We start from the raw sequence: 106627 nt of genomic DNA on the forward strand, positions 1-106627 counted from the left end.
AGCTTGGGCTTTTAAATGCATCACAAATAAGTAACTTGTTCACACTTAACTATAGCTTTCTTGATGTTTATTCTTATTGTCACTGATTCAACTAACGAATTCCTTATTGCCAACAGAGCGCCAACAAAACAGCAGACACCGTTGTTAAAGTGTTGTACAATGCCGAAAATTCGCAACGTTTGGTATATTTTGTATATTGTACTATTTTGGAAATTCAACATAACGGTCACTCTGGAATACGCACACCCGCACATACTTACTCATACACACAGCAAGCGAATTAAAACAAATCATACATCTTTTTTTTTTTGGTGTCACAAATTGACAATTCGCTATCAACACGACAACAACAACAAGTGTGCGCCTTAACTTGAACCCACCTCTGGCCAAGCAAAAATACAAAACATAAACAAAACAAGCAACAAGCAAAGAAAAACCTAAAAGCAAAACATAAAATTCGCCAACCCGCAGCAAAAGCGAAAAGAAAAGTGAAAATATGGTGAGAGTTTTCAGCTTGAGCGTTTTCTTCAAAGGTGCGACCGAAGCACGCCTGTTGAAGACCACCTCGGATCTGCAGTCCTTTCCCTTTTTCCAACGTGGCACTGTCAACGAGTTTATGACGTGAGTAATCATTTGACCCTCCCCCTTGACCCTCGACCAGCGTTGCTAATCAGCTGACATATTGTTGTTTTTGTTGTTAGTTTCGCTTCAAGGACAATTGTGGAACGCACGCAGCCGACGATGAGGCAATCAGTGAAACAGGATGCTTACATGTGCCACGTTTATGTGCGGGCCGATAATTTGGCCGGTGTCCTGATCGCCGATCATGAATATCCTCAGCGTGTTGCGCACACCTTGATCACCAAGATCCTTGATGATTTCACAGCGAAAGTGCCGGCTGGATTGTGGCCAAATGGTTCGGAGGCACAAATTCCGTTCGATGCGTTGCCAGCGTTTTTGACACGCTATCAGGATCCCAAGGAGGCGGATCCGCTACTGAAAATGCAAACGGATTTGGATGAGACGAAAATCATCCTGAAGAATACAATTGAAGCGGTGCTGAAACGTGGCGAAAACTTGGAGGATATGGTCTATAAATCGGAACAATTGTCCATGCAGAGCAAGGCGTTCTATAAGACAGCGAAAAAGACGAATTCATGTTGCAGCTTCTCTTAAGTTAACACATTTAGTAGAACAAGAACATGATGATGATGATGATGAAGAAGTCGAAGAAGAAGAACAGTAAAACACCATAAACAACACCAACTTACAAAACAAAGAAAAAGAGGAAGCTTTTTATAACAATTAATGAATTAATTTTATATATTTACTATATATATACGATTTGTATATGGATGTATGTATCTGTAAATGTGTGTGTGTGCGTGTGCTACCCATACATAGGCAAATCACGTTCCCGTTACCCGTTTCAACTAACTGGCAGTAGCAGTAACAGCAGCAGCAGCAGCGATATAGTGTTAATATTATTATTATTATTATTACACACACATGTAATTTATACCAATACAATTATAATAATATACTATACTGTATAAGTGTGTGTGTGTGCGTGCTCCACGCCATGTCTCTATGTCTATGTGTCTTATCTCCTTTCTACATACATATGTATTTCTACTCTGCTGCCTGTCTATTTGTATGTGGTTCTGTGTGTGTGTCTGCGTGTCTGCTCATCCATCTCTTAGCTAGCTTTTGTCTTTTGTATCTGCTCTCCCTCTTCCACCCACAACAACTGTGTGTGTGTGTGTGAGTTTGTTTTGCATGTGCATCAAAGGAATCCCATAACTGCCGAATACTCAAGAGGCGCCATCTATGGGCTAAATAATAAACAAGTATTATGCCAAAAAAAAACAAAAAAGAATTAATAAATGGAATAAATAACAAAAAATTAAATCCATTTTCGTTTGTATTCAATTGCGAGGAAAAATAGTTAATTTATTCAATTTAAAAAAAAAATGGAAACAATTTGATCTTAAAATATATTTGAAATATATTTCTTAAACATGCATTAAAAATAAAGGGAAATGTGACAAAAATTTTAAATAAAAATGTTATTTGAATTAAGTTACAAAGCGAATCAGTTAATTTTTGCTTACAAAATAAATTCAAATCTGATTTCTTTACATTTTTAACATTTATTGAAATACATTTTTAAAGTTTTATCGTGAAAATTGAAATATAAAGCGAAAGAATGTTCTTTTAGGTAAACTTGTGATAAAAACATATTTTATTCTATAATTAAATATCGTTTGCAAATTTCTTTGACTTAAGATATGTTTCTATTATATGATTTAACAGTTTTATGCAAACATTTTTTTTTAAATATTTTTTAAAAAAATGTTGCACTAAATAAATGGAAAATAAAAACAAATGTTTTTTGATTGGAAAAAATCAGTTAATTTATTAATTTTCAAAAAGTTTTAGAATTGTTGCCGATTATAACAAGAATTATGTCAAAAGATGCAGAAACAAAACAAATGTTATTAACAAAATAAAAAATAATGCGGTGTTGAAATTAATTTGAATGAAACTTGCTTTTAAAATATATTTAAAATATATTTTACAAGCAAAAATTAATCCAATTTGTTAAAGTTGAAACATTTTATTTTCAAAAAGTTTTCGAAACATTTTTGGTGTTGAGATTTAATTGAAAACCTGTTACAAATTTGTCAGTTGTTTTTTTTTTTGTATTACTAATCCCTATTTATTGTTAATAACAAAAAAAGAAAAAAAATATATATAGTTAAATTCAATTGCAAGTGCTTCTTTAATTTGGGAATCATTTCTGGTTACGATATTTTTTTCGTTTGTGAATTATAAAATATGAAATCTTTGCTATTTTTAATTATTTTTTTGTTTGTTTCGTTTTATTATTGTGATTGAATTGAGTAAATTGGGGCAGGCGATTGGCTGGGCGAATCTGTGTTGTTGTTGTTGTTTAGTGACGTTGCTTAACATGAAGGGCCATCAACTTGGTCTTGATGCGTTTGCGATCCCGCGCAATGATCTCCATGCGTTCCTTGATGCTCGTCTGGAAGAAGATCAAGTGCAGCGTGCGACTGGCCGAGCAAAGCTGCACAAGAAAAGAGTAAGCATTTCAATTGCAATCGAAAATTCCATTTTATAGCCATATCTCGCTTAACGGCCACAATAGGGGAAGCGCAAAAACAGGCCACAAATAACATTTGACGACATTTATACATTGCCTTTAGTTGATTTTTGAATTGCACAATCTCAAATTAACTCGCTTAACGGCCATCAATGAAAACAAACAAATAGGCCGCTAAGTGAGATATGTTTTTTTCTTGTTTCTATGCATTTTCTGTGTTCATGTTAAGTGAGATAATTTGATAATTTTCTGCTAAATACACTGTGGCCGTTAAGCGAGATGTGGGTGTGAAGTCATCAAATTGAAATTACCTGCTGCAGCAATCGTGCTTTGAGCCGTATGTTGGCTGGCTCCTCCTGATCGATGCCACCTATCGTCGTCTCCATGTGCAGATTGAGCACAAAGATGAGAGTGTCGCGTATGGTTTGCACAATCCGCTGCACTTGCTCAGTCCGGAACAGACGACGCACCAGGAATCCTCGTGTTGCGGCACAAAGCAACGTTGCAGCCTCCTCACGACGCTGTTGAGATGCTGCTGTTGGCAGCTAAGAGCGGCAATGCAACTCACGATTAGCATGCGGGACGTTTGTTTTGTTGGGTTAGTAATTTAAGTTAGTTGCGGCAGTTTGTTTAGCGATCTCGCTTTAGTGCCACATTTGAGAAAACATTTGCTTAGTTAGTTAGTATTCGATTTGATTGTCCACTGAAGGAATTTGGTCAATCTTAAGGCACTTTAAGGCATTTGCTTGGCTGCGATTACTTCTTGGCCACAAAACGCTGCTTAAGAAGATTAACAGCCAGTTGCAAGAAGAGAGAGACAGAGAGTTAGAGCAAAGAAAGAGAGCGAGAAAGTTAGATACAGGGTGACAGAGTTATGTGCACAGAGAGAGAGAGAGACGAAAATAAAGTTTAATATATAAATGTACCAAAAGTATACCAAATCTCATATCTCACTTAACTGCCTCAATTGGGAATGCAAAATAATTAGTCGTTAATACAAAAAAACTGTATTTTCATATACTTTTGCATGTATCTAAAGGTGTCTAAAGCGCATGAATAACTTAAAATCTAATTTAAACAAAAATATATTGTTTTAATGATGAACATAATGAATAGTTTTGCCTGCACTGTAAAAATGATCAAGAGTTGTGAAAAACTTTTATGGCAAAAATAAAAGACAAGTCTTGCTACAGTTTTAGAACCATTGTCGAATTATTAGCATAACGATTAGGTAACGACGGAATTAATTTTATATGCACTGTATTAATGTTAAGAAAGCTACACTCCGTTTTACAGTTTCGTAAGCACTGCAGCAACTTTTTTGATAGCAGGCATGCTCAACAGTTTTGACATCACTCCTCGCACAAGCAACAAGCCAGTCTTTGTGCAGTTTTGGCAGTACTGTATTAACGACACAACCAGGATCTGCACAGTTTTATAAGCACTGCACGAACCCTTTGATCGCTGGCGAGCTTAATAGTTTTGATAGCACTGTGCTCACAGGTAACAAGTCAGTCTTTGTACAGTTTTTGGAGCACTATGTATATTTACGACCAGGCTTTTTATAGTTTAGGTAGCACTGATCGGCAGCCTTAACAGTTTTTATAGCACTGTATTGACGATGCAACCAGGCCTTTATACGTAATGACAGTATTGACGACTGAAAGAGAAGTGTTGCTGGTTTTGTACACATAAAAAGCAGCACTTCATGGATCCAGTTTAGGCAGCACTGTACCAAAGTTTTGATCGCTGGCAGTTTTAATAGCACTGCGCGCCCAAGTCAGTCTTTGTACAGTTTTGACAGCACTATATTAACGCTGCAAACAGGCTTTGTACAGTTTTTAAGCCCAATTTTGATCGCTGACAGACTTAATACGCAGTTTTAAAAGCACTGTGACAAGTACAAAGAACAAGCCAGGCGTACAGTTTTGGATGCAGTGCAGTCTAGGCAGCACTGATGCTTGATCAGTCTAGCTACAGTTTTGTGAGCAGTACACAAAAGTTGGTACAGTTTTGGCACCGCTGAAGCAACTGTGACCACATAGAAAGAGAGATAGCAACAGGCAGAAAGGAAGGCAGATAGTGTGTGTGAGGGAGATAGCTACTTAGAAAGAGAGAGAGAGAGAGAAATAAAGCGAGCAATGTGTATTGTTGATGCTTACCGACTGACGACTTGGCGACGCTGCGCGACGCGTCTTTGAGAGCGACGTCGTCGTCATCGTCGTCTGCTGCTGCTGAGGCTTTGTTCTGCCGCCCACCAAGGACGTCGTTGTCTTGTTGATGACTCTTCTCGCTGGCGGCGTCTTGGGCTGGACTGGACTCGGCAGCTTGCGTTGCTGCTGCAGCTGCTGCGACTTCTTCAATTTGCTTTTGTTGCTTGCGCTGCTGCTGCTGTTGTTGTTGTTGTTGTGATTTGGTGTGGACTGCGACTTGGTTGTGGCAACGCTGTCCAGGGGCAACATCTCCGATGGCACATCGGATTCAGTGTCGGCGCCATCGAAGAGTCGCTTCCTCGCTGTCGGCGTGCAGCAATTGGGCGAGAGATCAGCGGTGCTTGTGCATGCCGAGGTCGAGGATGTGGGAGCAGCCAGGGATGAAGCTGCCGTCGCAGCTTGTGGGCTTGTGGATTCATTAGCGTAGACGGCAACATTGATGTCCGCGCAAATCTGTTCGATGAGAAACTTTTGCTGACGATCGAATTCCGCCTGCATGCGTCGCTGTTCCTCGTGCTGATATTGGACCAGCTGCTGGAAGCGATCGCGATGCGCCAGCTTAATGTCCTTGAACATCTGACGCTTGGCCAGCGTCAAGTGTTTGCGCTCCTGTTGCGACTGCTCGTCGCACACATCGTCCGCCTCGTGGAGAGCGCGTTGCAGCAGCTGCTTCAGATACTGTTGCTGCTGTTGCAGCGATCGTTGCGGACTGTTGCCGCCGCAGCGTCGCGATGTTGCTGGCGATGTTGTTGTGGCAGAGACGAGGCTGCTGCTGGCACTGCGTTGCACTTGCTTCGCCTTCGATTCGATGGTGTCGCGTCGCAGGTGGGCCAAACTTTGTGTGGCATGCACCAGGCGCGGATTGCGTGGCGAAGTTGCTGTTACAGTTGTTGCCACTTGCTGTTGCTGCTGTTGCTCCTGCTCCATTTGCTGTTGCCCCACGCGTTGCATGTGCGCCAAAAGCGCCGGCGATGGTTCGTCCAGCGTAAAGGAGCGCGAACGTTGCATTTGCTGCCCGCTGGCTTCGGGTTGGGGCAGCAACAGCGCCGGACTTGTGCTGGAGCGCAGCATGCGTTTGTCTTGCCACAGCACTTGCAACGGCAACGCATCGTTGTCCGCCTGACGCTCAAAGCGCATGATGCGACTCGTGATGTTGTTCAGCTTGCGACGTGTGTGGCCAAGCTGCAACCGACTGGCATTGGCACTGGGACTCAGACTGAGACTGGGATTGGGATTAAGTTCGAGTGGCGTTGGCGGATTCACGCAAATGCTGGGAATGCCACAGTTCGTGTTGCTGCCACAGTTCGTGTTGCTGCTGCCACAGCTGTTGTTGCTGCCACAGCTGTTGCTGCTGCTGCCACTCTTCAGCTGCAACGTTTGCGGCCTGCTGCGTGGCGTCTCAAGCAACGCATCCTGTTGCGTGCTGTCGTAGATATAAGTTGGCGTCTGTTGCAAACGTTGCTGCTGCTGTGGCTGTTGTGGCAAGATGCGTTGCACGGTGCTCATGCTGCTCGTGTTGCTGCTGCTGCTTGTGTCGCACTGCGCCTGCTGCTTGTACTTGGCCTCCAGCTGCAAGGCGCGCTGCTTTAATTGCCACATTTGCTGACGTCTGTCCGCTGTCATCTACAAAATAAAAGAAAAAAACAGTTGTTTATTTTATGCTCGAGTTGATTTTGGCTGCCGCACCTCGATTTATACAATTAAATACGAATACGAATACGAATACTAATACTACTCACGAGTGGCGGCAAAATTGGCTGTCCATCGATGCGAAACTGTGACACGTATTGTTGTTGTTGCTTCGCAAGAAATTTGCCTTCATCGCTTGCTTTATTTGCGGCACGCAACTGATCCATCGCCCAACTAAAAGTATTTTTCAATATTGTATTATTGTGCAATTTGTTAACTTCGGCACTTACCTCGCTTCGTTCTCCATATCCATAATTTGAAATTTTGTTCTTGCCCCAACACAAACCCAAATTCAAACTCAAAATAACAAAAACAAAAAAAACTCAAAAAAAAACAATAGCAAAAGTCTGGAAATTGAAAAGCAGGCGATGTTGTTGTTGTTTGGCGTGTTGCTATGGCAACTAAGCAACTGCGTTTGTTATGTGCGCTGTGCGCACAACACCAACTAATTAATAACACTCACATAAATAAACTAAACAAATTGATAATAACAAAAATTAAGTGAAACTTAAAAAGTTTTGCGGCACTCGCTTTGCTTTTGCCAAGTGTTTTTTGTAAGCGACTGCCAACTTGTTTGGTTTTTTAAATTCAATTTACATTCGCACAGGTTTGCAGCTCTGGCGGTCTGCGCGCTCACCACTGCGCTCTGCTGAACAAGTTCAAAAAGTTGTTCAGGTGGACAGGTGAACTAGTTCGTAAGGCAGTTACATTTAAATTGTGTGACCATCAATGGAAATTGAATTGATAATAAGAAATTTAATTTAACTAAGCTAAATGAAATGTATACTAATAAAATTAATGTGGTGTATAATAAGCTCGAGGCTAATGATATATTAAATATATTAACCATTTTAACAAGTTTTTGTAACATTTCTTTATTGTATAGTTTTGTTTAGTGCATTGTCCAAAACTCCGTTTGTCTAGCAATACATTTCTTAATCGATTCTAAAGAATTTCATAAAACTAAAAATATATATTGATAGAACTTCAATACCAGGTGTAACTCTTGAACATTACAAAAGACATTACATTGAAAGACGTGAAATTTGGCAAACTGTTACGTTTCAGATTCATTTTTAATTCGAACATCATAGGGCTATCTTATTGCGATAGCGTTTTAAGTAATAACATTGTGTTTTAATTAACTGAACATTAAAAACTACGGATAACTGCAGGCCTTATTGGTTGTTACTACTCTCTAACTATCTGTTTTGTTTATTAGATTTAAATCAATATATTATAATAAAATAAAAAAAAGTTAAAAGAAAACAACAATATATATTTTTTTTGACAATCAGCTACGCACTTTATCGGGGACTTTTCAATGACAGCCAGTATGGCCTTATACTGTTGGTTAACAAATATTAATCAGTTCCAAAATAATATACTAAAGCACAACGGTTCTTTAATATTAAAAGCCATTTAAAAACAATTTAAGGAAGTAAAAATTAAAATTGGATATAGTTTTTAATTAAAGAACCAAATATATGTTCGATTCGTACAAATTTCACACTAAAATAATCCGTAACGTAATGTAGTGAAATACTGACAGCAGAAAAGTAACGAAATTATACTAAAATACCAACAGTGTGGCAGTACAGTAGTCGAATGAAGCAAGTGCATGCTGCTACTGCCACACTGTGTGGCAATTGTGCAATTAGTGTGACCGCGTTGCCAACCAATTGAAGAGGGCTGCTGGCTCGCTGCCACACTGGTTAAGAACAGTCTTCATTTTGTTTTCGTTGCGCGCGGTTGTGCTTTGCCTGTGTGTGTATGTATAGAGCAGCATCAGCAGCAGCAGCGCCGCCGGTCTGAGCGAGAGAGACTGACGCCCGTGTGCAGTTAGTAGTAGTTTGTTGGCATACAACATCAATTTTTTTTTTGTCTTATTTTTACTTGGTTTCCAACCTTTTTTTTCTTGTGCTCTGTGTGTGTGTGAGAGAATTGTTGTTGTTGTTCAAAAAAATTTGCTGCCACAAACAAATACATACGCCAAGTAAATGTAGAAAAAATTGCAATGATCTCCTAATCAATAAAAAAAAAAAAATCAAATAAGCGCAAAGCATCCAATTTGTAAATTGTTGTTGTATTAAAAGTTAATGCTAGAAAAACCGTTGCAAATGTAGCGTATGTGTTTGTATGTGAGCGTGTGTCTGTGTTTGTGTTTGAGCGGGTACCGCGCCCAAAAAAAGAAAAAAAAATTAAGTTAAACAACATAGCCAATTTACTATGAAACAAAATGAGCGCAAATTCAAGTGAACAACAACACAGCAGCAGCAGCAGGAACAACAACAACGAACCGACGCAGCGACGACGACGACGACGCGTAGGACGCCAGCATCAATTGCAAGAACAACGGCAGCAGCGACAACAACAACTGGAGCAGCAGCGAAAGCGACAACAACAACAACAACAATACCTTCAAATAATTAAGCTTTAAACTTTACGTTTATTTGCTCAGTTGGCTGTACAACACACACACACACACACACACACACAAATACAAACGCACTCAGAAAAAGAGTCAAAAACTGAGTCGGAGTCAAAAAGCCAAGACACGACAGCTTTGCGCAGTTTTCATGCTTTGCATATGTATGCAGCTGTCTATGTGCGTGTGTGAATGCGTCTGTGTGTGTGTCTGTTCAATACGTGCAAACACATAAAGCCACCGTTGCGACTCAACTCAACTCGAATTCGAACACGAACTCGACTCGAATCGAGTTGAGTTATATGCTTAGTTCGAGTTGAGTGAGTTTGAGCTTCGTACTCTTTCGCTCTCTTGCTTACCTGGTCGTGACGCATTGGCTTAAATGTGTCTGTGTGTGTCTGCGTGTTTTGTTTGTCTCTTTTTGGCTTAAATGTGTGTGTATGAGTTTTAGACACACTTGCTACAGTTGTTGTTGTTGCTGTTGCTGTTGCTGCTGTGTTAGTTTGTTGCTCTTAGTTAGCTAATTAACTAATTGCACTAACAATACACAAAGGACACATTTTGTAGAGCTCTCTAAGGTAAGTTTACAACACTCTTTTTTTTTGTAATTAGAAAATTCATGCACATTCTCTCTCTTGCTCGCTCTCGCATCTCTAACAAACAGCTTGGGTAGACATTTTTGTTGTAGTTGTTGTTGTTGGTATTGGTTGGCTAAAACGGGTTTTGCTAGAAAAAAAAAAAAGTAGCAGCCGCTGTCAAATACGAAAATAACACACGCATACAATTGTAGCCACAAACACACACACACACACGCATACAACCTTAATTCGCGCTCATTGTGCTGATGTATGTCTGTGCATGTGTGTGTGTGTGTGTGTAAGGTGGGGCTGGTGACTGCAGACTGACGACATCAGGCAGCAACAGTGATCTAGAGATCAGCGCTGTCAGCGTCGCTGCCTCGGCTCAATTTCTATTGTTTGTTGTTGCTTGTTGCTGTTGTTTATTTATTGTAAAAAACAACAACAACAACCACACACACACACATTTCAAGCTGATTTTCTTTTGCGCTCCTCCCCAACCCAACCATGCGGTCATCACAGCAACAACGACGACGACGACGACGTCATCATCACTACTGCGCGCCCGTTACGCCCCAGCGACGCTTGCAGCTGACGCTGACGTCGACGTCGACGTCGCAGCAGCAGCAGCGCCCAAAAATTAGCCTAGCATTTGTTTTATTGAGGGTCACAAGCATAGCCTCAATTATGTATGTACATAAATGTACATATTTATACATATCTTTACATCACTACAAATACATTCGAATTTCAAGTTGATCAAATTTTGGGGTTATGTCAACTGATCAAAGCGCGACTTGCAATCAATTTATGCATAGCTTTGGTTTTATTTTTAGTATTTTTAAATTTAATAAAAAAAATTACAAAATATGGTTTTAAAATAAATAAATTAGTTATCAATATACATATTCTAATTCATATTTTAAAATTAATTAGTAGTCCAAAATGAAAAACTGAAAAATTTGGTATAAAAAGAAATATTGGTTGGTATAAAGTATATTTGATATAAAAGAAATATATTGGTAATTGAAAATACTAACTAACGATCAGTTGATTCAATTTTTGTTTTGTTGTTTTTAGCTTACAATACAAATTTTTTAATAAAATTTTTTTTTAATATGAGTACTAAAAAATTGCTTATATAGTTAAACATGCTTGTGTTGTCTATATTATACACAGTATATCATTCATAAATATTTATGAATTCAGAGTCACAAGCGGCAAACACGTTTGTTGTTGTTGCTGTTGTTGTTGATTTTGTTGTATTTGATGTGCTCAATTTTTTATGACATCATCATTGAAAAGACATCAACGCAAAACGCACTAAAAAGCAAAAAATGCGAGAGATTCATCAAGCGATGCTTTTGTTATACAGCTGTTATACCAAAGTTATGACAGTTTGTAGCTTAACATCATTTTTAATTCAAATTAGATTGTGGATCATTTTTGTGAATTTTTGATTGGTCCAATTGAGCAAGCTAATATATAATATATATATATTTTTTGTTAGACTGGCTGAAATAATTACACTTGGCATTGGGTTAATTCTTCAGCTGATGATCGCTGTGCTTTGTGTTGTAAATTGAGTTTTATATATAGAGTGAAACATGAAAGTAATTGTGTAAGAATATATAAATGGAAGTTGGAGTATATTTTGAATTGACCGAGTTTCTTGAGAAATTATTACTTAAGAGTGCTGCCCTCATGGGACTTAATTATATTACGAGCCGACCTTCAATTGAAAGCGCGATAACACAACATGAAACCTCAATTTCAGATCTCCAATTAATGGTTAAATATATAAGAATACAATGGCAATATAATTACAACAGACAAAGAGAGAACAGAGAGAGAAAGAGGGAAAAGAGTTCTACGCATATTTGGCATACTCGTAGAATATTCATTTCAATGGTCATGGCTCGTTTATTTTTTTTATTGTCATTCGTTGTTTGCCATTTGACATTCGACTTTTGACATTATTTTCATGACTGTATTTCCTGCCTTTGCTTTAATTTGGTGCCACAAAAAAATCAATCATGTAAGCTTTATACTCTATACTTTTAACTGACCTGCCATAAGCATTGGAACTTTCCATGCTGATCTTAGTTATCGATCGTCTTCGTTATGATCTTTATTAGTCATTCGACTTTTGACATTGTTGCCTTTATTTTCATGACTGTATTTCCTACCTTTACTTTAATTTGAAATCAATCATGTAAGCTTTATACTCTATACTTTTAATTGACCTGCCATAAGCGTTGGAACTTTCCATGCTGATCTTAGTTATTCATCGTCTTCGTTATGATCTTTATTAGTCATAGCATTGCAATCGTTTAAAAGCAACACACAATTCTATATTATATGATATCATCGATGTGCGATCTGCGATCTGCGAATTCTTCTTGATTTATGCTAATGTTGTTCTTCTGTGGCATTCAAAAAGAAAACGCCCTAAAAAATAAATACAATATCGTGAGTAAAAATAAAAACGAGAAATGAAAAAATGAAATAAAAACAAATTGTTTCGTATACTTTAATTGAGCACAAATAAGTGTGTTTTCTATGTTTATGTTTTATAACTAAAGCTAAGCTATTTGTAGCCGTCGTTTAGCGTATCTGTCAGATACATTTGTATCTTTCGTCTGGCATCTTTTGCTCTCCACGCTGCTTCTGAATTTTGTTGTTTCTTTTTTTTTTTGCCACAAACAAACAGCTGGCCGCCGTCGACGATGATGATTGCGTCATTTTTTTTGCCGACTCTTCGGCCATCAAAACCGGCATTCTCTCTGCCTCTCTCTCATTCCATGGCTATTCTCATTCTCCTACGCTTGTGGGGCTAAGAAACTGTCGTCGAAAAAGAGGCAAAGCAAAGAAGCAAACAGCAAAATGCGTTCACTTTGAAATGACACACAAACGAAAACGAACAAAAAAAATAAAGAACGTCCTGTGTGCCACCGTTTGAATGTTTCTTGTTGTTCTTGTTGTTGTTGTAATGATGTCATTTCGCTTAGTTTTTTGTTGCATGCTCGACACGCCTTTGAGCAGCGTTGACCCCACACAAATCCTTTTGCCGGCCTACATAAAAGAGAGAGAAAGAGAGAGAGAGAGAGAGGGAGCAGGAAAATCAATAAAAGTGGCAGCAATTTTGTGCCTTGGAGCAGGAAATATGCTCGACACACAGACAGACAGACATACAAATAAAATAAACAAACAAACAAACTGAACAAGCTCATAAACAAATGCCAGGCCGGCGAATGACATCACCAACAACAACATTAACAACAACATTCATTCGTGCAACTTTGTTTTTTATTGAATTTATTTCGCTTTCCTTATCACTTTTGCTTTGAAAGTGCAAAAGAAAAAAGCTAAAAAAAAAAATGTAGAAAAAAAACACGTTGCTCTAAATACACTTTACTTGTAGCAGCAATAAATTACAAATATGTATTTTGTTATTTCAAAAAAGATTAGAAAATTGATTTCCATTTTCTATTTACTTAACTTAATTCCCAAAAGACTGAAATCAACACTCAATATTTTTACGACACATTTAATGAGCTAGAAATTTGTAGAAGACCTTGCATGAATTTCTCATTCATAGCGAACTTCTACTTATGATTAATATGACCATGTAAACGACCTTTGAGCATGTGGAAAGAGATAGAAAGAGAGCGGGAAAGAGAGATGTAACAGTGTAAGATGCGTAGATAGAATTGTAATAAGTGTTGATTGAGGAGGAGGCCATAAAAAATATTATAACGGCATATCAAATGAAATTCGAGATTGCAGAAACGTGCAGAAGGACATTACAAAATGGATCTAGTTACCAATTCAAAATTTTTTTTTTATTATTTTCATCTTTGGAAATGGGGAAATAATTCGTAGAAACGCTTTAAAAGCTTTTTTAAATTGAACATTTACTAAAGGGAGATTTGTTAGAAGAAAAGGCCAATAAATGATACTAATACTATCATATTTATATATTCATAAATTTATTTATATTATAAAAAGGTTTTTTAAGAACTCTTTTTTTTAGAGCAAGAGCAATAAATGAAATAATGCCATCGGGTCTTAGTTGCTTTGGCAGATCTGTTATATCTGTATGGTCTAGTTTGAATGTAGTACCCTTTAGATATACCAAATGTAGCCCTTGGTATATTTGAAGTATTTTTGGTATAATAATTTGGTATATTTTTAGAATATGATTTATCGAAAATGGGTAAAGCATATTTGTTAGAGAGCCCTTGATATATTTTTGCCTTAATGGTATATTATTTTGGTATATTTATTGAAAATGGGCAAAACATATTTGTTAGAGAGTCCTAAGTAATATACTTAGTATATTTTCGGTATGTTAATTTTGTATATTTTTAGAATATGGTTTTATTGAAAATGCGTAAAACATATTTCTTAAAGAGCCCTCAGTATATTTCAGTATTTTTTCGGTATGTTAATTTGGTATATTTTTAGAGTATGGTTTTATTGCTAATGGGTAAAACATACTTGTTAGAGAAAGAGCAATAAATGATGCTGCTGTGAAATGTATGGATTTAAAAATATATAGTTTAAAATGAAATATACTTCTATTTCAAAAAAGGATAATTAGCATTATCTTTCGCAGCATTTCGTGTTGTTAAAGAAACTATCCCTAAACATGAGTTTTGATCGTAATTAGGTTTTAGCTGGAGTATTTATTAAGTGGAGCAACAGTTTTAACTGACGGCATGTAAAAAAAGGCTTTTGGGTTTGGCCCACGTTGTGGATGTTTTTGCTGTTGCTGTTGCTGATGCGGTGCTTGTTTACCTGGCTTGCTTCGTGGTTAGTTGTACGACGACCTCAGTCAGCTAGGAGGCAGCAACAACAACAACAACAACAGCGAGAGCGACAACAACGATAATGGCAACAGCAACATTTGCGGTGCGTTGGTTGCGGCTTTAGTGGTTGCCCCCTTTGGTTGTTAATGTTTGTTTTTGTTTTCTATGTCGGTTTTGCTTTGTCTATGTGTGTGTGTGTGTGTATGTGTGTGTTTGTTTTTTCGCATGTTTTATTATCATTTGCGGCCACTTATTACCGTTGCGCTGCCGGCGTCGAGTGCATTGCACTTTCAAGTGCCGAGCTGAGCTGAGCTGCTGGCGGCTTCGCTTGCAACTCACTAAATCTCACTAACCATTCATGTGGCACAGTTGCACACACTCAACAACAACAACAGCAACACAAAGAGAAAAACGAATTTGCATTCGCTGCATGCCGCTTCTTCTTCTTCTTCATTCTTCTCATTCACTGCCCATTTGTTTCGGTCTTATTTTCATGCCCAGCAATTGCCACTTGCAACTTGCCTCTTGCCACTTGCCCACTTGTCAATTGGGTTAAAACGTGGCCAACTTTCGTTGCTTCACGAAGTTGAGAAAGAGTTTGCCGGCTCCCTTTGTATATTTAGTATTTATCTCATGTGTAAATCAAATTTGTTTTAATTCTAATTGCTGCAAACTTATATTTTCGAAAAAGTGAAAAAATAATAACAAAATTTGTATGAAATTATAAGAAACTACAGGAAATTATTTCTTATCTAATATACTCTACAAATTTTGTAATAGACTTCTTACTTTATATTTATAAATATATTAGATAAAGTCATTGATTTTTGTAGTCCACTAAAAATGATGTAGAGAAAAAAGCAGAAGTTGTCAAATCTTAAAAAAAAATCTGATATAAATATAAAAGAAGCACAATTTTCATAGAATATTAATATAATAAAAAAACACAAATTGTCAAATCTTCGAAAAATTCCAGAAATTAATATAATTTTGAATTACAAAAGTGCCAAAATTTAAAAGAAATAAAATATTCAAGTTATAAAATTTGCTCATATAACAAATCTGTAAGATACAATAATATCTATTTGATGCAACTGTAATGACTCAATAATATTGCTTAGTGCTTCACCTTCGTCATTCTCTGTTTATTATTACTTAAAACTGCATTTGTCAGCAGAAAGCCAACAGCAAGAAAGAGCAAGAGAGAGAGAGGGAGAGAGAGAAGCCGTCAACTTATCACTTATAATGGGTGTGTCCGATCACACACACAAAGATACACCAACACCTATTTAGATAGAGCTACAGCTACAGCTAGAGAGCTACAGTCACCGAAGAGATCAAAAATGATTATTGAGCTAAGCTTTCTGAGCTCTCTTTCTCTCTCTCTCTCTCTATCTGGCTCACACGTTTTCTGCCCCCACGAATTCTACAGAAATAAAAGCAATAAAAGCTAAAAATAACAAAAAAACCGAAAAACGAAAAAAGATTGAGCTTATTGAGAACGTGTTAAACCCTCTTGGGCAGCTGTTCATTTTTGGCACGCTTGCGAGCCAAACAAAGCTGAAAGCTGAACAAAAAAAAGCTTTCAATTTTTAAAGCGCGGGCGTGGAAGTGATGGAAGCTTTAAAGAAAATGAAAGATATGTGAGTTGGGGGAAAGAAACCTGAGACCTGAGGGATCAAACTGAATTAAGCTGGCATTATTATTGAGTGTTTTGGAAAGGTCTTAAATATTTTTCTTTAACGAAAGTATACCAAATGAATTCAATATTGAATTTCACTTTATTTTTTTATTTCATAATTCAATAAATATTCTTTTTTAGTTAAATACAAAACATTTATATTGCTAGCTACAAAATATTTAAAATAAAAGAAACAAAAACTCAGAAAAATATTCCATTCGATCTAGATGGTCTTGGCTGCTTTAGCTGACAATTTGGGAAGTTTAGTACTCCATGGTATATTTAGAATGTAGAACTATATAAATATACCATATATAGCCTTTGGTATATTTTGGTATTTTTGCAATATACCGAAATATGACAAATACGCATATTATACCAATATGCCAAATAAAGCCTTCCGTTTATTTTAGTATTTTTGGTATATTTTTTAGTATATTTCATTGGAGAGGGATATCGGGTATCTCACAGTCGACTACACTTCTCACTTGGGTTTTTTTTTTTTATTGAATTTGACACTTTATGTGGAGTAAGGTCAGTCAAACATTAATCCAAATTTATGCTCATCAAATTACAAAAAATATTGCCAATTAAACAACTGAAAACATTTGTTAAATGAATACACACAGAAGTCGAAGTGAATCGCATCATAATTTATATATAATATTTATGTGGTTTCTAGACAGGAAATCTAGTTGGCTTAAATATTGCTGGCCCCCTCTTCTCCCCCTTCCCCTGCTCTGACCTTGTGCTAGACGAGTTGATCTGGTCTTGAAAACGTTTTCTCGATAAATCAAAAGCGTTTTTATTATTAACCTCAAACTTCCGTTTTGTGGGCAAAAAAAAATGTGATACGTTGCACAGTTGTCAATATCATCATCATCATCGTCATCTACATCATCATGATTGACTAATATTGCTGCTGTTGGCCGCTTTTGCGTCTTCCGCTCGCTCGCTGTTTGGCTTGGCGTCAGTTCATAAATTGCATTATGGTTTCACAGTGCATTGAACTCTGTGTCGCTCTTCTGTCTCTCTCTGAATGTGGTCCGGAAACCCAACGAGCGAAACCTCCTCATCACAGTTTTCCCCACAGAGGCAACCCAGAGGGGAGGTTGCTGCTGTTGTTGTTGCTGGTGATGTCAGTCTGCAGCCATTTGGCAAATTTAGTTAAAAGCCTGCCGCAGTCCACAAGGTGACTAATTTGCATATGCACACGCGTGTATGAAGAGACAGACCTTTATACCATATACAATTTATAGTATTTTATGTGGGTCTCTCTCTGTCTGAGTCACATTTTGGGCAGCCAATGCCATTCGAATCTATATCGTATACAATGCAATCATATTTCGCTTTATTCAATGCATATTGTGTGCAATTGAGGCATAAACATTAAAGCGAAATATCAGTTGAGTAATACGTTCAATACGTATTCATAGAATCTTATTTGGATTTGTCTTTGTTTGGAAGAAGTTAAAATAAAGGAAATATTTTGTATATCTTTATACTAGGGTATTTTAGTATATACAATTATAACTATAACTAGATGATTCCTGAAAATTTGGTTGCGATTAAATACAAATTGGAGAAGTTATTTAAGTATTAGTTGCTCAGTCTGATAATCTGGTATATTTTCCAACTTATGGTATATATGAATATATGGTATATTTTGAATGTAGTATCAATATATCTACAATTTTCTTTGGTATATATTTTTTTAGTATTTTTGTGGTATATTAATTTGGTATATTTTAATATGAATACCTTTTTTACTGGTTAACATTTGATTTAGCTGTTAAACTCTCAATTTTCATTCAACATTTAAGTTCCAAGAATGGGTTAAGAAAGTTCATTAATAATTTAGGTGCTAACTTGATGACTCCTTAATTTATATTCGATTTATTCGTATTAAATTTGATTTTCTGTGATTGAACTTTGAGCTGAACAAATTGATCAATATAAATTGAATAATAAATGTACTTTTATATTTTCAAACTCTGTCAATATTTGATTTGAAGAAATCTAAATTGCTTTATTCCCATTCCAAATTTAGGTTCAACAAGATTCCAATTTCTGCTGCTAGTTTGAACTCTTTTTAAAACATATTCGATTTGATTTATTATCTATTTTGTGTAGATAAAACAAAAACTATTCCTAATTTGCACTGTTTTCAAACATATTCTATTAATTTGAGTTATAAACTATTTTCTGTGAAAACACAATCAAACTTTAAGTTCAACAAAAGAAATAAAAAGTTTAAAAATACCTTATGTATATAATTTATTATTTTAATATGTTTTTTGAGCTCTTTTGAATGCATGTTCTGTTGCATTTTGTTTGCATTCACATCACGTAAAGCGCAATTACGTGTACGTATGTGCTTTAGTATTAGTGCGCTTTTGTGCAGTGAAAGCTCTGCTTACAAAAAAGCTTTGAATAAAGTGCTTCAGCTAATAAGTCGCATTATAATTGATGATGAAGGAAAGTGCGGGGAGTTGTGGGTGGCAAGTGGCAAAGTAGCCGAAAACACAGTGATTCATGGCACATCATCATGCTGCATTAATACAAACTCATTCAGTTTGCCGCATTCTCTTTCATTCACCATCGTTGTCGTTGTTGTTGTTGTTGACCGCAGCGCATATTTGAAAAAGTAAATTGAAAAAGAAAACCCAAAAACCACCGACCATTAACGAGCCACCCGTTGGCTGCTGTTGTTGCTGTTGCTGTTGCTGTTGCTGCTGGTGGTTGTTTGATTAGACATCCGAGCCAGAGAAGAAGGGGAGTGCTAAGGGAGAGCAGGGGGTAGGTAGGTAGGTAGCTAGGTGCTCGCTGGGTGGGTTGAGAGCACCGACGATGGCCGGCTGCCAAGTTTCCGAGTTCCCAAGTTCCCAATTCCCAGTTCCCAATTCCCATATATACACATACCATATCGTATGTATATATAGTCCGTTGTATGTTGCATTTCCCAGTCGCGTGTCAAATAGCTTTGCAGTCGAGGGTTGAAAACAGGATATAAAGCATACATACACACAACACAATGTGCGTGTGTGTGTGTGTGTGTTGGTATATTTCGCTCTGTTGACTGATTTATTACATTTTCATGGCACTTTTGTCCTGCTGCCAGACAGCCAGACAGCCAGCTCAGCTCCTTTTCATATTTGCTTGCCTCGATTTTTGATCTATTTACTATTTACTTCGGTCCAAGCCAGCATCTGTCTGGCCTCAACCCTCACCTCCCCTTCCCTCTCACTCTCACTCTCTTCGTTCAAATTAATTGCTCAAAAGTCAATGACGATGATGGTTTGATGGCAAATGCTGCTGGTGTGCAGAGTAATAGTTTGTTTTCCGCCCCTCCCCCCCTTCATCCGTTCGCCTACTTTTTGCCTCAATTTACAAAATTTATTGGCATTTAATGCGCTCGAATGCGGGCAAACTGAGTGTGGGAAGACGAAACTATGAATTCCTTTTAATTAGGCACGTTCTTGCGTTCGTTGCACACAATTGCATCAATCGAATTAGTCATACGCTGCGTATGCGTAATATCAGCGTAGTAGAGTGAGTCGTCAAGACTCAAGTGGCTGACCTGCTCGACAGTTGCTCAGCTTCAGCTTCAGCTGCCTAAGCCGCTTAATGAAGCGCAGCGCTGTGGCAAATCAGTGTGGCAAGCGACAGCTGTGCGGCAGCTAAGCTGACTCAAGTGACGACCCCAAACGATCAAATGCGACACATTGCACCGACACAAGGGCCAAGGCCACAAAAAAGCAAAAAACAAGAGCACAAAGTATTGAACAAGGATGTGTAATGAAAGGCCAGGCAATGCGGCAAAAGTGCCATGCACTGGAAGAAAAGCAGCATATACTTTCAGAAAATTGCCATCCTTATTTAATGCGAGCTTCAAAATGAATACTAAGAAAAGTGGAATATACTTTAAAGCATATGATACTCAATTAAAGTTAATTTAACTTGAAAACTAATAATGAGATTCCTGCTACTCATTTGTAATGAAAGCAAAACACATCTTAAAATATGCAAAAATACTAAATATTCTTAAAAATTTGTAAGGAAAGCCAATGTGGCATTATTTTAAAAAATATATCAAAATATTAAATATGCTAAAAATACCAAAAACTATATTTCAAAAAGAAAATAAAATAGTGCGGTCTTATCTTAATATATACCAAAATATCACATATACCAAAATATACCATAGACTACTAAAATATACCAGATTGTCAACCAAAGCACATAAGACCCTCATTTCGTTTTTTCCCCATAAAAAAGTATATTTTAAATAACTTCTGCAATTTGTATCAATAATAAGAACTGGGTATTTCTTTTTATGTCCCACATTTTGTACTTAAATTTTACTCATACAACAAATATGTATATCACTAACGAATACTACAAATTGAATTAAATAGTGAATAGAAATAATTCAATAAATTTCGAAATCATGACCCATGAAGTCAGTCAAAGATGAATGAATGTGGAACCAACTCACAAAGAAGTTTATAAATATTAATTGGAACACTGAGTGCACAGTGATTAATCAGATGTCAGTTGAAATATTTCCCCCTAACTGGAACAGTTTTGTACTTGAGGAAATTAAGACTAATTTCCGAATGAAAGATGCGAAGACAATTAAGTAAAGTCTTCTTCTGTTTCTTATTACTGCAATTAGGAGTTGTTTGTAATAAAATGTGAATATCCGACAAATGCAAGTCAAGAAGCAAATGTTGCATAATAGTTTTGGAGAACAATGGCATCGATCTTAGGGTTGTCGTGTGTGTGGATTAGTAACAGCTGACAGCGGACAGCGGACATGAGATCTTGCAACTACCCCCTATAGGGTTGGTTGTTGCCACCCATGACGACAGCGAGTTGTGTTTTAATTAATTAATTTGCATAAATTATCAATTAAACCGAGCGCCGACGAGTCGAAAGTCGGCTGAATCTTTGTTCGCATAAGGCATAAGGCATAAGGGTTGCGCCACACTCCGAAGATCGCATCGGATCGAACCGCTTGCCTTTCTGCCTGCCTGCCTCTCCGTTCTGGTTGCAACCACCCGATAACTGAGTGTCAGCTGGCGCGTGCGCACACCCTTAATCAACCCCCATTAAATGCAACATAACTCAACTGTCGACTTATTCCCAGACGATCCCCGATACCATTTTTTTTTCTTTCTTTCAAATACATATATTTTCAATACACTTTCTTTTGTTCGTAAGGCTAATAAAAAAAAACAAAAAAAAATTAAATTTAACTTTTGGAGATATTGGCTTAAAATTAAGTTAAAAAAAATTAATTTTTTGCTTACATTTTGTAAACTTAGAACTAAAGCCAACTGTCGTTATCAAATCCATATTTTTGCTCTTAGCTAAAGTTAAGAGCTTGGATTGGGCTTTATTTCGGCTGAGAATGTTTTCACTTATGATTCATGATAAAATTCCTCAAATTCTATTTATTTATTTTATCGCAATTGATTTTTATATTAAAATCTTTAGCAAGAAAGCAAATTCAATGGAATTTGGAGAAGTTTTTAGAAGGGTTTTTCTGTGGAATTTAAATTTGTGTTAAAAAGGTTGATCAAAAAGTTGCTTAAATCTTAGAACATTCGAGGACTTTTAGTATAATGTATTCAATATATAATATATATCTCTTTTCAAATTTTAAACAATTTTGTAGTTCCCTGATTCTAATTCATCTTCTTTATTTTAAGAGCTGACCATTTTTGTTATTTAGGAACCGCATTACTAATTCAATTTCTTTTTGCGAATTTTATAACTTTTTTTCCTTTGTCAATTTTGTACAATTGAATTCAATTTCTTCTTGCCAATTTGTTCGCTGAACTATGAGCTACGAACTTTTAGAACTTGGCTGCTTGCTAATTATCTTTTAATAGAACTTGGCACTTTTACTTGGATTAAGAATTTGAGTCTGCTATGCTCAGATGTTGTTGCTTCTTGAGGGTCTTTCTCTCTCTCAAATTTCCACCACATAGCGACTGCTGCTCGAGGGACTTATGGAATAATAGCTGTTCTCTAAATACATATGAAGAAAATTAGATCAGATCGGAGGTGGCATTAGTAATTTGTGTGTTGAACGCACCTTCATCGCTGTCAAAGCTGTAAAAGTTGTCATCGTCGCGGGTCATGGAACGTCGACTGCGTCGTTGCAGCTGCAACTGTGATTGTGATTGCAATTGCAATTGTGGTTGTGATTGCGGTTGTGGGGCACGTGGTCTGCCAGCTCTGGCCGATGTTACTGTTGTTGTGGTTGTTGCTGTTGGTGTTGAATTGAGTTGGGGATAGGCGAGTGGAGATCCGTATTCGCTGCGACTGCAATTTGAATTCTGACGATCCAGCTGGATTGTCTCATTGTTATTGTTGTTGCTGCTGGCTGCTGTGGTCACAATATCGGGTATAACATTGTTGTTGTTGTTGTTGCTGCTGGTGCTGCGCTTGACATTCGCTGGCGTTGGGGTTGCCGGCTCCTCGGGCAACTCCTCGGACTCGTCATCACCGTCCGAGCAGATGGTCAGCTCCTCGCTGTGCAAACGCCGGGCCCCGAGTCGCGATCGACCGCCAAAGCGTGAGATGAGCTTGTTCACCTTGCCCACATCGTTGGGATGCATCTGCTCGTTGTAGGTGAGACGCAGTGAACTGGTCTTCACCAGCGGCTTGGCTGGCCGTGTCATCGAGGCGCTGCGTAGCGGCTGACGTTGCAAAGGCGGCGCAGCAGCAACGGGTGAGACAGGGGTTGGGGGTGCAGCAGCAACCGGGGGAGTTGTTGGCGCTGCAGTTGCAACTGTTGTTGTTGTTGCTGCTGTCAACGGCGGGGGTGCAGTTGCTGTGGCCAGCGTGGTGGGTGGCTTGCTAATGGGCAGCGGTGGCGGGACTGCATCATAGATGGGCGCAGCTGAAGTGGGAGGCGGTGGACGACGCTGTGGCAAGGGCGGCGGTGGCGGTGACATCGAAGGCGGTCGCTCGGACTCCTCCTCGGCTCGCTCCAGGTCCAGTTGCTCCTCTGGCTGCTCCTGACCCTCCTCTAGCTCCTCTAGAGCTTCCTCTGCCTCCTCCTCCTGTTCCTCCTCTTGCTCCAGGGTCTGCTGCTCCATCAAGCTCTCCCGACTGTTGCCAATTCTGGGCGTCTGTACGCGTATCCGCGTCACCCGCGAACTGTTGTCATCGGCATCCTCGGTGTTGCTGTCGCAGCTGCTGCCCGCGCTTATGCGCAACACTGGCGCATTCCTCAGCGCCTCGTCAAAGTCCGCAAATGCGGACGCTGCCCCGCCGTCGCCGCTCTCAAAGATGTCGATGCTCTTGGGTTTGTACAGCATGGGTGCGGGCCAACAGTCTCGTTGCTGTTGCTCCTTGAACCCGGCTATGATCTGTTCATTGGGCAGCCACGGTTGTTGCTGATGTTGTTGGCTGTGCGGTGGCGATGGCGTTGGCGGTGTTGTGGTCACCGCTATGATCAGCGTGGACTCGTAGGCATCGCTGTGCTGCTGATGGATGAGCACGCGCGGATAATCGGCGGCGGTGCATGCCATTTCGTCTCGCTGCTGTTGCTGTTGCCCATCCAGAGCGATATCCTCTTCGAGGGACTCACTGCTCCAAGCCGTCGATGCGTGTGCCTGGAGTTGTGCCAACGTTGCCAGTGTCTGATGCTTAACCAGCATGGGCGATGCTGAACGCGGTGCGTCGTCGGCAATGCCAATGTCCAGCTGCCCGAAGGCATCCTCGGCACAAATGTCCTGGCCGCTGTCATCGCTGTCGTTGCTGCCGTGCTCGCTGTCGCTATCGCTGTGATGATACGTGGCTGGCAGCTCCTCGTCATCGATCTCGATGGGTTCGCGGCCCACGGTGTTGGGTTTGTTGCCCTGCGGCTGTTGCGACTTGCGCTGAAAAAACTTTAGCTGTTGCAGTTTCTCGTTCAAACGCGCCAGGGAGCGTTCTAGCTGCGCAGCAACGCCTAAACCTGAGCCAGCTGCTGTTGCTCCTCCACCTAAGCCTGCTCCTCCCAAGCCTGCTCCTCCCAAGCCTGCTCCTCCCATGCCTGCTCCTCCCATTCCTGCTCCTCTCAAGCCTGCTCCTCCCAAGCCTGCTCCACCAAAGCTTGCTCCTCCCAAGCCTGCTCCTCCTTTGCCTGCTCCTCCTATGCCTGCTCCTCCTTTGCCAGTTCCTGTGTCTGTTCCTTCTTCATCGCCACCCTTAAAACTCTTGCGCCAGCGCTGCTGCAGCTGTTCGCTGGATGCAAAGCGTCGCAGTCGCGCGCGCAGATTGCTCGCTGTGCTTCCACGCTGTTGTTGTTGTTGCTTTTCTTGTTCCTCCTCCTCATCGTCGCTGTCTTGCTGCTGCTGACTCGCCTGACGTCGCTTCATTGATTTGCGCAAACGTTTCAGCTTCTGTCTGACCGCCTGACGCATTGGTTGCTTCTCCTGCGACGGCTGCTGCTGTTGCTGGTCCATAGCACCCTCCTCCACGGGCATCTGCAGGGGGGGCTGACGCACCTTGGCAAAGCGTGTGGCCGCAATGCCGCCGGGTTTCTTTTTGCGTGCCACAGCTGGCGGTGGCGGTGGCGGCGGCGTCTCTAGTCCGCTCTCATCGCCGCTGTGATCGGCCATGCGTCGCACTTGTTGCACCGCATCCTCATCCGCCTCCTCGCCATCCTGCTGCTGCTGCTTCAGCGTATTCTGTCGCGTTATGGGCAGCGTGCTAATGTGTATATCATAGTTGTCGGCTATGTCGCGATCGCGTCGCGCTTGCGCCATTTGCTCCACACGTCGCTCGGCCTCGTATTGTTCCACATAGCGTTGCACCTCGATGTTGTCGCGTCGCACGACCGTCTGTTTGGCAAAGAGATGCTTCAGCCGCAGCTCGCTGAGACTCTTGTAGCCACGTTGCAAGCGCTGCGTCAACGTGCCACGTTCCTGTTGCTGCTGTTGATCGCCGCTTGTCGGTGGCATCTTGATGGGACTGATGGGACGCGAGACACGCGCCGTCATGCTGCCGCCATATGGTGCATAGTAGTCATCATCTAGGCTCCCAGCACTGCAATACGTTGCCCCACTTGGCTGCAGATGATGATGATGATGTTGTTGTTGTTGTTGCTCTGTTGATGTTTGCTCGTGCATCAGCGAACTGATCGTTGAGATGCGTTGTGGCGTCCGATTGATAAACTGTGCCGCCTGCTGCTGCTGCTGTGGCAATGCTAACTGTCCGCTTGACACTCCTCCCCCTTCCCCTCCCACTGTTGCCCCTTCATGCGACGCTGCCTTGTTCACATTGTCCCGGGAGCTGCGAAAGATGCGACGAGCGCCACGCAACTTGGGCAGCGTTTTGGGAAACTTGAGTTGCGGCATCGCTGGCAATTTGGCTGTAAAATATTATGAATGAAAGTGTTTATGTTTATTTTGTTTATTTTGAGTTACACTCTAGGGAAGTACATGACTGAACTGTTGAGGATCTTTACATAAATTGACTCATCTTTACTTAATATTGAATTCACAAGAACTTTCAAAGGAACCATTAATCCATTATTTTCTAGTTCAAACTAGTTCAAATAACGGCACTGTTTCAACTACGAACTAGTTCAATGTTAACTGCTTTAGCCATTAGTGCCTTTATAAGTTATAGAACCTCTTAAAAACTTAAAAAAAGAATACACCAACATAATGCTATGCAAGGCATATGATTGATTATCATTTGGTAAACGATATTGCACTAAAATAAATTGTGAATTAAATCACATTATTATCAATGATCGCTTACAGTGATGTGTTTTATTTTATTGTTATTGATGTTTAATTCAAAGTTAAGATATGTATTTGCTTATTTATTTATTATATTAAGTCTAGTATTAAATTGCAAATTTTATAAAGTAAAGAGAGTACTGGCTGATGATTCCTTTGATAGTTTGCCCAGTTCACAGCAAACCAATTCAATTTTGATGCATCATTGGATGCAACTTATAACAAGTTCATCATTCAACAGATTCATCATGAGGAGTTGACAATTGCTTACTCAATTGCAGTTGATTTGATTGTGAATGATCACTGAGAACCAGTTTAATTAGAAGTCAAACTTGAACTTGTTCAAATTAAGATAATTGTATATTAGTTTATTCAAAATCGATCGCTTAGTAGTTCACCCAAACACAAGTTCACATCTTACAGTTCACTTAAAAAAAAAATCTAACTTTGAGTTAATTCCTTATTCGCTTTTTAATTTAGTTCATTTTAAGGATATCCAAAACTTTCACTTTGCATGCTGTCGAATTGGTTTTTGGGAAGAAGCTCACCTTTGAGGCTATCCACATCGATGCGCTGGCAAAGATTACGCAAATCCATGATGCCCCCGCCCCCGCCTCCGCCTCCGTGTCTGCCACGTTCTGGTTGCTGCGGCTGCTGCGACGATTCCTGCGACAGATGATGACTCATTGTTATGGCCCAATTAAGCCAGGTGTTTAGGTGTTTTCTCTATGTGTGTGTTTTGCTAACGCGACAATAACAAGCTCAAACGTCCGTTGCAGTGCAGCATTTTTGCCACTTTGAGGAGCGTGCACAGACAGCTCGGAACTGTTGCAGATCCGTTTGCATTTAACGCTAATTCAATTAGTGACTTGAGTTGTAACCCTTTTGCTATTCTCCAGTCTCTCTCTCTCTTTTGCTTTTCTGTTTTTCTGTTTATTTTCTTCTGGCCCTGTGCCTTCTGTCTGACACATTTTCCATTGAATGGCATTTGGGAATTAGGTCTATGACGACGACGACGACGACGAAGAAACTACAAACTACAAAAAAAAAGCGACGCTGTCAACTATTTTTAGTCGTTTTTCCAATTGATTCATTGACACTTTTCTTTTGCCACTTCCGATGGGGGGCAAACGCTGTCGATTCTCGTTTTCTCCAAGTATTTCTCGGCTCTCGCCTCTTCTACATTTTGTTTTCTTGTTTTTTGTTTTTTTGTTGCCCATGGACAAGTCGCAAAGTAATAATTGCAATAATCGATTTTTAAGTCGTGCTCTCTGACGGTCGTTCAATCGATAGTTTTCTTCTTTTCTCCTCTCTATTTTACATATTTTTTTGTGCAATTTGCAATTTGAAAAGTGGGAATAAGCTTGAGCTTGAGCAGTCGTAAGTTCAATAAAGCGCATAGATCAAGGGAACGAGCATTTCATAAGCAACAATGTGAGAAATATAATTTCAAATTTTAAGTAAAGAAAAGCTTAACTCGGAATTATTATGATTAAAAAGTTATAGCTAACTTACCAATTTAGGCTTAACTCAAAACTTACTTAACTAAAAAAATCATAGAACCAACAAATTTTGATTGTGAATTGTAAGAAGAATCATTTAATCTTTTGGTATGATCAAAGTTAGTTACAATCAGATTATATATTTAATGTATAAAGAAATTTATAGAAAAAAAAACTGAGTCTTAATAAATTAAAGTAAAAAAAATGGAGTCTTTATTGTATTTAATTTTTAAACATTACAGTTTCAAGTGCTGCTGTTTTTTTCTTGCTGTTGTATAACAAAATTCCATTCTTAAATGAAGAATTGAAAAAAATGGACCATCAAGAAAATGTTAATATAAAATTCATATGTCGACATGAGTTGGACATATTTCTTTGATTTAGCACTTTAAACAGAATTTTACAATAATTTGTTCAACTGAGAATTTTTGGGGAATATATTTCATAATGTGCTCCACATATGTAAGCATTATTTACATGCTTCGACCATGCGAAATATCAGCGATATATAGAGAAGTGTATAAAGTGAATGCCATCTGGCAGAAAATGAATGCTTAAAAATAAAAATGTCGGAAAAATCGGAATATATTTTTTGGTTGTTTATATTAATATTTGATTTTCGAAGGGAAAACCGGGCATCTGTTGGTCATTAAATAAGTAGAATGTGTTGCTTTCGTTGCCGAAATCAACAACAACAACAACAACAACAATTTAAACTTAATAACAATTCTTATAAAACTAATTACAATAAAATTGTTTCTCTTTTCTTCTACTTGCAGACAATAAACTTTGATGACGTTCTCATATTGTGAATGCAAACTGGTTTTCGCGTCTCGTGTCGTTAGCATTTGTGTGTTATGTGAACAAAGTAGCTCACTTTACTTCTCTTTTCCACCAAACAAAATAGTATTCACATGCCGAATGGAAAAACGTTCACTTGATTGCAGTTTTCATAAGTGTGGAAAATTGTGAGAACCAAAAAAGAAAGAAAACAAAATACAGAGAAGGAGAAAAAAAAAAAAAAAACATTCCAGATAGTACAATAATCACAATACGAAATTGACAATACAACTGCGCAGATAGTTGTAGATACAGCTCAGTTCGGAAAAAGTGCCAAGAGGCACACTTACACACACACACACATTCACCTGTGTGAATCAGAGGTAGAAGAAGAAATACAACAAGAAGAACAACAACAACACAGCCAAAATGCGGCGGCACTCAACGATGCTGGCCGCGATATTACTGGCTGCCATTTTGGGCAGCTCAACGGCAATGAGTAAGTGACAGAATCAACTATTATTAACATATATATCAAATACTACTATTATAGATAACTAAATAATGCAGCAAAGTCACGTGCAGCAAATTTTGCGACAGCTCATTGTGAATCAAGAGCAGAAAGCAAAGCTTTTAATTATGATGACTAAAAATCAAGATCAGAAAGTAAAGCGCTCAATTGTGATGATTAAAAACTACTTGTGCCTTGCTAAGCTTTAACAATTGCAATGTCCAAATACCTTATCAGTTAGCTTACTTCGACATTCGTCAAGGTTTCATACAAATTTGTTTATTGAATGTCTGAACTACTTCTGTTGATACATTAAAAGATACTCATACTGTTGGGAACACACTTCTTGCGCATTCTTCTTTGTGCGCGCTTTCGTAAACGTTTCTAGTGACAGGAATAGCTTAATTAAACGATTAATTCAATACCAAATATTGCAAAAAGTACCATTATGTTATCTTTATAGCTTTGGCAAAAAAGTATAAAAAGTTATAATTTTATCAATTATGCTTTGTGGGTGCATTCGTAAACGTTATGCTGGCAATACCGTCTTAATATTATTTACATGCGTTACTATCAGGTACTTTGTAGTTGATAAACATGGTTTAAAAAACCTTTTGCGCATTCTTCTTCGTGGATGTATTCGCAAACGTTACAGCAAGAATCTTTTTTTCAATAGCAGCATATTTACGAAGAAGTGATGTTCATTGTAGCTTTGCATAAAAAGCACTTAAAATTCAACTTTAGCAATTCTCCTTTACTATTGCATTCGTAAACGTTTCACTGGCAAAACCTACATAGTATTTTTGTAGACTTCGAGAAATGCCTTTCGAAAGAGTTTCTTTAATTTGGAGTGACCTGTGTAGCTCTGTGATCTCTGGAGACCCACAAAATGACAGAGCATTTAGTTGAGTTAGCTAGCAAAGAGGAGAAGCTCTTTCCCCCATAAAAACTTGACGAGCGACACAGTTGATAAAAATAAACATTGAGAAACGTAGAATTTTTATTAAGTAAGAGGATCATGGCCTAATTTATGTGCCAAATTAATGAAGTTCCCATTGTGCCCCCTCTCTCGCTCTCGTTATAGACAATTCCCCGCCCCGGATCATTAAACAGCCGCCCACCGATGAGCTGCTTTTCAAGGTGGCGCAACAGAACAAGGAGAGCGACAAGCCATTCATTATTGAGTGCGAGGCCGATGGACAACCGGAACCAGAGTAAGTACATAAACACATCACACAACAGTCTGGAACTGCACTCAATACATATAGTACTATATATTATACATAGCACAGTTTCTGTTCTAAGTATATATCCACAGCTATATGGAAACTATGTATGCGCAATTTACATAAATCAATTTAAAGCAGACGCTTGGCAAACAAATTCTCCCCATTTAAAATTCGAATCAGAAATCGTTTAGTTTCTTTTATTCTCTTCTCATTTTTTTTTTTTTTTTTTTTTTTTGTGCGTGTGTTTTATATTTCGGTCGTCTTTGCGCGTCGCGTCACAAATATTTTTAATCCTACAGACAAAACACACACAACAAAAAAAAAAATACACGCAAACAAGAAATTTGGTCTGTTTTTAGATTTTTAGATCAACAATCTCAACTGAAATGTTGCTTTGAAAAAAAAAGAAGAACCCCTTACACTTGCCCCCCTCACAATAAACACGACACGCACAATTGAGGGGCATGGCCTAGTCTCAAAGATCTCTGGAATTATCTCACGTCCTTGAGCCACATTTGTATGTAATGCAAAACTAAAAAACATATTGTGTACTCGCACTTTGTGTTTGAAGTCAATTTGAGTAGAGCAAAGGCATAAAGAGTCAGAAAGCTACAGTCGAGTGTGCTTGACTTTTAGATACCCGCTATCAATTTTAATGAAAATCGAAGCAATTTAGTATTATTCTTAAAATATGCTAACAAAATACTGAAATATACATAATGTAATATTTGGTATATTAATATACTAGAAAATAACCGAGTAACTGAGCCTCTTACATACTACAAATAACATAGCAACCAAATACTAAAATATACTGAATGTGATATTTGGTATATTAATATACTAAAACATACCAGATTATCAATCAAAGCACGCAACGCAAAAAATAATTTACCAATTAAATACTAAAATATACTGAATGTAATATTTGGTATATTATTATACTAAAATATAACCGAGTAACTGAGCCTCTTACAAACTAAAAATAACTTGGCAACCAAATACTAAAATATACTGAATGTAATATTTGGTATATTAATATATTAAAACATACCATATTGTCAATCAAAGCAACTGATCCTGTTATATACAAAAAAGCCCACAAAATACTTAAATATATTGAATGCTATATTCGGTATATCAATATACTAAATCATACCAGATTGTCAATCAAAGCACATGAGCCAAAAAATTATTTACCAACTAAATACTAAAATATACTGAATGTAATATTTGGTATACTATATTAATATACTATAACATACCAGATTATCAATCAAAGGATCTAAGCTTGACACATACATTTCGTGCAGTCACAAAGTTATGATACCCTTCTACCCTATGAGTAGGGGTTATCAAAAATACTCCTTGAAAAGATTCTATTTGCTTTACCTTTTGAACTCTTCTATCAGTTTCCGGTTAAACTTTGCTGTTAATAACGATCTGAACTGTTCGTTTGTGTGCTAAGAAATGTGATATTTTAAATGCTGTTGACACGATTTTGATTCTCTGTGTGTGCAACAGGTGGCGCTTTAGTCATGTGTTCGAATTTTTCTCTTTATAGCAAAAAGTTTTCATGCTAAAAATTAAAGCAATTAAGTGCAATTTATTTTCGAATAGTTTTATTTTGCGATCAAGTTGATCGCATACTCGCTGTGTCATGAGACAGTTAATAATAAAATTATGAATTTATGCCAATTTACTGCAAGTTGCTGCAGAGACAATGATGATGATGTTGATGATGGGTTGATGGTTGATGCGACACATGAAATGAATTTTAATGACTCACTCGAGTCGAGTTCTGTCTGTCAAGTAGAATTTTTCGGGGTGTATAAATATTATTGTTTTTATATGGCAATTTGAAACTGTTTGCATTAGAAACACGTTTCATATTTTTTTTTTATAGGTTTTATTTTGCTTGTTATTATTACCAATCTTTGGACTTTTTGCTGTCTGTTTAATGTCTATTGCAGACATTTTAAAATGCGGAATTTAGTTGTGGTAATATATATTTTTTGTTCGTTTCTATTTTGTGCGTGTGTTTTGTTTTTTTATTGACGAGCTTGGACGATGACCTCATTTTGTGTGTGTGTGCCGAATAAAACAAAAACAAAAGAAGTGCGTGACTCGTTGAAAATTATGAAAAATAACTAGCCGAAAATAGTTTTTCCTATGCGGCAACAGATGTCGCTCTCTCTTGAGCTCTCTTGAGCTCTCTCTCTCTCTACCTATCTCTTTCTATCTCTTCAGAGAGTTGGCAAATGTGTAAAATAAATTTCAAAACGCATTTTTTATTTATTTTTACACCGACTCAAACACCGTCAAATGGGTTAATAGTGGGAAATGCGGTCGCTTTTCTTCTTCTTTTTTTGTTTTTCTATTTTTTTTTTGGCTTGATGACGACAACGAACATAATGATCGCGATGATGATGACGATATGGCAAGTGGATGGGCCAGGTAGTAACAAATAACCAGTTTGACCGGATGGTCAAGGCTTAGAATCGGCTTCAAAAATATGTACATTTATTATGGCCAGCAAAGAGAGAGCATTACGTAATGCTCATAGGGCGATCTCTCTCTCTCTCGGTCTATCTCTCTCTCTCATTTGCACTTGATCATTTCTCACGGCAGCGCCATCTGTTGGCTGACTAGCTTATTATGTCGTCATGCTTCCTACACAAAATTGTCATCGCATTTCCACACACAAAATGTCTTTTTGTGTGTTTGCTTTGCTCACTTTGATTGCAACTGAATGAAATGAAATGTGTTTTCCATCTCTGCATATCATTTACGAATGAAAAAAGTAAAAGTCTTTTAGCTAATTACTCTTCGGTAGAGAAAACCAATTGGTTACCAATTGCGCTTGAGTAATGCCATTAGTTGCAATTAATTGCATAAATAGTTGTGCACAAAATGTACGCAACATATTTTCACATTACTTGCCCCGGAAATCGATAGTAAACGATATTTGCCCAAATAACAGGCATTAAAATGTTGAGCAAACTTGAATGAAATATGGCAAAAATAACATGTAATTAAAAATTGTGGTATTTATGGAAGAAAAAAACATTGCATTGCTCCAATTTGCATTGCGTTCCCTTTTTCGTTTTCGTTTTGTTTTTGTTTTGCTTTTTCCGTTTGCTCATTTTTGTTTTCTTTTTGAATGTGGAATGAGTTGCAACGGGGCGTATGCGCAATGAAGTCGCGCTTCATTCAGCTCTCGACGTGCTAACTACACCTATCACATATCTATGTAAAGACTGGCATATATACTTGTATATATGTACATATATACATACATATATATAGATACGCCTCTGTGATTCAGCGTGACATACTTTTATTGTTGTTGACAGCATTGGCTGCTGCTCGTTGTTGTTGTTGTAGTTGTTGCTGTTGCTGTCCAATGTGCAACATAGACAAATTGTTGTTGCTGCATAGCGACGCAATGCGTGCACAGTTATTTTTAGCCCCGCCACAAATGATGTTATTTTCATTCTAATTCGTTTTCTTTTTGTTTAGCACTTTGATATTAATGATAATCCATAATAATGCGGTTTACTTTTATTGTATTTTATACACAAATTTGTTGTGTACAACTCGCAGCCATGGCAACGAGTCGAGTCGAGTCGAGACCAAGTGAACTCAATTAGGGCAGGTGGGCGCGGTTGAGTTAGTTTCGATGCGCGCTACGCGGCGTATGAGTAATAAACATGGCTATTAAGAAATTTTACAGCACGAAGAGCATCTGGCAAATGCAAAAGGCAAAACAATGCGATGATTAATGTGCCCTGCATCAGAATTCAATAGAGGGAGATTGAGAGGAATGTGCACGTCATACAAAAAAAGAAAAAAAATATTCAAGTTAGTTGCTGTCTAAACAAAAGGTAGAAAAGAGCATAAAGATAATATTAGACGAAAACAATGCAACGCAGAGCTTAACAGCATTCAAAACAAAGCATATGCATTGTATAAACAATCAAGAACTGGGAGATTATAAATACTAGATTCAAATAGAGCAACTTAAGATGAACCCTATGCAATCTTCTGCATTTAAGCTTCATAACTTGCTGATAACTTATAGTACTTGAGGTCGGTCAATGAATGCTGCTGCCAAACCCTAAATTAGCAATAAATTTGGTTTCTGCAACGGAAATTGGGTTCAGCATTTAATAAAAGTAGGACTTTATAAATAACAAGTAAGAAAGCTGCAGTCGGGGGTGCTCGACTGTGATATACCCGTTACCCATTTTAAATTGAAGCAAAACAGTATTAATTTTAAAAAATACCGAATTAATATATTATAAAAGTACTAAACATATGTCAAACGTCATATTTGGTATGTTGGTATACCAAATTTATATACCCCAAATATACTAAACACATACCAAAGGCTATATTTGGTATATTGATATAGTACTACATTCAAAATATACCATAGAGTGCAAAATATACCAGATTGTCCGCCAAATAAACTAAGTCAAATGTACCACAACAATACTGAAAATATACCAAAGGTTATATTTAGTATATTAATGTAGCACTACATTCAAAATATTATTTATAGTATAAAATATACTAGATTGTCAATAAAAAAAAAAAAACGATTAGTCTCACCGCAAAAATACTTAAAATATACCGAATGTTATATTTGGTATATTAATATAATACTACATTTAAAATATACCAGATTGTCAGTCAAATAAACTAAGACAAATGCACCCTAAAAATACTGAAAATATACCAAAGGTTATATTTAGTATATTAATATAGTACTACATTCAAAATATACCATAGAGTACAAAATATACCAGATTGTCAGACAAAGCCATACTAAAGAACTTCTTAAATACCTTGTACATTTTTTTATCTGATCTCTTCTCAGTCTCTGACATTTAAGTATTCAGACAGTTAGGAATATGTATACTTTATGAGATCGGAGATGCCTCCTTCTATATATTTTTTTCTGAAGGTATAAATAGTAACTGATGTACTCAATTTCCGGGTGCAGCAACTAAATTTGATGCCAATTAAAATTACTGAACAGATAAAGGCATAATAAGGATGCTAAAATGTGATTTCTGTGTCAATTAAGTTCAAATTATAATCAGCTTTGAAATTCGACCCAGCAGAAATACATTAAGCCAGATTAGCCAAAGTATATCCGGTATTCCAAATGGTGTCAGCTTTTGCGTTCACGTTCATATCAATAAATTCTATATAATGCTCGCTATATAGTAGAAATATTTCTATTGGATTTAAATTGCTCTCTCGCTCTCTTTGTTGATTGTCTCACGTTCGTGTGTTGAAATCGTTTGCTGGCTCTTCAAGTATTTCTATAGAATACATTGTGCAAATGTCTTTGTTGTTGTTGCTGTTGTTCAACTGATAGATGGAAATAGTAGTCGCCATAGTCGGCTATAAACGCCAACATTGTGCTCAGAGTCAAGTGCAAAAAAAGAAAAGGAAAAAAAAAACCAGACATAGCAACTCTCTATATGTATTTTACATACATCTGTTGTGTCTCTAAAGTTATCCAAAAAAAAAAAAAACGTTGTCTGCTTTTGAACTTTTGTAAAGAACAAAAACTAGTTTGAAGTTGACTTTCTGCTGCTGTTGTGTGTGGGCGAATGAAGCACGAATCGCGTAAGAAAAGACGAGCAAACGAAACTTTGTTGTGTTTCAACTTTAAACATATGTTGCCTCGACCTTTTCCCACTTTTTGCCTGCCTCCTCCATTCCTTCATCGCATATTCTCCCCTCTCGCCTTGAATTTCATCTCCGCATTGATTTTTCAAGGCGCCGCTGGCCAAAAGGCTGCTGAGAGAGTGAGCGAAGTTTTGTAATGCTCCACTCGCTTCGAGGTTGGTTGTAGCATAAATTACGCATACGCCACGATTACTTCACGCTGAATGAACTAAGCAACTACCCTAGAAAAACTTGTTTTCAAACGCACATTGCACATGTGCTCGAATTTTAGTCAGTTTAGTTTAGTTGCTTCAAGCTAAAGCTGATTAATATTGACATCGAATAGTCATTTAAAGTTTTCTGGTTGATTTATGGTATTTTTAATTCCTTTAAATTGCATAAATGTCTATTCTTGAGTATTTTTGACGTTCTATGAACACTACGCAAATGATTTCCATATTATTTAACATTGCATTTACAGTCAGAGTTGCATATAACCGATAAACGGTTGTTATTACAGGGTATCTCAAGGATATGTAGTCAACGTTGTTGCTGTGATTGTGGCTGTGGCTGTAGCTGTAGCTGTAGCTGTGTCTGTTGCTGATGTGTGGTTGCCTGTAGGAGGCAGCTTCATTGATTTTTCACGCCACGTTGCCCACATTTGAAAGCTGCTGTTGCTCCCGCTTTTGCTACTGTCCTTGGTTGTTATTTTTGCTCCTTTGGCGCCGCTATTACGTTCGTTACTGTTACTGTTATTGTTTTTGTTGCTGTTGCTGTTGTTGTTGTTTTTATAGCTCGCTCATGTTTATTAATGAGCCGGGTCGCGTCCAACTGGCGCCAAAAACAGAAAATAAAAGAAGAAAACTCAATTTGAATTGCAGCGCAAAAGCAGAAAATGTTGCCGCTTTAAAAACAAACAACTCCCCAAAAATAAAATCGTATATAGACAGAGCACCCTCCTAAGTTCTACCGTGAAATGTGTTTAGTCCATTCTCGACGTCGTCGTGATTAAAATCAACTTCATCAGCGCATTTTGCCATTTTGAGAACGCCTCAAGCGCAACAGCAGCAACCAAAAAAAATGAAAGAAAAGGAAAACTGAATAAACTACAAGTTTAACGACTTTCACATACTCTATAAAGCACTTGTTAATATCATAACATTTAATGGCCATTCATGGCAGAGTATTAAAGCAACGGACAGACAGAAAGACAGTATCAGAGAGCCACCCTCAAAAAGTCTTGGGGACTTCGACTTCCGGACATGATTCATGCGAATCAATCAAACTTTTGCACAAACGACGCTGTCATTTGTCATTTTGTTGGCTTCGGCTTTGGTAATTGGGGCGGTTAAGCTACCATATAATATCCGAGCTCTCTTTCTCTTTCCCTCTCTCTCTGTCTCTCTCTGTCTGCATACATAAAGATATATATAGTTATGTTTGTGTATATATGGTTGCATCTTATTGAATTTCCAGAGCAACTTTGTCTGCCAAATTTCAAGAAAATCGATGAGCTGCGACGCAATTTGCGAAAAGACATTTTTGCGACGTTTTTGGGGTGCGGTTCAGTTCACTAAAATAAAAAGAAATACAAATACTTTAAGCAGTGAAAGTCTGGGTTCTAGTCCAATAATTCAAGACTTCAACTGCACTCAATTTGATTGAGCAAAAACGTCGAATTTATTGCTTTGCTTAAGCGATTATTGTTTGAAATAAAGATACAACATCGATGTAATCTTTATGACAACTCAAATTTTGCAGCAGCTGGCCAGACAAATTTCCTTATGTTAAGCATCAACAACTTTATTCTTTAAAGAGTAAATGATACTTTTTGAGGAATAAAAAAATGTCGAAAATAATATTTTTTCTACTAATACTTTTACTTTTGTCTAAAATAACAATTAAATTCGAGTCGAATACTAGATTTATTATAGAAAGAAAATTAAAATAAAAAATAATAATAATATCAAATCAAATGATTTATTATAATAATATGTGTATAATTTATAATTTATTATAATATAATAAAAAAATAAAATCAAATACATAAAATATGCCAAGAAAATAAATGAAAGTAAACTATATTGAAAGAGGTTTAAGTAGAGAAAATTGATTATACAAATATTGTGTTTAATATTTGTGGACAATTGTGTTGTAAACATTGTTTTTCTTTAATGAATTCTCTTCAAGTACTAAAGGTCAAATTAGTCTTTACATTTTTGTACTTTGTTCATTTATGAAATATATTTTCCTATTTAAAGTGTTCTAAAAATGAGTTAAGCTAAGACTTTTCAAGCTGTAGAAATTCATTTAAAGAAACACAAAGGCAGTAAAAGAAAAATATCTTAAGTTAAGTAGTTTCAACAACAGAAAATGTATTACAAAAAAACTATTATTTGTGGTAATACTTTGACGCACTTTTAAATGGAGTTTTATGAATGCAAGTCTTGAAAATATGTGAGTTATGTTGTTAAGTACTTCACACCGCTTAACAAACTTGGCCCAGATGCATCCACAATGATAATAAACTGTTGCAAGTTGCAGGTGACACGATGCAGCCACTTAAAAGAAAGAGAGAAAGAGAGAGAGACTTTGACTTTATCTTCGAGAATCGTGCACGATAGATCGTTCAAGATCTGTGGAGATTGCAGATCGTGATAGACGTAACTTGGCTTGGATCCCATAAAGAGTGAGAATTCGGTAGCACAACATTGCTGCAAGAGGGTTTAATGAGTTCTGGATACAACACACACACACACAGAAACACACGTAACATTCTGTGTTGTACTTTCCACTCAATTCCCACGTTGTGCAGCGGAAAGTTCTTGGAACATTTGTCTACTAACTCGTTCACTACACACCGACCACAATACATATATAATATGTATTCTTGTCTTGTGGCTCTTGTCAATGACGTACTCGAAGTACATGTTCTGACTGTGCTAGAAAGTTAACGTTAACTTGGAACGTTAACGTTAACGCAATCGTTTATGCCCATTGCATCTTTTTTCGGCATTTTAATGACCGTTGTTTGAGCAACTGTGAGAATTTTAATGCCCCATCGTCTCTTTTAGACAGCCATAAAAAAAGAAGCAACACGGTTTGTTTGAAGCTCATAGCCAAAAACTGTATTCATTTGCTTCCGGTGCAGGTGGCACGTTATTTTGTTCTTGACAGCGACGTGACATAATCGACCACAATCAAACTGTTATCGGTTGCGGTTATCAATCGCATTCAATTCCGTTGCTAATTGATGCTTACTATATGTTTCAATGCACTTCCTTTCATCAAATATGGATTTATCGAATAGGTTTATTCGCTTTAATGAGAAGTTTAAGTTTTACTTGTGTGTTTAATTTTGTAAATATTAAACATTGATTTCCAAGCGATTCATTACGATATATTTGAGCGCACTTCCTTTCATCAAATAAGGATTTATCGAATAGGTTTATTCGCTTTAATGAGAAGTTTAAGTTTTGTCTGTCGTTAAATTTTGTAAATGGTTATTAAACATTGAATGTCAAACTGTTCATTACTATAAGTTTTACCGCACTTGCTTTCATTAAAAAAGGATTTATCGAATAGGTTTATTTGCTTGATTGTACATTCAATTTTGTTAGCACTTTATTAACCATTCAATATGCATGCACAAATGAAGTGCGTTCTAATTTTAGCTGTCAATTCATTTGGCTGAAATGTTAAAGTTTTATAGTTGTAATCGATTAAGACTATTCGATGACACCGAATGCAGATTGTTGATCTATATATGAGCATTTCTATGCTACTCAGAAAGTAACGAACTTTTACTCGTTTTAAGATCTGTTTGCAAATCGTGTAGTTATGCATATAACAAGTTGCTTTTGTGGTATTTCACTTGTTATCGAATATTCGATAACATGTTTTATGTGATTACTGCAGGCACTCAATCTATAGAAATGTCTTTCAATTTTAGCTGGAAATTGATTTGATTAAAATGTTGAAACTTTGAAGTTATAATATATCGATTAGGACTATTCGATGACAGCGTTTGCAAGTTTATATACATACTAATATTTCTGTGTAATTCAAAAACTAAAGAACTTTAATTTGTTTTGAAAACTGTTTATAAATCTTATCACTCTATAAAGTTCCTTTTGGTCTAGTTCACTGTTATCGAATATTCGATAACATGTTTTATGCTACTGTATTTGTGACTGCTGCAGGCACTCAATCTATAGAAGTGTCTTTCAATTTTAGCTGGAAATTGATTTCATTGAAATATTGAAGCTTTGGAGTTGTAATATATCGATTAGGACTATTCGATGACAGCGATTGTATGTTAAGATACGCATTAATATTTCTGTTTACGTCGAAAAATAAAAAAACTTCTATTCTTTTTGAAAACTGTTTGTAGGTCTTACCACTAGTTGCTTTTGGTCTAGTTCACTGTAATCGAATATTCGATAACATGTTTTATGCTACTGTATTTGCGACTGCTGCAGGCACTTAACCTGTCAGCTAAGCCAAATCCTTCGAGTGCCTGTCCGCCTGCCTGCTGCACTCACATTTCTGCAACAAAATGGGATTCTCATGAAACGATTTTTGCGACTCGTTTTTTTTGTTGTTTTTTGGCTGAGTTGTGTACACAGCGTACAGACAATATTTGCATGTCGTTACCAAGTTGCACAAGTCTCACGTGCACCACAACAACCAGTGGAGGTGGCAACTCTGTCTCGACAGAGTCGCCTCCCATTCATTTGATTCATTCATGGACACGTCAAGTGGACTGACTGACTGAGTGACTGACTGACTGCTCCTGCTTTCTGCTCTGCTCTGTGTAGAGGAATGCTGTGTGGCGGCAGTGAGCAACCCTTTCGGTATTCCGGTCTGCAAAAAACGAGGAGAGAGAGAGAGGAGAAGGGGAAGAGTAAAGTGAGATTCCCTCGCACAATTCGCAAATGCAGAAAGAAGCACAGAGCACACAATTCCACTTGCAGTCGGCCTCGACTTCATCCTTCGTCATTTCTAGTCCTTGTTGTTGCTGTTGCCTTTATGTCAAATGTTAAGTATGTATGCAGTTGTATGTACTATGAATCTCCATTTCCCCTCCCCCTCTCCTCCCCTCCTCGTCCTCGTTGGGCATTCATTCATTTCAGATTCTGAATTCAGTCATCCGTCGTTCGTCAGAGTGGAGTTATGCGCCCAATGATGAGTCATCGCCCGGATCTGCTGCCTACATTCACTCCACCCCCCTCCTCCCTCTTTCCTCTTCCCTTACTCCCCCATTCCCCATGTGCCACGTGTCGTTGTTGGATTTTGTTTTGTTCTGTTTGTTTTACTTAAAAGCGTTTCTTGATAGCGCTTGATCCCCGCTTATGCTCCCAAAAGGGTTTCCCAGCCAAGCCAGAAATCGATAACATGCCACACACAGACACAGTCACACACACACGCACACAAAGTCTGTTTGCTCTAGGCTCTAGACGTTATATATCCTGTTTACTATAGTATTGTGCTTAAGGAACTTCAGAGCACGTTTGTTAATCTGCCAAAGGTTTAGCTTAAATCGATAAAAACTACGACGTAGTTGATGTTAGTATATACTATAGTATATATATAATATACTAGATTTATTTTAGTGGAGAAACCTTATAGTCTATATAGTATATACTAGATTTATTTTAGTAGAGAACCTCAAAACAAAACCTTTCTATACAGTCTAAAGGAATATAGATCTGCAGTTGCTGAACTTATCAAGTTTGTTTTGAATTCCGTTTTTGTTTCATTCAATATTTTATTATTACTGACAATAATTTGAACTTAATTGAACAGCTTATTACAATACAACTTAGTTTACAGGGTAAATTAATGTTTTACATTGATGTTACAGCTCTTTAACAGAACAAAATAAAAAACACTTAGATCAATTTAAGGTTTCAATTAAAATATGTTCAAATTAGTATAGTAAAAGTTTTCCTAAAATTTCATAACATTTTGTTGAGGTACTTTTTAGTTAAAGCAAAGCCATATCATCTAAAATTGGTTTTCATTAGTATAATAAAAGTATTCTGAAAATTCTATAGCAATTGTTAGTTAAAGCAAATGAAAAATGTTTTGTTTTATAGCCATAACATATAAAATAAGTTCGCATTAGTGTAGTAAAAGTTTACTAAAAACTTCATAGTAAATGGTTAAAATACTTTTTAGTAGAAGCAAATGAAAATTACTTTGTTAACTTAAATATGCTCTCATTAGTATAGTAAAAGAGTTCTTAAAATTGTATAGCATTAACCAATGAAAATTACTTTGTTTTATAGCCATATCATCTAAAATATGTTCTTATTAGTATGGTAAAAGTTTTCTGATACTTTTAGGTAGAATTTAATTTGCTTTTTAGCACTTATGGAGAATAATTGTAACGCCTGCAAACTAAAGTTGCTGCATCAATAAAACGGTTAATTAAATAAGTTGGATTACAGGGTATAATTATAATGTGGCTAGTCTATAATTCGCAACTTGTTATAAGTTGCGAGCCTATGAAACAGAACTGAGAGCGACGCTTGTTTCGGCTCGTTTCCGTTGTTGTTAATGACTCTCACTTAATTGACTTTGGCTGACTCATTAAGTTAGCTTTTGCTTTGCTACACACAGAGTGTCTAATGACTAATGTCAACTCCACTTCAACCCCAAGCGAAGGAGGATGAGGAGGTCATGTTGTGTGCGGGGGTGTTGAACTGATTGCAGTAAAGCTGTGAAGCTGTTGTAAATTGTAATTGTAATTGTAATTGCAATTGCAATTGCAATTGCAATTGAAATCATATTTACAACATCCCATTGTCTGACATTTGACACCGTAGCAAACTAGCTAGAAGTATGCAAACTGAGCCACACCCCAAGCACACGCTTCGTCCCCCCCTTCCCTTCCCCTTCCCCCATCATCCCTGACCCACAAGCTCTTTCCACTCATAAGAAGTTCTGACCGAGGGGGGCGAGGGGACGGACTATGATGTCAAGTGTTTGCTTTTTCATTTAGAGCAGCTCGCCCCAAAATTTGATTGCTCGCATTTTAAGAATCAATTGATCTGGGGAATTGCTCAACTACTTAGCGAATAAATTAGCAGCTTGTTGACAGTTTCAACTAAATATTTGATTTGACACGCATTCGTTGAATTCCAGTGGAACCTTCAACTGTCAATCGAAGACGATGCAGGAATGTTTTTTGAGTTCAGTTTGAAATGCCTTTGGAATTTCAGCTTAAAAAGTTTCTTAAAGCTACAAGACTTACTTGATAAAATCAATAAAGTTGGGTGTTTGATTTAAATTACTTTAATATTTACTTTTCAATTGAATGGTTTCTTTAACTAAATAAGTGAATATACAAAAATATTTAAATCATAATAATTTCAATAATAAGTACATTTAAATTGTACAAATTCTGCACTTAAAAAATTCCAAATAAATCATTTTTAAATTAAGATATATCTGGCTATATTTTGTTGCTCATATTTGTTAAATAGATTTTGGGCAGATACAATCATAATTAATAATTTTTGAAAAATTCTGATTTAATTTATTTTACAAAAAATACTATTGACAGATTTGAGTTTTAGTAGTTGACAATTTGGTATATTTTGAATATACCAGCATAATATTATATATTGCATAATATAATAGATATACCAGAAATTGTCTTCGGTATATTTTCGTATTTTTTTAAATTTTAATTCGGTATATTTTAAGGTTAATACATTTTAGTAATTTTTGATAGCGAAATTCGCTATATTTTAAAAATAAAGCATTGAGTATTGGTTGATATATTAATATACCAAATTTAGGAGTAATACCGCTCTGTTTTACTTTTATTACAAATGGGTAGCGGATATCTTTCTTACTTTGTTTTACTTAACAATATACAAACCTATTTAAAGTTATTATTTCGCCATACATACAAATACTACAAATACTTTCTTTTAACTACAATTTAAATAAAATACTATTTTCTTTTTAATATACTATTTGTTTTTGTACTACTGCCATTACTTTTGTATGTGTTATTTAAACGAATTGCCCGTTGTATATTTAACTTGTAGAGTGTGTTTTTAATGTTACAAGCTAAATATTATGTGACAAAAAAAGGAAAATGCAAATGAAAAACCGTTAATAGAAATGCTGCTAATTAATTTAGGCGTTGCTTCATCATCGTTGCGGCATTCTGACGCAAATGAAGTTCGTGCGTTGCAACACAATTGTTGTTGTTGTTGTTGTTGTTGTTGTTTGCTGTTCGCTGTTGCTAAGAGCCTTGGCTAAGTAATTGTTGCCACTTTGTCGCTGTCCCGCTTCCCCACTCCCTCTCTCTCTCGCTCTCTCTCCATTTCCCTCTATTTGTATTGAAGTTCTGGGAAGCATAAAACCCGTTTGCATGCCAGCGAGCCATTAATAAGGCCAACAACGATGTCAACTAAAACTTTTGGCCCATTTTTATGACCCGAGTGTTTTATTGTTGTTCTAGTTGTTGTTGTTGTTGGCGGTACCTTGACGACGGTTTTGTGTTGAGGTCCTTGTCGGCATTTTTCGGTGTCATTGCACGTTTGACATGCACAAAGTGTCAACTCGCGACCCCGGGACACGCCCAGTTCTCAGTTGCGATGCCACCTCTTTTTTTTTGACAATTCTATTGTGCTACACTCTGAAGGATAAACACACACAGAGACAGAGACAGCGCTGTGTAAAAGCTTTTTGGTGTAGAATGCGCCGTGGCAACCCTTGAGCCATGCAACGCAAAACACAACTCTACAATGTCCTCGGCCCTGCAACGCATCATCGTTGGCGTCTCCTCTCGCCTCCCTTATTTACTTTGCTCAGCTCAAGTTACGTCGAACTGGGGGAGAAATGCCATTAAGTGGAGAGGGGGTGGTGAGGGAGGAGCGGGCAGCGAGCAGCGTCGTAGAACCATTTAAAGTTTGGCGTTTCCTGTCGACAACATCAGAAATTAGTTGCGACTTGCCTCTTGTCGTGCCCCACTCTCGACTCAATGGCTACTCAGCCTTTTCTGCAGCTCAAAACACTGTAACTAAAGCTGATGCCTTCAGCTAGTGACACGACTTAGGTGGCATAATATAATGCTTATATAATAAAACATATAATATACGCTTTTATTTACAAAGTTAACATCTTTGTAAGCCAAACTCTATTAGAAATTTATAATACAAAACTTAGCTTGACAAAATTTTGAGCAAACCTTGGACGTTGTGATGCACTTAAATGAAATCTATAAGTATTTTCGAAAAAGTTGTAAATCTCTCAACTAAATATTTGTTTGGAAGAATCTTCTATATAAGTAAAAGTTGCTAAAAAAAAAAACTTTTATCAAAAGTTTATTTCTCACTTTATTTTACAACATAAGACTTGCTTAACACAAACTTCATAAACATTTATTCCTTACTTTTCATTAATAAATAAAAAGAAAAATTTAATGAAATACAATTTCATTCAAAAATTGCATTCCAATTCTACTTTATTTTATTTAAAACACAAGTTAAAGAAATGAAATTTTTATTTCGTACCTAAAATATAAATGAGTTCCTAAAAATGCTTTCAAGAAATGCAATCCAATTAAATGTATTTTATGTGTCATCCTTTTTTACTTAATAGCAAGAAGTAAATGAAATTAGACAATTCCATGTGGAAACAAATATTTTTTTTTACTGTTTACAAATCCTCAAAACTTGAAAACTTCAATTTGAAAGAATTCTAATTTATAAAGTTGAACTCTATTCCTTGTTTGTGCATTTGCTAATGCATTATTTATTAATATTTATTACTTGTTTCTTTTGTAGGGTCATTTGCTATGCGGTTTCATGAATTTCTCTATTTTTCCCCATTGAAGCTTTGCATTTCTTTTATGGCGCCTTTTTCTACTAGATTTTGCTTTATTTTTTTTTTTTGCTGTGGTTTCGGGTTCTTTTCTTGTTCACTTCAAACAACCGCCAGCTAACATATAGAACTGGATTAGGTGGCATGCCACATGCCACATGCAAAAGATGAAAGCGACCACAAAAAAAATGGGAGGCGTGTGCAGCCGCCCATTAGTTCGTAGAGTAATGCGCAAAAAAGTATGCTATGGTATTTTGTACAAATGCGCTGCCTTCTTTTTTTGCAACCCTGTCTGTGTGAGTGTGAATGTGTGTGTGTGTGTGTGTGTGTGTGATGAGTCATGCTTGCACAGCCTTAGCATTTTCTCTATACAGATTTTAATCACATTTCCGAGGCAGGCAGCAGGCAGAATAAGATGGCTGTGAAAGGATAACAGCTTGAGGCGCGCAGCTAGCCGAAAACTATTAAAAAGTCGTCTCTCCTCGCTGCGGGGTTAAGTGGCAACCAGCAACAACAACAACGAGAACAACAACAACAAGAAGAAGCTTGCAACACGAGAAGCAACACCAGCTGTTGTCTGCTGCACATTTTATTGCGCTAGACTGCTCAACTTTTTCGGTCACCTGCTCGCTTCAGTGCCCTGTCCTTTCCCTCTCTCTCTCCCTCTCCCCTTCCTCTCTCTTTCCCCTCCATGATGATGGTGTTGGTCGATGGTGACGCCGCCACCGTCACCGACTTGGTTGAGTGAACTGCAAGGGAGAGACGCAACAACAACAAAGGAAAAGAGAGAGCTACAAGAGTCACAGCTGAGTCAGCACTACAAATTTATTGACTGTTCTCTAGCGTGTGTGTGTGTGTGTGTGTGTGTGTGTGTGTGTGTGTGTGTGTGTGTGTGTGTGTGTGTTTGTCAGTCAGAACCGAGGAGGGGTTAACTTGAGGGTTAGCCAGAGGTTTAACCTTAGCCAGGGCTTAATGTGTCATTGGCACAACGTCATCGTTGCTCAAGCTTAGCTGGCCGGACACTCGCCACCAATTGGATTACAGTAATTGCAGTCTTTTGGCTCAACTCAAGGGTATTATGATGGCTCGTTAGGTCGACAAATGTTCTTCTTCTTTGTTTATATCAATTGCCGAGCTAGTTTTTAATTTACAAATAGAACTAGTTCCCTAAACACTGGCATAAAACAAAAAAAAGCATTTCTATTATAAAAGAAATTCAATATTTTGGGTTTAATCTGTAACTGTTTTACTTGTAACTATAAAATGTAAAGAATTAAATAAATATTTATTCAATTTTTTATTCAGAACTTTTTCAAAGCTTTTGCGACAAGGAATCGTTTTGTATTATCTTCAAAATAAAGTACATAAAGAGTAAAGAGTATATAAAGTAATTCAAGAAGAGACAAAAATAAAAGGTTAAGAGACCATAAATCATATATTTTTACGGTATCAATCATTATGTGAAATCAATCGGAACTAGTTCACTTTGGTATAGTAAATTTTGACTATATAGTTAGTGCAATTAGTTCTAGAACCAGAAGTTCGATTAAAAGTAATACGCTGAAGTATTTAAAGACTCTGTATTAAAACTTTAATTGAAATATTTAGCATGAATTATTGCACTTCAATTGCTTCAATCAATCGGAACTAGTTCACATAGCTAAATTCATAAATTAGTTGCTGCTTTTGATTATACTATATTTCTAGTTCAATAAATATGAACTCTTAAGAGAGACCAAGTTTTGGAAGTATTCCGATCGGAACTAGTTCATTTTAATTAATTAGTTAGTGGTTTTAATACGACATCGATTAATATCAACTTTGAGATAGCATAGATAAGAAATTCATTTCTAGACTCTGTATTCAAACTTTAACTGAAATATTTCAGATGAAATAGCATTACAATCAATCGGAACTAGTTCGCATTTGTTGAGCCACTAAAATTAGTTACTGCAATTGATTCTCTAGTTCACTTGAATCGAAACACTAGTTGATTACAAAATATAGCTGTCGCTTTGCTTTGATTATGCTAAATACAAAATGTGCAACTAATTTGATAGATTAAAATTCATTACGTTTTTAGTTAGTAGAAAGTTAGTCATTTGTGTTTCCTGGTCAGTCGGCGTCACAATTGAAATCGTTAAGCAAATGCCGAGAGTCGGCGGCTCTAACAAGTTCGTGTATTTCCACACTTAATTTGACTTAATCAACAAGCAGCGCATTTTTTTGTGTGATGCATATTATAATTATGACAACTTGTTTAATTTCCAATTGCGAAAATTGTTCATTGAAGTGTGTGGCATAATTCTTGAATCGTTGCCTCTCTTCTCAGCTTGCTTCAAGTAATTGCAATTAAGCGCAAAGGAAGTAAACGAGAGCAACAACTCATCGCAATTTTTTTTTGTTTTACATCTGACTTTTTTTTTTTTTGTCAATTTCTCAAGTCATCATCCTCCCGCTCACTATCTTTCTATGTACAATATATCTATATATATATCTGTATATCTGTATCACTCAAAAGCCCGAGTCAATTATGTGAACTGCTCGCTGCTTGAGCTTGTTAAGCGATGAATTCGTTATATTTCTTCTTTTTTTGTGTTTGCTTTTATTTTCTTGTCGTATTTTAAACAGTTCCCGAGACATCGAATCGGTGCGCTCAGCTCTTAGCTCTTAGCACTCACCTCTCACCCCCGCGATAGCGCATACATATTTGCCTGTGGTCGGTCGAGTCAAGAGCTACGGGTCACGGAATAGGTCAATCATTTGAATTGTTTTTAAGTGTTGTAAGTTGAAGTCAAGCACACACATAGAAAGGGTTGACTACGATAAAGCAGAAGTAGAAGCAGAAGGAGGTGGAGGTGGAGGAGGAGGAGGAAGTCTGTGGGCTTGGCCAAAGCCAGGAACTTTGACTGCGATTCGAGTTTGTTGAACTTTCAGCTCTAATTGTATTGAGCCATCGCAACTGATTTTCGAATTTTGACGAGACAGCAGTCAGAGCTCAGAGCTCTTCAATGGCACAGTTCCAAGTTGCAAACTTTGTTTTGTTGTGTTTGCTCTACTCAGCAACAAACTCAGCAAACAAAAATAATCAACAAGAATTCAAATTCACAATTTATTTGCCGTCTATTCAACAATTTGAAAATATCAAAAGCTGTCGAGTTTCCTTTTATAATACTATATAGTGCAACAATTTCAATGCTGATAAGTATCACACAAGTTTCCTTAAGGTTTTCTTATACTCAACTTATTAAACTCAGAGACTATGAAAAAGAGACTTATAAACTATCATATATAGGAAGTAAAATGACAAATAGGCAAATATGCGACTGATTTCTTAAGTTTTGATGTCTTTTACAAATTATGTTTGCAGGTTAATCTTGAGGATAATTGAATTTAAAGGAAATTTTAATTAGATTTTTGCTTAACTTCTCTGCGATATACATACATATTTTCTATATTAATCTTAAGAACGTTTATAGGTATGTAGAATAAAATAAAATAGGCTTCATATATGGTTTTCAATAGATAACTGTATGCTTTGTCTAAGTATTAATCTATTTAAGAGTTTCTAATATTCTTACCGATTACTAAGATTCCTTGGGTACTTATAAGTTGAGTTTTAAGTTGAGAATACGATATAGAATGAAATATATGGAATTAAATGCTTACGCTTTATATACTTCTATAGATATCTTTATACCTTATTTAATATATATGTGATATAAATTAATACTAAATTTATATCGAATTCTTTATATATATATATATATATATATACATATATACCTTAATTTAGTATTAATTTATATCGTACTCTTTAGGCTTTAAATATGTATCTTTATACCTTAATTTAGTATTAATTTATATCGTACTCTTTAGGCTTTAAATATATATCTTTATACCTTAATTTAGTATTAATTTATATCGTACTCTTTAGGCTTTAAATATATATCTTTATACCTATTGATTTATATCGTATTCTTCAGGCTTTAATTTAGTGTAAATCTTTGTAGTTCTCCAACCGATTACTTATGCCTTTCCTTTCTCGTTCTCTCTCCACTTACAGATATAGTTGGATCAAGAATGGCAAAAAGTTCGACTGGCAGGCGTACGACAATCGCATGTTGCGTCAACCGGGACGCGGAACCTTGGTGATCACCTCGCCGAAGGACGAGGATCTGGGACAGTATCAATGTTTCGCCAGCAACGAGTTTGGTGTGGCCACCTCGAACTCGGTGTTTGTGCGCAAGGCCGAGCTGAACGCTTTTAAGGATGAGGGCGCTCGGGGCGTTGTCGCCGTCGAGGGTGAACCCTTCTCCATGCAATGCGAGGCACCCGATGGCTGGCCAAAGCCCACAGTTAACTGGCTGCTGCAGAGTGCCAACGATGCTGGCATTCGTTCGATCAACAACTCACGCATGACTCTCGATCCCGAGGGCACGCTCTGGTTCTCGAATGTGACGCGCGAGGATGCGAACGGTGAATTCTGGTATTCGTGCTCAGCGACCTCGGTGTTCCGCAACGAGTACAAGATCGGCAACAAGATACTGCTCGATGTGAAGCAGATGGGCGTGAGTGCAGCCCAGAATCGTTATCCACCCAAGCAACAGTATGTGACGCGCAAGAACGAGGTCGGACTGCGAGGCAAACGGGTCGAATTGTATTGCATCTTTGGCGGGACACCGCTACCGCAAACCGTCTGGAGTAAGGACAATAAACGAATCGAGTGGAATGATCGAATAACGCAGGGCAATTATGGCAAATCGTTGGTCATACGGCATGTCTCATTCGAGGATGCGGGCAAATACACTTGCGATGTCTCGAACGGTGTGGGCAACGCACAATCCTATACGATTGACTTGAAGATCAATTCGGTGCCGTACTTCACCTTGGAGCCGGAGATACAGAATGCCGCCGAAGAGGAGGAAGTGACGTTCAAGTGCGAGGCCGCCGGACATCCGGAGCCAACGATCCAATGGATCTTCAACGGCAAACCGATCGCACAGGCTGCGGACAATCCACGCCGAACGGTGACGAACAATTACATTCGCATTGTCAATCTGGAGAAGAAGGATACGGGCAACTATGGCTGCAACGCCACCAATTCGCTGGGCTATGTCTACAAGGATGTCTATCTCAATGTGCTCGCTCTGCAGCCCGAGATCCAGGTGAAACCCCAAGCCGAAGCGATCACCGTGAACGGACGCAACATCACGCTGACGTGCCGCGTCTTTGGCGCCCCCAAACCCCAGGTGAAGTGGCGTCACAATGAGAACTGGCTGACCGGTGGACGTTACAATGTGCTGCCCTCGGGTGATCTGAGCATCGATGAGGTCACCTATGCGGACAGCGGCACCTACACGTGTCTGGCCGTCAATAAGTTTGGCAATGCCACGGCGCAGGGATCTCTGGTGGTTAAGGAACGCACACGCATCACACAGGAGCCGCAGAACTATGAAGTTGCTGCCGGACAATCGGCGACATTCCGTTGCAATGAGGCGCACGATGATACGCTCGATCTGCAGATCATTTGGCAGAAGGATGGCCAAGCGATTGACTTTGAGGCCGAGGCACGTTTTGTGAAGACCAACGACAACTCGCTGACAATTGCCAAGACCATGGAACTCGATTCGGGTGAATACACGTGTGTGGCACGCACCTTGTACGATGAGGCAACGGCCAAGGCCAATTTGATTGTCCAGGATGTGCCGAATGCACCGCGTCTCGTTGGCATCTCTTGCCAGGCGGACAAGGCCGAGATCTCGTGGCAACCGCAGGGCGACAATCGTTCACCCATTCTGCACTACACGATTCAGTTCAACACATCGTTCACGCCCGCCTCGTGGGACACCGCCTACGAGAAGGTCCCCAGCACCGACTTCTCCTTTGTCGTCCAAATGTCGCCATGGGCCAATTACACTTACCGCGTGATTGCGTTCAACAAAATCGGACCATCACCTCCATCGGAGCACAGTGAGGCGTGCACCACCCAACCGGATGTCCCGTATAAGAATCCCGAGAATGTTGTGGGCCAGGGTACCGAGCCGAACAACTTGTTCATCACGTGGACACCGATGCCGGAGATTGAGCACAATGCACCGAACTTCCAGTATCGCGTCAGCTGGAAGCGTGACATTCCCGCCGCTGCCTGGGAGAACAAGGACATCTACGATTGGCGTCAAAGCAATCTGCTGATACCCAATCAGGAGACATTCGTCAAGTATCACATCAAAGTTTTGGCCATCAATGAGGCCGGCGAATCGAACGTGGCTGCCGAGGAGGTCATTGGCTATTCGGGCGAGGATCGTCCCCTGGAGGCGCCCACCAATTTCAGCATGCTGCAGGTCACTAGCGCTACCAATGCCTATGTCGCCTGGAATCCCGTGAGTCCCGAATCGGTGCGCGGTCACTTCAAGGGCTACAAGATTCAGACGTGGACCGACAAGGAGGGCGAGGAAGGTTTGCGTGAAATCCATGCCATACACAACGATGCTCTGGTCACACAATTCAAGCCCGACTCAAAGAACTATGCTCGCGTCTTGGCCTACAATGGTCGCTTCAATGGACCACCAAGTGCCACCATTGACTTCGATACACCCGAGGGCGTGCCATCATCGGTGCAATCCCTGGAGGCATACCCTTTAGGCTCGTCGGCGTTCTGGGTGACGTGGAAGAAACCGTTGCATCCTAATGGCAAACTCACCGGTTACAAGATCTACTACGAGGTGGTCAAGGGCAGCTTTGTGGGCGAGCGTCGTGAATACGATCCCCATATCACCGATCCACGCATCACCAGCATGAAGATGGCTGCGTTGAAGCCGAACTCCAAGTATCGCATTTCCATCACGGCCACCACCAAAATGGGCGAAGGCACCGAGTAAGTTTGAGTTGGATAAGCAGATAGTTAAGATAACTTCATAGTCGAAGAACGTTTGAGATAGCAGGAAATAAACCATTTATTACATTCATCCTTTTAGAAATGGGTTAGGAATAGCTACAAAACAATTGAACCCGGATTCATTAAAGAAATGATACGATTTAAGACAACTTGAGATTCGAGCAACTTAGAAGACTCAAAAATATCTGCATTTTGTTCAATTTTTATAATCACGTTTTAAACATTTATAAGTTATGAAGTCGAACTTGCTTTCAAATGTTAACAAAAGGAAGGCATATTCTATAACTGTAATGAAAATATTCCTACGTTCTCTAATAATAGCTTCTAACCTATTTTCCTCGTTTCTTTATCAACCAATAATTCCCTACAATCATTAGTTAGTACAACCCAAAATTCGAATTATTGTTATTTGTATTCGTTATAAATATTCATCATATTTAATAACTTTCCCCTCTCTCTTTTGCGACAGGCATTACATCGAGAAGAGCACGCTGAAGGATGATTTTGCGCCACCATCGCCGCCAACATTCAACTGGGAGCAGATTCCCTCGCCCGACGGATCGCCCAACTATCGCATCAACTGGGTGCCCAACATTGACGGACGTTCCGGCTCCCATTTCTTCACCAAATACAGGTAAGCAAATTGCTGTGGAATTGCAAATAATAGACGATAATTAAACGTATGTATTACAGAGTTCAGGGTGAATCCAAATGGCTGGAGGTGCAGGAGGAGACGGTCAAGGATTATCAGGAGCTGTCCACCTTGGAGCCCGATACAGTGTACGAGGTGCGTGTGACCTCGGTCGATGGCCACTATCAGACCGATAGTCCGGTCAAAATTATCGATACGAGCGACGCCGATGGACCGATAATGGTGCGCAACGAGAGTCTGGCGAATGCTGGATGGTTTATTGGCATGATGCTGGCTTTGGCCATCATCATTTTGTTGTTCATCATTCTGTGCATCATACGACGCAATCGTGGTGGCAAATACGATGTGCACGATCGTGAGCTGGCCAATGGCAGGCGTGATTATCCCGATGATGGCGGCTTCCATGAGTACTCGCAACCGTAAGTGCTCTCATACTGATACTCATACTGATCGATAAACTGTAATCGATAACACACATATTTTACTTTGTTGGATTTTACAGCTTAGATAATAAGAGCGCTGGTCGCCAATCGGTTAGTTCAGCGAATAAGCCGGGCGTGGAGAGTGACACCGATTCGATGGCCGAATACGGTGATGGCGATACAGGTAAGTTCGTTTGATCGATAAATGATCAGCAATATACGATATATATGATACGATCGATTGTATATGTGTGTGTGTACAATGTCCATTCAGTGTCCCAAGTGTTTACCTACATAGCTCCCTCAATCCCAAACTCGAATCAACCGCCACACAAACTAGCTCTCTTTTTCTGTTTTGTATATCGAATTGTTTTTGATTTGTTTTTGTCACACCTTTATTTTTTTTTGTTTGTTTTTGATCACGTGTAACGATAACGATAACGATCATGATGATAACGATAACGATAACGATGATGTTGATGTTGGTACTGTAGCTGTTGCCACAGCTGCCGGCCACGCAGCCACCGCTGCCCGCAAAGTGGGCATCAAGCAGCCAGCGATGCCATCACAGTCACAGTTACAGTCGCAGTTACAGTCACAGTTGCAATCGCAGTTACAGTCGCAGTTACAGTCGCAGCCTCCTCAGTTGCAGCCATACGCGCAGCCTCCTCCTCAATTGCAGTACCACCCACAGCCTCCTCAATTGGAGTTCCACGCGCAGCCTCCTCAATTGCCGTTACAGTCGCCGCCACCCTACGACAACTCTATAAGCCAGCAACATCATGCAGCCTAGGCTCCTCTTTTCTTACAGTTGTTGCACACACACCAAATACACCCACACACACACACCCATTCATACACCCACACATTATCAGTTAAAGGCGGTGGCGGTGGCGTCATCCTTCAAAACATTTCTCGACCCAGGTAGCCAATAATTTGTTTCGGCTCGTTCGTTTTATACTTTTTTATATATTACATTTTTTGCCATTTGCCGTTTGCATTGTATGTTCTGTTTTCGCACACTTTTTGCTGGCGGCTGCTCTTCTCAACAAAAACTATTTATATTTACATACATACATATGTATATCAAATATGTTATCCAAACAAAGATATACCGTTATTTTTTTGGCTGGCTTTTTGCGTCTCGCTTCGCTTAACCGTTACACCTAAGTTCCCTCCCTTGTTATCGCTATGCACGTCGTTTCTTTTTCTCTACATTTTTCGCGCTCATTTTTAAGCCAAGCCTTATGCTTAAACAGCAGGCAGGATCTGAGAGGATCATCCATCGCATATTCGCACAGTGGTACAATCTGATGAAATGTTGAGTAGCAAACACAAATGGAAAACAATACAGAGTTAAATTAAGAGTAATTATAATAAATGAATACAGGAATTTTTTCAAAAAGATTTAAAGTAATTTCTTAGAATCTAATTAAGAATATTATTATTAGAGAGATGTATATTACTATTGAAGTGTTCAATTAATGCGTAATGTTTTCGTTGAAACAAGTTATTATTTCAAAATAAAACCAGATTCTAAAAGCAGTTTGATAATTCTGCATAGTCATATTTAGCAAAATGTCGTGAAAGTAGAGAACATTGTAGAAGCATGCAAGTTATATTATAAAGTGTGTAGATTAATTCTAAATTTGACATTCATTTTATGAAGTAAATAATAAAAGAATAATTTAGCAAGAGTAGAACATTAAATAAGTATAAAAGTTATATTATAAAGTATAAAGATCAATTCCAAAATTTGACATTGATAGCAAATCTTGTGAAGTAAATAATAAAAGAATAATTTAGCAAAAGTAGAACATTGAATAAGTATAAAAGTTATATTATAAATTATAAAAATCAATTCCAAATTTAAAATTTTTTTTTAATTTCAAGAAGAATAATAAGTAAATTAAGCAACTAGGAATAATTTGCAAAGTAACTTCTCTGCTTAAGATCGCAATTTATGTTGCCTTGTCAGCTTTCAATACATTTTTGCATCCACACTAAATTTCATCAACATATTTGTAGACTTGTGACACTGTAAGGAGGCCCCCAAAATGGATGATTCTTATTTCTAGTATAGGCATAATACAATAATATTGTTTGCTTCTCATTGTATTTGTTTTTGTTCCGAATTGGATCTGTTCAATTGTTAATTGTTTATTTGTTCCATTTGCGTTCGATAATTAATTTGTGTGTTACTTTTAATGTGTTTTTTTTTAATCAAATTATTTTGCACTACATTTTATTTACTTATTTGTATCATTATGTTTATTTTTTATTTTTCTTTTCTTTAATTCGTTATTTCTCGACTCTATAAATGAACACATGACACAACTTGAACAACAAATAAATAATAAATAAATACTAAATAAATAAATAAATGAAATATAAACCGAATTAAACAAAATGCAGGCATGAACGAAGATGGTTCCTTTATTGGCCAATATGGACGCAAAGGACTTTGATTTAATTTGTAAGCAGCAACAAACAAACCGAACCGAGCCCCTCCAAACAGCAACAACAACAACTACACCAGAACAACAACAACAACTACAACACCAGAACAACAACAACAACAACAACTACAGCGCCCAAAATTCTAAATGAAAATCAAAGTTTTTCTTTAAGTTAATTTTTAGTGCGACGAGTTAAATTTCAATATGAAAGCGAAACATTTTTTTTACATTTAATAACTAAAAACATAAGTAAAATAACAAAAATTACAAAACAAACAACAACAAAAAAAATACTGCCAAGCAAAATGAGAAAGAAGAAGAATCGATCAAGATAAACAACAACAACAACGATGCAGCAAAAAGGCTATTTAAATATGAAATGAAATGAAAACAAATACGAAAACAACACGAGGATCAAAAGCTGGCAAAGAAGCGGATGAAAACAAAAACGCGAAAAAAAATAAGAAGAATTCCCCCCTCAACCCCGCATCACACACGTCCCCCCGCTCCGCTCCAAGAATCTCCTTAATCGTAAAGCAGCTGCGTGTTTTGTTTTGCTCGCTCGCTCCCTCTGTCTGTCTCTCTCTATCCGTCTCTCTTACACACATGCACGCTTGTTTTTGCTCTCTACAAATTACCGAGCTGCTCTCTGTCTCCCTTTCTCTTTATAAATTTCTTTCCCTCCCGTCACACTCTTTGTAATATGTAATGCATACATATATATTTTATAAGTCTTAATTTAATAATTTTTTGTTTAAAAAACGTAATGTAAATTCTCCGTTTTAGCTCCCTCCTTTGTCAACAACAAAACAAAACAAAACAAAACAAAGAAGAAGAAAAAAAAAACATATGCTATTTAGTTTTGTTTCATAATTTTAATTTTTGTGTACTATGTATTTAAATGAAATGTGTTTTTTATTTGACTACTTCTACTTTTATTTTAGAATTGTTTTTTATTATTTTGAATTTTCAAAACAACTCGTTTGGACAGTGAAATCGTAAAGGAAAGTTGTAAACTGTAATTTGTAATCGGTTTTCTATTCTAGAAACTATTCTAAAAACATGAAATACAAAAAAAAAGAAAGAAACAAAACACAGCGAATACATATTATGTTTATTTTTTTTTTGTGAGTAGTAGAGCTATTTAATATTAAACAACAAAAAAAACTATATGAAAATAATACATTTTTATATACCTTATATTAGAGGAAAAACCAACAACAAACAAAATAAAGAAAATGTGAACAATAAAATGTAAAGTGTAAATTTTAGATACTTTTTTTTATTTTTCGAATTTATAGCTTGGGGTTCAATTTAAAAATTATTCAATTTTGTCTGCTTGAAATAAAAAATCCTTTAAGAAATTGAACAGAAAATACTACAAATATAGAAAAAAAAAACTATTTTAATAAAAAAGAATTAAGATTTGGCATAAAATATACGATTTTTTTTGCAAATGAAGCTTTGATAAAATACAACTTGAATAAAATTAAAAGGTAAATATTTCACAAAAAAAAAAAAAAATTTGTAATCAAAAACTATCTTATATCTTAGTATATATTATAGTATATTTTCTGAGCATGAGTATTTTAAAAGTACTAAATGTATTTTCTTCATTTCATATAAGGAAAGAACTATCTGAATAATATGAATTAGAATAAATTTTGAGTTCTATTCTAATTTCTATTATATTTATTTATCTATTAGTTAATCACTTCGGCTAGCCGAAGATTGTTTTTTGTTTTAGCAAACTGCTCCAATCCAGTACGTGTCTTATCTTAAGGTAATAATCCATGAAGCATGCAAATTGTGTTGCATTATCTCTATCTGTAATATCTAGTAGTATATTAGCAACCCTTTGTAGTTTGTAGTTTTCCAACGCTCCCAAAAAAACAAAAATAAAACTCCTCAACAACAAAACTAACATAATCTCGAAATAATCATAAAATAAACGGATGCGAAAATTAAAAAATACTGCTAACAAATGGTGAAAATGCAATAACTAAAAAGAAAAATTTGAATAACAAGAAATCGAAATGGAAATCGAAATCGTGGCTAACTGAACTAACTACAAAACACACACATAAATGGAACTGGTGTTGGTTATAGCTAACACAAGCACACTGACAAATACTTATCATCTCATATTTGAATTGAAAATTCTAGCTAGAGAATTGAACTAACATTTGGTTTCCATTCTGATACAGGTCAGTTCACTGAGGATGGATCGTTCATTGGGCAATATGTGCCCGGCAAGCTGCAGCCACCGGTTAGTCCACAGCCTCTGAACAACACCGCGGCAGCACATCAGCAACCACAGCAGCAGCAACCGCAACAGCAGCAGCAGCAGCAACCAGCTGGCGGACCTCAAGGAGCAGCAGCTGGAGAAGGAGCTGGATCAACAGCCGCTGTTGCCACCTATGTGTAGAGGGCGCAAGATTTGCAAGAATTCGAGAAAAAAAATTGAAGAAAAACTGCGCGAAGTTTATTAACTAAATCTCTGTGTGTGTGTGTGTATGCCGTATGTCTGTGTCTGTGTCTGTGAGCGTGAGTGTGTGAGTGAGGAAAACAAAACTGCTTTAAGTGTCTGCAAAAAGAAAAGTATACAAAAAAAAGAAAAAAATTGTAAGAAAACTCGCATGAATTTAATGCATTTAGTTTAGCTTCTTTTGCTTACGTGTATAAATATTTAGTAAACAAAAAACATAAAACATAAAAAAGAAAATGCAGCCTTTTTGAAGTAACAAATTAACCAAACATTTTTTTCGCTGTAAGCAAATCGAATTTTGAGCGTTGACAAAATATCGTTGCAAAGTTACAAACAAAATTATTCGAGCGCGTTTCACAATCGAGATTGGAAAGTGAAATTGAAATTGAAATTGAAATTGAGAACACGCCTTCTGCGTACTAAATGTATGTGTGTGTGTGTGTGTGAGTTTTTTTTTCTTTGTTTAGGTGTTTCGATTTGTTACCGCACACATTTGGAAAAGATCTAAGAATAATTATTATTATTATTATTATTATAATTATTATTGTAGTGTATTCTTAGTCGTCGTATATACAGATGTGCATTTGCAATTTGCTGTTCCAGTGTGGCCAGAGCTCGTCTATTTAGCTTTCACACTCAACCAAAAGAAATATCTTATGAATTGTGAACTGTATTTTTTGCCTAAGAAAAACCAATAAACTTGGATGATAATCCACTAAGAAATTTCTAAATAAATTCCACAGTCTACGAATTGTAATTACAAAATATGAATACAAATAATAATTGTAATTGTAAAGCAAATTCAATTCAGTAAAATAAATTTGTAGAGTAAAGTTTGATAAAGTTGGTCAACTATCGCCGCAAACTATTTAATTTTTGTGAATTTACAACATGACAACATGTGTTCATATTAAAAACAAATAAAAACAAGAAACTAAATAGCCAAGTAATCGACACACACAAATTTATAATCTTCTTCAGCTTAAATGCGTCTGTACAAAGCGATTATTCTAAAGCAAAAACAAAAACTAAAACAAACAGAAACTTTACATGCTTGAATATTACAATTAAAAACTAATATACAAATGAAATAAGAAATAATTAAAGAATTGAGTTCGATTGATGCTTTTTCGTATGTACGTACTAATTAGATTGTATAAGTTATTCATTTTTGTAAAACGTCCATAGCATAATTAAATTGTGTAATATTTAAAAACCGACAGAAACCACACACACATGTGTGTGTGTATAACTATAACTAATACCAACTATTTGCAATGATTTTGTCATACATCATTTGTCCACTAATTATTTAAGTAAAACAATTAGTTAATTCAAATTTACAAAGCGTCTGGATTTTTGGCAATATTTTCATCTTCTCAACACAACAAATGAATTTTTCTGCTCAGACATTTTGGTATATTTTTATACTGTGTCTGAAAGTTTATGTGCAGTATAAATATGTCAGACATTTTAGTATATTTTTATACTGTGTCTGAAACTTGATGTGCAAAAATCAGTCGAGAAAAATACGATTTAACTGCCATTCGTTTAGGACTGTGTTTTTTTTTTACTTGGGCTTTGCAATTCCTATATAAAAAGTAACTCGCAATAAACTGAAATTTTTGTGAATTTGAGAAAGCCTAAAATCAATTTATTTCATTTCCTTCATCATTTGTGCTATGCGAAAACGTCTTAATTATAATTATAAGTTTATCGAATTACAATTAGGCGGAATATATATAAATAAAAAACCAAACCAAAAAAATATATATATATATATGCTTGATCAGCAATAATTACCAGCAAATTTTTGTAAACAATTCTGTTTCATTTTTTTTCTATTAATTAGTATAAAGAACGATTAAAAACTTTTCCAATAAATAAAAGGTATAAACCTCAATAAAAAAAACAAAACAAAACAACAAAACCCAAAACAGTTTCTTATACATTTTTGAAAACTTGTAACAAATTACAAAATCAAAGGGGAAAAAACACAAATATTTATATTAAAAAAAAAAACAATGTATATTTTTTAAGTGTACAAATTAGCGTGTGCATTACACATAACAATAATAATAAAAAAAAAAGAAAATCAGTAATATTAAAAACTAAAAATAAAAGAATGATACAACTCGTAATAGAAGCTATAACAAACTATAAAGAATCCCAGTCGAGTTTATTTGCTCTGCTTAATATCATGAAAAAAAGAAAGAAAAAAAAAAAACATAGAAGATTTGCTTCATTTGCTATGATTCTAAATGGTAACGAGTTTAATTACGTGGCTAAAAGCTTACTACACTTATTTTTGGTCTTTATAAACATTACAGGGTTGCTTAGACAAATTTTTGCATTAGATTAAAGCATAATAAAATGAGAAATGAAAAGGGAAAGAAATGTATGTAATTGATTTGTATTAGGAAACAGCAAAACAGGATTTTGTTGTTATTTCAATTAGCTATTTAACAAACTATATGTACTATGTATGAACCCAGCTTGAAGCCCCACACACCACAAACCCCTCTTTGTAAAATCAAAATACATTACATAATAAAACAGACCAAATAATTATCCAAAAAAACGAAACCCACAAAACAATTCATAACACCTGCAACACCACGCATATCCCAACGATTGAGATGAGGATGATAATGATGATGATGATGATGATTATAATGATGATTAAACGAGAGTATGAAATTGAGAATAATGAAGAACATTGCAGGCGACAAAATTGAGATAAATTGTTGGCACATATAAGGATAACAAAAAAAAACTGATTACATAAAACTAACACATGCCACTTGCGTAAATACACTTATATATATACATATATATATATATATATAGTAAAGTATATATACACGTATACATATACAATATATCTGAATATATATTTACATGTATAGCGGACAACGATCTAAAGAGGTTCATGAGAAAAGCGATATATACACACACACTTACATACATTAAACATATATAGAGAGATGTATAAGATTTTGCATAGATATTGTGATTTCTGAAACAAAGAACAAAATGGGAAGACGACAACAAATAGTCAATAATTAATCGAAAAAGGGTCACAGAAATTTCCTCTTCGTTTTTTTTTTTTTGTTTTCCTTTTGTAAATGTGCTCATCTAATATGAAGAACACACAATATATATATTAGCTGTCGATTATCGGTAAAACCGATTCTACAATTTGCTCTTTCTAAAATTCCAAATTCCAGCTTGCAACGTTTCGAAACAAAAATGATTGCATACTTTTAGGCGCTCTTGAAATGCAATGGAATGAAACAGAAATTGTGTCTTGCCCTCAATTGTGTATGAACTGCCTTTGAAGTTTTGGAAAGATCAAACAAATGAAGAAATATAAATAAAAAAAAAAAAACAAAAACAAACCGCACTGCCTGTCGGGTTCTATTTACATGTGTGTACGCGTCTGCTTGCAGGAAACGGTTAAAAGTTGCAATAAAAAAAAAAAATGAATAGATTACACGAAATGTCAAAACCTATATTCAATTTATGATGTACTTAGGAAGGAAGCCAATGTATTTTCAAAGCAGATGGGGAAAATTGATTTGCACAATACTGTGATTCCTAAAAACACAAAACAAATAACAACAACAACAACAACAACAACAAATATTACAATTACTAACAATATATCTACATCTACTGTATGTCCTTATATGATTAATATTGATATACTTGTGACCCGTAAATTGATGTGTTTGTATATTTTTTCTCCACACTACATATTTGACACATTTTACAATTTGCAATTAACAAAACAATAAATAATGTACTTATGCAAAAACAAATATGTATGCCCAATATCCAAGATTATCGACAATTTTCTTAAACAATTAACTAACCAAATGGCCTAAACAAATAAAAACAAAAAACAAAAAAAAAATGCGAGAAATACCAAGAATACTTTTTAAAACTGAGTTTTTAGCGAATCAACATTATCTTAAGTAACAAATTCATATACAATTGTACAACAGCAACAAGAGGAATATTTGCAGCGAAATAAATGAAACACAAGCAAAGCATAAATGATGTTTGTTTATGTAAACAAACAAGATAGAAAGAAGTATGTAACAAATAAAACCAATAACAATTGTATGCTGTATAACTATGAAGAAATGCAAATAAACTAATGAAAATTGTATCAAAAACAACTGCTGATTTTTATTTTATTATTTTTTTTTATCATTTTGAATTTCTTTTTGAAAATTGATGCACACAGTAAATTTCCCTCTCAAAGAAAATCAGTTCCGCCTTGGAACCGAAAAGAACGACTTTTTGGGAACTAGCGCAAGTACAGCACAGCAGAGTGTGACCTTATGTTTTCAGCACATACTCTCTGCGGTAGGGCAGTATTTTTTTTTGGGAGAATACAACTTGCGGTCACACTTAGCGACAGCACAATATTTATTTGCCCCAAACTTGTATTTCATTTGTAAGCTGTTGCATTTATATTGTTTTTTTATTAGTGTTTTTATATATTGCTGGGCACAATGGCACTCGCCATTGCAAAACCGCAACAGTCCTTCATAGAGACGATTGTTGGAGTGCCGCCGCCGCTGAAAAAGTTGCGACTACAAGCGACAGCGGCGCCGGTGAGCAAACCGAAGGTAAAAGTGGAAAAGAAGCTACAAATCTTGTCGTTGCTCGATGCGTATTTACCCGCCAACAACAGCAGTGGAGGTGCAAGTAGTAGCAACACAACAACAACGACAGCCGCAGCTGCAGCAGTTGGCAACACAATCAGCGGCGCCAGCAGCAGCAGCAGCGCAATTGCAGCTGGCGGCGTCGTACCACAACAAACACAAGCAGGAGCCTCGTGTCAAACGAAGGAGCTGCTCGAACTGCTGGTGAAGATCACTGATGAGATCTCCTACGACAATGTGCAAATAGCCGAGCTGAAGGAGTCGGCGGCTAAAATCTATCAGCTCTATCAGTTACAGGAACGCGACAGCGACACTTCGGTGCGTGTCAAGTTGCTGGAACTGTTTGCCGGCCTGGGCTGCGAGTGCAGCACTGAGGAGGGCATCATTCTGATCATCGATTACTTCATCTATCTGCTGCGCAAAGAGACCTCCCAGAAGGTGCTAGCCCAGGGCATGATGTGTCTGTATCGCATTGGACAACAGCGCCGCCAACTCGTGCCGCTTGCCTACAACACACAGGTGGCACACTTGGCCAAGGAGCAGCTGCGCAGCGGATCGACGCACACACAAAAGAATGCCATGCTAGTGATTGGACGCTTTGCCACCTGCCACGAGAGCGAACGGCAATATGTGTGGAAGCTGGCGTTCTACATTGATTCACAGGATTCGGGTGTGCGTGCCCAGGCTTTGCATGCGCTGCTGACGCTCGGGGAACGTGGCGCCCACTTGCCACCCGTGCTGTACAAACGTGCCGTGGAGGCCATGAAGGATGACTACGAATGTGTGCGCAAGGAGGCGTTGCGTCTGGTTCACATGCTGGGCAATCGGCATCCCGACTATTGCATCAATCTGGAGCGGCAGCCAGAGGATATACGCATGATTGATGCGGCCTTCAGCAAAGTGTGCGAAGCACTTTGTGATCTCTCCCTGCAATTGCGCGTCTTGGCCGCCGAGCTGTTGGGCAGCATGACGCACGTGAGCAGCGAGTTTCTGCATCAGACACTGGACAAGAAGCTGATGAGCAATTTGCGACGCAAACGCAATGCACACGAACGTGGCGCCCGCCTTGTGACAAGCGGCGAATGGTCTTCGGGCAAACGTTGGGCAGACGATGCGCCGCAGGAGCATTTGGATGCACGCACCATTTCGTTGATAGCGAGCGGTGCTTGTGGCGCTCTCATACACGGCCTGGAGGATGAGTTTTTGGAGGTGCGCACCGCCGCCGTCGGCTCCATGTGTAAGCTGGCAATGTCACGACCCGAATTCGCTGTCACCAGCCTCGATTTTCTGGTCGATATGTTCAACGATGAAATTGAGGATGTGCGTCTGAAGGCCATTTACAGTTTGACAGCGATTGCTCGGCATATTGTGCTGCGCGAGGATCAGCTGGAGATCATGTTGGGCTCACTGGAGGATTATTCGGTGGATGTGCGCGAAGGTTTGCATCTGATGCTCGGCGCTTGTCGTGTCTCCACGCAAACGTGTCTGCTGATGGTCGTGCAAAAGCTGCTCGATGTGTTGGCCAAGTATCCACAAGATCGACATTCCACATACGCTTGCATGCGCAAGATTGGCCAGAAGCATCCGCATCTTGTGATGGCACTAACCGGACATTTGCTCTATGTGCATCCGTTCTTCGAGACACCGGAACGTGATGTCGAGGATCCCGCATATTTGTGTGTGCTCATTCTCGTCTTCAATGCCGCCGAGCATCTGGTGCCCATCATCAGTCTGTTGCCAACGGCAACGCATCGGCATTATGCCTATTTGAGGGACTCGATGCCCAAGCTGGTGCCGCAGCTGCCCATCGAGGGTGCGTCGTCGTCGTCGAACAGCAAGTGCATCGATGATGCGCTCCAGGCTGCGGGCAGTTCGGCGGAATATCTGCAAATGATTCTCAATCACATCGGTGAGATCTACACGATGACTGACGATCGGGTCGAGCTGCTCAAGACGGCGCAATCCAATCTACAGGTGAGTGGAAGGAAAATACAGAGATAAAGCAACAAGCTACAGCTCGCTCTTAGTGGGGTTATTATTTTAGCATCCCTTACTCACTTACTGGCCACACTTTAAGTACCATATTTAACTTAGCGGCATACGCAAACAAAGAGAGTTTACTAAATGTTTTCTAATTCTCCACATTTTCGCTTAACTACTTTATTTTTGAGTTCCAACTGATGCCATTAAGTAATATAAGAAATGTCAATGCATTTTTAAGTTAAATGTCTAGGTTGTTGTGTTAAGGAAGCTGAGGCAGTTAGCTGAACGTACAGAGTTTTTCTTTTAGAAGATCGACATTTTCTACAAACGGTATTACAATGTATAAATAGTAAGGGGAAAACTATGAATGCTTTAATTTGTGGAATTCTTAAGTTGGATAATGCGTTCATTACTCGCTTACCGGCCACACTCTTAGTACTATATATACGGGTTGTTTTCTAATTCCTGTTGATAGATTAGAAACATGTGGATTATTACTGAACCTGATGAAATTTTGGCATTGATCAATCCCAATTGATTCATGCAACACTTGTGAAATACACAAACTTCTCAAAAGTTGTTACAAGTTATATGCAAATAAGTGATTAAATTACAATTGAATCGAATGACATTTTTTGTGTGATGTGTTGCAGCGCTTGGGCGCCATCGACTCAGACATGTATGGACCATCGAATTTCCTGGAGACCTTCCTCTCGGCCCAAATCCAAATCGAGCAAATGCAGCGCTGCGCCAGCACCCAACGCAGTCGTGTGCCGCTCAAGGAATCGCTGGCCGAGCTCATACGCAACTGCCTCAAGCTGCAGCACACATTCTCGGGCCTCAACTACGGTGACATTCTGCAGGTGAAGCAGCTGCGATTGCGCGCCAGCGCTCTGCATCTGGTGCTCGTGGTGCGTGACAGATCACAGAGTGCGTTGGGTCCGTGTCAGATGCTGTTGCAGACCGCCGGCGATATCAGTGCCTTTATGCGCACACGCAGCACGGGCAGCTCGTTTGCCGAGAAGGCGCCGGAGCCGTCACTGGATGACGATGGCGGCAAGCCGAAACTGAAGCCAGGACAAGATGAGCCCGACAGTTTTACACGTACGCTGCTCTCCAAATTGGATGCGATTGCGGACCCAAAGCCGGGACGCGTGTTTCGCGAGATATTGCCGCTGGTGCAGCATGCAACGCCGCTGTCGCTGCCGCCGGCCAATGAGAAGATCCGGCGATGCATGGCCAACATTTTGGAGCCGTGTCCGTTGCAGTCGCAGGACAATGTGATCAAGGTGACGGCGGGTTTAATTGCTGCTGTGCCGTTTGTGGCCGAAATAGACAATCTGCTGGAATCACAAAAGGCGGACATGCGCATCAAGATCAAATATCCCGATCAACACATGCACACCGTGGTACCGAAGATGACCGACTTCAAACCCATCATGACGGAGCAGGGCGAGCACGAAACGAATGTGAGATTGCGCACAACGATCCTGCTCTCGCACAGCGTCTGGACGGAGGCATCGCTGGTGGAGATTCAGCTGTGTTTGGCCGTCCGACCAGGCAGCGAACTGGAGCTTTGCAAGCCCGCCAAAGTATTGTTTGCCCCCAAGCCAGTAAGGCGGGGAATTTAACTAGTTGCTGCTCCTGCTTCTGTTGATGGTGATGCTAGAAGGTTGACGCAGAAGGCTGGTGGTCTATTGACAAAGTGTACAATGTTAATTACACACAAGGAAATCAACTATAAAATTGTATCATATTTTCTTACGTATGTTTACATCTTACAGAATTATTAAAAATGTTGATTATTCGAATTCAAATGCTGATATCGATTTATATAATGTATCGATTTATTTCTAGTTACACGAAGTGCTCAAACGTACGACTATCGATTTATTATTGTTTTTGATTAGATTATACAATAATGCGCATTTTGCTATTCTGATAACAATATTTATTTGTTTCTGCCTTGAATAGTTCATAATTGATTTCAAAGAATGATATACAAAACTGTTAATACTGCGAAATACTAGCAGCGCTTTTTTGTTTGGTATTTTTCGAGCTTCAAATTGCTGTCACATAGCCGTCTCCATTTCGCATCGTATTCGCAGGAAAAACTTCACGTCTGTTTGGCAACTTTGTTGAGAATTGCCATTGTTATAATATGAACAGTTAAGAAGTTTTGGATTAATCTTTTTATAAACTAAAAGCGTAAAAAATATTTAAAAAGTTGCGCCATTTTACACGTATACCATACAAAGCCCCTATCGCCAAAAACACGTAGTGTGACCTAGCTGGCTCTACACAAAAGTAGTATATTTTGCAACTTTAATTGACATTTGTTGAAAATGAGAATTGCGGTCACACTGCTCATAATCTGGTGCGTAGTACGCGACCAAAAGCTAACGCGAATAATTGAAAGCGGAAAAGCAAAGCAAAGCTAAGCTGAAACGTGCATTGCATATTACGAAATTGCAGCAGCCAGTTGAACAGCTTGCCTGCTGCGATTCGAGAGAGAGAGCGAAAGAAAAAAACACAAAAATTTTAAAGTTTTTAAATCCGAGGAAAAGGCCATACATACATACATACACGCATAATATGTGAATATATAGAAATAGTGTATGTATATATAGGTGTGTGTCAACTGTGTGTGCGAGTGTGTGTGCAGCTGAGTGTTTTTGAATTCTCTTTTGCTTGTATATTTCATCAGCTGCCTGCCGCGGTCGTCCGTCCGTCCAGTATATATCGGCGATTGTCTATTTCACGTAGGAAGTGCAAAAAAATGAAAATCAAATAAAAAGCATTTGCTTGAAAATATACAAAAGCATACATTCAAATTGTATTTGTGTATATATGTATGTATATATATATGGAGATGTACATAAATGTATATATATATTTATATATATACATATATGTACATACATCTATGTATGTGTATTTAAATGTATGCATGCGCGCATGTGAGAAGCAAAAAATAAGAGAAAGAAAAGTAAAGGAGAGAAACGCAATGCAGCAGCAGCCGCAGCAGCAAAACAATATTTTGCTCTCAATAATTATTATTATGCATTTAGCACACATACATACATGTACTTGCATACTAAGTATATACATATACATACATATGAACTTATATTCATGTGTTACTACAACCAAGTGAATGTGAATAATACATATACCAGAGTGTGTGTAGAATCTGACTGGCTGCAGTTGTTGTTGTCTGCCAAGTGCACATGCATACAAACGTATATTGCATGTATTTGCATACATATAAACACATAAATATATTTACATGCATGTTGTTCACATGTATTTGCGTTTCTTTTTTTTCACTTTTTTTTTCGTGTTGTTTTCTTTTTGTGTTCTGTTAATCGAAAATTTGAATGCCGTATATTTTGTGGGTTGGCTGCTGCTGTTGTCATGCGCGCTCTCGCTCTCTCCTTCACATAGTGCTGGCTGCGTTTTGTTTTTGTTTTGCTGCCAAAACTAACCATTGTTAGACAATAAGAATAAAACGAATAAAACGAAAAACACAAGCAGCAATTGGACTGCACTATAAGAAGACAGTTATCAAAAATGGCCAAGCAACAGTTGCAAATTTCAATTGTTTAACGAGAGCGAGCGAGAGAGAGAGAGAGAGAGAGCAGTATTTGAATAATTCGTCAAATTGAACAAAAACAAAAAAAAAAATAATACAAATAAAATATAATTATTGCTTTACATTGACTAATATGTACTTACTTAGCCAGAAATTGGATCAGAAAATAATAAAAATCAAATCAAAAACAAGTGCGCGCAACTTTCTCGTTATTCGGATTTAAATAAATAGACAAAAACAATAACAACGTCAAAAAACGAAACAATCATTTCCAAAAATTCAAGTTTGTTAAAGTTATGTTCATAATAGTGTTAATTAATTCCGTTTAGTAGCCAAATTCAAGAAGACAAAACCAAATGCATCCAGCAACAACAACAACTGCAACTCAAATAGCAACAAAAGAGAACAACAACACATAGCAGATAGAACAACTGTAACATCAGCTGCAAGCAAAGCTGACGAGAAAGAACAACAACAGCAATATCACCAAGGACAAACCGCCCACTCAATGCACTAACAACTATACACACAAACACACACACGCACACACTCACAAAAGCAGTAGCACTAGCAATAACAACAACAAAAGCAACAGCAACAAGGGAACAGTGAGAGCGAGAGAGTGTAACAAGCATTGCAAGTGAGCGAGAAACATAGCTAGCGAATAGAGGATATAACACATAACAAAACGAAAAGCAAAAACTAACTGTTCTACTGCTCGCGTTTAGTTGAAAGGGTCACTCGGTAATTGTCAAAAAAAAGAAAAGAAAAAATACAAAAGCAAAAAAACGAAAAAAGTTTCAAGACGAAGGAGGAGAAGACAGAAACAAAAACAAAATCCAACAAATAGCAAAACAACAGTAACAGCAACTGCGACAGCGACAACAACACCGACTACCAATATGGATCGCTACGATATGGACGATGTTGTTGTTGCGCCACCGCCCGAACACGACGATGGCAGTTATCCATTAAAGGAATGGCGCCTCAAGCATCAGGCTGGCACATTGACACGCAACGATTTAATCGACTACTTCAAAAAGGAATCGCCAAAGTATTTCGAATTTCAAAATGACATGGAAACAGGTGAGTTTCGAACTAACAAACCTATAAACATATGTACACCATATCTATTTGCAAAATCAGGAAGCGTCATCATTACATACTGTTTATCATCGATAATCTTTGGGGTTCCTTCAACGATAATATTTAATGTCTTATCAGTTTGAAATCATAAACAGAAATATCAAATTAAAATACAATTATTATTTAGCACTTTAGATAAACAGCTAAATTTTTATGATACAAAAATAAATGCTTCATGATCCTTTCATAAGGAGTAGGAAATAATCCCAATCCTTGAGCTATACAAAATTGATTAATTTACTTTTATGTTAAGCATTATGGTTGAAGGAAAAACATTTCTAAATTTAAAGTTGGGAAAGAAAAAAATCACGTTTGTCCAGTTAATTTCGTGCAAAGTCAATGCCGATTGTTAGATTGAATAAAAAACAAAAATAATCATTGTTTTTCGGTCCCAGATATACACACATACATACATATAGAGCATATCATACATACACACATACATATGTACTCTGACTATATCTATCAATATATTAATATAGTTATCAGTTTAGAGCCGTGCTCTTGAATTTGTTGCTTGCTGTTCTCATTGAACATTGCACGTTTCGTTGCTTTATTCGAACATATTCACACACACACACACACCTACACCCACACATTCACATTTGTATTTTTCTCTATTGTATTGTTGTTGTTGCCATTATCGTCTATTCGATTTCCGTACATTTTCGCGCTGTCGTTTTTCCTTTCATTAGACAAGTTGATTGCACGATTCGACTTGCCTACTTTACCTGTCTCACCTTCTATGCAGTCTATGCAACAACTACAACAACAACAACAGCAGCAGCAACAACAACGACAATCCAGCCTAGCAACAATAACAAACTTGTTTGCGCCACATTCCGTTAGAAGTTTATATATTTTTGTACCCATTGTCGTTAGTTTTTCTTTTGTTTTTGTTTGTTTTTGTTGTATATATGTATATATATATAGTCTGCTTTGTTCAATTGACTTGAGCTCTGTAAAGTTATCCAGGTAGAAACATTTTCCTTTTCTAGAATTACGAGGGGAGCAGTTTTCCTTCGCCACTTTTTCCAACCAAATAATTCACTAAAATGGAGAGTTTTGTACCCTTCTATAATTGAATTCATTTTGGATTGTTATAGTTTCTATATTATTATTATTATAGATCATTGTCAACTAATTAAAATTTGTCAGTTTTTCTGCTGCTTACAAGGTTGAGCTTAAGAAAAAGTATTTTGAATTATTTTATGTATAATATTCTTATGCAATACAATTGTGTCTCCTTTTGCTCCATAGATTAGACTTTCTTTATGATTTCTTATCAATCATATTATTTGAATACCTTGCAGAAATTGCTGCATATATTATAAAGGGTGTTATAAACGATCTTTTTCTAAATTTCATTCAGTTTTCATTGACTTATTCCAAACACACGATGTGTGGAGTATCTTGAATTCGTTGATTCACAAACACAATGATGTTTTATATTTTCGTTGTCTCATCGTTGATACCTTGTGTTGACACTCGCCACGCTCTCAACAATCGCTCATTCACATCTGGCCAACTAAATGAGCGAAAAACAGACTGACTGACTAATCGGATGACTGATAAGAAAGGTAAAGAAGAATCCATCTGCCATATACATAAGTACATATATTCAGCTCTTGGTTTATTCAACTTTGTGTGTGAGGATCGTCATTAATTTTTGGTTTATTTGCCAAATGCGAATCCAAAAGTGACGTGTTCTCAGTTCCGCACTTCTCAGACGATTTTGGTTCTGTTTCTGTTTCTGGTTCTCGTTCTGGTTCTGGTTCTTTGTTCGCCTGACACAATTAGACATTCGTGTCGAATTGGGCACAGAAATTTCTATATATATATATATATATACGTATATAGTATATGCGTATAAATCAAGTCATCTTTAAGGTCGATGGCAGTATGAGCAGAGATCGCATAATTTGTTATTGTTCAACTGGATGGGAGTACCGTTAATTTGTGACAGTCATCTTGTTTTAGGGGTTGTCAGGAGAAGCAATTAAAAAGTGAAGGCAGCGACACCTATCGGATGTTTTTGTAGGTCACACACAGTGCGAGCCATAAAATGAATGCTTCGATTACAATAGTGGTAAATTGAGACAATTTGAGGCAAATAAATATGTTTCAACAATTTCAAAGTATTTAAATATAGCTTGAAAAACAATGCAGCTGTTTTAATTATTTCAAGAAAAACTGATCGATCCACGATGGGGTTGATACCTATTTTTTTTTGTTTATTGCGGATGTTTGTACACTTCTTTTCGCACTCACTGTGGCTGCATATATTCTGGTCATTCTGTCGTTACAACCTTGTCAGACAGACAGACAGACCGACGGACGGACAGACGGACAGTCGTAGGAGGATGAATCAAGCGCAACGCACTGAAGAGCGATTTTTCCAGGCGTCGCGCGTTCTTTGTTGCACTCTATTGCGCCTCAGGCGTGTTGTTTGCTTAATGAATCACATATGTATATAGTTCATGACTGTATATACTATGTGTTTATATAGTAGTAATGATATATGTATACACATGTATATAGAGATTGTTGCCGATAATCAATGAAGTGTGTGCAGAGCTTTTCTAGGAAAGAGAAAGCAAGCAGACGCGCCTGATGATAGCCTGAGGCAACCGAAACCTCTTAGAGAAACCCCCAACTGACTGACTGACTGAATGTTTGGTGATCAGATGAGCTGCGTTCGTTATCGCAATTTGCTATTGATCAGCGATCGATCAGCTTTTTCCATTTCCACTTTCTCATTCTCTCTCTCTGTTGACTCTCCCTTTTACTGGCTGTAGATGAGTTTTTGTTGTTGATACACGACCTTGAACTGTATTATTCGTATTCGTATTCGTATTCGATCTGTGAGTGTGCGGCGAATGAGTTTTTGATTCGATTTCATTTTCGATTACCTCGAAACTCGTTTGCCGAAGGTTTTCATTATTATTATTATTATATTATGTGTATTACTTTGTTGTGTCTCTGCTCATAACAATTTGGATTTTAATGCTGCTGCTGGCTCTGATAATGATATCTCGTGAGTTTTGAGTTTTGTCTTTGAGCCCAAGTCTTGAATTACTCTCTTGCGGTTGCTCAGTTAGCTCTTGACTTGACTAAACTGAACTAAACGCATTAGCGAGCATCATTATTATCATTATTATGCTGATTATGATTATGATCATTAATGTTTTTGGTGTGGATTTGGGTTTGAATTTTATTGCCTTTTGTTTTGGGTTGAGCACAAATGTCAACTTATTGCTGTAGCTGTGGCTTTGACTAACCAGTTTCCAGTCTTTCTCTCTGTGTGTGTGTGTGTGTGTTTTATTTATTTAAATACACAATATGCACTAATGCTAACCAGAGAGTGCATTACTCATACGCCACATCGGCCGCATGGTAATGATGATGATGATGCAGCACTAAACAATGATGCGATTTTTTGTTAATTGTCCAGCTATGAAACTACAACAGCTAAGAATTTTATAATAACTTGTGAAGACTCATCGCAATGCGCGTTGTGGAAACTTTTGACTTCGAGTTCCTCGTTCAAAATAAACACATGTCATCAGATATATGCAAGCGAATGCTGGTTCGATAAAATAATAACAAATAATAAACCCAATTTATGCTGACACACACACGTTGCACGTTGTTTAGAAATAGGGGCAGAGAAAGACACTTCAGTTACACTTGCCACTACAAAATCCGTTGCTACGGCTCGGCTCTATATATATAGTATATACTATATATATATATATAGACACGTATGTGCCTCGAAGTTAACAGCACAGCACATTCATTGCGTTTTATTTACATAATTTCCTTGTTTCAATTATAATTACTAGATGTATTTTAAGTAGTTCTTTATGAATTCGTCAGTTTGCTTTTTCTTGGGAAGCGGAACAACAAAAATGTTTAACAATTAGCGTATTACAATGATTTCTCGTTGAGTTTATTCAATTTACATTTTACATTTTACATTGATTGTTTATTCACTTAATTTACTTTCACTACATACTTAGATTTTATTTTATTATTTTTTGGTTTTTATTTTATTTTCCTCTTTCTTTTCTTTTTGTTTTTATTTCACAGACGATTCAAATGCACCAACTTGTGAGTATAACAACGACTTCATCGAGCACCTATTACTACTAGATTTAAAAAATCAGCGATAAATTTCCTAAAATTTCTTTGAAAATCTCCGTTCATTTTTTTTTTATTAACTAACCAAAGCCGCAGTAGAGAAAACTAACACAAAACATAAAAAATAAGGAAATTAAACATTAACGCACACTAATTCATCTTTCCACGGGTGATATGTATGTATGATGATGTATGATGTATGATGTATGATGTTTGATGTATGGTGATGTGGTGTATGACACGATGAAGACTCCTTCATGGTCTCGGTGCAAACCCTTAACTTTGATGAACAAGTCTCCACGAGCTCGAAAGCATCAATGTTGCTGCAAGAAATCAAACGCTTGCAGGAGTCAAAGCATGCCGTGACCTGCGGGTCCTGTAAGTTGGCAAAACAAACAACATTCGATTCGATGTGGTTGATCTCTGCTTTCCTAGCCAAATTTCTTGTGTTGTATCGTAGGCTAATTTGTAGTTGCTTTCCTTTGTTTCATGATTTGTTCATACTTCAATTGATAATGAATACTCTTTTCTTTTTTGTTGCAGTGAAATGCATGTTCAAGGAGTCACTGGCCAAGGAGGAGATCATCGATGTTATGGTCGAGTTCATGCTCGGCGATAATCCGGCTACAGCGCTCGAGAAGCTGCAGCTCGAGGGCAACACGGCCACCGTGTGTGGCAAGGTGTTCAAGAATGGTGAACCCACCTACAGTTGTCGCGAGTGTGGCGTCGATCCCACTTGTGTGCTGTGTGTCAATTGCTTTAAGCGTTCGGCACATCGCTTTCACAAGTATAAAATGTCCAGTTCCGGCGGTGGTGGATGCTGTGATTGTGGCGACGACGAGGCCTGGAAGCGTGATCAATACTGTGAACTGCATTTGGTAAGTCGAATTGGAATTCACATTCACAAAAATTACTTCATAACTTGAACTGTTTCGTTTTTATCTGCAGGCAAATCGCAAGAATCCACTGGAAAGTAAGATCATAACAAACGCTGTGCTGGAACGTGCCGAGGTCTGTTTCAGTGCGATTCTGGCATTCTGTGTTAACTATCTGCAAATCGAACCGAATGCCAGTCTCCAGTGCCTCGATGGCGAACTGGATGGTGCCAATTTCTGTACGGTTCTGTATAACGATGAGTCGCACACGTTCGATCAGGTCATACAGACGCTGACAAAGATTGCCAAGTGCCGTCACAAGGATGCCATGGAGATTGTGGCCGCGATTGATCGCGAGGGTCGCGCCGTTGTCAAGTGTGATACGTTCAAGGAGTGCAACGACCTCAAGACGGCCATCGAGAATCAAATGATACCGCCATCCGGTATGCTGACGAATCCCCGGCATAGCCAATCGTTGCGCACATCGGTGCTGAACATCAATTCGGTGGCATGCCAGCAGTTTGCCCTGCAATTGCTCAGCTGGTTCCAGGAGTTCCTCGTCCGTCATTATCTATTTCGCAAGCGATTCGCCCAGCTGGTGCAGCAGAAGAACGAATCGTTTTGCATACGGCTGATACTCGAGTACGATGTGAAACTGTGGAAGACGGCACGCACCTGCTGGCATCGTTTGCTCATCTCCGGCATGCTCATGGAGTACGAGAACAAAATGGTCCTCGCCCAGGAGTTCTCGCGACGCTATGCGACCATTGTCCAGGACTTTATCAGCGATGATCACGATCATTCGTTCTCGATTGTATCGCTCAGCGTGCAGCTCTTCACCGTGCCCAGCATTGCCCATCATCTGATCGCCCAGGAGAGCATTCTGTATAAGCTGCTGCACACGTTCTATCACGTGGCCATCGAGAAGTTCATACACAATCGCCGGCTACACTTTAGCAAGAACATTGCCAGCATGGCGTTCTTCAAGCGAGCCAATTACATACTCTACGATCTGCGTTATCTGCTCAGCCTGAAGCCGGAAGTGCTCAGCAACAAGTTGCGAAACGGTTTCATCGAAGGTCAGTCGAAATTTCGTTATTTATCTCCGACACGTATCTGCAGACACTATGATTCTCTCCTTTTCTCCCTCGCACTCTATCTGTCTCGCACTAATTTGTGTTCGCGTCGATTGTTTGCGCTGTTTTGTAGAGTAATTCATAATTATCATAATCGAATTATCTAATGCGCTTTTCAATGGCACTTCACATGTTAAGCTACTTGAGTTGTAAGCAAAAGCTATAGACAAATATCGAACTATTCAAGCGATTTAAGTGGCTTTTTAATGTTCTCAACGAACAACTCAAACAAATGAAACGAACTTTGATTATTATACTAGCTACCCATTGGATAAATGGGTATTGTAACGCAGTCAAAAGGAGGCATCCTCCGACCCTGTGAAATATATATATTCTTGATCAGCCGAGACGATATAGCCATGTCGATTTGTCCGAGTGAACACTTGATATATATTATGCTTTTTATATTATATTTTGAATGTACTACTGTATTAATATACCTAAAATATCTTTTGGTATATTTTTAAAGTATTTTTGAGGTATATATTTTAAAATTAATACCGCATTATTTAGCTTTGGATAATATTCAAGTATATTATGAAAGCAGTTCTGCAAAAATAGATCTATAATGGCTTTCCGTATATTTTTAGTATTTTCCGGTATATTAATCAGGCATATTTTCAAATTAATACCGCAGTATTTATCTTTGACTGATAATCCGGTACATTTCGGTATATTTTGAATGAAGAACTGAATAGATATACCTAAAATATCATTTAGTATTTATGAAGTACATTCAGTTGGTATATTTTACAGTCGAGTGTGCTCGACTTTCTTACTTCTTCAATACGTAATGAATAGAATTTATTTGCTGATAACATCTAGTGATATTCTTTCTATAATAATCATAAAATAACATATTTGTATTCTCGTATTTTGCAGGCTGCAAGGCGCTGATGCCGGTGCTGAATGTGATGCAGGGCATGGAGTCGATAACACGCCAGATGGGCCAGCATATGGACTACGAGCCGGAATGGGAGTGCGCCTTCAATTTGCACATTAAGCTCGCCTCGACCATATCGCAGGTGATCGAGTGGGCGGCCAGCGATGTGACGCTGCTGCGCAAGCTCTACAAGAAGACGGTCCAAGCGCTGCTCAGCAACAATTTCATCGTGGGCAACGAGAAGGTCGAACCAAAGACCGTTGCCGGCCATGTGGCCGACTGTCTCATCTACGATGTGTCAACGCATCCCGTCTCGATACATTTGCCACTGTCGCGCTTCTATGCGGGCATCTATCTGCATCTGGGTGCCCACGATCTGACCTACGACAGTCTGCAGGCGGAAACTGAGGCGCTGAACATAAAGCTGACGCCGCGCGAGATTATTGAGCCGGTGCTCTGCACACAGGCGATGATTGCACAGGTCGCCGCTGGCATGTGGCGTCGCAATGGCTACTCGCTGCTGCATCAGTTGTATTTCTATCGCAATGTGCGGTGTCGCGTCGAGATGCTGGACAGAGATATTGTTTGCCTGCAGATTGGCGCCTCGCTGATGGAGAGCAACGAGTTTCTCATACACATGCTGAACAAATTCAATATGATCGCCTGGGCACAGCCCAACTATGAGGCGGAGTTGGCACAATCGACGGTCGACGATGAGTTTATGCGTCAGCTGTCCATGACCGATGAGTTCCTTGAGCTGCTGATTGTCATCATTGGCGAACGCTGGATGCCCGGCGTTTCGCTCGTCACCGAGGAGGATCGTCTGCGCAAGGAGATCATTCAGCTGCTCTGCATCAAGTCGCATTCACACTCGGAGCTATCGCGTGCCTTGCCCGATGGCAACGGCGGCAGCAATGACAGCATCATCGAGGATGTCATCAATACGGTCGCCGTGTTCAAGAAGCCCGTTGGGGCCGAGAGCAAGGGCGTCTACGAGCTGAAGGAGCATCTGTATGAGGACTTCAATGTCTACTTCTATCATTACACCAAGGAGGACAAGTCCAAGGCCGAGGAGTTGCAACGCGAACGTCGCAAGAACAAGAACGAACTCGTCTGTTGCCCGCCGCCAATGCTGCCACAACTAACACCGGCATTCAAGTGAGTATTGAGCTTTTAAGTGACGGCTAAGGGTATTAAGGGGGGGTAGGAGTAGAGGTGCGAGTAATGTTGGTTATAAAGATAACCTTTGATTATGTAGTATATGGGATTAATTGATAATATTTATAATTTAGTTTATTCACGGTTAAACTTGGTATATACTGCTTTCTGCTGACAATTGACTTCGGTAACACTGACTAATTGCTGCTACTGATCTAGTTTAGTGGCTATCGACTTACTAGTGCCAACCGATACATGAGATGACTATCGACTAACGTCCACCTTTTTTGTGTTCAGGATTGCTGAGACAAATATTGCTAGAAATGATAAAAGTTTGCATTCTTTTTAGAATTGTTGCTTTGTCTACATATGAACACAATATAAATAATATGAATATTTGATTACGTTGGCAAATAAGGATTTATGCAATAATAATAACAGAAGAGTTTTCCCGGACAACTTTTACACATTTTGTGTATTGTGGCTAACGCTATTAGAATGAATATTATTGAGCAAAGAATTTGTTAATTAGTCGCCTCTACTGTTCTAATATAAGCAATAAATCAAGTTCTGTTTCAAAGTTTTGTCACGCCTACTTCCATCCCTTCGACTTAACATACTAAATGCATCACATCACAAATTTAGATATGAAAAATCAGTTTTTTGCTTCGAGCAGTCGATTTCTTAATACTTTCACTATTAATCGAAATACTTTTCTACTTTACAGATCCATGGCGAACATCCTGCAGTGCAATGTGTTCCTGAGCATCACCACCATGATCATGGATCGTGCATTGGACGCTCACAGTCGCTCCTTTACCGAAAGTCACCTGCAAAAGGTAAGCGACGCATTGCTGCAAACATGCACAATATGAAGATCTCGCTTAATGCGAAACTTTTACTTTCATTCTAGGTGCTGCATCTGCTGGGCTTTGCCATTCAGGAGGAGCTCAGCGAGTACTATCCGTTCCTTAGTTTTTACGAGAGATCACAAAAATACGGTGTGCTGGAAAAACTGGATGAGTTGGCGCGTTGCCCACGCGTAAGTCACAAATATTATTATAAAATCGAAGTTTCATTGCTAATTCGAAACTTTCTCTTCCACTCGGCTGTGTAGTTGGAGGCGCATCGCGACTTTGTGCTGTGGACGATCAGGCGATTCAAGGAACTGCAGGCTAAGCAAGCGCCCAATGTGAGCGCCAGCACATCATCGGCAGCGAGCACCTCGGCGGGCACATCGGTGGAGACAGCGCAGAGCGACTATCAGCCACTCACCTCGGAGCAGCAGGCACGCCTTGAGAAGGAGGCGCGTTCACGCTTGGCCGCCGAGCGTCGGGCCAAGATCATGGCTCAAATGCAGAATGCCCAAAAGTCGTTTATGAAATCGAATGCCGAAATGTTTGCCAGCACCGCCACCGAAGAAGGCGCTGCTGCTGCTGCAGTCGCCACCACCAGCAAGTCTGCAACGGAATCGGTGATGGACTGGGATGATATACCCGAGCAAGTGGAGGAGCTGGGCGCTGCCGCTTTAATACCCGAGCCAGCCAAGACGGTGGCGTGTTTGGGTGAACGACGCTGCGCCTCCGAGATCGGTGACAATAGCTTCAAGTGCATACTGTGCTTTGAGGATTGCTGTGTGAGCAGCAGTGGATCGCCGTTGGTTAGCTCGGCTTTTCTGCAGACATCGCGGGTGATTTACTCGGCGCCCAACGTCGGTGGACTGAAGTCGGCGTTGCATGTGAGCTGCTGCGGTCATGTGATGCACTACAATTGCTGGAAGGAGTACTACAGCAGCGAGGAGACCAAGGAGCTGCGTCGGCCGCAGCGCAATCGTGTCTCGCTCACCCAGGCACAGAACGTGGAGTTCCATTGTCCCTATTGTCGCACTCTCAGCAACACTGTGCTGCCGGTCAGCGAGGCGTTGGCCAAGTTCTCGTCACCCCTAACGGGAGCAGGAGCGGGAGCCAGTTCAGAGAATGTGTTGCCCCTGGATGGCTATGTGGAACTCATGCGCACCTTGGCTAGCGAGCTGGCCTACATCGAGCACAGTTGGCCAGCAACAGCAGCAGCAACAGCCGCAGCAACATCAACAACAGCAGCATCAACATCAGCAGCATCACCATCGTCAGCGTTGTCACCGTCGTCAGCAGCAGTAGCAGCAGGAGCAGGAGCAGGAGCATCGCCATCGTTAGCATCATCGTCGTCGGCAACGTCGTCGTCGTCCCCGTGGTCCCCATGGTCGCCGTCATATTCTAAGTCATCGTCTAAGTCATCGTTGATGGTCAGCGAGTGGCTGAACAACATCTATCCCCGCAGCGCCGACATTCTGCGCAAATCGAACATCATTGGCGATCTGATGCAATTCGAACGCAGCGCCCAGGTCGTGGACAAGCCATTGATGCATCCCAACTGGATCGAGATGATGGGCTCCTTTCACAAGGCCATGCGCAATGCCACCCAAAGTCAGCTGCAGGGACAGGCGAGCAAGGATTCGTCGTCCATAGCTGCCGATGTCGAACTGGATACGGTGTCGCTGCTGTGGAACACTTGCAGCTATACATTGCAAGCCCTGGAAGTGTATCTGTATGCCATACAGAAGCCGCTCAAGGCAGAGCTGCCGATGCGGCATCAAAGCTGCGCCAGCAATCTGGTTCGCGCCTGTGCTCTCTACTCGTCGACGTTGACGGTGCCGCAGTTGCGCAGCCAGAGTCAACAGGGCGCCAAGCTGCTGGACACGATCTTCAATCAGAAGGGACCCAGCGTCCTTGAGTGGGATTGCTTCCGCATGCTCGTTCAGCTGAATTTCATGGTGCCCAATCTGCTGGTCTGTTCCGATGGTGAGTCGCGATGTAATATAATTTGAATGCAAAATAATTATAAACTATTTTCTTTGCTTTACAGCTTCGAAGGCGATCGTAGCTAGTGGCAGCATGTTTGATTTCTACACACTGCAAACGTGTTTCCTGGCCAACATGACCAAGGCGGTGATTTGCTTTGACTACGACAAGGAGATGGCCAAGCACAATGACGCCGATGTCGAGGATCTGCTGCAGCAATCAACATCGACAGCGGCGCCAGCGATAACAATGCTGCAGTATGTGGAACAGCTGCCGGCGAAAATCAAGCACAACCTGGCCATATTCTACATCAAGAACAATATGGCAGCGCGTGTTCGTCAATTCGAGCGCGACGGACGCCAGCGTGAGGAGTACGAGGAGATGGAGCTGGAAATGAGCGGCGAGGATGGTGGGGCGACAACGTCAACGTCAGCAACAACGCTTGCCGGCGATTGCACGCCAAAGCATCTGGCGATGCTGCTCGAGTATGTGAAGCGGCAGCAGAGCTCGTTCCTGCGTTGTGCTTGCCTCTTCTATCGCTGCATGACCGATGTCGATTTCCCCGACACGTTTCCCACCGATCAGCCGGATCGGTTTGATTTGATGTGCCAGTATCTGGGACTGGAGCCCCAGTTGGGCGTATACTTTGACATGGAGTCGGTGTATGCCACCATGATGCAGAGCTTTGCCTCGCATCCATACATTCGAACCGAGCTGTTCGAGCGTAGCGTTAGCAAACGTCAGGGTAACGCCCCATCGTCGTCGTCGGCGTCGTCGTCAGAAAAGGAGTCGATAGCGTTAGTGCCGTGCCAGCGGCCGTTGCCGCATCTGGTCACACTGTACGAGGACTACAGTGATCTCATCAACAGCGTCTCGGACATCTTTTGTCCGAACAACGAGCGCGAGGAGATGAAAACACCAACGATGTGCCTGATATGCGGCACCATTCTCTGTGGCCATTCGTACTGCTGCCAACCGGAGCTGGGCAAAACGAATGTGGGCGCGTGCACGCACCACGCCCACGACTGTGGCGCCGAGGTGGGCATCTTTTTGCGCATACGCGACTGTCAGGTGGTCTATCTGGGCCGTGGCAAGGGATGCTTTGTGCAGCCACCGTATCTGGATGAGTACGGCGAGACGGATCAGGGCCTGAGGCGTGGCAATCCGCTGCGACTGTGCAAGGCCGCCTACGATCGCATCTTTCTGCAGTGGCTCGGACACAATCTGCACGAGGAGATTGCGCGTCTCAATGAGAATGCGAGCGTCGCCGTCACGCAGTGGCATCACATGTAGTCCGCATGCGTGCGTCATTAAAATTAATGCAAAATTCAAATGTGGCGGAAGGCGAAGGCGAAGGACGATGGAGACAGAGACGGAGAGACGACGACAGCGAGTGAGAGAGAGAGAGAGAGCGACAACAGTTGAACGATAAGGATGAGCAGCAGATCATGGTTACCATAATCTTAGCGGAGCGAGATGATAGCGATAGCGATATATAGCAATATCGAATATGATGACAAAGGCGGCGACAGTCAATGTGATTATTACATACTAAAATTAGGAGAGCATATTTATACGTCTAAGCATTTTACTACTACTTATCCAGCACCCCGCACAACCCTCCCCCCCCCCAAAGCAACCTAAACCCACCACTCTAAACTCCACTTCAATCAAATGAAATTTAATCGGTACGCCCACAGAGATCAGCAGCACCACAACACGCAACGATCAGGACACTACACACACACATGTACACACACACACACACACACCTATACTCCCAATACAGAAAGCAACATCATCGACTCCATTAAACACTTCTTCCTCGCAATCCGCAATGTGGAACAATTGTTTATTTTTTGTTTTGTTTTTTTTTTATGTTGCGTGTTTGGCTGTTGTTTTTTGTTTTGTTCTTTTCTTCTTTATATATATATACATATATATATATATATTACACACACATATATGATGTATACAGCTGTATTTTTTTTATATATATGTATTTTTTTTTTTTGTCTAACTGTAATATTAGAAAAACTTGTTGATAATTTGATTAGCAGGCGGAGCGAATTGCAGCTGCTCCCTAGTTATTATGTTAAATATGTAATTGCATACTTGATTTAGCCTGATTGATTGATATATTGTATGATTGTGAATTGTGAACGATATGGACCGACAGACAGTCGAGTCAGTCTGGAAGTCAATCAGGCAGTCAGAAGATAGACAAGAGCGGCATACAGGCAGCTTTGGCAACAAATTAAAGGATGAAGTAAAATTCACAAGAGAGAGAGAAAGAGAAAGATGATCAATAATAAGTAAAACAGTGAATAAAAGTAAAGATACAAAAAGAAAAATAAAAACTCAGATCCACCGTCCCCAAAAATAAAACCCCCAAAAAATAAAACTCAAAAAAGGATTCGAATTATCGAAACAAAAAAAAAAAAAAAAAAAAGAAATCAAGAAAAACAGAAATGAAAAGAAAAACGCTACCGAAAACGCATGTTGTTGCTTCTTCGTTTGCTCATTGTTGTTAATTGCGTTTGTTTTGCGCCTACGATTATCTTTGATTAATGTATATAGACATTGTAATTTGTAATCTGTAAACTGTAATCTTTAATCTCTAAAATTGTAATCTGTAATCTTTAAAAATGTAAACTGTGAACTGTAAACTATAAATTGTAATCTATAGTGGAGGACGGGCACACGATGATAATAATGATAATGATAATGATAAGACGACGTCGTCGTCGCTCTGTGCTGAATTTATTAATGAACAACACAACAACAAGTGAGAGAGATAAAGAAGAGGTGGGGAAGTGTTTAGTTAGTTGAATGGTTTCCATATTCAGTGCTTTGAAGGACATTGTTATGGCTTTTCGTTTATTGATGATGATTGTGAATAATTTGTGTTTTGTGTTTCTGCAAATTCTGTATGCTGCCATCTCTGTCTTATCGTGAATTATGATTTGTAACGAATGAAACCAGTTGTTGGAGTGTTGCGAGGCAGCAGCAGCAGGACTACGACTGACAACAAAGGAAGCAACAACTGCAGTTACAACAACAAATACAACAGAACAACAACAGCATCAGCAGCGTACTAAAATAGTCGAGTCATGTTTACTTTATCAAATATACTTAACACCAATATATATACTAAACATATATGTATATTGTATCTACATATAATATAAATACGCATACACACTCACAACACACACACACACACACACATACTATATATGTATACCGTCGAAATGATCTATAGTGAAATTCTTAAAGATAAGGCTTTCACTCTGTTATGAAATAACCTCAAGATGTTGCGGCTTAAATGGATAATACATGTGTACACATAATAATCAGATTCATTCAAATGATCCCATGCAATTTTCACTATAGGAAAGTTTCACCGTATTAAACATATTTGAACCGACAAAACATTGATTACTGTATTTGAAATTTAACAAAAAAACACGAAAAAAAAACAACTGAAACTTTAACTACAAAAAGAAAAAACAAAATTCGTTTTGTGAGTCAAGAATAAACAACAAAAAAACTTGAAATAAATGCAAAGTTTGCAAAATTTTAGTGATATTGAAATTATTTGTTGTGTGTAATTTTCTATATTTGTGTGTTTTATACTCTATCCAAAGTTTAAGCTTGATTTAGGTCAAAAAGAATAAAAACTTAAGCAACAAATAGAAGAAGAAATCACATCAAGCAACAAGTACAACTTACTTTTTACCTGGAAAAATCGAAATGCATGCTGAGGGAATGGAAAAGCGCGTCTTTAATATTAATAGGAATTCTTTATTTTGGAAATCAGCTAAATGTAATCGTTATTGATGGCTATCGATACGCGATAACTGCACATACAAATATATACATTATAATGTATTAAGTAAGTATATAAATACAAAGCTACAGACTATATGGTAATCGCTAACTTGCTATGTAACCCCCTTTCCCCCTCCTCCTGCTCCTCCTCCAACTTCGACGTCCCATACAAACTTGGCAATGAAATGTGTATGGATGCAATTACATATCAACTATATAGATATATATATAGTGTATAGTATATGTCTCTAGTAAATACAAAATGTACTCGTACGCATTATTATTTTTGGGCATATTTATCTATAGCTCTTTTAGGTTATGTACAACTTTGGACTAGATGCTGTGTTTAGGAATATTTACAATGCTGCGTAGACAAAGTTAGAAATAATAGAACAAAAAAAAAAAACATTAGAAGAAAAAAAACAAAAAGACAGAAACGTGTTTATCGTTAAGCAGTGAATGCGCTATAGATAAAAAAAAAGAAAAAAAAAAAACAATACTCTAAGATCTTAAATCGAAGTAAATACATCGCCATATGCTTAGCCAAAAGCCACCGTTAGATGGCGCCATCGTGTAGTAGGTCAAGTACAGATTCAAATTCAATGCCACAAGCGAAAAATCTCTTTTTTCTCTCTCCTCTCACTGCTTTGCCTTTGCCCCCCCTCTCTCACTCTCTCCCTAGCTCTATCTCTGTTTATTTGATGCCATCGCTTTTCATTTCCTTCCCATTTCAGATGTGCAGAGTTGCGCCTGATATGGCTATGGAAATGGAACCGGAAGCCGTCTGAGCTTGGGACGCATCCTTCGACGATGTCTGCGGCTGCATGGCTTTGCTCTGCTCCACATCGATGACGAGGCAATCGTATGGCGGCGGAGGCAGATCACACTTGACCACACTCTCATAGCTGGGCGGCAGCGAGTCCACAATGCGCAGCACATCATTCTGTGAGTTGATCTACAGAGAAGGTGAAAGTGAATATGAATAGAATAGACAAGAATTGAGTATTCGGTGCTTACGTGGGGGAGTGCTCCATTGCCAGCACGATTGCCGGCCTCGTCGATGGGTCCAGCCCAGATGCAGACGCCCATGCGATGTGTGACATAGCCACAGATGATCACACTGATCACCAGCATGCCAATCCCCAAAGCAAACACAAGCCAACGCGACTCCGCGCTGTCGTGCATCTCGTGCAGATTCTTCTCCAGCTGCAAGGCGCACAATATCAACACAGGGACAGCCACCATGGCCACCAGCAGATCGACAATCGGACGCTGGTTGCTCGGTCCACTTCTCAACGGTGTCCGACCCACGCCCAGCGATTGGCCACCGTGGTGGGAGCCAAAGTTCTGGCTGCTGCTGTTCGGCGTCAGTGTGGAGCGGGCAACCACAGTGTTGTGATTCTGCAGCACCATTCTGTTGAAGACCACAAAAGAAGAGTTGAAGAAGTGCATCAGTATAAATTGTGAATCAGAATAGCGGAGGAAGTACAACAAGTACCAGGTATTTATATTTTATTTAATTTATTTCATTTTCTATTACTCTTTTACTATCAATTATTGTAAATGTTGTTCCTTTTTCTACTATCATATTTCCTATTTTTAAATTAGTAGTTCAAAGCTTAAGCAGAAAGAATGGCAACTGCATTTTATATAGCTTCGATGGGAGTTTGTTTGCAAGCCAAGATTTATATTATTATTAGGACTATTCGCTTTTGAAATAACTGTAAGAATGAATCAGCAGCTGCTAGATTTAAATATTAATTCCCAATAGACAAGTTAACCACAAGTATCAATAATACGATAGTTTGAAAATACGATAGTACGATAGATACGATAGTAAGCATATATCTTAATTGAATCAATACATAAAATACAAGAATTCCATTTGAAACTCTTGCTAAGCAGTTGAATCCAAGTTGGATTAAACCAACTTAAGGCCTTCAGCATTCAAATTAAAGTCTGATTATTTTCACTACGATCAACTACTATCGTAAATTCCTTAACATCCCAGTGAGTATTTATTTGTAATTATTTAAACTATTCGCTTTTTAAAGAACTGTAAGAATGATGCAGCAACTACCAGATTTAAATATCAATTCCCAATAGGCAAGTAAGCCACAAATATCGAAAAAAAGATAGATCAAAAATACGATATTAAGAATATACGATAGTAAGCATATATCTTAATCACATCACTATACAAAATAGAGTTGTTGCATTTGAAACTCTTGCTAACATTTGCATTAAACTAACTTAAGTGTTTCAGCATACGAATTAAAGTCTGATCATTTTCACTACAATTTTATCCAGTACTATCGTACTACCTGGAGTCAAATATGTTACTCAGCCATAGATCTTGAACGGCGCGCATTTTGCTTCGATATCGAATTGTTTGAGGGTTTATATTTGTTTTTTCCTTTTATTGAAATCAATTGGGTATTTTACAATTGCTTTATATTCAACTGTTGTTGTTGTGGTTGTTGCACTCAATATCAATTATCAATTATCTAGAATTTGCATTTCTTTTTGGGAAGGAAAATTTGTTAAGTTAACTAAATGAAATCTTAGAATCGATTCTGTGACAAAGCAAAAAAAAACTTTGCTTTAAATAGAATTACACTGCAGCATTTTAATGAATTATGACGAATTTAGATGGGGAAAAAGGTAATTCCAGACGCTTGACATTAGTTTTATTGCAATAATCGTTTGATAAGTGTTTTATTACATTTCGAAATTAGATACGTAATAAATATGTGCACTGAATTAGCACAAATTTGTGGTGAAGTTGTTAATTTGATCACTTTCGAATTTTAGTATTTGCTTAATATTTGAAAATTACTAAGATTACACAATTCACTTGTATGTCTAATTAAATGTTCAACAATCGAATAGAAACCAGCTGATGAGCTTAATTAGTTGTGCAGCTCTCCATCAAGTGAGTCAGTCGCCCGGTTAAGATCATTTTAATGAGAAATAATAATAATAAAGTATCAGTAGTCGGAGATGAAACAAAAAGTAACAAGCAAAAAGAACAGCTGCCAGTTTATCAATATGCATTGCGAAAAGTAGAGGGAAGGTTGCTGTTTAGCAATTTGCGTCTGTTCATCACGAGATTTTCACATGCACTTGACTGAGAATAACTGATAAGCAACTGCAACAAAAACAACAACAACCACTTCAGAAATAGCACGTTTTTTTGCTGATTTTATTCAATAATTTTCGAATTGTTCAAATCATAGTAATTCCATTGTTTCCGAATATATATATATATATATATATATATATATACAAACACAAATTATTATCTGACTGATCAGCACTTTATTATTTGTCAACGAAGAATTTAATTGTGGAAGCGAAGTCACCTTTATCGACCAACAGTCAGCGCGCAACTGAAAAAATGCAGTATTCGATTTTGTCAAAAAGTTAACCCGATTTTGGATACATAAAAAGTTCCAAATCTAGGAAATGAACAAAACGCTGCACTTTATATTTGTAACCTTGAAAATGCATTCCTTAAAGACACTCTTTTAATACCCGCTTCCTACAGAGTAGCTGGGCATATATATACTTGATAAGCGTCAACAACCAAGACAATATAGCCATATCCGTCGGTCTGTCTGTCTGTCTGTCCATATGAAACACTGCATCTCATAAGAGATAATGCTTTCATTCTTTCGACATTTCGAGAGCTCTTGTTATGTTTGCACACAGATCAAATTTGTTTCAAATTTATGACACGCCCAGCAAATCGAAAATAATCGAATAACAAGAGTTTTTTTGGTACATATACATAATAATAACATTAGTAGTTATGAATTTTGAAAATTTTGTTGCGATTAGATAAACATTTTAAAATTTATTGAAGAAATACATTCAAACGGCAAAAAACGCCTTTTGTTGTATTTGTATTTAGTATTCTATGATATACTTTGTATGTAGTACTATCTATATAAAACTATAAAATAAAGCATTTGGTATATTTTGGTACATATGTATATATTACTATACCAATACTATATATACATTATATTTTTGTATATTTGTAGAATATTGTTTTGAGATGGCTAGCGGGTATCTCACAGTCGAGCACACTCGACTTTAGCTTTCTTATTTGTTTCATAATGCAAGTCGATGTAACATATGTTTGTATGAGTGAATGCAATACAGGAAAACACAATTAGGGTTGTCCAAGAGTTGCATTTATTCTAAATATTATTGGAAATTGTAATTTTGTACTGCTCATAACAAAAGAAGCTTTTCCATTTTTGGTTTTTAAATGTTAGTAGTCTTGGGAATTTGTCTAGATGTGGTTAATAAGCTACTTCATAAAAATATTTTATGTATTGTTTAGAATTTTATTATATTAAATCTAGTATAAAATACTACATTTGATTATGCAGTAATGAAAATACTAGTTGCTACGGATTTCGAATCCACAAAGATAAAATTAATATTTATATAAATATATATTTAAAAAAGTTGTCTGACTATTTGCAAACCTTAAGGGGAACAGTTCTTTTCTCACTCTTTTTCTTATGTCTGTGTTATATGATTAAAACATTTCTTAACCAATATACAACTATTATAACATGATCACAGTTAATTTTCCATTGATTTGTCATTGCTGTTCACAATTTTGTTGCTGTGGGTTTTTTGTTCTTATGCTTGTAATGTTAAGATCTCAATTTAGTTTGTTCCGCTTTCTGCAATTGTCTTTGTATTTTGCCAACCGGTTCGCACAGTCCGCAAAAGATTCGCAATTAACAATTGCAATTTACGATTCCTCCACATGTTCTCTCAGATGAAAGACGCTGAATTCTGATTCTGATTCTGAAAGTTTTGTTGCAGCTATTGTTGTTTGCTTTTTAATTGACTGACTGTGTGCGCCACTTTATTAACATCGAACATGTTCAATACTCAATACTCAATCGCATAGTTCATAGTATTACGCTTGATTACCTTGCAATCATAATTGTCATAAATCTTCATATTAAATATGAAATGAAATAAACTGTAATCCGATTTTATATATATATAATTGTAATAATAATAAATTACAATATATAATTTCAAATACAAATTTGAAAATTATTTAAAATGCAACTCTTAAAATAAAGTTTCTTTTCTATCAATGATATTTCATGTAATCAACTTGTTCTGTACTTATAAGTGTGCCGAAAAAATGAGTTTCTTTAGATAATTAAATTAATTGGACTTTAACTGGTTTTCAGGGGTACAAACGGCATTCTAGGACAGCAGACGCAATTACGAAAGGGCAGCTTCACAGCTTCTGGCAGACTTAATTGCCAAGTTGGACTGGTTTGAACCACAGCAAAGTGGTCAAGAGTCAGCTGCATCTTCAATTTCTTCAGCTAGTTGAAGGTCACCAGACGATGAGCTCGTGAGTTTCATTTCACATTTCTTTTTTTGTATTTATTGAGTTTCTGATAAGGCGGCAGACGACTTCAGATTCATGAATTATAATTAATGCAATTTGCAAAGATAATATTTGCTTTGCAAAGTGGCGCAAGTTACAGAGCCGCAGATACACAGATACACAGATGCAGATACAATATCTTGGGCTCGGATGACAAATGTAAATATTTATGCGCTGTCAATAACGGTTTCATTAGGCAGCAGGGTGGGGCAGGGTGAAGGAGAGGGCGAGGGCGAGGCTCTTGACTGATAAGGCAAACCGATGTCAACTGGTTAACGAAACTGTGTTGAGTTGAGTTGATGCTTCAGCAGCAGCAAAAGCAATAAGAACCTCTTTGAGTTGATTTAATGTGCTTGATTCCCTTCCTTCTGCTGGGTTTATCGGTGTCTTTCTTTGGGCAATTTATAAAGATCTTCTTCATCCGCTACAACCGTTAATGTATTCTGTATGTATTTTTGGTGGCTGGGGGCGCACTTGACGTATACTTAACATCTTGCTGGGCGTGTAATTGCGTGATTGCATTTCGATTGTTGTGACACGGCATTGTGGGAATCGCATTGCAAATGCAAACACAGCGAGTGAGAAAGAGAGAGAGAGAGAGAGAGATAAATAGTAGTTCTCACATTCGCTGAATCATTGTGAAATTCGTTTGGCAACTCGCCAAACTTCCATTCATCAGTTAAACAAGCTATTCACTATTTATTTAGATAACGATATCCAGACTAAACCAACCTCGAAAGAGAGCTGAGAATGCGACTCGAAATCCGATAGTCAAACTGAAGCTGAGCTGAGCTGAGTTGAGTTAAGCAAATGGTCAGCTGGAGACATTTGACACCCAGCAGCAGCAGAAGAAGAAGAAGAAGAAGACGAAGAAAGACAAACAATTGATTGCCATTCCAGAAATATCTTTTCTTTTCTTTTTGCTTTGCTGTTCCACTCCTTTCCATTCATGGGAAACAGAAGTTGAGTAATCCCCAAACATGAGTAATCACATTTTGGTCTCAACTCGTTTATCTTGTTTAGACGCCCGTAAACTTGATATCGAATTTGCATTTTTTTTTCTTTTGCGCTTTTGTTTTGTGTAATTTCAACATTTCAATTTCCACACACAGAACAGAGCTTGAAGCTTGGCAATTGCCAAAAAGTCTAGCGACATTCATTCGAAATTGTTTCTATCTTGATTTCAAACAACTTGCGGATGAGTAAATTGTCAATTAAATATTTCATTTCAATAGTTATTTAATTTTATCTTCATGTATTGATTGTTCATTATTCATATTTTGTGTTGCATGGTGTATTTTGAAAGTAATAGAATATATTTATATGAGAAATACTGCACTTGGTATTTTTATAGTATATTTTTTAGCTGTAAATACTGTGTTTAGTATTTTTATGGTATATTTTAGAGGCAATATCGCATTGTTTTGCTTCAATTTAAAACTGAAGTTTTCTTACATACTAGAATATTATGAAATTAATATGTAAAATACTGCATTTGGTATTTTTATAGTATATTTAAATGGCATTACCGCATTGTTTTGCTGTAGCTTTCTTGCTTGTTAATTTTGTTGAAAATATTGGGAATGTAGTCGAATATTTATATGAAAAATACTGCATTTGGTATTTTTATGGTATATTTTAACGGCAATACCGATTTTTTTTGCAGTTTTTGAATGCTGTAGCGTTTTTATTTCTCAGTGTTGGTAAACATGTTTAAAATGTTGTCGAATTTGTACATGATAAATACTGCATTTAGTATTTTTGCAGTATATTTTGGTTTTATTAAAAGCTGTAGCCTTCTTACTTGCTATTGTTGGTAAAAATGTTTGGAATTTAGTAGAATATTAATATGGGATATACTGAGTTTGGTATTTTTGTAGTATATTTTACCGGCAAAGCTGTTTCATTCATGTCTGGTTGTGTTAGTGTTTAATTGATAATCTTGAATTGTTCAGTTTATCTTGCATTATCCTTTGTTGCATTAATATCAGCCGCATCTGTTGCGTAACTATGCATAGTATTTATAGATCTATACTATATATGGGAACGTGATGATTAACACAGCTCAGACAGCTGAGAGTACGTGCCTGGGCGCATTACGAGTATTCACATGACTTATTCGCATCGCATTGCATTGCATTTTCATTCATAAATTTCGCACAGAGTGAAATGAAATGAATTCTCTGGCCTGCTGCAGTCAATGACCAGGCAGATGAGCAGATGATTTCCACTCACAAATCGCTCTATATAGTATAGTATTCGATTATATACTTATTCTATGTATAAGTATATTTTATTTTTGTTCTGTGTACCTGTGTTCCTGATTCTCTTGTTGTGTTGCTCACGATGATCATCAAGATGATATTGTTATTTTTATTGTAATCATTGTGTGTGTGTGTGTGTTTTTTACTTATAGAATAATAAACACAACTGTGAACTTCCTGGGCCTATCTCAGTCATCAAAATGTCACCTCGCAGAGCAAAACAAGTTTAACAAATTGTCCACAATAAAAGCAGCTCTATTGTTTGACCTAGAAAACTACTGTTAATGGGGTCGATATGAGACAAGAGAAGTCAAAACTTAAGAATACATAATATTCGCATGATAATTCCATAATCAAAAACAAAAACGAATGCGAAGCGTGTTTATCACGTTAAGTTTTCAAGTCTTTCAATTTCTGCAAGTCTTGTATTATATTTTTTTATGTTTCGTTTTCATTTTCTTTGTATTCGGAAATGGCTTTCAATGCAGTTGTTATCTTCTTGTTTGGGTCTGCAAGTTTTCAGACCTTCAACGCGGGTTTCAAGCTCAAGCATAATCAGCAATTTCAAAATACAAGTAAAAAGCCAAAACAAAAAATAAAGAAATATATAAATTTATATATGTATGCAGCAGTTGGCCGTGATGTTGTGTTGTAAAGATTGTGATGATGTTTTGTTTTTTTTCGCAAAAACAAATAAGTAACATTATGGCCAACAATTACAGCTGCACAAAATGATATAGGAGTGCAACAAAAAAAAAAAGTGACGCAAATTGACTCTTCACAGAAAAGAAAAAATAAAAATGGGAGCGAAATGCAACCGAGAATCTTCTGTTTTAAGCTTATCAGCTTATCAAGCGAGAGAGCTTACTAGCCTTATAAATTATACTTATACTGACATATATGATGAGTATTATAGTAAGCAGACTTCCGAGGAACTGTTGCCGGGCAGATGAATCAATTGCATCTGGCAGCTTATCAGCTGAGCTGCACATGACGATGATAATGACGATGCTCAAATGAGTTGCAACGACATCTCAAGTGAAAAGTTTTTCTCCAACTATGCCATAAAACATCAACAAAAACAAAAGAAAAACACTTGTTGGCCATAAAGTGAACCGTAAGGCGCAAGTCAAATAAAATAAATGCACTTGCATTAATTCTCACACAATGGCTGCGTATACGTAATGTCGAAATGCGCATTCAAAAAGAGGAAATAAGCAGCTGATGTTTTTTGTTTGTTTCATTATTACTTTTCTTTTCTTGTTGTTGTACTTGTTGTTGTTGTACTTTTTTGTTCTTGCTGATTTATCAATTGATCTGAGAAACAACCAGAGATAAGGTCGCTGATCAGTGGGCGAAAGAAACAAAGCGATTTCCGATTTCCGTTTCTCAATTAATCTTTGTTTTAAGCGAAGCGTCTACAATTAAAAGTAAAAGTAAAAGTAGAAGAGAGTTATTTGCCATTTTATTAGATTTTAATGTCTGCAAAAAGCACCATAAAAAAGACCTACCAAACTGCTTTCAATTAATTTGATTCATTTGGATCAACACATCGTTTAGAGGTGTTGAGCGAGGCTCATTGATATTGCTGATCAGTGCGATACTTTTGTTTTATTTGTATACTAATGAATTTTTTATGTCTATTTATGATTCATTGCATACACAGACCTTTATTTAATAATGTCTTTATATGTCATAAATACGCTTAAATAATAATAGAAAGAGTTTGAAGTATTACAGAAATTACATTGAATCTAGCAGAGATTGTAATGAATTAAATACCAAATATCTATGCTAAATACTAAATAGTACTGATCATTGGTTATAAATTTAATATTAAATATATATATTATATAGATAGATATATACAGATACCAAATCAGGTTTCATTTGTACCTGCCTCATTCTAAATAGTCCTAATCAGATTTCATTTATAATAAATGAAATACTTAATATACCAAATATTACTGTTCAGGTTTGTGATAAATTAAATACCACAAATCTCTGCTATATACTAAATAGTCCTGATCCGGTGGAATTTTTATTAAATGAAATACCAAATATCTTTTCTATATACTAAACAGTTCTGAGCAGATTTGTAATAACTTAGATACCAAATATCTCTACTTTATACTATATATCTTTATACCATATATATGTATATCTGTATATCTGTATCTATACTATTTATCCTGTTCGGTTTTCATTTCAAGTGATTGCCGCTTGTATTTGGTTTGAGTGCTCGAGTTGCCTCCAGTTCGATGAGATACAATTGTATCTAGAATTTAATGTCTCCCTAGTTTTGTTCTCTGTTTTTTATCTCTGTGTCTGTCGTCGTTGTCTACTGATAAAATGAAACTTTTGCCTGATAGCTGGTAAGACAATTGCGACTAATTGCGAGGCGACAAAAATAACTTTGAAAAATGTGGCACAATTTTCATGCTCAGTTACTAGACGAGTGAGTGAATGAGTGAAAGAGTCTTTTGGGTTTTGATCGAAGGGTAGATTGTAGAATTGTAATTGTAAAGCATCTCTCGGATACAGATACAGATACAAATGTATCTATGCTGTGTGTTGTGGGAACAGCATTAATGCTGCATTAATTGATCGAAGTGCCGCTTTAATTGTGCGTCTCGTGGAATGTCAGATCACAAAACAAAATTTGTTGGCGTCGTCGCATTTTGATTGACTAAATTACCAAAGAGGGCATGGCAAAAGGGGGCTGGAGGGAAAGGGGAAGAAGGGAGCTGGCTGTAAAGAAGCAAAAGTTCTAGATGCTGACGATGATGCTGTTGACTGACTGAATGAGTGAGTGAATGAGTGACTGACTGAATGAGTGAGTGAGTGTATTCGTTATTCACAGTTCCTGTTTGGTCACGTAGACATTTGACAATAATTGGAACTCGTGTTGTTGCTGTTCTGATTGTTGCTACTAATTCTTGTTTTTTTTTTGTCTTTTTGTTCTTTTTCATTTTTATATGTTTCTATTTATTTTTATTATTCTTTTTTTTCCGCTTCTTCTTTTTGTTCAACTTATGTACACATTTTTGTGTGATTATATTCTTTATTTGTTGTTGTTGTCGCTGGACTACGTAAGAATATACGAAAGTCAAAAAACAACAAAAAAAATATCTATATATAGAAAGCAAAATCAAATGCAAAAGCAAAGGCAAAAAAAAGCTAATGTCGCTCTGGCAGCGATTTGTGTTTTGTTTTCATTCGAAATGTTGTTGTTGTTGTTGTTGTTGCTTTTTAATGTTTCGCATACCCTGTAATCACTCGAAATGAGGGTATGCAAAGGGCATATGTGTTTGGCAAGCGAGAAACACGTTCTCGATGCTCTTCTGCCCTCCATTCTTTTCTACAGGGTATCTCTTGGCTGTCACAATCTTTTATTATTTTGATTCGCTTGTCTGTCGCTGCTATCAATAAATCGCACTCACATTTATGTAGATTGCTTTTGGTTTTTTTTTTTTATTATTTATTGTTGTTGATACTACATTTAATTTGATGTCAAATACGGGGAACACTCAAGAACTGTGTTCAACGTCATTCCCATTTCAATTGATCAGTGTTAATCATGAAATTCTTGAAAATTGATTCGATTGAGCATCGTTGGGGACTGGAATGACACCTGTTTGGACTGGAAGCTGGAAGTGGCGGGAAAGCAGAGAGAGAGAAAAAGAATATGCAAGCATGATGCTCTCAAATGCTGCAATGTTTGCTTACCCCTGACCCCTGACCTCATGCCCCTGCGCTGCCCCCACATGAGGCATTTATTTATAGCCACCCAAAGACAATAGGAAACAACAGCAAAGGCAGCAACAACAACAACAACAAGAACTGAAACATGTTTATGTTTGCCGAATGCTTTTGTTTTCCTTCTTGTTTCATTTCTCAATTTGCTACTCACTTCAAACTGTTCGTTCGCTCTCTTGGCTCTCTCGTTCACGATCTGGATCCGGCTCTCGTTCTCTTGCTCTCTCTCTCTCTCTGCGCTGTAGCTTGGCGCTCTTGATGTTTTGTTGCTGTCGCTGTCGTTCTTGTTGTTTTTCTTATTGTTGGCGAAATTTCGTTGAGTTTGATTCGTTTTCGTTTTCACATTTGCAATTCAAAGAATACCAAAAAAACAAATGGCAAATACAACACTCGAAGAAAAAGCAGCAAAAAAAAAAAAAACAAAATAATAAGAACACAAAATCGAAAACTTTGAAAAATGTTTCAACGCAGAAATTTTGCACACGCGTTTTACAGTTGCTCTTATTGTTATTGTTGTTGTTGTTGTGGTGGAAATGTTTTGATTATTTTGTGGTTTATTTCTTTTAATTTGGATATTGTTGCTTTTGTTGTGAAGATCGAGATCATGCGCTCTGTTGGCCTTTGTGAGTGTGTGTGTGTGTGTGTGTATTTTGTGGCAAGTTGAATGCACTTTTTGTTGCACAAAATTCGTGAATTCGTGCGAATGTTGCGGCTTCTAGCCGTGGTGCTGACTCTGCGTGTACTCGTATCGCTCCTGGCCAAGCCAGAGATTGTGATCCTCGCAGCCGCTCTCAAAAGCCACACGCCAGTGCAACATTACAACAAAATGTTGCCCGCAATTGTTTTTGCCTCGCGGCAAATCTTCACGATGATGATGAACACTTTGCTCCCTTCAAAGCTGCCAGCAGCAGTTACACAGTTCTCCCCGCTTTCCTTTTGTTAAGGATGCGCAACAACACAGACGTAGACGTATACGTGACGTGACGTGACGGCTGCTTCTCACGCATAGAACGATAAACCGATAGCCTCGATACCGATAACGTAACGCACTCTGCAATTGAACCGAGGAGGTGGTGGTGAACTTTTGACTGAACTGTTTGCGAGCAGCGTTGAGTGGCAACTGTTCGCAGCATTTGGCGATTCTGATCGCATTGACTTCGCTTTGCTTCGGGCTCGGCTGCTGCGCTGCTTTCGCTTCGTTGTTCGTTGTTCGGAGAAACGAAAACGAAGATGCTAACGATGATGATGACTACGTCACAGCACAGCAAACCACAAACTGCTCTCGCTCTCTCTCGCGTTCGCACTCTCTCGCCTTGCGTGGTGCGTAGTTGTTGCTCAGCAGCGAGCAGGACACTGATAAGCATCGGGTTATCTGATTGGCTTATCGCAGATTTGTCAAGTGCCAACCATAGAGGTGATGAAGGTGATATATGTGGGGATGTGGGTATGTGTTTGCAAGTGTGTCGGCCTGTCTGTGAAGTACACTGGCTTTTTATGATCGTTGCTGAGATTCCAACACTGAGAAAAACAAGATGAGATCGCGTATTATTATTCCCGGAATTTATTGTATTCACACTCATTCACTCAGATTCATTTTCGTATCTGCGCCATGCCACAAAGTGTAAACAGAATCCTAGGTCAAGTGATTTAATTTTCTTTCAATATGCGCCCATAAAGAGTTTACATTTGAAGATCAACCGATTTCCGTATACACGATATATGTACATATATGCTAAGTATGTAAGTCCCCCGATTCGTACATAATTATAATTGCTATATGTTTGTTTTGTTCTGTTTGTTTTTATTTTGTGTGGGGCTCAGTGTGCTTTAGATAGTAAGTAGTTAGGATGGAAGAGGCTGGCAACGGTGGCAAAAACAAACGGTAATCTTGGTATGCGATACGATGATAATACCCCTAGCTACATACATACATACTATATGCTATATAATGGGATTGTAAACATACCCATCGCAATACGCTTTTAATAGTTCAACTGAACTGTGTTAAGATCTAAGCAAATAAATGCACTCACACATCCATGTATGTGGAATCAACTATTTACAAACATATAACATATAGTATGTAAACAGTAGGAATGAACCATTTTAGTGCCATCTCCAATAAACGTGATACGACCGCCTTCAAAGAAAACCCAACTCCTGTGAATCGTAAGAAATGCGAATATGATTCACTGGCCATAAAACACTTATCTTCAATTTCAGCAATTGCTAATTAGAATAATAACAGTTATTTGTCAGACAAAAAACCAACTCTACAACAAGAAAGTATTTCCATATTTCGGAAGATAGTCTGTACAGTTTATTATACAGTATACATATCTCGTTGAACTATATTTAGCCCTACTTTTATTTATATAATACAGTTTATTATATTGTAAATTCTACGCGTATCTCGTTTAACCATATTTAGCATATTTTTTATGATGGAATTAAAAAAAAAAAACCAAAAATTTAATAGAAAACAAGGAAAATTTCTTTACCGAAAAATATACCATCAAGTGCATTATTTACAGCTGCGAACTTTGAAATAGCAGTGTTTACGACCTATTCGTTTAATATTGAAAAATATTAGTATAAACTCATCTTCGAGACAAAATTTAGTTGTAACTGTTAAATGTATTTATTTTTAATAAATTCAACAGTTTTCCATTATTGCAGATCATATCATTTAAAACTTTTTTATTATAAACACTTTGAAGTATTTTCTTGTAATCTAATGATTATTTTGGCTGTTGTTAAAGTATTTAAAAGATCATAGTTGTTATTATTATTTTATTGAAATATCGAATACAATTCCTTATAGGCTTTTCAGCTGCACAATATTATGTCTAATATTATATATTAATTTAAAAGAAAACCCTTTCTTTATTATAGTTTAATAACATTTTCTTGCTATGAGTTGTTGTAATAATGTTATAACTATCCTAATAATGACTAATAATGGTTTAACCTTTAAACTCGTTCAGTTCCAGATTTAAAGACCTCTTCTGTCCAAGGGACTCTTCATGAAAGCAGTTAAACGTTACCGGTATGGACGGGTTTGCTTTGAGGGAGCCTTGGTTGAATTTATAGTCGAGTCGAGTCGAGAGACAATTGCAATGAAGCTTCGATAAACACACAAACTAATAAAGTAAAGAGACGATGCATCCAATTTGTGGCCGCCTGTTATCATCATCGAAGAGCACGCCTTAATTGGGTTGACGACATCTTCGATCTCCGATCTCCGATTCACTATCTACCTATCGAGATCGAGGGATGCGCACTCACAATCGAGATCTGAATGTGCGCGTATTCATGTGAATATTCTAATCAGTCTTGAGATTGCGTCATGCGGTTTTTTTCTTTCTTTCTTTTTGTTCTTCTTGTTGTGTGTCATGTGATTCGACAGCAGAGCATTGAAAGATTTCTGAAATACCCTGAAATCAATGTTCGAAGTTCGCACATTTTATACCCTAAGTTGAAATCTAATTGCGATCTTTGTCAATTGCAAATGTTTATGTATCAATCAAAGTTTGTGATCCTCGTTAATGTTATTACGTATTATTTGGGTTTGCAATCCAGTTCGGAGAATGGGGTGAATGCATTCACGATTCGCGTTTAATGCAATGAAATTATTGAATGATTTAATGGCAACACGATCATCTCGATTCGGTTTTAGATAATCAAACAAAACAAAAGTCGAACTCAACTCTTGTTTGTTAGCCTTTTAATTGAGCTGATTTATCTTGGTTAAAATTCGCTTGTGGCATACAAACTGCGAGTTAAGCTCGTTTACAGTTACGCTCATTCAACTGCGGTCCGTTAACCCAACCCAACTCCTCTTTAGGCCTGGTTTCGTATTGAGTCTAGGCTTGAATTTGGCTTGGGAACTCAGGTAATGCTTTCGCAGAGAATGCGTCATATTTCTTTGCCCAGTGCAATGACATTTTTTCCAGCTAAATTGCGATCATTGTTGTAGGTTTTTCGTTTTGTTTTTGTTTTTGTTTTCTTTATAACTCAAACGTGATCGGAACAGTTTGAGTTAAGAGAGACTCGGCTTATAGTTGTTGTTGCTAATTTGCGAAATGAATTGACAAGAAGCCGCAATTGTGGCTCATCGCATCGCTGCTTTTTAGGTATCACGTCCGGAGGCCTTATCTACCCAGCCTCAGCCTCAGCCTCAGTTTCAGATTCAGTTCCATTTCCAGTCGCAGTCGCAGTCCCAAAGCCCGTCAATCGCACAATCTCTAGCGACCTTTTTTTTGTTTTTTTTTGTTTTTGGTTTTTGGGTACATTCGAGTGCTCGTGTCTGCATCAATTAGATAAGTTGTCAGTGCGATAACTTGGCCAAAATTTATAGACAATGATAAGAGTGTGAATCTTTATGGGCCAAGCTCAACGACTGCGTCGGTGACAGAACAAGAAACAGCATCAGCTGTATTCAGTATTCAGTATTCAGTATCATTGTTGTTGGCTACGGGAAGCGCTTAGACAGCTGAAACCCAGCACTGTCATCGCTGCCGCCTCGTTATCAATCGGCATTAGGCTTATCGCGCTAGGTAAACAACAGAATCACAGCAACCAGACAACAACACTCGACACGAGTGCGATTCCAATTCCGACTCCGATTCTTGAGACTTTGCTGTCCATGCGACATGACTTTTTCTTTTTTGCCAGGATCAAGCTAAAAGTGTATTGCAAAATGTACAACTTTCCTTTATACGTACAACTATAGCATAATATATAAATTAAATTGAATATCATAATGTAATTGAGCAATTAGAAGTATACAAAAATGTAATCAGAAAAGAAATAAACCATTTACTTTAAGTTTGGTACATTTTTTTGCTGTTAGTTCGATATAATAATCTTCTGTATATAGTGGAAAAATATAAAGCAATAAATTAGTGTGATTGGTTATCGATATTTTATAAACATTTTCCACAGAAATAGAGTGCACATTAAAGAAACTGCGGCACCAAATTTATTTAATCCTTGAATGCACATCGATAGTACTAGTTATCCTGATTACAAAATGGTAAGTTCTTACGATTTGATATATGCCAAAAAAAAAAAACACACACACTGCTTGCTGCTGATATTTTCTTACTATTTCAATTGCTGACTGGTCAGTTTTTGCGTCATCTATTGCTCTTCAAGCTGTATCAAGTCAGCAGATGAAATACCAGGCGAACATAAATCAGCAGCAAGCAGAAATACAGTAAGTCACTTGCTTTTATAGTGGCAGCAACTTTCGCTCCTCAAAGTATGCCACATAAAATGTAAAAAACACAGCATATGCAGCAAATCATTGCGCCAACGAACCATAGATGGCGCTACTAAGCAGTTGGTTACCAGCCTACAAATTACAATTGTATCTTTATGACTAGTGCTTATCCTGGATTAGAGTGTCTTTAAAAAACCAATCCTTGTGCCAAAGGACATCAGGATCAAACGAAAATAATAATGCACAAAATTATGTTTTACTTTTAGCGAATGTTGTTGCCTAGTACTGAACAAATGTAACAGAGTCCCACGAATTAATACTCAGTTTATTTTCTTACAGTCGCAAACGGCTAAAAACTGGTGGAATACAAGGCAAACATAAATCAGAAGCAAGCAGAAATGCAGAAAGCCTTTTACATGATCTTCAAAGCTCTGAGCACACTCTCTCTCCCTCTCCCTCCCCTCTCTGCTTAGCTGCTCAAATCAGACATAAGTATTCAAGCCGCAATTTTGGAATTAGCTACGCGTAAGACGATTGATTTTCAGTTGGTTGAAAGGTTCTTCACACAATTGGATGACGAAATTGAGGATCCTTTCGGCATCAGTGAAGAACTCGCTCGCATTTTGAAGACAACGTTGAAAGTGTTTCAGCATCAAGACTGAGAGGTGCCGTCCCATCTATTTGCTGCCATTATTGCTGACAGTCGAACCATAATGATAAGCTTTGATTTGAACAATTCAATTGCCTCATTCTTCGATGCCCATCGGCACGGCGAAAACATTGACAATTTGATGTTTTGGTATATTACCATGATGGACACCAGTTTTTCCAGTCGCCCCGAGATGTACGAGATAGCATTTCTTAGCTCACATCGCGACTTGTCCGAAATTCCTTCGCCGCCATTTGGGGATTTGGCTAAGGACCTGAAAAAGTTACAACCCGATGCACCGCCCAAATTGAAGCCAGAGAATTTCGATGAGTTTGACGAGGAAAAACTTAAAACATAATTAATGTTTAATATTCTAAACGAATCAAAAAGAAATGGAAATTTGAGTAAATCTGTATCTAAAGACACCCATAACATAATTAATGCTTGCAATTTAGATACAATAAATAAATGGGATCTGTAATTTTTATCAATTCTTTCAAAAATTACAATTAAAAATTGTTTTATCCTTAGATGATCACTTGTTTTGTTTATGCGAATCGATAAAGTTGGTCCTTGCGATCCATGTCCTTTTAAAATGCGTCAGGATATGTCTAAGCTGTGACTGTTTTTCATTTACCTTAAATGGCTTGTATGGGAGCCCCTAAAAGTATGCAATGAAAAAGCATAATGCTGATTTATAGACAAAAATTCGTTTTTATGCCATAACTAGACCAAATCCTTAAGGATCTAGACAGGATACACACTTTTGCAATGAAAATATCTAGCAAGATCGATCTGCATTCAAGAAATTGTATTATTTTTCAAAAAAAATAAACCTCAATTTTTTTGAAGGGGCAAGTATAGGAAAATGGCTAAAAATTGTACAAATCCATTGTATCTCGACCATTTGAAGGACGATCAGGATGTCCTTTGATACAAGGATATCTCTTGAAAATACAAAATGATTAACACTTTCAAAAGGACGAAAATCATAACAGGACTGGAGATAAAAGGACATTTTTATATACAGAAAATCTCGTATATCTCGGCCATATCCTGTCTGATCCTTGCAGTTCCTGTGTCAAACGAAGACTTTTGGTGTGAGCTATCATCGTGCCAAAGGGCATTAAAATCGTCCTTTTAGTTCTCGAGATATCCTGCAAGTTGCATTTTTTTACTTGTTTTCTTTGGCCTCCGAAACGAAAAATTACAATTGTTGGATCCTTAGATGACACCATGTTTTTTTGATGCCAACTAATAGAGTCGGTCCTTGCGATCCTAGAAGTACGTGTCCTTTGAAAATGCGGCTGCATAAGTCCAAGTTATAACTGTTTTTCATTTAGCTTATATGCCTAATATGTGTGCCCCTAAAAGTATGCAATGAAATTGTGCAATGCTTTTTTGTATGAAGGAAATTTGGGTTTTTTTGCCATAACTCAGCCAAATCCTTAAGGATCTGGCACGGACATACCTTTTTGTAATCAGGATCAATACGACCATCGATTGGCAACCAAGAATTTTTAATATCCTTCTAATAATGGCATCCACATTTTTTCAATTTTTTTCCAATATTTTTCAAGGGGTAATTAAAGAAAATTGGCCAAAAATTGTAAAAATCCTGCGTATCTCGGCCATTTGAAGGACGATCAAGATGTCCTTTGGTAGAAGGATATCTCTATTAAATACAAACCGATTGGTGTTTTCAGAAGGACGAAAATCCTTACAGGACTCTAGATATAATACATTTTTTCTGCGCAGAAAATAGGCTATATCTCGAGAATGTCCTTGTGTATCCTTGCGGGTGTTATGTCAAACAGTGTGTAATAATGATGTCTTTCGACTAGCCAAAGGACATTCAAGTCGTCCTTGTGGTTCTGGAGTTATCCTGCAATTCGTATTTTTCGCATGATTTATCGGGTCTTGGCACTGAAAAATTTCAAGTGTTGGATTCTTAGATAACCCCACAATTTTTTGATGCAAATTGATAGAGTTGGTCCTTGCAAGCTTAGCAATAGGTGTCCTTTGAAAATCCGACAGGATATGGCTGAGATATAGCTTGTTTTCGAAAAAATACCATAGCTGCACCCTCAAAGTATGCTACAAAATTTTAAGATTGTTTTTTGTTTTTTTTTTGGCGCTAAGAAAATTAAATTTTTATAGCATACTTTGAGGGTGCAGCTATGGTATTTTTTCGAAAACAAGCTATATCTCGGCCATATCCTGTCGGATTTTCAAAGGACATGTTTTCCTAGGATCGCAAGGACCTCTTCTATTGATTGCCATTAAAAAATTATGAGATTTTCTAAGGATAAAGAACTTGTAATTTTTCGGGTTAAGATCCAAAGGATAACTCGAGAACTACAATGACAATTAGAATGTCCTTTGGTCAGTCGATAGTCCTCATTAATAGGCACCGATTGGTATATCGCTTGTCAGGATACGCAAGGTTATTCTCAAGTTATAGCCTATATTCCGAATTATTTTATTTCGGATCCTGTAAGGATTTTCGTCCTTTTAAGCACACACATTTTTTTTGTGTTTATAAGAACTATCCATGTTCCAAAGGACATCCCGATCGTCCTTCACACGACCGAGATAAGGCAAATAAAACAAATAAAATAAAAAATATTATTTTTGAATTTTAACGGATTTGGTTTTTTTTTTGTCGGTTACTTCCAAATTTGAAATTGACGCCCAAATGGATGGGCATAAATTTATTAGACGACTTGCTGTAGCTCTGCTTGCTGCTGATTTATGTTCTCCTAGTACTTCATTTGCTGGCTATGCAGTTTTTGCCGTCATCTGCTGCTGTTCTTGGCCACTTGAGGCAGCCGCGAACACCGAAAAAGTACCAAAGTCAGCAGATGAAATACCAGGCGAACATAAATCAGCAGCAAGCAGAAATACAGTAAGTCACTTGCTTTTATAGTGGCAGCAACTTTTGCTCCTCAAAGTATGCCACATAAAATGTAATAGCACAGCATATGCAGCAAATCATTGCGCCAACGAACCATAGATGGCGCTACTAAGCAGTTGGTTAACAGCCTACAAATTCCAATTGAATTCTTATAGTTAGAGCTTGTCTTGGATCAGTTTGTCTTTATCGAAGCAATCCTTGTGCCAAAGAAAAGTGAATTCTTTATAATTTCGTCCTTTTTTCTATACCTATCCTCTGAAAAAATGTTGAATGTATTATTTGAGCAGCATCATAAAAATCCTTGAATGCAGATTGATAGTACTATTTAGTCAGATTACAAAAAGGTGAGTTCCTCAACGCTTTGGCAAGAAAACGAATATCCTATTTTGAGAACAAGCTATATCTTGGCTATATCCTGCAGCTTTTTGAAAGGATACATAGTAGATAGATATCCTTAGAGTGTTTTAATTGTACCTGTGGGAAATTTCAATAGTTGAGCAATTCATTTAGTTGTTAATAGTTGGCGTCACAATTCAATTCGCTGAAATTGTGCCTTTATTTATTTAGTATTTTGTTGCTTTGTGTTTTTCTTTTTGTTGTTGTTGTTGTTGTTGTTGAACAATTTACAATAAACGCGGCCGATTGCATTCCCGTTATTGGCTAGCCTAAGAAGTCGCGATATATAGAGACCGAAATTGAACTCGATGATGGGTTTTTGTTGTTTTTGTGGAGGTTCGGCGTGGGGTTTTTTTCTGGATTCTAGATTCCGATACGGTTTCAAATTCATTTTCGGTATTAATTAAAGTTTGCGTTTCTGATTTCGATATATATATATATATATATAGTACATACATAGAAGTTATGTGTAGTTCGGCTCAAATACATTCAAGTATACATACAATAGGTACAATACATTTAGCTATGCTTAGTACGTCTGATTTAATTATGATTTGTAATTCATTAGTTCTTCTGTTTGCTTCTCTATTCGTATGTTATCTATGTATCTGATTCTTCCCTTCACTTTGGCTTGGCATTTACGATTAGTTGACGTTTATTTCTACAATTTTGGGAATAAGTGTTAGTAGTAAATCAATAATGGGATACAACATACAAGCTTCAAAGTAATACAAAAACCGATACCGATTGAAATTGCTTGAGTACTTTTAGTTGTTTTTTCCTTCATTCTTTTGTTTTTGTTGTTTTTTTTTTCAGCTTCTGGGCTGGACTCTGACATATGTTTTATGTATTATACGTAGTAGAACTTTCTTGTATACTTAGTTAAATATATATATATTGTTTATGTTTATTACTCTTCATATATAGTTTATCTTCATTTTGTTGT

The 106627-nt window shown here is 37.8% G+C and overlaps 7 protein-coding genes and 2 long non-coding RNA genes across 24 annotated transcripts; 6 read left to right on the plus strand and 3 right to left on the minus strand.

Annotated features, from left to right (window-relative positions):
- The first annotated feature begins 238 nt into the window (after positions 1-238).
- Positions 239-1911, plus strand: LOC133849591 (synaptobrevin homolog YKT6). Its single transcript, XM_062285775.1, has 2 exons — positions 239-621; positions 702-1911. The coding sequence occupies exons 1-2, from the start codon at positions 497-499 to the stop codon at positions 1174-1176; spliced, it is 600 nt and encodes a 199-aa protein (XP_062141759.1). The 5' UTR covers positions 239-496; the 3' UTR covers positions 1177-1911.
- Positions 1912-2756: 845 nt separating this feature from the next.
- Positions 2757-7579, minus strand: LOC133847903 (PH domain-containing protein DDB_G0275795). Of its 3 annotated transcripts, XM_062283193.1 has the most exons (5): positions 7260-7578; positions 7080-7203; positions 5290-6963; positions 3439-3672; positions 2757-3091 (listed from the first exon to the last, which is right to left on the minus strand). In XM_062283193.1, the coding sequence occupies exons 1-5, from the start codon at positions 7280-7282 to the stop codon at positions 2957-2959; spliced, it is 2190 nt and encodes a 729-aa protein (XP_062139177.1). In that variant the 5' UTR covers positions 7283-7578; the 3' UTR covers positions 2757-2956. The 3 variants fall into 3 exon arrangements, with proteins under 3 accessions (XP_062139177.1, XP_062139179.1, XP_062139178.1); XM_062283195.1 differs by lacking the exons at positions 2757-3091; positions 3439-3672 and adding an exon at positions 3717-3904 and having other exon boundaries at positions 7260-7579; XM_062283194.1 differs by lacking the exons at positions 2757-3091; positions 3439-3672 and adding an exon at positions 3717-3907 and having other exon boundaries at positions 7260-7579.
- A 1134-nt stretch (positions 7580-8713) lies between these two features.
- Positions 8714-59410, plus strand: LOC133848328 (neuroglian). Of its 5 annotated transcripts, none has more exons than XR_009895249.1 (9): positions 8714-8870; positions 28692-29063; positions 30160-30289; positions 49908-52718; positions 53209-53373; positions 53433-53810; positions 53894-53997; positions 54308-54737; positions 56229-56782. XR_009895249.1 is itself a non-coding variant. In XM_062283833.1 (8 exons), the coding sequence occupies exons 2-8, from the start codon at positions 28994-28996 to the stop codon at positions 58698-58700; spliced, it is 3879 nt and encodes a 1292-aa protein (XP_062139817.1). In that variant the 5' UTR covers positions 8714-8870; positions 28692-28993; the 3' UTR covers positions 58701-59410. The 5 variants fall into 5 exon arrangements, 2 of the variants coding, with proteins under 2 accessions (XP_062139817.1, XP_062139820.1); XR_009895251.1 differs by lacking the exon at positions 54308-54737 and having other exon boundaries at positions 56229-56343; positions 56376-56782; XR_009895250.1 differs by having other exon boundaries at positions 8735-8800.
- On the minus strand, positions 22323-27190 carry LOC133848259 (protein PIP82). Of its 3 annotated transcripts, XM_062283754.1 has the most exons (4): positions 26831-27188; positions 24641-25906; positions 22637-24535; positions 22323-22569 (listed from the first exon to the last, which is right to left on the minus strand). In XM_062283754.1, exons 1-4 carry the CDS (start codon positions 26967-26969, stop codon positions 22511-22513), a joined length of 3363 nt encoding a protein of 1120 aa, XP_062139738.1. In that variant the 5' UTR covers positions 26970-27188; the 3' UTR covers positions 22323-22510. The 3 variants fall into 3 exon arrangements, with proteins under 3 accessions (XP_062139738.1, XP_062139737.1, XP_062139736.1); XM_062283753.1 differs by having other exon boundaries at positions 22323-22562; positions 22637-25906; positions 26831-27190; XM_062283752.1 differs by having other exon boundaries at positions 22637-25906.
- Positions 59411-63180: 3770 nt separating the features above from the next.
- LOC133847755 (integrator complex subunit 4) lies at positions 63181-67233 on the plus strand. The gene is made up of 2 exons (XM_062282954.1): positions 63181-65413; positions 66076-67233. Exons 1-2 carry the CDS (start codon positions 63287-63289, stop codon positions 67051-67053), a joined length of 3105 nt encoding a protein of 1034 aa, XP_062138938.1. The 5' UTR covers positions 63181-63286; the 3' UTR covers positions 67054-67233.
- Positions 67234-67805: 572 nt separating this feature from the next.
- On the plus strand, positions 67806-83661 carry LOC133847756 (E3 ubiquitin-protein ligase UBR1). Of its 8 annotated transcripts, none has more exons than XM_062282960.1 (11): positions 67806-68052; positions 69746-70103; positions 74256-74276; positions 74556-74684; positions 74850-75184; positions 75255-76260; positions 77200-78358; positions 79086-79197; positions 79272-79400; positions 79476-81195; positions 81260-83661. In XM_062282960.1, the coding sequence occupies exons 2-11, from the start codon at positions 69920-69922 to the stop codon at positions 82486-82488; spliced, it is 6024 nt and encodes a 2007-aa protein (XP_062138944.1). In that variant the 5' UTR covers positions 67806-68052; positions 69746-69919; the 3' UTR covers positions 82489-83661. The 8 variants fall into 8 exon arrangements, with proteins under 8 accessions (XP_062138944.1, XP_062138940.1, XP_062138941.1 ...); XM_062282956.1 differs by having other exon boundaries at positions 67806-68038; positions 69347-70103; XM_062282957.1 differs by having other exon boundaries at positions 67806-68038; positions 69350-70103.
- A 1320-nt stretch (positions 83662-84981) lies between these two features.
- LOC133847765 (uncharacterized) lies at positions 84982-87497 on the minus strand. Its single transcript, XM_062282975.1, has 3 exons — positions 87354-87497; positions 86047-86443; positions 84982-85984 (listed from the first exon to the last, which is right to left on the minus strand). Exons 1-3 carry the CDS (start codon positions 87398-87400, stop codon positions 85760-85762), a joined length of 669 nt encoding a protein of 222 aa, XP_062138959.1. The 5' UTR covers positions 87401-87497; the 3' UTR covers positions 84982-85759.
- LOC133847774 (uncharacterized) lies at positions 86493-101427 on the plus strand. The gene is made up of 3 exons (XR_009895188.1): positions 86493-86530; positions 90264-90433; positions 99480-101427. It is a non-coding gene; the product is annotated as an uncharacterized LOC133847774 (long non-coding RNA).
- LOC133847775 (uncharacterized) lies at positions 91990-93828 on the plus strand. Its single transcript, XR_009895189.1, has 2 exons — positions 91990-92390; positions 92425-93828. It is a non-coding gene; the product is annotated as an uncharacterized LOC133847775 (long non-coding RNA).
- Positions 101428-106627: the final 5200 nt, after the last annotated feature.

This window comes from Drosophila sulfurigaster, chromosome X (genome assembly GCF_023558435.1).
Source record: "Drosophila sulfurigaster albostrigata strain 15112-1811.04 chromosome X, ASM2355843v2, whole genome shotgun sequence".
In the NCBI taxonomy this organism is placed as follows: Eukaryota; Metazoa; Arthropoda; class Insecta; order Diptera; family Drosophilidae; genus Drosophila; species Drosophila sulfurigaster.

Bases quoted from the DNA above. Each gene is read 5' to 3' on its own strand.
- LOC133849591 (XM_062285775.1), top strand. From the start codon at position 497: ATGGTGAGAGTTTTCAGCTTGAGCGTTTTCTTCAAAGGTGCGACCGAA. The intron at 622-701 runs GTGAGTAATCAT...TTTTGTTGTTAG, and splicing joins ACTGTCAACGAGTTTATGAC to TTTCGCTTCAAGGACAATTG.
- LOC133847903 (XM_062283193.1), bottom strand. From the start codon at position 7,282: ATGGATATGGAGAACGAAGCGAG. The intron at 6,964-7,079 runs GTGAGTAGTATT...TTTATTTTGTAG, and splicing joins AGCCAATTTTGCCGCCACTC to ATGACAGCGGACAGACGTCA. The intron at 3,092-3,438 runs GTAATTTCAATT...TTTCTTGTGCAG, and splicing joins AAGCACGATTGCTGCAGCAG to CTTTGCTCGGCCAGTCGCAC.
- LOC133848259 (XM_062283752.1), bottom strand. From the start codon at position 26,969: ATGAGTCATCATCTGTCGCAGGAATCGTCGCAGCAGCCGCAGCAACCA. The intron at 25,907-26,830 runs GTGAGCTTCTTC...AATATTTTACAG, and splicing joins CGATGTGGATAGCCTCAAAG to CCAAATTGCCAGCGATGCCG. The intron at 22,570-22,636 runs GTGCGTTCAACA...ATATGTATTTAG, and splicing joins CAGCTTTGACAGCGATGAAG to AGAACAGCTATTATTCCATA.
- LOC133848328 (XM_062283833.1), top strand. From the start codon at position 28,994: ATGCGGCGGCACTCAACGATGCTGGCCGCGATATTACTGGCTGCCATT. The intron at 52,719-53,208 runs GTAAGTTTGAGT...CTTTTGCGACAG, and splicing joins AAAATGGGCGAAGGCACCGA to GCATTACATCGAGAAGAGCA. The intron at 53,811-53,893 runs GTAAGTGCTCTC...TGGATTTTACAG, and splicing joins TTCCATGAGTACTCGCAACC to CTTAGATAATAAGAGCGCTG.
- LOC133847755 (XM_062282954.1), top strand. From the start codon at position 63,287: ATGGCACTCGCCATTGCAAAACCGCAACAGTCCTTCATAGAGACGATT. The intron at 65,414-66,075 runs GTGAGTGGAAGG...GATGTGTTGCAG, and splicing joins CGGCGCAATCCAATCTACAG to CGCTTGGGCGCCATCGACTC.
- LOC133847756 (XM_062282960.1), top strand. From the start codon at position 69,920: ATGGATCGCTACGATATGGACGATGTTGTTGTTGCGCCACCGCCCGAA. The intron at 70,104-74,255 runs GTGAGTTTCGAA...TTTATTTCACAG, and splicing joins TCAAAATGACATGGAAACAG to ACGATTCAAATGCACCAACT. The intron at 78,359-79,085 runs GTGAGTATTGAG...TCTACTTTACAG, and splicing joins CAACTAACACCGGCATTCAA to ATCCATGGCGAACATCCTGC.
- LOC133847765 (XM_062282975.1), bottom strand. From the start codon at position 87,400: ATGCGCGCCGTTCAAGATCTATGGCTGAGTAACATATTTGACTCCAG. The intron at 86,444-87,353 runs GTAGTACGATAG...GGTCTTCAACAG, and splicing joins AGTAACATATTTGACTCCAG to AATGGTGCTGCAGAATCACA. The intron at 85,985-86,046 runs GTAAGCACCGAA...CCTTCTCTGTAG, and splicing joins GCAATGGAGCACTCCCCCAC to ATCAACTCACAGAATGATGT.